Source organism: Salvelinus alpinus, chromosome 14, assembly GCF_045679555.1.
Source record: "Salvelinus alpinus chromosome 14, SLU_Salpinus.1, whole genome shotgun sequence".
Taxonomy (NCBI): domain Eukaryota; kingdom Metazoa; phylum Chordata; class Actinopteri; order Salmoniformes; family Salmonidae; genus Salvelinus; species Salvelinus alpinus.
The window spans coordinates 30165081-30309259 of record NC_092099.1 but is presented as its reverse complement, the minus strand read 5'-3'; the positions used below and the strand labels follow the sequence as shown (position 1 = coordinate 30309259).

The window sequence follows — 144179 nt, the reverse complement described above, 5'->3', positions numbered from 1 at the left end:
ATCTTGTCTTTACATACAGTGGATGTCGGATGTTTACGTACACTTAGGTTGGAGTCATTAAAACTCGTTTATCAACCACTCCACAAATTTCTTGTTAACAAACTATAGTTTTGGCAACTCGGTTAGGACATCTACTTTGTGCATGACACAAGTCATTTTTCCAACAATTGTTTACAGACAGATTATTTCACTTATAATTCACTGTATCACATTTCCAGTGAGTCAGAAATGTACATACACTAAGTTGACTGTGCCTTTAAACAGCTTGGAAAATTCCAGAAAATTATGTCATGGGTTTAGAAGCTTCTGATAGGCTAATTGACATCGTTTGAGTCAATTGGAGGTGTACCTGTGGATGTATTTCAAGGCCTACCTTCAAACTCAGTGCCTCTTTGCTTGACATCATGGGAAAATCAAAAGAAATCAGCCAAAAGCTCAGAAAAAAATTGTAGACCTCCACAAGTCTGGTTCATACTTGGGAGCAATTTCCAAATGCCTGAAGGTACCACGTTCATCTGTACAAACAATAGTACACAAGTATAAACACCATGGGACCACGCAGCTGTCATACCGCTCAGGAAGGAGAAGCATCTCCTAGAGATGAACGTACTTTGGTGCGAAAAGTGCAAATCAATCACAGAACAACAGCAAAGGACATTGTGAAGATGCTGGAGGACACAGGTACAAATGTATCTATATCCACAGTAAAACGAGTCCTATATCGACATAACCTGAAAGGCCGCTCAGCAAGGAAGAGGCCACTGCTCCAAAACCGCCATAAAGAAAGCCAGACTACGATCTGGACATGGGGACAAAGATCGTACTTTTTGGAGAAATATCCTCTGATCTGATGAAACAAAAATAGAACTGTTTGGCCATAATGACCATTGTTATGTTTGGAAGAAAAAGGTGGAGGCTTGCAAGCCGAAGAACACCATCCCAACCGTGAAGCACGGGGGTGGCAGCATCATGTTGTGGGGGTGCTTTGCTGCAGGAGGGACTGATGCACTTCAAAAAATAGATGGCATCATGGGAAGGACAATTATGTGGATATATTGAAGCAACATCTCAAGATATCAGTCAGGAAGTTGAAGCTTGGTTGTAAATGGGTCTTCCAAATGGACAAGGACCCCAAGCATACTTCCAAAGTTGTGGCAAAATGGCTTAAGGACAACAAAGTCAAGGTATTGGAGTGGCCATCACAAAGCCCTGACCTCAATCCTATAGAAAATGTGTGTGCGGAACTGAAAAAGCGTGTGCGAGCAAGGAGGTCTACAAACCTGACTCAGTTACACCAGCTCTGTCAGGAGGAATGGGCCAAAATTCCCCCAACTTATTATGGGAAGCTTGTGAAAGGCTACCCAAAATGTTTGACCCAAGTTAAACAATTTAAAGGTAATGCTACCAATTACGAATTGAGTGTATGTAAACTTCTGACCCACTGGGAATGTGATGAAAGAAATAAAAGCTGAAATTAATCCTTCTCTCTACTATGATTCTGACATTTCACATTCTTGAAAAATAAAGTGGTGATCTTAACTGACCTAAAACAGGGAATTTCTACTCAGATTAAATGTCAGGAATTGGGAAAAACTGAGTTGAAATATATTTGTCTAACGTGTATGTAAACTTCCGACTTCAACTGTATTAAATAATATTTGTTACATTTGTTTTGGACCCTTATTATGCACCTGCCTCGAGACAGGGGCAGAAAATAAATAATTCATCTGACTATACTCCTGTTGTAAAGACAATTAATGTGCTTAATATTAGGAAAGTTGAGAAATAAATATAGTAGCCCCAGCCTATAGAAAGCTCATGGGATCCTCCTCTTTTTAATAGAAGGCTTCACTCTGTTTTCTCACACAATTGCATAGCCTATAGAAATGTTGCGGAACATGAGCTCATGGGCTCTCATTACGTTTTTGATTAGATTTTCGATTACATTTGCACTGATGTCAGAGTGATTAGAGGGAATATAGAGTGCTGAGTACCAGGCAGTTAGCAAGTTTGGTAGGCTCCTAATGACCATCAGCAGCATCAGAGCTTGCAGAGCCCTAATAACCGTGACTAAACGGTCACATGGAATTTGACTGCCCTCATGACTCGGGACCACCTGTGTGGCGGTAATACGGTCACCGTAACAGCCCTATCTACAACATTTTGAGAAATTCTAGAGAGAGAAAATGTGACTTTTTTTCTCTCGTGTATCCACAAGCCCTCAGAATTACCATAGTAACTGATGATGGTTAGAAGAGGTTACTTCAGCAGTGATGAGTGAAATGTGCAATTAACTTCTTCATATTTTCAATGCCAGCTGCAATTGATCAGTCTGCTTGACTGCTGTGTCCTCAAGTCACCTCCCGCAGGAAACTAATAGGACTACAGACTAGCCAAGAAATAAATGAAATCAGATCAAACCATCACACAGAGAGAGATAGGCTGTCGTCTCTCTCGCATTTTTTCTCCATATATCTCCCTGGCTGTGAGACACAGTCATGATGCTCTCTCACTCCCACACTATATCAGCCTCTCTCTCCAAGCTGCATTCACAAGCACTGCATACTGTCTGTTCTGTGTGTGTGTGTGTGTCTCGGCCTTCGAGCTGGGCTGTCAGCGGTGTTGGTTCACACACTAGTAACGTGTGAGTTTTGGCAGCTGCCTGTGACTCAGACTGTAAGCTGATGTCTTCATTAACGTAGTTTAGCTGCTGTCACCCCACCTCTCTGCCACCATGCAGCTCAGCCAGACAGATGCTCCACAGCACTCAACTCCCATCATTTTGGGGGTGGGGGGGTATGAGAAGCTTGCTCACTAAGCCCCTGTCTCACTAACACATGTCTCTAATTAGCTGAGAAACACTGGATCTCTTGCTACCACAGCCCCTGATATGGTGCTCACACATGGACAGACACACATTCACATCCTGTCATTATCTTTCGCTCACACACACACATACTGTACACATATACTGTACACACATACTGTTATTATTTGTCTCACACACACAGTAACAAAGCAGCCAGGTAGCTCAAGATCCACTTCGAAATGCAACGTCTGTCTAGGCCCCCAGGACGTTGGGAAATGCCTTCAAAACCCGCCACTAGGGACAACGGTGAGCGCTATTACCATCAAGTAGGCTTGGGTTATGATTGGGTGTTGTGGACCAGGATGTTGGATGGGTATAAGCTGTGAACTCCGGCTCTGAGTTTTTTTATTTTTTATTCCCAGTGCTAGGAATTATTTTTTGTCTCCAATCCCAGTGCTAGGAATAATTTTTTGTATTCAATCCTAGTGCTAGGAATCATTTTTTTGTCTTCAATCCCAGTGCTAGGCACTCGTTTTTTGTTGTTGTTTTTTTTCCTTCCCTATGTCACGTGTGCTCCCTCTCCGGCTTCTAGGTCACCAGGCTGCTCATTATGGTGCCCACCTGTCACCATCATTATGCGCATCAGACTCACCTGGACTCCATCACTTCCCTGATTATCTTCACTATATATGTCACTCCCTTTGGTTCCTTCCCCAGGCGTTATTGTTTCTGTTTCATGTCTGTGCATTGTTCGTGTTTCTTGTTTTGTGTTATGTTGCGTTTATTTATTAAAACACTCACTCCCTGAACTTGCCTCCTGACTCTCAGCACATCATCACAGAATAGCGCCTCACCTAAGGGAAGCATCAGGGAGTGTTTTTTTTTTTGTGTCAGGTGGAATGACGTCGGGTTCGGGAGCCGCTACAGGCTTTCATGCCTCAGCCAGATTGCCAGGCCCCATTGCCTCTGCCGGCTCGTCAGGCTCTCAAGCCTCAGCCGGATCACCAGGCTCCCCTGCCTCAGCCAGCTCTTCGGGCTTTCACGCCTTCGTCGGTTCGCCAGGCTCCCCTGTGTCCACCAGCTCGTCAGGCTTCAGCCGATTTGACAGGTTCCCGTGTCCCAGCTGGCGACAGGTTCCCGCGCATCAGCAGGGGTGACTGTTCCTCTCCTGATCCCCGGGATCGCCCCTTGGGTTGTCGTCCTGCGGCTGGAGCCGAACGCGCCGGGAAGGGGTACTGTCAGGTATGCTCTCTCTCCGGCGGTCTAAGTCGCCAAGCTCCTGCGTCTCAGCCGGATTGACAGGTTTCCCGCACCTCTGCTCTTGATCCCCGGGATTGTCATTTTGGTCGCGTCCTGCGGCTGGAGCCGCGCATCGGGGAGGGGATACTGTCACATGTGCTCCCCCTTTCTGGCCTCTAGGTTACCAGGCTGCTCATTATGGCACACACCTGTCACCATCATTACGTGCACCTGCGCGTCATCGGACTCACCTGGACTACATCACTTCCCTGATTACCTTCCCTATATATGTCACTCCCTTTGATTTCTTCCCCAGGCATTGTTGTTTCTGTTTCATGTCTGTGCGTTGTTCGTGTTTCTTGTTTTGTATTATGTTGTGTTTATTTATTAAAACTCTCACTCCCTGAACTTGCTTCCCGACTCTTAGCGCACATTACACCCTATCCCAAACCTAAACCCTATTCTGAATTAATGCATAAACTTAACTTTAAAAATGTGTCGTTTATGGACAAAAGTTGGATTCTGCAGTGAGTCTTTGAGAGCTTGTTGAACACAGAGACACATACAGTACATACGTGCACGCACACTCAAACACACACAATATTCCTAAATACATTCCGGCATACCCTCCATAAGGAATAAATTGTAATGATTGGTTTCTATTTTGTTTCACACTTTCTAAATATACACATTTTGTCAAGGGTGGTTGCCGTGCTGCCATAGCAACCTCCTCCTTGAAGCTATTTTAAAAACCTTATTAGCACTGTCTTAGGTCTCACTAACAGGACTATTCTCACTGTATTATCATCTCAATTACAGTATAATTTTCAGTGACACTCTTCATTTCAACATAAGGGTCATTTCAGTTTATGAGCTGATACACAGTAGATGTACAACAAGCTCTTAATCTCACTGCAGATTCTAACATTTATTCATTAACATCACATTTCGAAGGTTAAGTTTAGGCATTCATTCCGAATGTTAAAGTGGAACTGACAGCATTTTATCAAAATTAAATCTTATTCAAGTCTGTTCATATACTCCCCCAGGAAGACTATGATGCTTAAAAAAAAATCTGACAAACAAGCACTTAGATATGGTCATTTTCACATTTTCATAAATTCTTCAAATGTTTGGGAATTACGTATACTAAGGCCTTTGTGAAAATTCTATAGCAATATAGAGTGGGAAAGTGGACGTGCAATTGAAAAATTAATAGACACTGTAGTAAATAAAACCTAATAAAAACATCTGTCTAATCCAGGATCGGAGTCTACGCAGACCGGTGTACCATAGCCAATCAGATCTACATTAGGCCTTTCTGCAAACAAGCCATTTGCCACACAGGCCTGCCATCATTCACTTCGAACTGAACTGTGTGTGCAGTTTCAACAGCCTGAATTTTGATCATTAGAACACATCCGCCAAAAGCCACAAAATACGCCTGAATGGATTTCTGCAAATACCACAGAAAAGGTAGGCTCTCTCTCCCTCAGTTATGCACATCAAGAAGATCAACAACTAATGCTAGCCAGAGCAAGATGAGCTAAAATATAACGAAGGAACAATAGATAAACCCACAGTCAAAATTGCACTGATAAACGATGTGGAATTGTAGCCTACTCGTCCTTTTGCAACTTGCCTGCCAATACATGTTTTGTCCCAACCAAGCACCCAAGATAACTGGCTAACGTTGGCTAGCTTGCTAAGTAGCTACTTCCAGACACAAATGAGAGAACACCTCACATTTTACTCGCCCTAGCAGCGCTGGTTAGCCAGGCTGTGTGCTGACACCGGTCATATTCAGGGTGTTGCATGTTCATAAATTCATCAGTTTTTCTGCACTCTTGCACACTCAGATGAGAGTGTTCTGAAATCGTAGTAGATTGTCAGAGTGAATTTGCGAACGCAAGATATATGCTAACTGAATAACATTCGTTCAAGTTCTTGCTAGCTAACCAAATGACACCTACATCTCTAGCTGTGTATAGCCACTGAAAAACGATTTGAGGGGAAAAGTCAGTCACTCACCCATTCCTCGAATGACAAGATATGACATCCTCCTAGCAGCTACCTAGCTAGCTAATGTTAGGTTTTTAACTTGTTACATAAATAGATACGCTAGCCTATTAGCCACATTATGACTGACTTGTGATCATTGTCTTTGCTAGTTTGATTGTATTGACATTCCCAGCCTTTGTTACATTTGTCCGTTTTTGTCCAAAATATTGAATGTTGAAACTGAAGTAGTGCATCCCGATTTGAGGCAGCAAACAATGTACCAGGCCACCTGTGATTTACAACCTGATAGCAATATTCTTTGGACTACCAAGAAATGTATTGGTGAATTATATTAATCATGCATTGAACTGCATCTATCTATTCTGCCAACAATGCCTTAGTGTACGTCATAGAATGTTGAGTAAAATATAACCTATTTTTAAAACCTCTTCTGAAGTTGGTTTTGTAGCATAAACTGGGAATTTGACATTTTTTACTGATATTAAGATTGTCTGATTGTTTCATATCTGCAAAGTAGTTAAAACGCTGTCAGTTCCACTTTAAGGATTAGGGTTTGGGATAGGGTTAAAACAAAGCAATTTAAAACTAGTGCCTATCACTGGGATTGAAAGCTCAGCCTTCAGAGCCAAGGCTTGTGTCTTATGCCTAACGGCCTAGCAAACCCCAAGCCTACTTGATAGTAATAGCGCTCACTGTTGCCTCTAGTGGCCAGTTTTGTAGTAATCTCCCTACATCCTGCTTACCTGGATGGACGTTAAATTTCGCAGTGGATCTTGAGTGACCTGGCAGAGATGTAAAGACATGGAGAGATGAGAAATACAGAGATTGACAGGACCTGCCATCTTTTGTTTCTCTCTATCACTGCTCCCCCTCTTCCTCAACCCCCCCCCCCCTTTCTCCCTCCTCTCTCTCTATCTCTCCCTCTATTTCTCTGTATTCTCTCTCTCTATCTCTCTCTTCCTCTGTCTCTGCTGGTATGTCGGCTCTCAGCTATTGTGGCTACCATGGCTGGTGTCTGGTTGACATTCAGGCAGGTCTGTCACCCGGCATCACTGTCCCACAGCGTGACACAGCAGGGCCAAGGAGGCAAGGGGACAGAGGCACAGTGGGCCAGTCTGCTCCAGTCTGCTCCGTGTCTCTAGGACTTTCATCTCTTTCATGTAGTGAGCAGCAACACATCTGTGGTGGCTGTGCTCTTCAAACAGGCACAAGTACAAACAGACTTGTGCAAGAAACAAAGCGACTGCATGTTGTGAAACTAGTGTTTTGTGTCATTCACCAGCCCTCTGTCTCTGGACATGAGTAGTGTGTGTGTTTGTATGAAGCAACTATTCAACTACAATCTGAGCCTCTTAGTGTGTGCTACCCTTAAGTGCATCATATTAAAACCTCTCTGGACCACCCATCCCGGATCCGGGATAACTGTCATCAGAAACGTTGACTAGCATAGCCTAACCTAGCGCCACAGGTATATAATATAATATCATGAAATCACAAGTCCAATACAGCAAATGAAAGATAAACATCTTGTGAATCCAGCCAACATGTCCGATTTTTTAAATGTTTTACAGCGAAAACACAACATATATTTATGTTAGCTCACCACCATATCCCAAAAAACACAGCCATTTTTTCACAGCAAAGATAGCTTTCACAAAACCCACAAATAGAGATAAAATTAATCACTAACCTTTGAACAACTTCATCAGATGACAGTCATATGACATCATGTTATACAATACATTTATGTTTTGTTCGATTATGTGCATATTTATAGCCACAAATCGTGGTTTTACATTGGCGCCATGTTCAGAAATGGCTCCAAAATAGCCAGAATAATCACAGAGAGCAACGTGAAATACAGAAATACTCATCATAAAACGTTGATGAAAAATACATGTTGTACATATAATTAAAGATAAACATCTTGTGAATCCAGCCAACATGTCCGATTTTTAAAATGTTTTACAGCGAAAACACAACATATATTTATGTTAGCTCACCACAATATCCAAAAACACACCGCCATTTTTTCACAGCAAAGATAGCTTTCACAAAACCCACAAATAGAGATAAAATTAATCACTAACCTTTGAACAACTTCATCAGATGACAGTCATATGACATCATGTTATACAATACATTTATGTTTTGTTCGATTATGTGCATATTTATAGCCACAAATCGTGGTTTTACATTGGCGCCATGTTCAGAAATGGCTCCAAAATAGCGAAAGTAATTACAGATAGCCACGTGAAATACAGAAATACTCATCATAAACTTTGATGAAAGATACATGTTTAACATATATAATTAAAGATACACTGGTTCTTAATGCAACCGCTGTGTTAGATTTAAAAAGCATGCTGTAAAAAGCACAGCATGCAATAATCTGAGACAGCGCTCAGCCATTCTCCGCCATGTTGGAGTTAACAGAAATAACAAATTACATCATAAATATTCCCTTACCTTTCATGATCTTTCACCAGAATGCAGTGCCAGGAATCCTAGTTCCACAATAAATCGTTTTTTTGTTTTATAATGTCCATTACTTCTGTCGAATTAGCAACTTTGGCTAGCATGTGTAGTTCACGTGTCCATAGAACTTTACGCTAATGAACGAAAACTTCAAAAAGTGATATTACAAATCGAATAAACTGGTCAAACTCAGTTGAGAATCAATCTTCAGGATGTTTTTCTCATATATATCCAATAACGTCCCAGACGGAGCATTTCTTCACGTCTATATAACGCATTGCAGACAAGGACATGACATTCCCAGTGTGCGTGGCCAAGAACTGGCAATATGCCTGACTTGTCACTCCAAAGGCTCTCATTCGGTCCCACATCAGGCTAGACGCTTCATTCCACGTTCTACTGCCTGTTGACATCTAGTGGAAGGCGTATGAAGTGCATACAGAACCATAAATATAAGGCATTTGAATAGGCGATGCCTTTCACAGCGACCCATTTCAGAATTTTCACTTCCTGTTTGTAAGTTTGCCTGCCATATGAGTTCTGTTTTACTCACAGATATAATTCAAACAGTTTTAGAAACTGCAGAGTGTTTTCTATCCAATAGTAATAATAATATGCATATCATATGATCTAGGACAGAGTACGAGGCACCAATTCATCCAAAAGTGAAAATGTCGCCCCCTATCCCTAAGAAGTTATGTATATTTAACTGACACTACCCTATGATTACCCCCTACAGTACTTTACCACTGTAACACAATATTAGGAAGGTGTTCATTCCGCGGTGGACTCAGACTACAAATGCTGTTGTTTACAACTAGTCATAAAATAAGGATGCACTAACATCTCCTCCCCCTCCTCGTAATATTAGCTCAATCTCACAAAACATACTGCACTTACCAAATCACCTTCTCAAGGCAAATATCAATGAGAGAAAAAACCCATATTTACCTTTTTCAAAAAATGGAGCATCATCAAAATGGATTCATACGTTTATACAAATGGATAGTGGAAGGTTGTTCCTCTGAAATGGAAATGGAGTGTTTCGATTTCTATGTGTCAAGCATGTTTTAATGGTGAGAGGCATTCCCATCAGCTATTTCAAATCAAATAAAAACATTTTGCTAACAGGCTGGCTTGGTTCAAACTGAGGAAGCAAGTTTTATGGGGAAGGGGGAGTTTAGATAGAATACTGAAACCCATCTCTCTCTCTCTGTCACTCACACACACACACACACACACACACACACACACACACACACACACACACACACACACACACACACACACACACACACACACACACACACACACACACACACACACACACACACACACACACACACACACACACACACACACACTTTTCTCTCACACAAAAACACACACCGGTAGATGAAGTGGGAGTCAGTAGAGGCTTAAAATAGCTCTGCTGTTGTGTTATCTCTATGGGAAAATACACTTTTGCTAGATATGTGTTGCTCAGAGCATGCTCCAAACATGTAGGATATATCTATTACTAAGACCAAGATACAGGAGAGTACTTGGACAGTATCTGTTAAAGGGGTATAGTAAAGATGGTCATTGATGGTCATTGTGTGACAAAGTGGTAATTCCGGCCTGACCAAACTGACAACCCTCCCTAGTATAACACAAAGTCTTAAAGCACTGTCAATACTACTGACTCCAAAAATACCAGGTGTTTTCTGGATTTGGGGAGACCAAGGTCCCATGAAGGCAGTAATGATGCAATAAGTCATCCGCAACAATTGATCACTTCACTCTATTAGCCGTGGTTGTATTGTAAAGCACTAGTCCTGTTATTGTGTTGAGAAAATACCCCTGGCTGTATGTCTTCATTGATTGATATTTATAGGTGAGAGTGTTTAGGTGTTTAAGGGCTATGTGTGACTGAGAAGAGGCTGGGCTCTGATTTCTTTATTTGGGTAGAGGTGTGCTGCCAACTGGGTTTGGCAGGTGCTGAGAGAGAGAGAGAGAGAGAGAGAGAGAGAGAGAGAGAGAGAGAGAGAGAGAGAGAGAGAGAGAGAGAGAGAGAGAGAGAGAGAGAGAGAGAGGGACAGAAAGACAGAGAGGGAAGTGGAGAAAAAAAACGATGAGAGAATCTGACGGCCGATTAGAGAATCTGTATTCTGTATGATACAAGACAATGTGGCAGAGAAAGAGAGAGAAGGTAGAGCTTTTGAGAGGGGGAGAGCGACACAGTTTGCATAAGAAGATTGGATTGCGTCAGTGAGTGCACACGTGCCTTTGTGTGTATGTGTGTGTGTGCACCTACGTGTGTATGTGTTTAAGAGAGAGAGAGAGCTGTTTGCATGACTCAGCCCTGGGGTAAACAGCTCATGTTTCTCCTCCTCTGCGGGTAGGCAGCAGCAGAGATGAGAACCGACTGACCTGACCATTTATCAGCCCTGAGGCGGGATCTCGGCCAACCTACACACCAGCAGGACTTAGAAATCTGTGTTTACAAACACTAAACCCCCATCCGATTGGTTTGTTAGGTGCCAATAGACAGATCACCATGGTAATGCATGGCACGCTCTTATCAAGGCTGTGTGAGAGCTTTCCTGTGCGGAGGAGTGTCAGCAGTCTGAATTGTGTGTGTGTGTGTGTGTGTGTGTGTGTGTGTGTGTGTGTGTGTGTGTGTGTGTGTGTGTGTGTGTGTGTGTGTGTGTGTGTGTGTGTGTGTGTGTGTGTGCGTGCGTGCGCGTGCACGTGCGCGTGCGCGTGCGTGTGTGTGTGTGTGTGTGTGTGTGTGTGTGTGTGTGTGTGTGTGTGTGTGTGTGTGTGTGTGTGCATCCATCTGAGGCTAAACACTCATCCTTCATTCTGAGTCAATACTCCACCCCCAAATGCCCTTTGAGTTTGAGTAAACCAACAGCTCACCCACACTGTAAAGGGGTTGTCGTGAATTTGACAGTAATTTACAGGCAGTATTTAATTTTACAGTACATCTAGTGTAATCTTAAAATTGTATCAAAGCAGGTACTGTGTAATGACACACTACAATATTGTAAAACTGACTGTACTATACTGTAAAAATGTAAATGCTACCATAATCAGAATTAATTCATGAATAAATGGACCAAATCACATTTTATTTGTCACCTGCCTGGTAAGCAATGTGTGTAGAGTAACAGTGAAATGCCTACTAAAGGGTCATTTTCCAACAATGCAGAGCTAAAGATTTTTAAAAAAAGAAAATATTGATATAGTGACACGAGGAATAAATACACAGTGAATAACGAGTAAAAATATGAATATTTGGTGTTTTATATCCCTTGCGACTACAAGGCAAAACAGACCAAAACAACATGCCAAAATGCTCAACCATTTAGGTTTTAAGACTTGTTGCCACTCCATTCTGTCCCCTATACATTTTAATTTGATGGGGCAGTATAACCACCTATGTCAGGAGTTAAATTGGTACAGCCTTCTCACTCAAGGATGCACGCCTCAAAATATGTTAATGAGACAATACCATGCACCCACTAGTGGTCAAAAGGTTTTTGGTGATCCAAAGATACGGTACTGTATTCTGTGGGGTGAAATAACAATACCATTTGAAATACAGCAATTATTTCCTTGCACACAACAGTTTCCCACAATGGACCATCATTTAAAGTATGCAGCAGTAAAATAAGTATTTTACTGTTGATAATACCCCAAATTAAAGTATGTTACAGTGCACGACTCTGTGCACAAGCGTGTGTGTGTGTGTGTGTGTGTGTGTGTGTGTGTGTGTGTGTGTGTGTGTGTGTGTGTGTGTGTGTGTGTGTGTGTGTGTGTGTGTGTGTGTGTGTGTGTGTGTGTGTGTGTGTGTGTGTGTGTGTGTGTGTGTGTGTGTTTTATGGCCATCCTTTTACATCTACATTTTAGTCATCCAGAGCAACTTACAGTTAGTGCATTCATCTTAAGATAGTTAGGTGTGACAACCACATATCACAGTCATACACTAGTAAGCAAAATTGTCCTCAATAAAGTAGCTATCGGCAAAGTCAGAGTTAGAAAGTATCACACCACAGAGGGACTGTAAACTGGACAGTGGATACAGGCTCCTGTTTCCTGGCGACCATGCTCTCGGGTGTCTTCTGCTTCTGGTATTAGAGAGTAATAATGACGCCACCCAGATGTGCTCTCTCTCCATAGATACAGAGCACACACACAGTCAGAATACATGCATAAACATGCTTTCATTCCATATCCGATGCATTCATTCCATGTCACCGGCCTCCGCCCAGTACCCTGCCCTGAACATTAGTCACTGTTACTAGCCGGCTACCACCCGGTACTCAATCCTGCACCTATGAGTGTTGCCCTATGTACATAGAGTGTTGCCCTATGTACATAGTCATTGAACACTGGTCACTTTAATAATGTTTACATACTACACAACACAACACTAAACAATACATGAATTGCACTATAACGGTGACAAACGTGGCCCACAAACTGTTAGGGCCTACATAAAGCTGTCCAAACAGCAGTCCAAACCGCAGTTCCAACACCTTACCACTGCAACAGCTGGCTATCAGCGGAGCCTTGTCTGGCAGTGAAACAGTTAATTCAGCCTCATTTACTGCCTTTAAAAAAAAACATCGCTGATATGGCTCACTTGCTTAAACAAATGTCGTTTCTAATGACAATTGAGGGGACGACAAGCGGATAAGAGGCAATTCGTAATTTCAATTAAGACATTAATGAGTTATCTAGGGCGGACGTAGTCAATATAACTATTTGTTCAGCACTTTTGAAATGTACAGTGACAAAATTCAGGACATTGGCCATTCTAACAGTATTCTCCCTGTACACCAAGTCAGAACCATAGGATAAATAAAGGGGGCATATAAGCAGACAATGAAAGCTCTTACAATATTCAATGATTACATTTATCTAAAACAGGTTATAGGCTACATGTGCACCACCAAGTCAGAACAGTAGGTGAAATTAAGAGGGGAAAATATAACAAATTATTAGGGTGAGGCACATGGGCTACTAACAGCTTACTACACAACATACACTTAGTATTACTTTCTTAGCTACAGTATACATATCTCCCTGGCATATTACATAATTTATGCAGCAGCATACAATACATTTTTGCACTCACCTTGTTGTGCTGTGCTCACTTGAACAGGAAGGTGGCACGGCGGTCCTTCGTGGGCAAATTTTGTCATCAAACTTTGTCATCAAAGTCTGGCATTCTCTGGATTTATGGTGCTTTCAAACAACTGGGAACTCTGGAAAAAAACAAGATTGAATTATGATGACGTCAGTGATCTTTAGGTCGTAGCTCTAGAAAGAGGCCCGAGTTCCCGACTTACAATTCCGTTCAAAACGTATTTTCCCAGTCGGAGCTCATTTTTTACCGAGTTCCCCTTTGTCTTGAACTCACTGAAGTCAGATTTCCAAGTTGTTTTCAACAGTTGTTTTGAGCGCGGCAGAAATCCTGCTGGATTGACAGCATGGCCAATGTTAAATGTTTATCATTTTAAGCTTTGAAAAGAGACCCTTAAACCCAGATTTGGGACCACACACACACACTCCACTGAATAGCAGGCTAGTGATTGCTTTGCAATGTTTGCAGTTAGCCACTGATTCCTTCCAAACCGCTCATTGTTGAATTTGCAATTTCCAACTTGTTGTGTAATGTTTATGTCCAATGGCCGGTGAGCACCGATACGTTTTATCTATAATTTCTCTTCATTATTTCTCTTCATATGACAAAGACTAAAAAGGATTTGCTAGTAGATTGCCGACTTGATACATGATGATGACTGCTAGCTAAGATTTTGAAATCAGTCCAGCTACTGTAGATGTAACGTGATTTGACGTCATTTTATCTGTGGCCAATGCCCTTGAGCCTTCTTGGATGGACACTTCGAATGTAACTCTATGGCAGCACCCAAGGGGCAGACATTTTCGAGCTCTACCCTTAGATTTGGCGGGAAGTAGTTTCCCCATGACGGACAGAACACTGAGCCAATCACGGTCAACTAGAGAACATTACCAACCCCTACGCTACGTTTATTTTTTATCCTGGAAAAACTCCCCAGTCCTTAATGATTAAAAGCATACCCATAACATGATGCAGCCACCCCTATGCTTGAAAATATGGAGAGTAGTACTCAGTAATGTGTTGTATTGGATTTGCACCAAACATAATACTTTGTAGTCAGGACAAAAAGTTAATTCTTTGCCACATTTTTTGCAGTATTATTTTAGTGCCTTGTTGCAAACTGGATGCATGTTTTTGCAATATTTGTATTCTGTACAGGCTTCCTTCTTTTCACACTGTCTATTAGGTTAGTATTGTGGAGTAACTTCAATGTTATTGATCCATACTCAGTTTTATTCTATCACAGCCATTAAACTCTGTAACGGTTTTAAAGTCATCATTGGCATCATGATGAAATCCCTGAGCAGTTTCCTTCCGCTCCAGAACCTTATTTAGGAAGGACACCTGTAGCTTTGTAGAGACTGGGTGTATTGATACACCAGCAAAAGTGTAATTAAGACCTTCACAATGCTCAAAGGGAAATTCAATGTCTGCTTTTTTGTTTATCCATCTACCAATAGGTGCCCTTTGTGGGGCATTTGAAAACCTTCCTGGTCTTTGTGGTTGAGTCTTTGTTTGAAATTCATTGCTCGACAGAGGGACCTTATAGATAATTGTATGTGCTGGGTACAAAGATGAGGTAGTCATTTAAAAATCATGTTAAACACTATTATTGCACACAGATTGAGTCCATGCAACTTATTATGTGACTTGTTAAGCACATTTTTACTCCTGAACTTCAACTTACGGTTGCCATAACAAAGTGATTGAATACTTATTGACTCAAGACATTTCAACTTTTCATTTTTAATGAATTTGTACAAATTTCGAAAAGCATTATACCACTTCGACATTATGGGGTATTGTGTACAGGCCAGTACCACAAAAATCTAAATTGAATCCATTTTAAATTCAGGCTGCAAGACAACAAAATGTGGAAAAAGGCAAGGAGTGTGAATACTTTCTGAGGCACTGTACATACAATGCCTTCGGAAAGCATTCAGACCCCTTGACTTTTCCATATTTTGTTACGTTACAGCCTTATTCTAAAATGGTTTAAATAGTTTTTTTCTCTCATCAATCTACACACAATACCCCATAATGACAAAGTGAAAACAGGTTTTTTGAAATTTGGCCAGACGGAAGCCACTCCTTAGTAAAAGGCACATGACAGCCCGCTTGGAGATTGCCAAAAGGCACCTAAAGGACTCTCAGACCATTAGAAACAAGATTCTCTGTTCTGATGAAAGCAAGATTTAAATTTTTGGCCTGAATGCCAAGGGTTACGTCTGGAGAAAACTTGGCACCGTCCCTGCGGTGAAGCATGGTGGTGGCAGCGTCATGCTGTGGGGATGTTTTTCAGCGGCAGGGACTGGGAGACTAGTCAGGATTGAGGGAAAGGTTAAACAGAGCAAAGTACAGAGAGATCCTTGATGAAAACCTGCTCAAGAGCGCTCAGGACCTCAGACTGGGGCGAAGGTTCACCTTCCAACAGGACAACGACCCTAAACACACAGCCAAGACAACGCAGAACTGGCTTCGGGACAAGTCTCTGAATGTCCTTGAGTGGCCCAGCCAGAGCCCAGACTTGAACCCGATCGAACATCTCTGGAGAGACCTGAAAATAGCTGTGCAGTACGCTCCCCATCCAACCTGACAGAGCTTGAGAGCGTCATTCCCAATAAGACTCAATGCTGTAATCGATGGCAAAGGTGCTTCAACAAAGTACTGAGTAAAGGGTATGAATACATATATGTCATATTTCAGTTTTAATTGTTTTACATTTGCAACGTTTTCTAAAAACGTGTTTTTGATTTGTCATTATGGGGTATTGTCTGTAGAGGGGGAAAACAATTTAATACATTTTAGAATAAGGCTGTAACGAAACAAAATGTGGAAAAAGTCAAGGGGTCTGAATACTTTCCCAATACACTGTATACAGATGAAGTTGTACGTTTACATACACCTTAGCCAAATACATTTAAACTCAATTTTTCACAATTCCTGACATTTAATTCCCTGTTTTAGGTCAGTTAGGATCACCACTTTATTTTTCAAGAATGTGAAATGTCACAATCATAGTAGAGAGAATGATTTATTTCAGCTTTTATTTCTTTCATCACATTCCCAGTGGGTCAGAAGTTTACATACACTCAATTCGTATTTGGTAGCATTACCTTTAAAAATTGTTTAACTTGGGTCAAATGTTTCAGGTAGCCTTCCACAAGCTTCCCACAATAAGTTGGGTGAATTTTGGCCCATTACTCCTGACAGAGCTGGTGTAATTGAGTCAGGTTTGTAGTTCTCCTTGCTCGCACATGCTTTTTCAGTTCTGCTCACACATTTTCTATAGGATTGAGGTCAGGGCTTTATGATGGCCACTCCAATACCTTGACTTTGTTGTCCTTAAGCCATTTTGCCACAAGTTTGGAAGTATGCTTGGGGTAATTGTTCATTTGGAAGACCCATTTGCAACCAAGCTTCAACTTCCTGACTGATATCTTGAGATGTTGCTTCAATATCCACATAATTGTCCTCCCTCATGATGCCATCTATTTTGTGAAGTGCACCAGTCCCTCCTGCAGCAATGCACCCCCACAACAAGATGCTGCCACCCCCGTGCTTCACGGTTGGGATGGTGTTCTTCGGCTTGCAAGCATCCCCCTTTTTCTTCCAAACATGACAACGGTCATTATGGCCAAAGAGTTATATTTTTCTTTCATCAGACCAGTGGACATTTCTCCAAAAAGTACGATCTTTGTTGCAAACCGTAGTCTGGCATTTCTATGGCGGTTTTGGAGCGGTGCTTCTTACTTGCTGAGCGGCCTTTCATGTTATGTCGAAATAGAACTGGTTTTACTGTGGATATAGATACTTTTGTACCTGTTTCCTCGAGTATCTTCACATGGTCCTTTGCTGTTGTTCTGGGATTGAGTTACACTTTTCGCACCAAAGTACGTTCATCTCTAGGAGACAGTCTCCTTCCTGAGCGGTATGACGGCTGCGTGGTCCCATGGCGTTTATACTTGCGTACTATTGTTTGTACAGATGAACGTGGTACCTTCAGGTGTTTAGAAATTGCTCCCAAGGATGAACCAGACTTGTGGAGGTCTACAATTATTTTTCTGAGGTCTTGGCTGATGTCTTTTGATTTTCCCATGATGTCAAGCAAAGAGGCACTGAGTTTGAAGGTAGGCCTTGAAATACATCTACAGTCTAATATTGACTATTAATGTTGAAAGAAACTAACTATAACTTGTTTTAGGGACATGGGATAAGTTTAGAGTTAGTTTTTGTCAAGTTGAATGGGAAGAACACGACAGAAAGACAAGAGTAGACGAAATATCCATGTCTCACAGAAGACGGCAGACATGCTAGCTAGCCACAACGAGAACCAGATCAGCATGGATACACAAGAATCCGCGAACTCAAGCAAGAGAATGAACAAAACTGACCAGGAGGAAATCCTTGCAACCTCTTCACCTCAGAACCCATTTAAAAATCCACTGGTGAAAAAAGTAAAAGACGACATTTCCATGTCTGAACTTTTCTCTGCAATCCAGTCCCTGTCTACTAAACAAGACGTCACGTTCTCCAACGTGTCTACTAAACAAGACCCAACGCTCTCCAAAGTGTCCATCATAGAGCGGGCTACTGAAGAAATATCAAAGACTATCGATAATTTGTCAGAAACTGTCAATCAGCAACACTAAATTGTGAGCGAGAACAAGGAAAAGATAACGTTCCTAGAGAATGAGTTGAAGAAAATGCAATCCAAAAATAATGAGCTGTGTGAGAATGTAGCTGAACTTCAAATGTACTGAAACCCCACCTCTTTAAGGAATACCTAGGATAGGATAAAGTAATCCTTCTAACCCCCCCCTCCCCCTTAAAAGAGTTAGATGCACTATTGTAAAGTGGCTGTTCCACTGGATATCATAAGGTGAATGCACCAATTTGTAAGTCGCTCTGGATAAGAGCGTCTGCTAAATGACTTAAATGTACTCTCGCAGGTGGAATCTGAAAATCCAAGGTGTAAAAGAGGTAGAGGATATTAGGGAAGCAGTTATTAATATCCTGGGAAAGGTGGCTCCGTGCATCAAAGACAGGCTAAGAGATGCGATTGATGTGGTACATCGACTTGGGAAATGAAAAATCTGATGGACCCCTCGCAATATCATCTTGCGCTTAACTATGCGCCATAACAGGGACATCATCTGGAAAATGGCCACGGGGAACAAGTTTCTGGACGAGAAGAAGCTCTGCATCAAAGAAGCTCTGATACCGCAGGATCAGGCTGCCAGAGAGAAACTGTGGCTGCTTATACAGAAGGCACGACAAGAGGGAAAGAAGGCTGGGCCCACACTCATTTATCGAAGGAAGAATGATTACTGGGTATCTCGGTTGACATTAACCAAATTGGAACTGTGAGTACTACCAAGACTACAGTTAAGGTACTACCATGAATAAATGTACCGTTCGAACAACAACTGATGAACACTTGCCAACAAAAAAAAAGGAAGTAAATAGATTTGTTATTCTGTTAAAACTTCTTATGGCTGCAGGGGCAGTATTGAGTAGCTTGGATGAAAGGTGCACAGAGGTGCCCAGAGTAAACGGCCTGCTTCTCAGTCATAGTTGCTAATATATGCATATTATTATTAGTATTGGGTAGAAAACACTCTGAAGTTTCTAAAACTATTTGAATTATGTCTGTGAGTATAACAGAACTCATATGGCAGGCAAAAACCGGAGAAAAAATCCAAACCGGAAGTGGAAATTCTGAGGCTGGTCGATTTTCAACCAAGATCCCATTGAAATCACAGCGAGATATGGATGAGTTTGCACTTCCTACGGCTTCCACTAGATATCAACAGTCTGTAGAACCTTGTCTGATGCCTCTACTGTGAAGGGGGGCCAAATGAGAGGGGAATTAGTCAAGTCTGCCATGACCTGACCATTCTTTGACCATGCGCGTTCACATGAGAGGGAGCTCTATTCCATCGCTCATCTGAAGTCAATGTAATTCTCCGGTTGGAACGTTATTCAAGATTTATATTAAAAACATTCTAAAGATTGATTCAATACATCGTTTGACATGTTTCTACGGACTGTTACGGAACTTTTGGACATTTCGTCAGGTTTTAGCGCTTCCCTGACGTTGGATTTGTTTACCAAACACGCTACAAAAATAGCTATTTGGACACAAATGATGGACATTACTGAAAAAAACTAACATTTCTTGTGGAAGTGGGAGTCCTGGGAGTGCATTCTGATGAAGATCAGCAAAGGTAAGTGAAGATTTATATTGCTTTTTATGAGTTTTGTTGACTGCACAATTTGCGCGGGTAACTGTGTGGCTTGCTTTTGTGGCTGAACGCTGTTTTCAGATGATTGAATATTGTGTTTTGCCGTAGAGCTTTTTGAAATATGACACAGCGTTTGCATTAAGAACAAGTGTATCTTTAATTCTATGTAAAACATGTATCTTTCATCAAATACTCATTTATGATGAGTATTTCTGTTGTGTTCTGTTCTGTTCTGTTCTGTCCACGTCGCGGACCAGGATGTCTTGCTCCCAGACAGACTAAATAACTTTTTTGCTCGCTTTGAGGACAATACAGTGCCACTGACACGGCCCGCTACCAAAACCTGCGGGCTCTCCTTCACTGCAGCCGAGGTGAGTAAAACATTTAAACCTGTTAACCCTCGCAAGGCTGCAGGCCCAGACAGCATTCCCAGCCGCGTCCTCAGAGCATACGCAGACCAGCTGGCTGGTGTGTTTACGGACATATTTAATCAATCCTATCCCTGTCTGCTGTTCCTACATGCTTCAAGAGGGCCATCATTGGTAACTGAGCTAAACGACTACCGCCCCGTAGCACTCACTTCCGTCATCATGAAGTGCTTTGAGAGACTAGTCAAGGACCATATCACCTCCACCCTACCTGACATCCTAGACCCACTCCAATTTGCTTACCGACCCAATAGGTCCACAGACGATGCAATCGCAACCACACTGCACACTGACCTAACCCATCTGGACAAGAAGAATACCTATGTGAGAATGCTGTTCATCGACTACAGCTCAGCATTTAACACCATAGTACCCTCCAAACTCGTCATCAAACTCGAGACCCTGGGCCTCGACCCCGCCCTGTGCAACTGGGTACTGGACTTCCTGACGGGCCGCCCCCAGGTGGTGAGGGTAGGTAACAACATCTCCACCCCGCTGATCCTCAACACTGGGGCCCCACAAGGGTGCGTTCTGAGCCCTCTCCTGTACTCCCTGTTCACCCATGACTGCGTGGCCATGCACGCCTCCAACTCAATCATCAAGTTTGCGGACGACACTACAGTGGTAGGCTTGATTACCAACAACGACGAGACGGCCTACAGGGAGGGCCCTCGGAGGGCCCTCGGAGTGTGGTGTCAGGAAAATAACCTCACACTCAACGTCAACAAAACAAAGGAGATGATTGTGGACTTCAGGAAACAGCAGAGGGAGCACCCCCCATCCACATCGATGGGACAGTAGTGGAGAGGGTAGTAAGTTTTAAGTTCCTCGGCGTACACATCACGGACAAACTGAATTGGTCCACCCACACAGTCAGCGTTGTGAAGAAGGCGCAGCAGCGCCTCTTCAACATCAGGAGGCTGAAGAAATTTGGCTTGTCACCAAAAGCACTCACAAACTTCTACAGATGCACAATCGAGAGCATCCTGTCGGGCTGTATCACCGCCCGGTACGGCAACTGCTCCGCCCACAACCGTAAGGCTCTCCAGAGGGTAGTGAGATCTGCACAGCGCATCACCGGGGGCAAACTACATGCCCTCCAGGACACCTACACCACCCGATGTCACAGGAAGGCCATAAAGATCATCAAGGACAACAACCACCCGAGCCACTGCCTGTTCACCCCGCTATCATCCCGAAGGCGAGGTCAGTACAGATGCATCAAAGCAGGGACCGAGAGACTGAAAAACAGCTTCTATCTCAAGGCCATCAGACTGTTAAACAGCCACCACTAACATTTAGTGGCTGCTGCCAACATACTGACTCAACTCCAGCCACTTTAAAAATGGGAATTGAAGGAAATGTATGTAAAAATGTATCACTAGCCACTTTAAACAATGCCACTTAATATAATGTTTACATACCCTACATTACTCATCTCATATGTATATGTATATACTGTACTCTATATCATCTACTGCATCTTGCCATCTTTATGTAATACATGTATCACTAGCCACTTTAAACTATGCCACTTTATGTTTATATACCCTACATTACTCATCTCATATGTATATACTGTACTCTATACCATCTACTGCATCTTGCCTATGCCGTTCTGAACCATCACTCATTCATATATCTTTATGTACATATTCTTTATCCCTTTACACTTGTGTGTGTATAAGGTAGTAGTTGTGGAATTGTTAGGTTAGATTACTCATTGGTTATTACTGCATTGTCGGAACTAGAAGCACAAGCATTTCGCTACACTCGCATTAACATCTGCTAACCATGTGTATGTGACAAATACAATTTGATTTGATTTGATTTGTTATTTGACTGCAATTTCTCCGGATATTTTGGAGGCATTTCTGAACATGGCGCCAATGTAAACGGAGGTTTTTGGATATAAATATGAACTTAATCGAACAAGACATATTGTGTAACATGAAGTCCTATGAGTGTCATCTGATGAAGATCATCAAAGGTTAGTGATTAATTTTATCTCTATTTGTGCTTTTTATGACTCCTCTCTTTGGCTGTAAAAATGGCTGAATTATTCTGTGAGTTGGTGGTGACCTAACATAATCGTTTGTGGTGCTTTCGCTGAAAAGCCTATTTGAAATCGGACACTTTGGTGGGATTAACAACAAGATTACCTTTAAAATGGTATAAAACACATGTATGTTTGAGGAATTCTAATTATGAGATTTCTGTTGTTTGAATTTGGCGCCCTGCACTTTCACTGGCTGTTGTCATATCGATCCTGTTACCGGGATTGCAGCCATAAGAAGTTTTAAACACCGCTACGTCAGCTGAGCGTAGTTTTCCGTCTGAGTAATCCTCTCAAGGTTCACTGTTTGTTTTATTGTTCACATTACTACTTGTGTTATCTAATTTGTGTTCTTTCTTTTTTTAATGCCGGAGTTCGTTTTCAATTCCCTCAGTATCGTTAGTCTGAATGCTAGGGATTTGAGAAATCTTACAAAAAAAAGGAAAGCTTTATTTTTATATTGTAAACGCAGTAACGCAGATTTTGTCCTTCTTCAGAAAACTCATTCGGGTGAAAGTGAATTGAAATTTTGGAAAACACAATGGGGAGATATGGCCTATTTCAGTCATGGATCAAATCATTCTGCTGGTGTTTTGATACTTATTCACAAGTTTAAAGGTGACGTTCTAGAATCCACATCTTCACAAGACGGGAGATGGGTCATAGTAACTGTTAAACTTGACAATGCTATTTTCATCATTTATAATGTATATGGACATAACTCACATGCTCCTAATAAGACCCTTTTTACCCAATTTAACAGGAAAGTACAGGATTTAAGCAACAAATACTCAGAGGCTTTTCTAATTATTTCAGGAGATTTTAATGAAACACCTGATGCATCTGTTGATCGTTTTCCTCCTAGAACGAGTCAAAGCCCTCAAAATAGCAATATTATCACTACATTATGCAAGGATCTCTGTGTTGAGGATGCCTGCCGTTATTTCAATCCGGATGCAAAGGGTTATACCTGGACCAACAAAACTATGTCATGTAAATCTAGAATAGATTTATTCCTAATTTCCCCTTTTTTGTTACAATTTGTTATAGATGTAGATCATCAGTTGGCTCCCTTTTCTGATCATCACTTGATTTCCCTGAATTTACAAGCTACTAAAAAATCTAAAGGTATTCGAGGATACTGGAAATTAAACAACACACTTCTTAAAGATACTACTCTCATTGAAAACATTACATCGTTAGCTAAAGATATTTTTGCAAGAAAAGACTTGGGTCATGGAAGTAGATGGGAATTTTTCAAATATAAAATCAGAGTGGTAGCCATTAAACGCGCCAAAGAGCTGATGCAATTAAAGAAACTTCATGAAAAACAGTTTTCTAAAGAAAGATTATCTATCTGAAGAAGAGGAGTCTGTATTCAAATCTTTACAACTAGAATTAGAACAGCTTTACATGGATCTGGCAAAGGGTGCCTTTGTAAGGTCAAGAGAAAAATGGATTGAAGAGGGGGAAAGAAACACTAGTTACTTTTTGCACTTGAAAAGAGAAACCACAAAAGAAAATCTATAACTGCACTCAAAATTAACGATATTTTATGCAAAGATCCCATTACAATATCATAATTTGTCAATTCCTTTTAGGAAAACCTTTACCGCTCTCAATTTCAGGAAGATGGTTGTGAAAGCTACGTTTGGCCACATTCAGAATTATGTCTCTGTAATTGAGGAAGATTTCCACTCAGTTTGCGATTCACCTGTGTCAATTGAAGATATTAGAGAGGCTCTGAATTCAATGAAAAAAGGGAAATCATCTGGCCCTGATGGCCTGTCAGTTGAATTCTATAGACAGTTTTGGGAGTTACTAGAAGACCCGATTTTTAATATGTTTCAAGATTGCATTAAAAATGGGGAAATGGTCTCCACTATGAAACAGAGCCTTATTTCATTGATTCCGAAGCCCGATAAAGACCCTTCTCTCATTGACAATTGGAGACCAATAACTTTATTAAATATTGATTACAAATTGATTGCTCTGGTTTATGCCAAAAGATTAAAGAAAGGAATAGATACCATTATAAATGAGACTCAAACAGGATTTATGAAGGGCCGTCACATAAGCTCTAACATTCGTTTAGTCTTGGACTTTATAGATTATTCAGATGCAATTGACTCAGATGCAGTTGTCTTATTTTTGGACTTCTGTAAAGCCTTTGACACAATTGAACATGAATTTCTCTTTAGGTCTCAAACTTTTTGGATTTGGTGAAAAATGTATCAAAGTAATTTGTATGTTTTACAAAGATATAAATAGTTCTGTGTTAGTAAACCTAAATACCTCCTTAAGATTCAGTATCAACAGAAGTGTACGACAGGGATGCCCAATTTTGCCATTTTTATTCATTTTGGTTGTGGAACTTCTATCTCTAGATATTCTGAATAATGCAAATTTGTATGGCTTAACCATTTTTAACAGAGAAATCAAAATTTCCCAACTGGCTGATGATACTACTCTTTTCTTAACTTCTAGTTCCTCCCAAACCCGGATCCGGGAGCACCCCCCACAGTAAAAAAGCTGACTAGCATAGCCTAGCATAGCGTCACAAGTAAATACTAGCATCTAAATATCATTAAATCACAAGTCCAAGACACCAGATGAAAGATACACTTCTTGTGAATCCAGCCATCATTTCTGATTTTTAAAATGTTTTACAGGGAAGACACAATATGTAAATCTATTAGCTAACCACGTTAGCAAAAGACACCACTTTTTTTACTCCACCAGTTTTTTACTCCATCAGTAGCTATCACTAATTCGACTAAATAAAGATATATATAGCCACTAACCAAGAAACAACTTCATAAGATGACAGTCTGATAACATATTTATGGTATAGCATATGTTTTTTTAGAAAAATGTGCATTTTTCAGGTATAAATCATAGTTTACCATTGCAGCCACTATCACAAAACTCACCAAAGCGACTAGAATAACTACAGAGAGCAACGTGTATTACCTAATTACTCATCATAAAACATTTCTTAAAAATACACAGCGTACAGCAATTGAAAGACACAGATCTTGTGAATCCAGACAATATTTCAGATTTTCTAAGTGTTTTACAGCGAAAACACAATATATCGTTATATTAGCATACCACATGAGCTAACATCACCCCAGCATTGATTCAAGGCAAAAAGAGCGATAACGTTATCACCACCAAAATATATTAATTTTTTCACTAACCTTCTCAGAATTCTTCAGATGACAGTCCTGTAACATCATATTACACAATGCATATAGAGTTTGTTCGAAAATGTGCATATTTAGCATCACAAATCGTGGTTATGCAATGTAATCAGTCAAAACATGGCATGCATTCTGGCCGGCGCCATCTTGGAAAGGCACCTAAGTTTACGATTATTTATCGATTAGATTGACTAAAAAAATACAGGTTGGACAGCTAATGAAAGATGCATTAGTTATTAATGCAACCGCTGAGTTAGATTTTTAAAATTAACGTTACTAGACATACAGTGTGCGTTACAGCCAGACTAGTGCCGCAATAATGGCCGACAAATGCGTTTACATTTTTCCACATAAATACGGAATAAAATCATAAATAGCTCTTACTTTTGAACGAGCTTCCATCAGAATCTTGGGCAAGTTGTCCTTTGTCCAAAAGAATCGTTGCTTTGTTGTAAAACGTCCTCTTCAACTTCGGAACTAGCAGCTAACAATAGCTACGTGGCACACACATGTCCAAATCCTCAAAGCGCAATACTACGAAAATTCCGAAAAATAGCAATATACTCGCATAAACTGATATAAATCGGTTTAAAATAACTTCGTTATGATGTTTCTAACACCTATATCGAATTAAATCACAGACGGATATATCTTATGCCGATAACGAGAGCTTTTGAGCATGCCATTCTGATGTCCTCTCTTGCGCCTTGACGAGCGTCCAAAAGAACGGACATGTCACTCCATGGCCTTTTATAAACTCTGAGAAATACGTAGAGACTCCATTCCACTTCTCATTGGTTACTGACATCCAGGGGAAGGCGGGTGCAGTTCATTTCGACCCATAGGGCACACACAGAGCTTTAAACTGATCTGAGAACAGAGCCTAGTTTTCTGACCTTCGCATGTCCTGTCATGATTTTCGCTGTAGAAAGAGTTCTGGTTCACCCACAGACATAATTCAAACGGTTTTAGAAACTAGAGATTGTTTTCTATCCAATAGTAATAATAATATGCATATTGTACGAGCAAGAATTGAGTACGAGGCAGTTTAATTTGGAAATGTAAAAAAAAAAATTGTGCTAACAGCTCCCCCTATTGACAAAAGGTTTTAAGAGACAAAGACCAAGTCGCCTATGCCCTTAATGCTATAACTACATTTTCTATTGCATCAGGATTAAAACTGAATGTTTCTAAATGTGAAATCTTATGTTTTTTGACTCTGATGATAAAGAAATAGAAAATATTCCTGTAAAGGACTGTGTTAAATATTTAGGAATACATCTGTCAAAAAAACACTTAGCCAGACAACATTTGAATTTCTCTCCTAAAGTTAAGAAAGCCAAAAATATATTCAATAATTGGCTACAAAGAGATCTTTCTATACTTGGGAGAGTACTTCTGTCCAAGGCAGAGGGACTGTCTCTATTTGTGTACCCCTCATTATCGTTATGTGTAAATCCTGCTACTTGTAAAGAGATCAAGAAGACCTTTCTTGACTTCATCTGGAAAAATAAGTCTCACCAACTAAAAAAGTAAATCCTTTCTAACAAAAGAGCTGAAGGCGGTCTGGAAGTGTTGGATTTTGTTGACATAAATAACACTTTCAAGATAAACTGGTTGAAAAGATGTTTGATCAATACTGATTCAATATGGTATTTCATTCCAAATAATGTGTTTCATAAGTTGGGAGGTCTTCGTTTTTTACTGAAATGTAATTATATTCCTGAAAGATTACTTGCTAAATTGACTAGGTTTCACCAACAAGCTTTAATGGCCTGGAAAATATATTTATTGCACAATTTTTCCCCACGTAAAGCTATTTTGTGGAATAATTCAGACATAACTGTAAGGAATAAGTCATTGTTCTTCCCCAGCTGGCATGGGAGGAATATTGACTTTGTTCTTGATGTTTTCGACAACAAGGGTAATATTCTCACAACATAACATTGAAAGAGTTTCCAATACCTTTCGGAGAGTTTATTTCTGTGATCAAAGCCGTTCCCAGTGGTCTAACTACACGAATGAAAACTCATCTTAGCTTTGGTAATGATCACAAAGTTTATCCAGAACTCAGATTGGAAGGCGTGGGCTTACTTGAGAAATCTTGTTGTAATAAATATATAAGACAAATTCTTCATTCAAAAAACCAACTTACACCGAGAGGAAAGTTTTTCTGGAACATGCGTATTCCTGACATTGTCTGGGAAAAATGCATGGTTAAGGCCTTACAAATATTGTATACCAAACAAAGTTAAGGAAGTGCACTTCAAAATTTTACATAAGATATATCCATGTAATTCTATGATATCCAAATTTGTGGCTATTGATGATATCTGCATTTTCTGTGAAAAACATTTTGGGAAAACCTTGCAAAATACTTATTTACAATTATGAACACTACCTATGTTTTTGGCATGAAAGATATAATATGTTACTGTTGCAATGATAACAAGACCACTGAAATGATTGTGATTTTTTTAAATTCTTGTTGCCAAATACTTCATGCACAAACAACAACCAAAATTAATTTTTGTTTGATTGAATTTAACTATTTTATTGAAACATTAACCCTAGTGAACAATAACAAGAATAACATTTTCCTAAATCATTACAGGATTAAAAAAAAATTCAGAGTGATTACAATTGCACTAGAATTGTTTTTTTATTTTTTTATTTTTTGTTCCAGTATTTTCTCATTAATACCTGCGTTCTGTTTTGTATGATGTAAGAATGTAAATTGTTGATCTGTATTTTTTTTATATATATTTTTTATAATAATAAATAAATAAACACGTGAAAAGAAAATGGGGGAAAAAAGCCATGACATAATTTTCTGGAATTTTCCAAGCTGTTTAAAGGCACAGTCAACTTAGTGTATGTAAACTTCTGACCCACTGGAATTGTGATACAGTGAATTATAAGTGAAATAATATGTCTGTAAACAATTGCTGGAAATATTACTTGTGTCATGCACAAAGTAGATGTCCTAACCGACTTCCCAAAACTATAGTTTGTTAACAAGAAATTTGTGGAGTGGTTGAAAAACAAGTTTTAATGACTCCAACCTAAGTGTTTGTAGACTTCTGACTTCAACTGTATATTTATATTCCGGACTCTGACATTGCTCATTATAATATTTCTATATTTCTTAATTCCTTTATTTTTATTTTGGGGATTTTCATATATTGTTTTGCATTGTTAGGTATTACTGCACTGTTGGAGCTAGGAACATAAGCATTTCACTACACCTGCGATAACATCTGAAAAATATGTGTATGTGACCAATACAATTTGATTTGATTTGATTTGATCCCCTCGATCCCAACTGCGTAATCATTGCATTAGCACCTACATCAACAATATGGAAACACATAGAATACTGAGAGCTTCTGAGAATAGCGTTCATCGACAAAGTGAATATAGTAGTTGAGTTGTGTGCATTAGACACCCACCCACTGCTAATATGCTACAGTTGCGGTTGAGCTGGTGTTGAGTCATCCATCTTGTCAATAGGGTTGCTCTTTCTTCTTTATTGTCTATATTTCCTGGTGTGACCTCATGTCTACATGAAATTGTTCATTTTCATGACAGTGTATTGGGTAAATTTCTCCCCTGCATTTCCTCACACATGATTTTCCTGATTGTGTAATAAGCGTCTCCGATTCCCATGTATTTTCTCCAACATGTCCTACCAAAACAAAACCTCCTTTGAGCATATGTGACCTTGTTCCTGGGGTAGATCGTATCTCTTTTCTTATTATTGCCAAGCTGACATAGTAACAGCAGGCAGTACTGTACCTGTATACTGTGTGTCACTCGTGATGATTTACACTGAGTATACCAAACATTAGGAACTCCTTCCTAAATGCTGACCAAATCAAATCAAATCAAATTGAATTTGTCACAAGCGCCGAATACAACAGGTATTCACCTTACAGTGAAATGCTTACTTACAAACCCTTAACCAACAACGCATTTTTAAACCAGTGTTAAGTAAAAAATATAAAAGAAAAGGTTACAAATAATTCAACAGTAGCAGTAAAATAACAATAGCAAGGCAATATACAGGGGGTACCGGTACAGAGTCAATGTGCAGGGGCACCAGTTAGTTGAGGTAATTGAGGTAATATGTACATGTAGGTAGAGTTAAAGTGACTATGCATAGATAACAAACAGAGAGTAGCAGCAGCGTAAAAGGGGTCTGGGTAGCCATTTGATTAGCTGTTCAGGAGTCTCTTGGCTTTGGGATAGAAGAAAAAAAAGAAGCCTTTTGGACCTAGACTTGGTGCTCCGGTACCGCTTGCCGTGTGGTAGACGAGAGAACAGTCTATAACTAGGGTGGCTGGAGTCTTTGACAATTTTTAGGGCCTTCCTCTAACACCACCTGGTATAGATGTCTTGGATGGCAGGAAGCTCTTAAAGTAATGATGGACTGTTGTTTCTCTTTGCTTATTTGAGCTATTCTTGCCATAATATGGACTTGGTCTTTTAACAAATAGGGCTATCTTCTGTATTACACCTCTACATTGTCACAACACAACTGATTGGCTAAAACGCATTAATGTAACGTAGACACTGGGAGTTGAGAAGCAGGTGCAGGTGGTAAGTTTAATATAACAACGAACATGGAATGATACAACGTAGGAGTAGCATCTAGACATGAACAAACAGAAACAATACTGCCTGGGGAAGGAACCTAAGGGAGTGCCAGATAAAGGTGAGGTAATGAGTGAGGTAATGAGTGAGGTAATGGAGAACAGGTGTGCTTGATGATGAAGCACAGGTGCGTGTAATGATGAAAGCCAGGTGTGCGTAATGATGATTCCCAGGACAGGTGGTTAGTAAACCGGCAACGTTGAAAGCCGGAGGGGAGGAGCGGGAGTAGATGTGACAATTAAGGAAAGAAATTCCACAAATTAACTTTTAAAAAGGCACACCTGTTAATTTAAATGCCTTCCAGGTGACCACCTCATGAAGCTGGTTGAGAGAATGCCAAGAGTGTGCAAACATGTCATCAAGCCAAAGGGTGTCTAGTTTGAAGAATCTCAAATATAAAATAGATTTAGATTTGTTTAACACTTTTTTGATTACTACATGATCCCATATGTATTATTTCATAGTTTTGATGTCTTCACTACTTTCTACAATGTTTAAAATAGGGAAAAATAAAATAAAGAAAAACCCTTGAATGAGTAGGTGTGTCCAAACTTTTGACTGGTAAAGTATGTATGTTGTCTGTTAAGGACTGTGTGTTCGCAGACATTTTGCCAAACACACCTTCCCACAGGTTCCATTGTTCACTGAGATCCCCTCTATATTCTACTCAGACGTTAATAATATGTACTGGTAATATGCAGGGCATTCAGAAAGTATTCAAACCCCTTGACTTTTTCAACATTTTGTTAAGTTATAGCCTTAGTCCAAAATAGAGTAAATCGTTTTCCCCCCTCATCAATCTACACACAATACCCCATAATGACAATTGCAAATGTGTAATAAATATACATATATATATGTTTAGAACATTTACATAAGTGTTCAGACCTTTTACTCAGTACTTTGTTGATGGACCTTTAGTAGTGATTACAGCCTCGAGTCTTCTTGCCATGACACTACAAGCTTGGCACACCTGTATTTGGGGAGTTTCTCCCATTCTTCTCTGCAGATCCTCTCAAGAGCTGTCATGTTGGATGGGGAGCGTCACTGCACAGCTAATTTTCAGGTCTCTCCAGAGATGTTTGATTGGGCTTAAGTCTGGGCTCTGGCTGGGCCATTCAAAAGCATTCCCTACGGTGAAGCACGGTAGTGGCAGCATTGTGCTGTGGGGATGTTTTTCAGCGGCAGGGACTGAGACTTGTCCCGAAGCCACTCTTGCTTTGTCTTGGCTGTGTGCTTAGGGTCGTTGTCCTGGTGGAAGGTGAACCTTCGCCCCAGTCTGAAGTTCTGAGCGCTCTGGAGCAGGTTTTCATCAACGATCTCTCTGTACTTTGCTCTATTCATCTTTGCCTCGATCCTGAGTAGTCTCCCAGTCCCTGCTGCTGAAAAACATCCCCACAGCATGATGCTGCCACTACCATGCTTCACCGTAGGGATGGTGGCAGGTTTCCTCCAGATGTGATGCTTGGCATTCATGCCTGAGAATTCAATCTGTGTTTCATCAGACCAGAGAATCTTGTTTCTAATGGTCTGAGAGGCTTTATGTGCCTTTTACTGAGGAGTTGCTTCCATCTGACCACTCTACCATAAATGTCTGATTGGTGGAGTGCTGCAGAGATGGTTGTCCTTCTAGAAGATTCTCCCAACTCCACAGAGGAACTCTGGAGCATGTCAGAGTGACCATAGGGTTCTTGGTTCCCTCCCTGACCAAGGCCCTTCTCCACTGATTTCTCAGTTTGGCCTGGCAGACAGATCTAGGAAGAGTATTGGGGGTTCCAAACTTCTTCCATTTAAGAATGATGGAGGCCACTGTGTTCTTGGGGACCTTCAATGCTACATACATTTTTTGGAACCATTCCTCAGATCTGTGCCAATCCATGGCTTGGTTTTTGCTCTGACATACACTGTCAACTGTGGGACCTTATATAGACAGGTGTACGCCTTTTCAAATCATGTTCAATCAATTGAATTTACCACGGGTGGACTCCAATCAAGTTGTCGAAACAGACAGTTGTGTTTGTACAGAGGTTGACGCCCACATAATCAAGTCCTGAGAAGTAGAGAAACAGAAAGAAAAAAGAGAGAACGAAAGGTAATGACATAGAGAGAGAGAGAGAGAGAGAGAGAGAGAGAGAGAGAGAGAGAGAGAGAGAGAGAGAGAGAGAGAGGGAGAGAGAGAGAGAGAGAGAGAGAGAGAGAGAGAGAGAGAGCGAGAGAGAGAGAGAGAGAGAGACAAAGAACCAGTGTGAACTATAAAATCTGTTTGATAAAGCTCCTGGAAAATGTATTCTTCCTAGTGTCTAATAATATCACTGACAGACGGTGCACACAACTGTCTCTGTTCATTATACTGTGATGATGAGGGACAAAGAGTAGCTGCAATATCTACTAGTTGCTGCAATGATAGCAATTAGTTTGTTAGACCAGTCAAAGGGGGTAAGCAGGACTAGCCAGACCAGTGGTGGTCGGTGACGTTTAAGATGAGGCAGGACAAAGTTATTTCTATTACAGCACATTGGATGACTGTCATTCATATTCCATTCACTCAGCTAAATGTAACATTGATAGGTTTAGGCTATTACATGATACTAAAATGTTCCCTGTACCCATCATGAGGTTGCTACAACCTAGCCTATGAATGAAAGTTTACAACGTAGGTGCACAGGTCGAGAAAATATTTAATAATCGAGATGACAAACAGTGACACATTCAATATTGCCTTCCACACTCTTGCCTACATCTAGCTGATCTAGGGTGTAATCATTTGTCCAACAGTTGCAAAATATAGTTTCAATTGGACAAATTCAGGTATGTTTATCCCCGTTTCATTCCGTTTGCTTCCGTTTAAGAAACATTTTTCGGCAGAATGAATACACCCCTGATCATACACCAACACTGTTCACGTTCATGGCAGCCACATACAAACATCATGATCTGCTCGTTGTATAATTCCTTCTCGCATCTACTTGTTCTCCTCTCACCTTTTCCCTTCATTTGTGGACTTCAGTGCATCAGCTGTCTGTGACCAGGCGAAAAAACTTTTACAAGCCAAACCTTCATATCATAACTGCTAACTGCTACACAAAGGGTTCATCGTTGTCACCATATTAGCTAACATCATAGTCAACATAGCTACTCGAACTAACGCTTTAGTAAACCCGCTACAATCATGCAGTACACTGTACAGTCAGCAAGCAGTTTAGCAGTTACACCGGCCGGGGCCTGGCGGCAATAAATTAATAATACAAAAAGCTTACCTTGACTTAGAAGAGTTCAAGTGTTGGATAGCCATAGCCAGCTAGCTCACATCTGTTTGAGACAGAGAGGGATGTGAAAAAATACAACTAAATATAGCTAGCTCTGTCTCTCTCTCTCTCTTGCTTTTCCTTCATTTTTAAAGAATTTAATTTGTTCAAAACTGGTCAACTATTGTCTTTCTCTCTCTTTGAGTAAACTATTCACCACATTTTATGCACTGCAGTGCTAACTAGCTTATATTTTCAGTACCAGAGTCATTCTCCGATCCTTTGATTGGGTGGAAAACATGTCAGTTCATGCTTGCAAGAGCTCTGATAGGTTGAAGGACGTCCTCCGGAAGTTGTCATAATTACTGTGTAATTCTATGGAAGGGGGTGAGAACCAATAGCCTCCAAGGTTTTGTCTTGAATTCAATGTACCTTGGGGGGGCGGAAACTAGCTGTCCTCCGGCTACACCATGGTACAGCCCTACAGAGTGCTGTTGAGGCTATTGTAGACCTTCATTGCAAAACAGTGTGTTTAAATCAATTATTTGGTGACATTAATATATTTAGTATAGTTTAATCTAAAAAGTATTTTTTTTAATGTTTCACTATTTTTATTTTTATGAAATTCACTGAGGAGGTTGGTCCTCCCCTTCCTCCACTGAGGAACCCCCACTGAACCAGACCCAGGTGATAACAGCTTTATAGGGGCTATGCTCCACCGCAGGTGGGAGAGAACAGACACGCATAAACACACACATGCACACACTCACACACTCAGTTCTCACACACATACACATGCACAATCATCTTGTATCCTGTAATTATGTCTCCTATTCTTGGCATACAAGTGGAAATGAAAAATGAATGTGTAAGATACTGGGTGTCGGAGTGCGAAGTCAGGCGCAGGAAAACAGAGAGTTCCATATAATGCTCTTTTAATGCAACACGGTGAACCTCGGCCACCCCACTCAACACTGGGTGCTCAAACTAAACTGCCCCAGACACGGGGAACGAAAACAGTCCAGCACTATACACCAACATACACAAACACGTAACGTCTGTAACAAACACCAGGCTTACAACAAACAATCCAGCACAAAGAAACGGGCGGGCCGGCTGACTAATAAAGCCCAACTAATTAGAACAAACACAAAACAGGTGTAACCAATAAACACATAAGGAGGGGGAGAAGAATCAGTGGCAGCTAATAGGCCGGTGACGACGACCGCCGAGCGCCACCCGAACGGGAAGGAGAGCCTGCCTCGGTCGGAGTCGTGACAGAATGTGTGTGTGTGTGTGTGTGCGTGTGCGTGTGCGTGTGCGTGTGCGTGTGCGTGTGTGTGTGTGTGTGTGTGTGTGTGTGTGTGTGTGTGTGTGTGTGTGTGTGTGTGTGCGTGCGTGCGTGCGAGCGCGTGCGTGCGTGCGTGCGTGCGTGTGTGTGTGTGTGTATGTGTGTGTGGTGTTTACAGTGCATTCGGAAAGTAGACCCCTTGACTTTTTCCACATTTTGTTATGTTACAGCATTATTCTTAGATGGATTGAATTGTTTTTTTTCCCTCATCATTCTACACACAATACCCCATAATGGCAAAGCAGAAACTGGTTATTAGATATTTTTGCAAATGTAAATAAAAAATAAAACTGAAATAACACATTTGCATAAGTATACACACCCTTTACTCAGTACTTTGTTGAAGCACCTTTGGCAGTGATTACATTCTTGAGTCTTCTTGGGTATGACACTACAAACTTGGTACACCTGTATTTGGAGACTTTCTCCCAATCTTCTCTGCAGATCCTCTCAAGCTCTGTCAGGTTGGATGGGGAGCGTCACTGCACAGCTATTTTCAGGTCTCTCCAGAAATGTTTGATCGGGTTTTGTATTTGTATTTATTATGGATCCCCATTAGCTGCTGCCAAGGCAGCAGCTACTCTTCCTGGGGTCCGGCAGAATTAAGGCAGTTATACAATTTTAAAAGCATTACAATACATACAATCAAGTTGTAAAAACATCTCATGTATGATCAGAGGAAACAGGAGGAACCTAAGGGAGTGCCAGATAATGGCTATGAGATTTCGAGTCTAATAGCCAAGGATCGGAATACCCTTTGCTATTTCTGTTTTTGCTTTGGAATTGTGGGGGTTGTCACGCCCTGACCTGAGATATCTCTGTTTTCTATATATTTTGGTTAGGTCAGGGTGTGACTAGGGTGGGTACGTTCATTTTTGTATTGTCTAGGGTTTTTTGTATGTCTAGGGTTTTGTAGGTCTAGGTGATTTGTATGTCTATGGTGGCCTGATATAGTTCCCAATCAGAGGCAGCTGTTTATCGTTGTCTCTGATTGGGGATCATATTTAGGTAGCCATTTTCCCTTTGGTGTTCGTGGGTTCTTGTCTATGTGTAGTTGCCTGTCAGCACTCGTTTTGTATAGCGTGTCGTTTTGTTATTTTGGTTAGTTTGTTCAGTGTTCATTCTTATTATAATAAAGAATGTACGCATACTACGCTGCGCCTTGGTCCGATTCATACGACGAACGTGACAGAGGTATGGTGTGTAGATTGATGAGGATTTATTTAATCCATTTTAGAATATGGCTGTAACATAACAAAATGTGGAAAAAAGTGAAGGTGTCTGTATACTTTCCGAATGCACTGTATGTGAGGAAAAAGGGATAAACACTGAAAGGGAGAGAGATTGAGTGATTGAGAGATATAGGAGAAAGGAAGAGATGGGGAAGAGAGAGAAAGGGTAGAGAGATTGAGGGATTGAGAGATATAGGAGAAAGGAAGAGATGGGGAAGAGAGAGAAAGGGTAGAGAGATTGATAGCAGGTCTAAAAGAAGTGATGCTCAGACAGTCATATATTAATACTTTGCATTAAGAGCCTCTCTAATGAATAATTGATCTGCATGAAAATATAGCGATTTGAGCTCCTGGCGGGCTAACACAATGTTAAATCAAGCTGTGTGGGTCTCAGTGTAAGAGTGTGTACGTACCTGTGTGTTAGGGGGTGTGTGTGTAAGTGTACGGCTGTATGTGCTTGTAGGGTAACTCAATGTTAAATCAAGTTGCTAGCCTGCACACGTTGTGTGTGTTTGTGTGTCTGTGGTGTGTGTGTGTGTGTGTGTGTGTGTGTGTGTGTGTGTGTGTGTGTGTGTGTGTGTGTGTGTGTGTGTGTGTGTGTGTGTGTGTGTGTGTGTGTGTGTGTGTGTGTGTGTGTGTGTGTGTGTGTGTGCGCACCTGCGAGTGTCCATGCAACAGAAGGCTACTGAACATTCTGCCTCTTACTTATACTGTGAGAACATCTTGACTATGACAGGCTCTATCTGACAGAATAGGAAAATTACATCCTTGACTTGACCAGCTTTAGCTGCGTTTAATCACAGGTTATCATCTGAAGCAGCATATAATCACCAGGCCCTGTGTAGAGCAGGGTGGCATGGGAAACGTAATGCTCTGTTATTTCGTTGTCCAAATGAAGAGGGCAGCTTGGCTGTTGGTGACCCTCGATGTCGGTCGGCAGGAGAGATCACTCTCCTTCTGGTACATTATCTGAGGCTACATGAATTGTCATAGATGTTCACTCACTCCCACACCGAGCTCATTAGAAAAACAGGCCTCATTACTTTTCCCATCTGAGTGCCATGCCTATCTCTATTTCTATGGCTGAATTAGCAGTAAGGATATGGGAATAGATGGTGTAAATTATGTAGTTCATGTAAATGTCATTGTAGATATGCACAGAGTAGATCATATTACTGTCATGCCTTTGTATATTTGTCTATGGCAGATTAGCCATGATTGAATGGGAATATATAGTGAAATCTACAGTACCAGTCAAAAGTTTGGACACACGTACTCATTCAAGGGTTTTTCTTTATTTTTACTATTTTCTGCATTGTAGAATAATAGTGAAGACATCAAAACTATGAAATAACACATATGGAATCACGTAGTAACGAAAAAAGTAATAATTAAACAAATCAAAATATATTTGAGATTCTTCAAAGTAGCCACCCTTTGCCTTCAGGACAGCTTTGCACACTCTTGGCATTCTCTCAACCAACTTCACCTGGAATGCTTTTCCAACAGTCTTGAAGGAATTCTCAAATATACTCAGCAGTTGTTGGCTGCTTTTCCTTCACTCTGCGGTCCAACTAATCCCAAACCACCTCAATTGGGTTGAGGTCAGGTGATTGTCGAGACCAGGTCATCTGATGCAGCATTCCATTACTCTCGTTCTGGGTCAAATAGCCCTAACACAGCCTGGAGGTGTGTGTTGGGTCATTGTCCTGTTGAAAAACAATTATAGTCCCACTAAGCACAAACCAGATGGGATGGCGTATCGCTGCAGAATGCTGTGGTTGTAATGGGTGCGTGTTGGTGGCAGGGAAGTCAGGCGCAGGAGAACGAACTTGGTATAAACGGAGTTGTTTAATAAAAGTTAACAAAACTCCAAAAAACAAAATATATAAAATAATCAAAGTGGGTACAAAATCCGTTGTGCACCAACACATAACTTGCACAAACATACAATCAAACAATCACCGACAAAGACATGAGGGGAAACAGAGGGTTAAATACACAACATGTAATTGATGGGATTGAAACCAGGTGTGATGTAAGACAAGACAAAACCATCGGAAAATGAAAAATGGATCAGCGATGGCTAGAAGGTCGGTGACGTTGACCGCCGAACACCGCCCGAACAAGGAGAGGGACCAACTTTGGCGGAAGTCTTGACAGTATTTCAAGGAGCCAGAACGGCTGATACCCCAATACACACTGGAAGGGAGAGAGGTTAGTGGAGGAGTGGCGGAGCGAGTTCTGGGCCATCTCTGCCCAGGGCACGAATGCTGCCCACTCTCCTGGCCAGTCCTGGCAATAAGACCTCAGAAACCTACCCACATCCTGGTTAACTCTCTCCACCTGCCCGTTACTCTCGGGGTGAAAACCTGAGGTAAGGCTGACCGAGACCCCCAGACGTTCCATGAACGTCCTCCAGACCCTCGACGCGAACTGGGTCCCCGATCAGACACTATATCCTCAGGCACCCCGTAGTGCCGGAAGACGTGAGTAAACAGGGCCTCTGCAGTCTGTAGGGCCGTAGGGAGACCGGGCAAAGGGAGGAGACGACAGGACTTAGAAAAACGATCCACAACAACCAGGATTGTGGTGTTACCCTGTGAAGGTGGAAGATCGGTTATGAAATCCACCAACAGGTGCGACCACGGCCGTTGTGGAACGGGTAAGGGTTGTAACTTACCTCTGGGCAGGTGCCTATGAGCCTTACACTGGGCGCACACAGAGCAGAAGGAAACATAAACCGTCACATCCTTAGCCAAAGTGGGCCACCAGTACTTCCCACTAAGACAGCGCACCGTCCAGGCCGATTCCTGGATGACCAGAGGAGGATGACGTGTGGACCCAATAGATCAGCCGGTCGCGGACAGCAGACAGAACGTACAGACGCCCAGCTGGACACCGAGGGGGAGCGGGCTCTGCACGTGACGCCCACTCAATGTCCGCGTCCAGCTCCCACACTACTGGCGCCCCCAAGCAAGAGGCGGGGAGTATGGGAGTGGGATCCATGGGCCACTCCACTGTGTCATACAGCCGGGACAATGCGTCTGCCCTAACGTTCTGGGAACCTGGTCTGTAAGAAAGGGTAAACACAAAACGGGTGAAAAACATGGCCCACCTTGCCTGGCGAGTGTTCAGTCTCCTCGCCGCCCGGATGTACTCCAGATTGCGGTGGTCAGTCCTGATGAGAAAAGGGTGTCTAGCCCCCTCAAGCCAATGTCTCCACGCCTTCAAGGCCTTGACGACAGCCAACAACTCCCGGTCCCCCACGTCATAGTTTTGCTCCGCCAGGCTGAGCTTCTACGAGAAGAAGGCACAGGTGCGGAGCTTCGGTGGCGTACCCGAGCACTGAGAGAGCACAGCTCCTATCCCAGCCTCGGATGCGTCCACATCCACAATGAACGCCAAAGAGGGATCCGGATGGGTCAGCACGGGAGCCGAGGTAAACAAAGCCCTCAGGTGACTAAAAGCCCTGTCCACCTCAGCTGTCCACTGCAAGCGCACCGGGCCCCCCTTCAGCAGTGAAGTAATGGGAGCCGCCACCTGACCAAAACCCTGCATAAACCTCCGGTAGTAGTTGGCAAACCCTAAAAATCGCTGCACCTCCTTTACCGTGGTGGGAATCGGCCAATTACGCACGGCTGCAATGCGGTCACTCTCCATCTCCACCCCTGACGTGGAAATGCGATACCCTAGGAAGGAGACGGACTATTGGAAGAACAGGAATTTCTCAGCCTTGACGTACAGGTCATGCTCCAACAGGCGATCAAGCACTCTGCGCACCAGGGACACATGCTCGGCGCGTGTAGCGGAATATATAAAAATGTCATCAATATACAACACTACACCCTGCCCGTGCAGGTCCCTGAAAATCTCGTCTACAAAGGCTTGGAAGACTGATGGCGCATTCATCAACCCGTACGGCATGACGAGGTACTCATAGTGCCCAGAGGTGGTACTGAAAGCCGTCTTCCACTCTTCTCCCTCTCGGATACGCACCAGGTTGTAAGCGCTCCTGAGATCTAGTTTGGTGAAGAAGCGCGCCCCGTGCATTGACTCTATCGCTGTGGCTATGAGCGGTAGCGGATAACTATACCTCACCGTGATCTGATTTAGACCCCGGTAGTCAATACACGGACGCAGATCTCCCTCCTTCTTCTTCACAAAAAAGAAACTCGAGGAGACGGGTGAAGTGGAGAACCGAATGTGCCCCTAACGCAGGGATTCGGAGACATATGTTTCCATAGTCTCTGTCTCCGCCTGTGAGAGGGGATACACGTGACTCCTGGGTAGTGCAGGGTCTACCAGGAGATCTATCGCACAATCGCCCCTTTCGATGAGGTGGTAATTGAGTCGCCTTCTATTTAGAGAAGGCGAGAGCCAAATCGGCATATTCAGGGGGAATGCGCACGGTGGAGACCTGGTCTGGACTCTCCACCGTAGTAGCACCAACGGAAACCCCTAAACACCTACCTGAGCACTCTCGCAACCACCCCGTGAGAGCCCTCTGTGGCCAAGAAACAGTGAGGTTATGACAAGCTAACCAGTAGGTAGGTCCAGCACCACGGGAAACGCAGGAGAGTCAATAAGGAAGAGACTAATTCTCTCCGTATGACCCCCCTGCGTCACTATGCCCAAAGGAGCGGTGACCTCCCTAATCAACCCTGACCCTAATGGTCGACTATCTAAGGCGTGAACTGGGAAAGGCACATCTACGGGAAAAATGTGGATTTTTTGGGGGGGTCGAAGACTGCTCGGAAACGGCGGGTGAACTCCTCAAACTGGTCCAGGGCTTTCCCGGTGAGGCACGAGACGAGGGCGGACACCCTCTCACGGTCCGATGGAGCTGGGTGGACCGTGGCCAGATAGAGGTTTAATTGAAGGAGGAACCCCTGGCAGTTGGCAGCACTCCCGTTGTACTCCTGTGTCAAGGAGAGACGGATCCCACTGGGTTCAGGCGGGAAAGGAGCACTCAGGGGAGACCCCGGTTGTGCTGGTGGAGGCGCTGGAAGAACTCCCTGTCTCTCCCAGCGGTCTATTGTCTGGACAACGCGGTCCATGGCGGTGCCAAGATGGTAAAGTTTTACTGCATGCTCCTGGACGCGCTCCTCCACCTCTATGGCCGGGGTACCTTCTCCTGCTGACTCCATAGAAAGGTTGGTGATTCTGTAATGGGTGCGTGTTGGTGGCAGGGAAGTCAGGCGCAGGAGAACGAACTTGGTATAAACGGAGTCGTTTAATAAAACAAAACTCCAAAAAACAAATATATAAAATAATCAAAGTGGGTACAAAACCCATCGCACACCAACACATAACTTGCACAAACATACAATCAAACAATCACAGACAAAGTCATGAGGGGAAACAGAGGGTTAAATACACAACATGTAATTGATGGGATTGAAACCAGGTGTGATGTAAGACAAGACAAGACCAATGGAAAATGAAAAATGGATCAGCGATGGATAGAAGGTCGGTGACGTTGACCGCCGAACACCGCCCGAACAAGGAGAGGGACCAACTTCGGCGGAAGTCGTGACAGTGGTAGCCATGCTGGTTGAGTGTGCCTTGAATTCAACAAAAAAAATCACTGACAGTGTCACCAGCAAAGCACCCCCACAGCATCACACCTTCTCCTCCATCCATTCACCTACTCTGCATCGCACAAAGACAATGCGGTTGGAAGCAAAAATCTCAAATTTGGACTCATCAGACCAAAGGACAGATTTCCACCGGTCTAATGTCCTTTGCTCGTGTTTCTTGGCCCAAGCAAGCCTCTTCTTCTTATTGGCGTCCTTTAGTAGTGGTTTATTTGCAGCAATTCGACCATGAAGGGCTGATTCATGCAGTCTCCTTTGAACAGTTGATGTTGAGATGTGTCTGTTACTTGAACTCTGTGAAGCATTTATTTGGGCTGCAATTTCTGAGGCTGGTAACTCCAATGAACGTATCCTCTGCAGCCGAGGTAACTCTGGGTCTTCCTTTCCTGTGGCGGACCTCATGAGAGCCAGTTTCATCATAGCGCTTAATGGTTTTTGCGACTGCAGTTGAAGAAACTTTCAAATTTCAAAAAATGTTCAGGATTTACTGACCTTCATGTCTTAAAGCAATGATGGACTGTCGTTTCTCTTGCTTATTTGAGCTGTTCTTGCCATAATATGGATTGGCTCAAACACATTAATAAGAAGGAAATAAATTCCACCAATTCACTTTTAACAAGGCACACCTGTTAATTGAAATGCATTCCAGGTGACTACCTCATGAAGATGTTTGAGAGAATGCCAAGAGTGTGCAAAGCTGTCATCAAGGCAAAAGGGTGGCTATTTGAAGAATCTCAAATATAAAATATATTTAGATTTGTTGAACACTTTTTGGTTACTACATGATTCCATATGTGCTATTTCATAGTTTTGATGTCTTCAATATTATTCTACAGTGTAGAAAATAGTAAAAGTAAAGAAAAACCCTGGAATGAGTAGGTGTGTCCAAACTTTTGACTGGTACTGTTTGTAATGCAGTTCATGTAATTATACGTAGATATGTGTAGATTAGATCATATCATCAAATCATAATAGACAATCATTTTGCATGTACAGTCAATGGGAAGGCCTGATGTATATTACACCCCTCCCCTCGAAACCTCGCTGGAGCTCATGCTTAATTCAGCTTAACTCCCAGCTACAACATAACTTTAGTTCAACAATGAAATATTAAGCTATTTCTCTATTCTGTCTTCATCTATTTTTCTCTCTCTTCCCTTCTCCCCCTTTCTCTCTATCACTGTGACATTTATTGAATTCACTCTCTTCGTCGGAATGAAGTATCTTACTGTGCTTGTGTTGTTTGTATTTTTGTGTGGGACTAGGGTATGGTGATGCCACAGAGGACAGAGTGCTCAGGGCTGTGAGTAATGGGTTTTTCTTTAACCTTGTGTATGGTGAGTGGACATACTAGTGATGTGGCTCTCTGAGCAGCCCATGTCCAGTCAGACCACTGACAATGCAGAAGTAGTTACAACGCCTCTGAGGCTCAGACAATCGGATGACAGTATTCATGGTGAGATAACAGACCTATGTTCAGGTATTTGTGTTAATGTGTGTTAATGTTCCAGTGGCGTTAAAGACTTGTAAGGGTGAAAATTTGTTCCTGTCTTTGTGTGTGAGGTTGGAGAGGGACCTGATGTGTGTGTGTGTCACAGGTGGCTGGTGGCACCTTAATTTGGGAGGATGGGCTAATTGTAATGGCTGCAATGGTATAAATGAAATGGCATCAAATACATCAAACACATGGTTTACATGTGTTTTATACCACTCCATTCACTTGATTCCAGCCATTATAATGAGCCGTCCTCCCCTCAGCAGCCTCCTGTGGTGTGCATGTGCGCGTTAGTTTGTGTGTGAAGACACACTACTCTCACACATCCTGCTCTGTAACACTGGCAAACTCATGTGAAGCCCGAGAGAGATGCACCAAAAGAAAACAAATGAATAATTTATTTACTTTCTGGATGCACTGTGAAAATATGTGAACGTCAGAAGAAATATGTGAACAAATTTCTCTCCCTAAAGCGAAACCAGCACAGGGTTTCTCCCTAACTAACCTTGTTCATGCTCGCCATGAGGATTCAATTCAAGTTCATTAAAAGATCAAAACATCAAAACAATGTAGTCTAAATTGGAATTACTAATGACTGGACTCATGCTATTACTGTAATGATTGCTATTGAACTAATCTAAAGGAATACAGTCTGTTCTGAATACTCATCATCAGTCATACAAGAGCTGGATGGCAAATTATGGGATGAGACCAGTAGGGAATCTAGCAGTTCCCCTGTTTCCATGGAGACTGCTATTTCTCTGATCAGAGTACCTCATATCAGGACACCTATGCCTGTCAACGCTGGTCTCACCTTTAACGACACAGGTCACAAACTCTGATGACACGTCAAAGACATACTCTGTCTCTAAATTGCAAGTCTGTGTAGTTTTGATGCTAGATAGATGCACATACAGGACACAGTGGATAACAAACAGACAAATTATTACCATAGAGACCATTATTTATGAGGTAGGATGTGTAATTCTTGGATCATAGGTGCTTTGTATGCACCTAGGCCTACATGTACACAGCAAATTGGCCAGTGTTGATTTTTCAGTGTTACATTTATAGTGTTGATTGAGGAGTTAAATTCCCTCTGTAAGAGTGAAATTAACAGTCAGTGGTGTAAAATAACTCCCAGTGTTGGTATTAATAACCAGAGTTATTGTTTTACACTGTGGAGTGTGATAACAGTCCCATCAAAACCACAGTCATCATTATCATATTTCCCAGTATGCTCTACTGCATGTTGATTTTTTACAATTGTTTTTAATATCTGTGTTTTGCATGTACATTGATTAATCTTATGCTACACAAAGATAAATGACACATTTCTCTAAACTAATCCAATCAGTTAGTTAGATTTATTGAGCCCATTACTGAAATGGTTGTTCCAGTTTAAATGGTTTAGGTAGTCTCCTTTATCAATTTCCATGATCCTGAATGTCATTCTGAATGTTGTGGGTGAATAAGAATTCCAATTGTTGGATGTCCTAACTCTGTCTTGATTCCAATAAGAATTACACATCACTTTGCAAGCTAGCATAATGTGACTTGTAGCCCTGATGTGGCCTGTAAACCAGGAGTTTCCTAACACTACTGAATTAAGATAAAACTAGGCCATCAAAGTAAGGCCTTATGATATAAAGTGCCTTCAGAAAGTATTCATACCCCTTGAATTTTTCCACATTTTGTTGTGTTACAGCCTGAATTGTTTCTCACCGATCTACAAACAATACCCCATAATGACAAAGTGAAAACATGATTTTAGAAATGTTTGCAAATGTATTGCACATGAAATACAGAAATATCTAATTTACTTAAGTGTTCACATCCTTAAGTCAATACTATGTAGAAGCACCTTTGGTAGTGATTACAGTTGTAAGTTTTTCTGGGTAAGTCTTTAAAAGTGTTCCACACCAGGATTGTGCAACATTTGCCCATTATTCTTTACAAAATTCTACAAGCTCTGTCAAATTGGTTGTTGACAACCATTTTCAGGTCTTGCCAAAGATTTTCAAGTAGACTCAGCCACTCAGGAACATTCACTGTCTTCTTGGTAAGCAACTCCAGTGTAGATTTGGCCTTGTTTTTTAGGTTATTGTCCTGCTGAAAGTTGAATTAATCTCCTAATGTCTGGTGGAAAGCAGAATAAACCAGGTTTTCCTCTATGATTTTGCCTGTGCTTAGCTCCATTCTGTTTATTTTTATACTGGAAAAACTCCCCAGTCCTTAACGATTAAAAGCATACCCATAACATGATGCATCCACCCCTATGCTTGAAAATATGGAGAGTGGTACTCAGTAACGTGTTGTATTGGACTTGTCCACTTTGTATTCAGAACAAAAAGTAAATTTCTTTGCAACATTAAGTATTACTTTAGTGCCTTGTTGCAAACTGGATGCATGTTTTGCAATATTTGTATTCTGTATAGGCTTCCTTCTTTTCACTCTGCCAATTAGGTTAGTATTGTGGAGTAACTACAATGTTGTTGATCCATCCTCAGTTTTCTCCTATCACAGCCATTAAACTCTGTAACGGTTTTTACCATTGGCCTCATGGTGAAATGACTGAGCAGTTTCCTTCCTAACTGAGTTAGGAAGGACGCCTGTATCTTTGTAGTGACTGGGTGTATTAGTACACCATCCAAAGTGTAATTAATAACTTCACCATGCTCAAACGGTTATTCAATGTCTGCTTTTATTTTTTTACGCATCTACTAATAGGTGCTCTTCTTTGCGAGGCATTGGAAAACCTCCCTGGTCTTTGTGGTTGAGTCTTTGTTTGGAATTCACTGCTCAACTGAGGGACCTTACAGATAATTATATGTGTGAGGTACAGAGATGAGGTAGTCATTCAAAAATCATGTTAAACACAATTATTGCACACAGAGTCCATGCAACTTATTATGTGACTTGTTAAGCACATTTTTACTGGTTAACTTTTTTACAGTGCTTTTGGAAAGTATTCAGACCCCTTGACTTTTTCCACATTTTGTTACGTTACAGCCTTATTCTTAAATGGACGAAATAGTTTTTTTCCTTCATCAATCTACACACAATATCCCGTAATGATAAAGCAAAAACAGGAGGCCACTGTGTTTGTGGGGACCTTTAATGCAGGTAGAAACATCTCAGGGATGATCAACTGAAACAGGATGCACCTGAGCTCAATTTCGAGACTCATAGCAAAGGGTTTGAATACTTATGTAAACAAGGTATTTCTGTAACATAACAAAATGTGGTAAAAGGGAAGGGGTCTGAATACTTTCCAAATGCACTGTAGGCTTGACATATTAAAGGGGTTGAATACTTATTGACTCAAGACGTTTCAGCTTTCAATTGTAATTCATTTGTAAACATTTCTGAAAACATAATTCAACTTTGACGTTATGGTGTATCGTGTGTATGCTAGCGTCCAAAAATGTAAATTTAATCAATTTTCAATTCAGGCTGTAACACAACGAAATGTGGAAAATGTCAAGGGGTGTGAATACTTTCTGAAGGCATCACAATGTATACTGTATATTTTCATAGTTTGATAACATTTGCCTAGCAACTCAATTGTTGAACGCCACAGCCTTTTTAAAGGGAATAATTCAACAACCATGTCTGTGTCACTAACAAATACTCTCATGGGTGGTAACTCTACAATCACTCAAAAAGAAAAGGCACCCCAGGAAATATTGCAATGAGGTTTACACTACACAGCATTTCATTATATTTCACTCCACTGTAGAGTGAAATTGTGTGATTTTTTTCACCCCACAGTGTGTGAGTGCTTGTTTTGGATATATTGGGTGGGAGACATTATAAGGACTTGGCCCTATGGCAGGAGTAGCCTACATTCCATCACATCACTATCTAATCTGTGACTGAATTGTTATGGGTCGACAGCCATCCACTAAATCCTTTTGTTTTTTTCCCTTTAAAAACACAGAGATTACTACTCAAAGCTGTCTATCGTTTACATTTACACCACAACTTATTTTAAGGGTTAGGCAGGGTTAGGCAGATATATTGGAGTGTTTTCAATAGGGATATTCAGCTGTATTTTCATCATGGTTTATTTATAGTGTAAACACTGCCAAACAGTGCTCAGGTATACTATGCCAAACCAAAATATTTGGGCAGCCCCTCTTGATTTCAAGTTAGCTCTAGCTGAAGTGCTGAATCCCATATATGTTGTAAACTGGTTATAGGAATCATAAGGCTTTGTGTTTATTCTCAGCTCATAGGATTAATCTATGGCCCTGTATATTTTGGAGAGAGAAATTGAAAAGCAAAAACACATGCTGTTAAATAAATCTCAAGACTATTATTATTGGTATCATAAAATTCAAGACCTAATATTTCATTCAATAAAAAGTGACATGTAATATCCCATGCCCATACCAAGTGTATGCTCTATCCGATTTACTGCATGTGAATACATTTGGAAATTGTAAAATTAATCGATTTAGTCACGCCTTTTGGCCAATTGGAGTGGGTCGGTGTCAGTCCTTACTGGGTGAATTGTAGAAAGTAGCCCGTGGGGCGTGGTTTCTGCTTGGGGGTGGGATTGTGTGGCATGCTAGTTATTCTTTCAAATGGCAGGGAATACGAAATTACAGCGCTCAAAGGGAATTTCTTCCAACCAGGAAATGACATACAAGGAATACACACCAAGGGAATATTCAAAAAATATTGATTTAAAACTGAATTTGCAGAAGAAGGACGACTCGAAGCCGTTGAAGAACAGCAACTGATCCTTTTGACTAAACTATTGATCAGAAACATATCTGAAATGTGAAGTTATTCTCGCGGTGTGGGTTTATCAATATATTTGTGCCCGAACAATGCTTTGTGTAGGCTATGAACAACACTCAATTCTCTGATCAACGATAATAGACGTTTTGGATACTTTTATAAACAATTAAAATACAAAAAGTAGGCTACTGTGGTTAATTTGCGGTGGATTCGGTCCATTGACGAATTCGCTCGGAAGTCCATCCTATGGCACGTTAATATTGTATTATGTTCTGCCGCTAGGGCGCCCGCCCATCGACTCCGAGTGTTTTTTTTGTTGTTGTAGCGAAGCAGTGAAAGGAGATTGACTTTACTGAACCAACGTGCGTTTGGATAGCGCTATATCCCCGGAGGAAGAGGACGCCCACGGAAATTAAGTATTTTATGTACATTCTCAGCAGAAGGACTTTACGTATTTATTTTACATATTGATCCGAAAAAATCTTGGTGTTGGCAAAATTCTAAATAGCGCACTAACAAAGCAAGACATCCACACACGCTGGACTTTCCCTGCTGAGGTGGTTTGGCTTTCTACAGCGAAGGGCCTCCGCAGTCTCTCTGTCCGATGCGTAGGAAAGGAAGAAGGGTCAGGGTAGGCGTCTTTTATGGGTGCATATCGTCATTGACAATAGGATAGATACAGAGAAACGACACCCGAGTCTACCAAGCCCCGCATCTCAGAGCAGGATACGGGCAGTAGGCGACTTCGCTATAGCGGAGGGGATCTCAGTCTCAAGTCAACCCAGCAGGTTCGATCCCCGGGTGGCACCAGACCTACCCCTTCGTCGCCCGCACAGGTGGTCTGCCATAGATCCCAAAATTTCTGCCTCAAAACAGACGGAAGTTTTGCCTCGCCAAACGGATTATAGGAACGGTGTCTGAGGGGAGAGAAAGAAGGAAGACAATGGGCATCCGCACGCTCCTTACTGCGTGTGCGCTGCTTGGTAAGTCACGCCTGTACCTATTGCTTAGATTGGACACATAGTCATCTTTCTCTTCTCTATTTAATTACATGAGATAACAAATAAGAACCCCGAATGTTATTCAATTGTTACCATGCACTTTCAAAAAAGGATAGCTCAGATGTGCGAGTGCCTTTTTAGAATTGTGTCTATTTAATTAATTAAGAAGAACAGTTCGTCCCCAGACTCTGACACCTGAGTCATAGCACACCTGCATGCCAAGACATCTGCATGATGACACACCTGAATGACAAATCCAAACTCTGAGTGTATGTAGGTGTGAGAGTGTGTGTTTGCCAATGCCACCTCAGTAGGAGTCACTGGTCTAGGGAGGGGGCATTGTCTTAGTCACTACCAATGATGTATATAAATCCATCATTGCTCACTACTCACTTACAGAGATGCCTTTGGGACAGCTGTGTCTGCGTGTTTATCCGTTTGTGTTTCACAGCTCTATTATAGCTGTGAACAAGTTATTGTTTTTCTATCATAGTGTGTGTGGAGGGGGGAGAACTAGCTTCATGTGATATTTGGATGTAAGTCTCAGATTAACCCGCAGACTCAAGCTCCTCTTTCTCTGGATGAGTTGGATAACAGTGACCACATCCCCTTATTAGTGCCTGTAGTCAATACACACAGACACCTTACATTTTTCACTTTATATAGCACCTTGGGACACTCGACTATTCTCTCTCTGTCATGCACATTACATACACTTTCACTGACACATATAGCATAGCCTACCCAGTACACACACCAGATGGCTGCTCTGTTCCTGGATGGGAGCCATGTTATTGCTGTGGGGGGATGGATCCCTGCCATTGGCTTAGATTAACAGTCTTCTTGTTAGTTCACTTGCCCTTTCAGCTGGTCAACTTCATGTAGGAGATATTGATTGATTAATACATTTGAATAATTTTACATTTCCCAAGGTGAAATTAAGGTGTAGAATGAAATACAATACATCATAGAAATGCTATGGATTTCCTATAGAGATGGACAGCAGAAAAACAGAGTACAATATGTTGACTGTCTAATTTTCTACTTTACAGAAAGCTCTTACACGTGGTGGTAATGTAGGGTGCTGTGTAAATGATGCGTGTATTACCCTGTAGTCGTGGCAGAGAGAGAGAGCTCTGAATCCCTGAACCGTTCTGGTTTATATAACTAATAGAAAGTCTAATGTGTTGTTCAGCAGGAGGCTGGCTGGTTAAACAGTAATGGAGAGATGCTTCAGTTGTCTATACTGGCTCAACTGACTGCAGAATAGTTAGTATAGGCTCTCTATGACTGTTTGCTGCCAAAGCCTCTGTATGCACTGATCTCAGGCCAGTTTCACTGTGTAGTTTAAATCCACCAGTTGAGTCTCATGGAAACCAATAGTTATGAGGCAGTCTAACATGCAAATGTAAGTCTAGCTGACTCGTCCCTGCTAGTGCAGTATCCTAATTGCTGTCAGTTATTAATTTTACTGGCATTGAATTCACTCAACTTTGTCAATATTGTTAATGGAAGGCCAGTCTAAATGGTGTTTCCTTCTGACTATCCAATGCTCCCCACAGAATGACAGCTGTGTGTCACAAACACACACTTTTAGAATGAGAGGAATTTTACCTCTTGGTCAAGGAAGAGTCAGCATTGTTTAAACATTGCTGTGCGTTTGAGTGGATCTGTCGTGTCTTTGTGGATGTTACTCTGATGCTAAAACTAAATTATTGGTGGTATATGACACGCTTTAGGCTTCTAACATATATTCCAGCTGTTTGGCCAGCAGATGACCTGGGTTTGTGTATCTATGTGCGAGTGCCTATGTATATATACAGAGCAAGCATGTCTAGACAGTGCTCATAATGCAATCGCTCACCCTGTCCCTGGCTGTACATCTGTGTGCATTCTACAGAGGCTTGGCTGGGAAGCGTGTTTCTCCTTTGTGTGCATGTTTTTAGGATATTCCTGGTTTGTAAAGGTTTTTGACTTTGCTTTTATGTTTTATTTTGCTAATATGTGACTCATTTCAGGAAACTAGATGTATGTCACACATCTCTACTTCACAGGAGAAGACTTTGAATGTAAACATGATTCGTAGAAAAAAAAATCAAATGCATTTTTTTGGGGCAGAAATGCCACCTGGACCATGTGAACTTTCATGTGCCTTATTAACAAACGTGTATGCCATCTGTAAATATGAGTAAAATCGTTAAATTACAAACCTAGTTGGTTTAGCCACGGAAAAAGACAGGAACTGTCTTACTAGTCAGGATTGGCTGACATAATGGATGGGCTGGACATGCTGAGAGATGAGTTCAGATTGTCTGCCATGTCTCATGCCTCTGTCTATAACATGAGCTGCTTAGTATGTAGGCTTTAAAAAACATGTATAATGAAGAACTGCACAAGTGTTGCTCCTCCTCTCCACTTTCTGGAAGACAATCCTGACATGCTGACTCTTTCTGACTGAAAATGAATCCGACAATGAGGAAATCCCTGATTTTAGGTAAAAACATTGTAATTGAACCAAACATTGTAGAGTCTTCTGATGACAGTGACGGGGAAGCCAACAGTGTTGTTGTCACAGAAGAAGTGGACCGAGTTTAGAAATCAGTTGAATGCCGGTGGATGATAGCCAAGGAGAGGGCAACCGTGACAGAGAGGGACATGTGTTCATCCCTGTATACGGGTAAGATAGTCTAGCTAGCATTTTCAGATATTATATATTTGTAATTTTGTCAAAGTCATTTTCATTGCCAGTTAAAGTGTACTGTTAACGAACTAATGTTAGTTGGCTGGCTCGCTAGCTAACGTTATGTGTATGATCTGTGTAGTAATAATATTCATATCTCAGAAATCCATTTGCATTGCTAGTTATAGCCTAATGTTAGTTAGCGAGCTAGCATTGAACCTAGTTGATTATCTTTAGCTACTTGCAGATTCATGCATGGTGGCCAGCTATGGCAATCTGTTTGTATTGCTAGTAGTATGGGTTGGGATTATTGCTGCGTTCAAAACAACTGGGAACTGGGAAATCGCTGACTTCAGTGCAAACATGACAACTGGGAACTCGTTTTGAACGGTCATCCAACTCGGAATTCCAACTCGGGAACGCGGGCCTCTTTCTAGAGCCCCAACTTTATGACCTGAAGATCACTGATATCATGATTTGACCTTGTATTATTCCAAGTTCCCAGTTGTCTTGAAAGCACCATTAGGTTAATTGTTTAGCTTGCTAGCTACATGTCTAAACAAACGACTCCACTTCACCAGATGATTACATGACCCATCAAGTTAGCCAGGTGTGGGTAAGAATCATCTAATAATTATAAAATATTAATCTGGAAACATTCTATTTTTGATATTGCTACTGTGCAAAAATGCAAGTAACCATTTCACTGTACCATTTACATCTTCTGTATCCTGGGCATGTGACAAACTTTGATTAGGATATAGGACTCGATAAAGTTTTTTTTATCAGGGGGTTTTCCTTATTGGAGGCTACTACTTTAACCACTTTTAGTTGAGAAATCTTAGGTTGTTTACTACACTAACTTACTCTCTCTGTTTAGCACATGGCCTCACATGTGAATCCTTAATGTGTGGGTGGGGCTAAGGCTTATGAAGGTGTTAACTATGCTGAATAGGTGTAGATAAGAAGAGCTCTCCAGTAGGTGTCCCGAAATATTCAATGGCCATTTTCTCAAAAGTGAGGTTACAAGTTTATCAACTTTCAAAGCAGAATTACTTTCCCATTGTTCCTCAACTGCATTGTATGATATACCATTTTGTAGTCTCTACTTTTATCCAATGTAAATCTGGAGGCTTTTCTGTGTGTGTGTGTGTGTTTGTGTGTTCTGAAAGTGTGTTTGTAGTGTACCCATTACATCATGCTACTTCATCACATTGTTTCCCTCTATCTGGCTTGTTTACCTGACAACAGCAAGACCACTACAAACGTCATTCACTTACTGTAGCCCACCTGCTTCTCTTTCAACTCCTCGTGAATATTCAGAGATACAAGTCATTGATAGGTTGTTGTCTGCTTCCGGCTGAGAGAGAGCACAACGTTTTGATTGGTGAAGGATCAGTAGACCAGAAAGATCAAATGAGTCTGGACATCAGACCCAGACCTGCCTCAGTAAGTACTTGGGTAGTTTGTTTCCTTTGATGGTAAGTCTTTAGAGAACAGTGTGTACGCAGCCAGAGCAGGAGTCAATTTTACAGTTGCCCTCAGGGCTAGAGAGGACCCTGTAATGCTGAGTTAACACAAAGGTAGGGACATTCACACTTAACTGTCACCGCTGCTAACTACCGCCTCAACACACACTCCTCTCACACTGGAGGGTTTTAACAGTCAATTTTACTAAAGCACTGCGACCTACTGTTACACTCAGTAAAAACCTGGTGCTGCTCTCTCAACATAGTTTAGGATACATTCTCTGGACATTAAAGATAAATTGGAAAATGGCCTGCTTATTTTTAATCTCCTTCCTGCTTAAATGAATCTGGTGCCTGTCTGCAGCATCTGGTTTGTGTCTGGATGGAGTAACTCTGTAGTGTCTGCCTTGTTTCTTTCTGTAGTGGTGAACTCTCTTTGACCTCAGAGCTGATCACCAGAGTTCCGACAGCTGTTGATGATTTTACAGTTGTGATTGCAGGCCTAAATCATTTACAGTGCACATTTTTTTTGTGGGTTTTTGTGTGTCTTTATGTCTGAGGTACCTTCTCTCAGATAAGATAAAAGGCAGTTTAACTGGTCTGTTGGGTTTGGGTGGTTATTTCCTTGACATCCCACCCCCCTCTTCACTTTAAATACCACCATAAACTACCATCCACTTTGAATACCTCCCCCTTTTTAAATAATTTTTTAAACCTTTATTTAACTAGGCAAGTCAGTAAAGAACAAATTCTTATTTTCAACGCCAGCCTAGGAACAGTGGGTTAACTGCCTTGTTCAGGGGCAGAACGACATACTTTTACCTTGTCAGCTCAGGGATTCGATCTTGCGACCTTTCGGTTACAAGTCCAATGCTCTAACCACTAGGCTACCTGCCGCCCCTTCTCCCCTCCCTAGTTTAGAAGGGTGAGTAGGATGAGGTTGTCCCCTAGACACTGGTCCAAAATCAGTTTTGCCTAATGGTTAGGATTTATAGGGGGTAAGCTGATATTAGATATGTGCCTAGGTGCAACTTCTACTCAGAGCTCTGTTAGATAACAGGGTAGCCCAGATTCCACTCCTCCAGATCCACCCACAATACTTGGGTTTACATACCCAGAATCCTCGCTGGATTCTCTGCCCAAACACAGCCTCAGTGGGATGCGCATGAGACGCAGGGTTACTATGGAGACAGCTCCCCTGCTGCACAGCACATCCACAGACTCTGTGACACACACACACTTACATAACAATGCACACCTCCCTATAGTGTCCCCCCCCCCGTCTTACACACACACACCCCCATGGCTGTTTTTTTTGATTGAAAACAAAAGGTGAATAGGATACAGTCAGCATGGGTCTGAGCTAAGATAACCCACAGGGACATTGGAGGCATCTGATCTGATTCTCAAATCAAATCCCTGTAACTCAAGAGGAAAACACTGTGTGTGTGTTCGTGAGAGAGACCGAGAGAAACTGTGTGTGAGAGACTGTCTTTGTGTACGAGCTTGTACGTGTGTGTGGCTTTGCTTCACTCGCATCCTGAATGCCAAATTGACTGACAATGGTAGAGAAGTCTGTTTGAAGAGTCTAATTATTAGTTAATTAGTTTCCTTTCCAATCTGTGGCTTAATACACAAACGGGGAGAGATGGAGAGCAAGCTGTCATACAGAGCTATTAACGTGTGGGTTTGGATAATTATAGAAGACTGGAAGTTGGATTTATAGTGTTACATTAACTTGAGCAGCTGTCTGGAGTTTGTACCTACATGTGTGAGGAGTGTGTGTGTTCCTGGATTGCAGATGTGTGTCTCATTTAAAGGAAAGGTGTTTGTAAAACCTTAAACTGTTTTTGTTGATAATGTTCTGTGTTTGTGAATGTATGGGGATAGTTCTATGTCCATCCCTTTGTCGTGCTGTTGTGTTGTTGGCTGGTCTGATAGGGTTTAGGGCCCTGGGGAGCAGAGAGGGCTTTTGCACAGGGAAGCAGGTGGCTATATGGAGTTAATGGACTGTGGGAAGGGGGGCAGAGGGCGACACTTCAGATGGGACAGGACAGGGGGCAGAGTACGGTCTCTGTGTGTTAGGGAGTGTGAGACACTGGCTGTGTGCTACAGTAGGTTTTTTATATGGATGAGTGAGTTGGTCACAAACACTAAATTTTTAACCATGTCCATTATGGACAGAGGCGAGAGAGGAGCTGGGCAACTTTAGCCTTCCTCGCCATCAACTTCAATTATGAATGAATTATTGGTCGGGATGGGTAGAGACACACTCAGAGAGGTAGTTACCCCCTGGTGTTCTTGGCCTGGTCTCAGCAGCTGTGATGTGCGGGCACACAGATGGGGTCATGCGTATGGTGGCCCAGGAGGGCCATGAATTAGAGCTAGTTGACATGAAGAGACCAGGACCTTACATGACACTGAACTAACATGAGAGGAGACTCCCCAAAGTGTAAGAATGAGCCAGCTCTGCCTCTGCATGTGTGTGACTGACTGAGCAGTGCTTGATGTTCTTTGTACACTCAGGCTGCGGTCTCTGTTCTTGCTCAGAGGTTGGACCTTAGCCACAACACAACTGCTTAACAAAACACCTTCTGAGCCTTTCTCTCCCTCTCTCTATACCCATCTGCGCCCCCATGTTGAGATGAGGTAATAGCTGACATGATGGTTTGGTCTATCTCTCTCTCAGCCTGGCCTTGTTGGTGGCTGCAGGGCTAATTTTGACCTGAGAGAAGCAGGGGGAGGGAAGGACTGAGGATTACTTAAGGGACGGAAATTACTGAGTTGAAACACAAATGCCCTTTTCCCCTCAGTCTCTTTCCAGCCATTTCTCTTTCTGCCTTTATATTTTTTCTCCTTTTGCTCTATTTCTTTCTCATGTTCCCTCTCTCTCCTCCTCTCGCTCCATCTCCTGTCTGTTCCCTCTTTCCCCTCCTCCCTCCATTAGTCAGTGGTAAGGGCTGGTGGTCAGTCATCACAGTGCTCTGCCGGCCTGTCTTTTAACTGGTGTGTGATGGTGGGTAAATTACACAGAGGATGTGCTGCTGGACTACTCTGCTGTGTGCCTTGAGTGCCTTGAAGCTGCCTGTAAAAACACCCTCTCAGCCCCACACTGTCTACTGACTGACTGACTGTCTACTGACTGACTGTCTACTGACTGACTGTCTACTGACTGACTGTCTACTGACTGACTGTCTACTGACTGACTGTCTACTGACTGACTGTCTACTGACTGACTGTCTACTGACTGACTGTCTACTGACTGACTGTCTACTGACTGGGCCGAGGAAGGCTGAGGGCAGAGATGGAGTCTGTTGCATTGTGATTGTTTGACCTCATAAACCCACAGAATGCCCATGTACAGTGTTGCCATAACTAAAGCCTGTCTCTCTTCCACATCTTTGAAAAGAGATGTCAATTAGGATAGGGTTTTGAGAGGGGTTAAGTGGTAAGAAAAAAAAGAAAAAAAAGTTTTTTTTCTTCTTATGGGCAGGTGGGACGGTAGCGTCCAATTACTCTTATCTAGAGTGACTTACAGTAGTGAGCACATACAGTTTCATATTGGTCCCCTGTGGGAATCCAACCCACAACCCTGGCATAGCAAGCGCCATGCTCTGCCAACTGAGCCACACAGGACCAGTTCAATTCGGAGTCCTATAAAGGCTAAAGATGAGATCTCTCCCTTACTCTGACTCATACTGTATGTAGTGTGTGTCTGTCTGTTATACTGGCTCTGAGAGAGAGGTCTGGCTGTATGTTATACTGGCTCTGAGAGAGAGGTCTGGCTGTCTGTTATACTGGCTCTGAGAGAGAGGTCTGTCTACATTACAGCTTCTCACAGAATAACACTGGTGAAAGGATCCCATCTATAATAAAATAGATGTAATGTAAGAGCAGCATTAATATGAATCCAGGCCCATATTAATGTAATATGTAGAGAAATAGGCTTTACATCTGCAGTCCTCTGAAATGAATTGATGGCTAACATGGTCCTTTTCTTTCAAATTAAAATTTGAATTTTCTTTCTGTCTGTCTGTCTGTCTGTCTGTCTGTCTGTCTGTCTGTCTGTCTGTCTGTGTCTGTCTGTCGTAATGGGTGTTAATAAAGGGGCATGATGTTAAGGGATTCCATAGGGAGAGATTTAACCCGAGTTTAGAGCGGGAAAACACACACACACAGTGAAATATACTCATTGTGTTTCAGTGTGCCTCCGGCATGTAGCACCTGTTTGTGTCAAGAACTGCAACGTTGCTGGATTTTTCGCACTCAACAGTTTCCCATGTGTATCAAGAATGGTCCACCACCCAAAGGACATCCAGCCAACTTGACAACTGTGGGAAGAATTGGAATCAACATGCTATGGACACCTTGTAGAGTCCATACCAAGACGAATTCGGGCTGTTCCAAAGGTTTGGTATACTCAGTGTAGGTCTACAATTGTCTTTCTCAAAAAAAATTACTCACTCAAGTAATCGAATACTAATAAAGATATTATATTCCCATCCGTAAGGCTGAGCCCATTTATTTATTTATTTAATCTATATTCATAATCTATCCCCTTTTCAGTGCCTCCAGTTGCCTTACCGCCACACTTCTTACCCCTCAAAGTAGTGTGTTTGGTGGAGGAGTTGAGACAGGACTGGGATTGTGTCCTCCTCTACTCTGTAGTATGGCCCATATGGAGGAGCCAGCTGTGTGTGTGACAGAAATAGATCCACCTGGGCATTGGACCAGCCAGGCAGCGTTGGCATGTGCAGCACTCAGCCCTTAGCATCCTGGGTATAATGAGGAATGAAGGGGGGAGGGAGGGAGAGGTAACAGGACTGTCTTATGTCTCCACTGATGCCAGCAGGATGACAAAAGATGGATGACTTCAAATATGATAAACTGTACGGTGTGTTTGTGTGCAACTCCCACCTTAGCAGGTGTGTGTAATTATCCTGTGAGGGTTGGAGGAAGCTGGTGGTGTGAGTGCTAACAGTACAGTGCTGTGAGATGATGCTGTTTTCCAGCCACAAATGATTGGATTAGTGTTTACCCCCCTTCCACTTAGCATAATCCTCTTTACAGCTTCCTCTTTTGTGTGTGTGTGTGTGTGTGCATAAGTTGTTGTTCATGCCAAAAGCTTCTAAGTCCATTCCTCTATGACCCGCGCTGAACAGCAGTTTAAAACGGCTCTGAGGTCAGATTGAATCTTTTTAGTGACATTGACTGCCTGCCTTTGCCTGACCCGAGGGGCTGAGGTGGCGACGGTGTTACAGTGAGAGACTGACAGTGGGCTGTTGGTGGTAGAGAAAGCGCTATAAAGAGCTTGTAAATGAACGCTACCAGTCCCAGGGGCAGCGAGTGATAAAGACAGTGCAGCCAGAGGTGAAGAGGCAGCCAGATGGAGGGTACAGAGGGATTAGTTTGTAGGGATAGAGTGATCAGTTAGAGGTCTGGAGGGGTTGGCATGTAGTTGTCCGCCTCTCAAAACAGCCTGCAGAGTGCTGTGTTGCTTTGAAGTCTCACAGAGCCTCTTAAATCCTGCCTGAAAAGATGCAGAGAACCGCGAGGCACGGAGGAGAGACAGGAATTTACTCAGAGAGAGAGGAAGGGAAGCGGGAGAGAGACTGGAGGGAGCGAGAAAGCGTAGAGGGGGAGAGGCTGGGTGTATGAGGAGAGGGAGAGTGTGATGAGAGAGAGAGACGGGAGAAGGAGAGAGAGCCTGACAGAAACGGAGAGTGAGAGGTGGGGGAGGTGAATAATGGTTTCAGTGCTCATACAATATGAGCAGTAGCAGCCTAATCATGTGGTGAGTAATGTATTGTTGGCAGTAATACTGGACCAGGGCAGCAGTAACATGAGCATCGGGGAATACAGCACCGTGACTCTGAGCTCTATGTGGTCAGACTGAATGGCGCCCTGGTTACTAATGGTCTGGTATTATGTTAATATCTTCTCTTACTGACAAGACAACAGAACCACAGAGAGTGGACGAGAGAGGACAGAAAGAGAGTGGACGAGAGAGGACAGAAAGAGAGTGGACGAGAGAGGACAGAAAGAGAGTGGATGAATTATGACAGAAATTGAGTAGAAGAGAGACTACAGAAAGAGAGAGGAAGGGAACTGATAAATGTAATAAATGATAAACGATGACAACCTCCCAATATCAAACCAGTGAGGTATTCCACACATTAAATATCACACATTTAGTGCAGATAAAAACATCAGTATTTTGGCAAGATTGCTATTTTCCTGGAGGCCTCTCTCTTCTCTTCTCTTTATCCCCCTGAGACGTTTTGGTGTGTTTAACTGTCCTGCCTGTGAGTTCATGGCCAGTTCTATCTTATTGTGGTCCATTGGAGAAGTGAAGCGGAGTGATTCGTTTTTATATATTTTTTGTTCTGAATCGCTGTTCTTTTTGAATTGAAATCCCTTTCAACTGAGGCAGCCAAAAACAAATCAGAGATTTGTAACGCTTTTATGAGCTCATGAGCAAAATGTGCCTCAAAATGGGAAAAAAGACAAAGGACCACAAAACAAAACCAAGAAGGATCGAAATAATATGAGGAAAAACACAATCTTACTCTCACACTATAGCGCGCGCACACGTTTTCTCTCGTTTTGTCGACTCGCTGAGCACAGTCTGCATGCATTTGTTAATTTTTCAACAAGATAATATTTTCTGCACGCATGCGCAGACACACACCTGATCACCGACAACTATGAGGGAGGTCAGAGACCTGGCAGTGTGGTGCCAGGACAACAACCTCTCCCTCAACGTGAGCAAGACAAAGGAGCTGATCGTGGACTACAGGAAAAGGCGGGCCGAACAGGCCCCCATCAACATCAACAGGGCTGTAGTGGACCGGGTCGAGAGTTTCAAGTTCTTTGGTGTCCACATCACCAACAAACTATCATGGTTCAAACACGCCAATAAAGTCGTGACGAGGCACGACAACACCTTTTGCCCCTCAGGAGACTGAAAAGATTTGTCATGGGTCCCCAGATCCTCAAAGTTCTACAGCTGCACCATCGAAAGCATCACCGCCTGGTATGGCAACTGCTCGCCATCCGACCGTAAGGCACTACAGAGGGTAGTGCGTACGGCCCAGTACATCACTGGGGCCAAGCTACCTGCCATCCAGGACCTATATACTAGGCAGTGTCAGAGGAAGGCCTAAAAAATGGTTAAAGACTCCAGTCACCCAAGTCATAGACTGTTCTCTCTGCTACCGCACGGCAAGCAGTACCGGAGCGCCAAAAGGATCCTTAACAGGGTCTACCCCCAAGCCATAAGACTGCTGAACAATTGATCAAATGGCCACCTGGACTATTTACATAGACCCCCCCCACCCTTTGTTTTTACACTGCTGCTACTCGCTGTTTATTATCTATCCATAGTCACTTTAGCCTTACCTACATGAACAAATTACCTCAACTAACCTGTACCCCCGCACATTGACTCGGTACCGGTACCCCCTGTATATAGCCTCGTAACTGTTATTTTAGTGTGTTTTATTTAATAAAGATTTTCTTAACTATTTCTTCAACTGCATTGTTGGTTCAGGGCTTGTAAGTAAGCATTTCACTGTAAGGTCTTCACCTGTTGTATACGGCGCGTGTGACAAATAATAAAAAGTAACACAAAATAACAATAATGAGGCTATATACAGGGGTTCAAATCTGATTTTGACACACACACACACACAGTCCGTCATAACAGTGAATGAAAAATGGAGAATGGGAGAGAAAGTTACTGCTAGAGAGTGATCAACGAGGAAGAGAGGATGTTGGAAGTTTAAATCTGTTGAAATATTAACGTACTTTGTTGTGCCTACAGACACAGCCTCTCTGTGAGGTCTCTGTGAAAGACACACACACACACACACACACACACACACACACACACACACACACACACACACACACACACACACACACACACACACACAGCTGTGTTCTGCAGTTGGTCATGTAGACAGGAAGCAGTGTCTAGTCCCCTTCTGTTTGGGATTGGTGTGTGCCTGCATGCTTTTGCCTGTGCTGCTGTGTATTGTCTGCTCTTCTTTCAAATGTATGTTTTTTTAATGGAGTCTGTGTGTACTGTGATCTCCCTCAGCTGAAACTGACCACAGGTGTTTCAATTGACATGCATGTCCTCCACCAAGAACTAAAATAACAACCTTGCATGACCCCTGTCCCGTGTGTGGTGCGCATGACCTCCTCTCAGTTTCATGGCTCCTGGTCACAGTATTTTAACAGCCTGACACTGACCTCATATTTCATAATTCCCCACGGTCTCTCTCTCTGTAGTGTGTGTGTGTGTGTGACACTACAGAGCTGTTTCTTCAGGACACTGAGTGGACATGTCATGTTGACTCTGTTCCTCTTGGGAGAGTGCTGGAGCTAAAGCTCACAGGATGCTAAATGTTTTAACAGCAGTTTTGTAACCAATGTTCTTTGCGTCTCTCTCTCTCCCCCCTCTTCCCTACCTCTCTCTCCCAGCAGGCGTGAGCGTGGCACAGAGGGTAGTGACCGTTCAGAGCGGACCGCTGGTACGGACGGAGGGCAGTCACGTGACCATCTGGTGCAACGTGACCGGCTACAAGGAGGGTGTGCAGCAGGACTTTGAGTGGTCCATGTACCTGACCTCGGTGCCTGACCGCGAGATCCGCATCGTGAGCACGGCCCAGTCCAACTATGCGTACGCGGTGTACGCCCAGAGGGTCAACAGTAAGGAGATCTGGGTAGAGAGGCTGACCAGGGACTCAGCCCTGCTCCACATCACCAAGGTCCAGGCCAGAGACCAGGGGCTGTTTGAGTGTTACACCCCCAACACAGACGGACAGTACCTCGGCTCCTACAGTGCCCGCACCAACCTTACCGGTGAGGCCATTTTACAACACAATACACCAAGGCTGTGTCCCAAATGGCACCCTTTTCTCTGTATAGTGTACCACTTTTAAACTGGGCCTACATGGGGCATAATCACTAGCTGTTAGGATGTCTACATATGATACAGTGGTCTCCAACCCTGGTGTTTGAAAGCTACATGGTGTGGATGTTTTTGTTCTAGCCAAGCAACAACACATCTTATTCAACTAATCAATGTCTTGATAGAGGGTAGGTGCGTACATAGAGGGTAGGTGCGTACATAGAGGGTAGGTGCGTACATAGAGGGTAGGTGCGTACATAGAGGGTAGGTGCGTACATAGAGGGTAGGTGCGTACATAGAGGGTAGATGGGGTAGATGTGTACCTACAGGGTAGATACAGGGTACATAGAGGGTATATCTGTACATACAGGGTAGATGAGGGTATATCTGTACATACAGGGTAGATGAGGGTATATCTGTACATACAGGGTAGATGAGGGTATATCTGTACATACAGGGTAGATGAGGGTATATACAGGGTAGATAGAGGGTATATCTGTACATACAGGGTAGATGAGGGTAGATACAGGGTAGATGAGGGTATATCTGTACATACAGGGTAGATGAGGGTATATCTGTACATACAGGGTAGATGAGGGTATATACAGGGTAGATGAGGGTATATCTGTACATACAGGGTAGATGAGGGTATATCTGTACATACAGGGTAGATGAGGGTATATCTGTACATACAGGGTAGATACAGGGTATATCTGTACATACAGGGTAGATGAGGGTAGATACAGGGTAGATGAGGGTATATCTGTACATACAGGGTAGATGAGGGTATATCTGTACATACAGGGTAGATGAGGGTACATACAGGGTAGATGAGGGTATATCTGTACATACAGGGTAGATGAGGGTAGATCTGTAGATGAGGGTAGATGCGTACACACAGGGTAGATGAGGGTAGATACGTACATTGCTCAGGGCAGTTAACCCAAGGTGTACACTGTGAGAAGTTATTGCTTTGGCAATGGGGTCATATGGGAGGATAAGCCTAGTCATTGAGAATGTATGTGACTGGATCAGAGATCGGGAGGAAGTGTTCAGTGTCACACAGTGTGCCACCTGTCTTGGGTCAGGGCAAATCTTGCCCCATCTTTCTCTCACCACCCCCCTCCTCCTTTCCCCCGTGTCTCTGTCACCAGCATCAATTTCTGTGTGACACACAAACACACACATAGAAATCCACTCAAACATTCCCACAGATCTCAAAGCACAGCTGGTATGGGTGAGAATTCCACTCCCAGGTCAGAATCTGGTTCCTGTCATGTCTTCATCTCTGAGGCTGGTGAACTTGCTCTGAGAGAGAGGTCAGAGTTCACGCCAAGTACTCATGGAGTAACCTATGTTAACCCACAATATGTTAATAAACTCACTGTCAACTGCATTTATTTTCAGCAAACCTGACATGTGTAAATATTTGTATGAACATAGCAAGATTCAACAATTGAGACAAACTGAACAAGTTCCATAGACATGTGACGAACATAAATTTAATAATGTGTCTCTGAACAAAGGGGGGGGGGGGGGTCAAAATCAAAAGTAACTGTCAGTATCTGGTGTGGCCACCAGCTGCATTAAGTACTGCAGTGCATCTCCTCCTCGTGGACTGCACCAGATTTGCCAGTTCTTGCTGTGAGATGTTACCTGACTCTTCCACTAAGGCACCTGTAAGTTCCCGGACATTTCTGGGGGGAATGGCCCTAGCCCTCACCCTCCGATCCAACAGGCCCCAGACGTGCTCAATGGAATTGAGATCCGGGCTCTTTGCTGGCCATGGCAGAACACTGACATTCCTGTCTTGCAGGAAATCACGCACAGAACGAGCAGTATAGCTGGTGGCATTGTCATGCTGGAGGGTCATGTCAGGATGAGCCAGCAGGAAGGGTACCACATGAGGGAGGAGGATGTCTTCCATGTAACGCACAGAGTTGAGATTGCCTGCAATGACAACAAGCTCAGTCCGATGATGCTGTGACACACCGCCCCAGATCATGACGGACCCTCCACCTTCAAATCGATCTCTCTCCAGAGTACAGGCCTCGGTGTAACACTCATTCCTTCGACGATAAACACGAATCCAACCATCACCCCTGGTGAGACAAAACCGCGACTCGTTAGTGAAGAGCACTTTTTGCCAGTCCTGTCTGGTCCAGCGATGGTGGGTTTGTGCCCATAGGAGACATTGCCGGTGATGTCTGGTGGGGACCTACCTTACAACAGGCCTACAAGCCCTCAGTCCAACCTCTCTCAGCCTATTGCGGACAGTCTGAGCACTGATGGAGGGATTGTGCATACCTGGTGTAACTCGGGCAGTTGTTGTTGCCATCCTGTACCTGTCCCTCAGGTGTGATGTTCGGATGTACCGATCCTATGCAGGTGTTGTTACACGTGGTCTGCCACTGTGAGGACGTTCAGCTGTCCGTCCTGTCTCCCTGTAGCGCTGTCTTAGGCGTTTCACAGTACAGACATTGCAATTTATTGCCCTGGCCACATCTGCAGTCCTCATGCCTCCTTGCAGCATGCCTAAGGCAGATGAGCAGGGACCCTGGGCATCTTTCTTTTGATGTTTTTCAGATTCAGTAGAAAGGCCTCTTTAGTGTCTGAAGTTTTCAGAACTGTGACCTTAATTTCCTACCGTCTGTAAGCTGTTAGTTCATTAATTGTTTATGGTTCATTGAACAAGCATGGGAAACAGTGTTTAAACCCTTTACAATGAATATCTGTGTAGTTATTTGGATTTTTACGAATTATATTTGAAAGACATGGCCTTGAAAAGGGACGTTTCTTTTTTTGCTGAGTTTAGCAGGACGATATTTATCGGCGTACATTTTTTTTGACGCCATTAATCGTGCCTCCATTTCTTCACCGCACAGAACTTTTTAAGCCACGTGTTTCCGCATGGACCCTTTTAAGCGTAGAACACAACATGGAACACAGCTACAGTCATACATACAGTCATACAGTCATACATACATACATACATACATACATACATACATACATACATACATACATACATACAGTGGGGAGAACAAGTATTTGATACACTGCCGGTTTTGCAGGTTTTCCTACTTACAAAGCATGTAGAGGTTTGTAATTTTTATCATAGGTACACTTCAACTGTGAGAGACGGAATCTAAAACAAAAATCCAGAAAATCACATTGTATGATTTTTAAGTAATTAATTTGCATTATTTATCTCAATACTTTGTTATATATCTCAATACTTTGTTGGCAATGACAGAGGTCAAACGTTTTCTGTAAGTCTTCACAAGGTTGTCACACACTGTTGCTGGTATTTTGGCCCATTCCTCCATGCAGATATCCTCTAGAGCAGTGATGTTTTGGGGCTGTTGCTGGGCAACATGGACTTTCAACTCCCTCCAAAGATTTTCTATGGGGTTGAGATCTGGAGACTGGCTAGGCCACTCCTTCGTTGCCCGGGCGGTGTGTTTGGGATCATTGTCATGCTGAAAGACCCAGCCACGTTTCATCTTCAATGCCCTTGCTGATGGAAGGAGGTTTTCACTCAAAATCTCACGATACATGGCCCCATTCATTCTTTCCTTTACACGGATCAGTCGTCCTGGTCCTTTTGCAGAAAAACAGCCCCAAAGCATGATGTTTCCACCCCCATGCTTCACAGTAGGTATGGTGTTCTTTGGATGCAACTCAGCATTCTTTGTCCTCCAAACACGACGAGTTGAGTTTTTACCAAAAAGTTATATTTTGGTTTCATCTGACCATATGACATTTTCCCAATCTTCTTCTGGATCATCCAAATGCTCTCTAGCAAACTTCAGACGGGCCTGGACATGTACTGGCTTAAGCAGGGGGACACGTCTGGCACTGCAGGATTTGAGTCCCTGGCGGCGTAGTGTGTTACTGATGGTAGGCTTTGTTACTTTGGTCCCAGCTCTCTGCAGGTCATTCACTAGGTCCCCCCGTGTGGTTCTGGGATTTTTGCTCACCGTTCTTGTGATCATTTTGACCCCACGGGGTGAGATCTTGCGTGGAGCCCCAGATCGAGGGAGATTATCAGTGGTCTTGTATGTCTTCCATTTCCTAATAATTGCTCCCACAGTTGATTTCTTCAAACCAAGCTGCTTACCTATTGCAAATTCAGTCTTCCCAGCCTGGTGCAGGTCTACAATTTTGTTTCTGGTGTCCTTTGACAGCTCTTTGGTCTTGGCCATAGTGGAGTTTGGAGTGTGACTGTTTGAGGTTGTGGACAGGTGTCTTTTATACTGATAACAAGTTCAAACAGGTGCCATTAATACAGGTAACGAGTGGAGGACAGAGGAGCCTCTTAAAGAAGAAGTTACAGGTCTGTGAGAGCCAGAAATCTTGCTTGTTTGTAGGTGACCAAATATCCTACAATGAGACTTTCTGGATTTATTTTTCTCATTTTGTCTGCCATAGTTGAAGTGTACCTATGATGAAAATTACAGGCCTCTCATCTTTTTAAGTGGGAGAACTTGCACAATTGGTGGCTGACTAAATACTTTTTTGCCCCACTGTATATATATATATATATGTGTGTGTATAGATATATAGATTACCCTTTTGCAATTATTTTAGCACAGCTGAAAACCTTTGTGCTGATTAAAGAAGCAATAAAACTGGCCTTCTTTAGACTAGTTGGGTATCTGGAGCATCAGCATTTGTGGGTTCAATTACAGGCTTAAAATGGCCAGAAACAAAGAACTTGCTTCTGAATCTCGTCAGTCTATTTTTGTTATGAGAATTGATGGCTATTCTATGCGAGAAATTGTCAAGTAACTGATGATCTCGTATAACGCTGTGTACTACTCCCTTCACAGAACAGCGCAAACTGGCTCTAACCAGAATAGAAAGAGGAGTGGGAGGACCCGGTGCACAACTGAGCAAGAGGACAAGTCCATTAGAGTGTCTAGTTTGAGAAACAGACGCCTCACTGGCAGCTTCATTAAATAGTACCCGCAAAACACCAGTTTCAACAGAGAAGAGGCGACTCCGGGATGCTGGCCTTCTAGGCAGAGTTCCTCTGTCCAGTGTCGGTGTTCTTTTGCCAATCTTAATCTTTTCTTTGTATTGGCCAGTCTGAGATATGGCTTTTTCTTTGCAAATCTGCCTAGAAGGCCAGCATCCCGGAGTCGCCTCTTCACTGTTGACGTTGAGGCTGGTGTTTTGCGGGTACTATTTACTATTCAAGAACATTGTTAAGAGGGAGCGGCCTACTGAAACATTGGGAGTATTAATGTTACAGGGACGTTTGTTGTTTGTTGTTTGTGGGGAAAATACTATTAAAACATCCTGATGTAGATCATTTTGTGTTTCTGTCCCTTCCAATTAAAGTATGCCTGAAACTCAATGCACTGCTTTTTAAATGGAAAAATCTTTCTTTAGGGCCAAATTTGAGCAAATTCAAAAATTGTGATCAATAGCTATTTAACTAATGCCATTAACTCTATAAATGATTTTAATGGTTTGACAGCCCTAGTTAATAGTCATACAGTATGGCACTGTGAGAGTTGATACATTGACCAGTGAAGTGTTGTCAGTGTGCCATTCTAGTTTTTAGTTTGTCACTCTGTTAGTCGCGTGTAGTAGACACAGACCTGTAGTTAATCAGGATTTCATTCATTTCTGAGGGAAAGCGTGATGGAAAGATATTTTGTCGTGGGGCCGGGGCACAAAGGTCCCTGTAGTAAATGTAGTATATTGGTGGCATTACAACAGTATGCGCTCTGTTTTGAATGTGGGGCAAGGCTCAGGCGTAAAGCACTGCAAAATGGTGTTGCTGGTGGCATACTGTATTTATAGACTCTGTGTGTGTATGTGTGTTGAGGGACTGCGTTATATGAGCCCCTCTGTCTCTAACCTCTTAACCCAGTTACCCACAGTCAGGGGCATGTTTCAGGGGTCTTCTCCGCTCTCTCTCTCGCTCTCTCTCCCCTCCATACCCTCATCCACCTCTTTTAGCAGCTGCACGCATCCGGACACTCAATACCCTGTCCTTCCTTCAATTCATCACACTCCTTAATTCTCTGTCTATCTGTCTCTCTGTCTCTGTGTGTGTGTGTCAGCTCTATTTATCAGCTCTCTATTTGGGATTGAAGATGTTCTCATCTCGAAGCAGGAAGTGTGTGTCACAGGACAGGAGGGAAGCTGGCTATCTAATCAGAGAAGAGGAGGAAGTAGTGTGAGAGGGGTTGAGTGGGAGTGGAGTAGTGGGGGGTGGAAATGGATAGGAGGAGAAACTGGGTGTAATCAGTGTGCTGAGTTAGACGGTGACACAGTGATCAATGTCCCCTCTGTCACAATGGGTTCTGTGAGAGTGATTTTATAGATGTGGAACAGTATACACACTCTGTCCCCAGGGGAATGTTTTCAGCAGCACACCTGGCTTTGTTCCTGCCTGCCCGATACTGTATCATCATTGTTTTGTGAGAGTGAGGTGTGTCTATTGTGTGTGGCAGTAGAATACGACTCCTGGGCCGTGTGTATGGCTGATTGTTCAGAAAGATGATACCACCAAACTGTGTGTCTGACACACCTTTTTATAATGCGACAACAGTCTACAAGTGTCTGGCTGATGTGGGCCAACTGGAAAAACTGCCGCCCTATTACAAAACAACTCATAAAAGCACTAACAAGCTATTGAAAATAAATCTTAAAAATAATAGTAACTTTTCAGACAATTTGAGTGTGGACTGTACAATATATTACCGGTATGTGATATCTACAGTATGTCCTTTTTGGTTGTACAAAGCGACTAAAGACTTCCCAGTCATAAGGCCTGGAGAAGTGATGTTTTCTAACTGATCAGTGTTGTAACACGGATGTCCTGCCAGGTTAAAGGTGAAAGGCTAACATCACTATGCGTAACCGTTTGGCCAGAAGTATCTCCAGGTCAGGGGTCAACCGCAGTCTGTTTTCACCCACATGGCGGACCACTCATTCAGGAGCCATGGTTCCTAGACGGGGGGGGGTCCCAGGAGACAGCCTTAGCATCCTACCCACCAGCCTGTGTCTCCTAAACATTAACTCATGAAAAAACTACAACATGAAATGGTCCTACCGTGTGTGTGTGTGTGTGTTCGTGTTCCCATGCATGTCCTACGCACCAGCCTGTGTTTGAGTGTGTCCAAGGCACCAGCTTGTATGAGAACAGGGACCAACAGCAGACTTCTCTTCTCTTACTCAGCCATGAGGCTCAAAAACACAGTCATGTCCAAGACCAATTATTAACTCTGTGGCAAAAATACAGTACATCAAGTGCTCTTTAAAGTAGATCATTCAGTTGTTAGTCACTATCACAGTATGACTGTGCTACTTCGCTCCATGACAGCTTCCATACTGCTGGACACGTGTATCATATTCTCTCACATTCATGTCTGTTTTATCTTCTCAGTCTATTGGCTTAAGGGGCTGGTTTACAGTACAGAGTGTGACTGATGGAGAGAAACAGAGTGTGTGTGACGGAGAAATGATGAGCCGTTTCTCCTGACTCCAGTCTGATTGGCTACGTCTCCCCGGGCACTACCCACAATGCGGCTGGTGCTATAGGGGCATGTTTTACATAGTCTCTGTGTCTGATATGACTATTAGGGTTACTGCCTTGCCTACCACCTATGATCATTCTCAAAGAAAGATGTGTGTTGGCATGGTTGGGTGTCGATGTATAGCTGTGTGTGTGTTGACTCCTGTGGAATGGTGAGTTTTAAGCACCTTTTTAGAATCTTTCTCCTTTTCTCTATTTCTCTCCCTTTTTTTTTTAGAAGAGAATCAGAATTTAGCAGACACTCTTATTTAGAGCAACTTACAGGAGAAATTAGGGTTAAGTGATTTTTCACCTAGTCTGCTCCGGGATTCGAACCAGCGACCATTTCAGCTATTAGCCCAACACTCTTAACCGCTAGGCTACCTGCCACACTGAGGTAGGTAGACCATTTTTCTGTCATTCCACCGAGGATGGATTCACCCTGCAACTCTATGGTATATGCTGCACTGATAGTGGCTCTCATCTCTCCCCATCCGCTCTCTTTCTTGATCTCTCTTTCTCCCCTCGTTGTCTTTAGCTGTCTAAGAAGCAGGTCTATGGTTTTGTCAATACATTTCTTGCCTCTCCAACCCTGTCAGATTAAACGAGGAGGGAGAGAGGAGGAGAAGGAAGAGGGGGGGGGGGGATTGAGGATTGAACATAGATATAAAGAGGGAGGAAAAGGAGGGATTGAGAGCACTAGATGGAAGAATGGAGAGAAATGAAGGAACAAGGTAGATTTACCAAGGGATAGTGTGATAGAAAGATGCCGATCGGGATAACGTCTTGGGCTGATGGAGGGAGTGGGATAAGGAGAGATAGAGAGGGAGAGTTACTGGAGGTGAGAGGAAGGCTGTATCAGTCTGCTGTCTGTTGGTATTGATTGGGAGTGCTAGGCTGTGTGACTGGAACACTTTATCTCACACAGATTTCCTCCTCACAGTGACATTGGCTCTCTTTCCCTCGCTCCTCTCTCTGACCTCACCATCTCCTTTTCTCTATTTAATTTACAATCGCCCTTCTCTCTTCCATTTGGCTCTGAGTGAATGAGTGTGTGCTCTCTGAGCTGGTGAATGGGCACGGGTCCAAACGGAATGAGAGATTTTATCACTCTGTCTACTCTGCCATTTCCCTGTCAATCTCATCTCCTCCAAGTGACAGGGGTTCCTGCTCAATGACATTTCTGCCACTCTGACTGCGCGCGCACACACACACACCGCCCGGGCGCTGTCCTGTCAGTCAGAACAAATGTTCTGGTGGTAATTGACTCTGTGAGAGGCGCGTCTGAAGAGCCCCCAGTGGAAATGGGAACAGCACCGCAAAACAATACAGAACGTCTCTTACGGAACACAACCCCACAGTACACACAGAGGCACATTAGAACCACAGAATAGAACATAGAGCACCAAGAATATAACACTGCAAAGCAGGGTGGAACAAGATGGTAGATGGAAAACAAAGAGAGGAGAGGAAGTAAACGGGACACAGTATGACAGGGAGGGCATAGGGTCCGTCTCAATACTCTGAACAGGACACAGTATGACAGGGAGGGCATAGGGTCCGTCTCAATACTCTGAACAGGACACAGTATGACAGGGAGGGCATAGGGTCCGTCACAATACTCTGAACAGGACACAGTATGACAGGGAGGGCATAGGGTCTGTCTCAATACTCTGAACAGGACACAGTATGACAGGGAGGGCATAGGGTCCGTCTCAATACTCTGAACAGGACACAGTATGACAGGGAGGGCATAGGGTCTGTCTCAATACTCTGAACAGGACACAGTATGACAGGGAGGGCATAGGGTCCGTCTCAATACTCTGAACAGGACACAGTATGACAGGGAGGGCATAGGGTCTGTCTCAATACTCTGAACAGGACACAGTATGACAGGGAGGGCATAGGGTCTGTCTCAATACTCTAAACAGGACACATTGAGTATGGTTACATGCACACAATATTGCAATTTTTTGTGTAGAGTCAAATTAATATAATAGTTTGATTTAAGAAGTTTACATGCTTTGCAAGAAATGATTTCCTAATAATCCCGTTTACTTGGACACATCTGAAATCATGCTACCTGATGGCAGAACATCGCAAATCAAAATAAACATTCCACCACAGTGACCATGTTACTTTTGGGAAGCATATTTGTTTCTGAGTTTGGACATATAAAGTTTGTATGTAAAAACGACTTCTCATTTGTTCCTAATTCACTTCACTCGCACTAAAGAGGGAGGCTAGTGTTAGCACATGCGCAGATCAAATACACTGCTGAAGTTTACGTGTCCTAATAATTTGAAAGATTGCTCAGAAAACCAAGTGTTTTAACTGGTGTAGTCTTACGTCGATTTTGATCTTACTCCGATTTAAGATAAGGTGTTTACATGACTAATAATCAGTTTATTATCGATTTACTACTGTGCATGTAAACGTACTCAAGATGACAGGGAGATCATAGGAGCCATTTTAATAATCTGAACAAGACGGTGTGATAGGGAGGGCATAGAGGCCATTTTAATAATCTGAACAAGACACAGTGTGATAGGGAGGGCATAGAGGCCATTTTAATAATCTGAACAAGACACAGTGTGATAGGGAGGGCATAGAGGCCATCTTAATAATCTGAACAAGACACAGTGTGATAGGGAGGGCATAGAGGCCGTCTTAATAATCTGAACAAGACACAGTGTGATAGGGAGGGCATAGAGGCCGTCTTAATAATCTGAACAAGACACAGTGTGATAGGGAGGGCATAGAGGCCATCTTAATAATCTGAACAAGACACAGTGTGATAGGGAGGGCATAGAGGCCAAGTGGCTACCTGCCCTCATCTTCCGCCTCTCCTCCCTCATTTGCACTTATGCTAAGTCATGAAGTGTTTGTTGGAGTCACTAGCTCAAGGCTGAAGCTCTTTGTCATTCACCACACACACACACACACACACACACACACACACACACACAGGCATCTACACACACTGGCAATCTTGGCTATTGTCAGTACAATAATAGAATATACAGTACCAGTCAGACATCAAAACTATGAAATAATACATATGGAATCATGTAGTAACCAAAACAGTGTTAAACAAATCAAAATATATTTTATTTTTGAGATTCTTCAAAGTAGCCACACTTTTGCCTTGATGACAGCTTTGCACACTCTTGGCATTCTCTCAACCAGCTTCATGAGTTAGTCACCTGGAATGCATTTCAATTAACAGGTGTGCCTTCCTAAAAGTGAATTTGTGGAATTTCTGTCCTCTGTGTGTTTGAGCAAATCAGTTGTGTTGTGACAAGGTAAGGGTGGTATACAGAAGTTGGCCGTATTTGGTCAAAGACGAAGTCCATATTATGGCAAGAACAGCTCAAATAAGCGAAGAGAAACAACAGTCCATCATTACTTTAAGACATGAAGGTCAGTCAATACGGAACATTTCAGAACTTTGAAAGTTTCTTCAAGTGCAGTCGCAAAAACCATCAAGCGCTATGATGAAACTAGAGGTCGACCGATTAATCGGAATGTCCGATTAATTAGGTATTATATATTTTTTTACACCTTTATTTAACTAGGCAAGTCAGTTAAGAACACATTCTTATTTTCAATGACGGCCTAGGAACGGTGGGTTAACTGCCTTGTTCAGGGGCAGAATGACAGATTTTTACCTTGTCAGCTCGGCGATTCAATCTTGCAACCTTACAGTTAACTAGTCCAACGCTCTAACCACCTGATTACATTGCACTCCACAAGGAGACTGCCTGTTACGTGAATGCAGTAAGAAGCCAAGGTAAGTTGCTAGCTAGCATTAAACGTATCTTATAAAAAACAATCAATCAATCATAATCACTAGTTAACTACACATGGTTGATATTACTAGTTTATCGAGCGTGTCCTGCGTTGCATATAATCGATGCGGTGCGTATTCGCAAAAAAAGGACTGTCGTTGTGTACCTAACCATAAACATCAATGCCTTTCTTAAAATCAATACACAAGTATATATTTTTAAACCTGCATATTTAGTTAATATTGCCTGCTAACATGACTCGTTGCGAACTGTGAAGACTATTTCTTCCTAACAAAGACAGACAACTTCGCCAAACGGGGGATGAATTAACAAAAGCACATTTGCGAAAAAAGCACAATCGTTGCACGACTCTACCTAACCATAAACATCAATGCATTTCTTAAAATCAATACACAGAAGTATATATTTTTTAAACCTGCATATTTAGCTAAAAGAAATCCAGGTTAGCAGGCAATATTAACCAAGTGAAATTGTGTCACTTCTCTTGCGTTCATTGCACGCAGAGTCAATGTATATGCAACAGTTTGGGCCGCCTAATTTGCCAGAATTTTACGTAATTATGACATAACATATCTGTCCTTTGGTCTGATGAGTCCAAATTTGAGATTTTTGGTTCCAACCGCAGTGTCTTTGTGAGACGCAGAGTAGGTGAACGGATGATTTCCGCATGTGTAGTTCTCACCGTGAAGCATGGAGGAGGAGGTGTGATGGTGTAGGCACACTTAACCAGCATGGCTACCACAGCATTCTGCAGTGATACGCCATCCCATCTGGTTTGTGCTGAGGGGGACTATCATTGTTTTTCAATAGGACAATGACCTAACACACCTTCAGGCTGTGTAAGGGCTATTTGACCAAGAAGGAGAGTGATGGCGTGCTGCATCAGATGACCTGGCCTCCAATCACCCGACCTCAACCCAATTGAGATTAGTTGGACCGCAGAGTGAAGGAAAAGCAGCTAACAAGTGCTCAGCATATGTGGGAACTCCTTCAAGACTGTTGGAAAAGCATTCCAAGTGAAGCTAGTTGAGAGAATGCCAACGGTGTGCAAAGCTGTCATAAAGGCAAAGGGTGGCCACTTTGAAGAATCTCAAATATAAAATATATTTTGATTGGTTTAACAATTCTTTGGTTACTACATGTTTCCATATGTGTTATTTCATAGTTTTGATGTCTTCACTATTATTCTACAATGTAGATAATAGTATTTCTTTTAATAAAAACCTTGAATGTGCAGGTGTGTCCAAACTTTTGACTGGTACTGTATGTCAGCACGTGAGAGAGTGCTGTCTTTAGCTTAGCGCCCACGCTAACGAGCTAGGTTAATGAGAGAGGGTTTAACGTGTTAGCGTTATGAGGGTGTTAACAGGGAACGTGTGTGTGTAAATGGGAAATGGGCCAAAAGCGCCACTGCACCTCTGTTGTGATTTGATTAGCTAAGCGCTAACCCTCAGGGGTGCTCTGCCTCTTCTCTGTGTGAAATTAATGCAACGCAGTGGCTAGGCTACATGAATATGAATGCTACAAGAATATGTATATTAATAGGAGAATGCTAGTGCTACATATGTATTCGTGTTAGTAAGCTGGTATTCATAAAACAGGCAGGAGACAAATGTGAGGATTAAGCTGGTATTGGAGCCCGGGACGTTTGTGTTGGTTCGAAGTCTTATCTCAACAGAAAAGAAAACTCGAGGTGCTTGTAGGTCTACTTTTCACAGGAACTGCTGATAACCCTGCTCTGTCTACCACACACATGCACACAAGCAGATGCGTATACGTGTGTCAATCTAAGTAACTTAATAAAAAAATCCCCATCAAAACCCGTCAGTTAAAGCTAGAGATACGGTATCAGTTTTTTTGGGAATGGGCTGCGTCGGCTTTCCGTGTCTGCGGTGGAAGGTGGCCGAGCCACAGCGGCGTTTGTTAGACAAGGAGAAAATCGGTCTTCTCACGAAAACGTCTGGCATTCGAACGGTTTGGCCTATAAATATGTATTTTAATTTAATTGTTTTACATTTCTTTAGCTTTCTTGGATCTCGATATATAAGAAAAGATGCAGCCTGTTTTGTCATTTATGAATGTGTTATTCAATGCGTTTCTATTGGCTATAGTAGTAAAGGCCAAATTCTATATTTGATCAAATAAAATAAAGTTAAAAATATATATATCTGTATGTAATAGCCAAATGATGCATGGAATGACCATCCTAAAAAGATGATGTTTGCTTTGTAGAACCCCCCCCCCTTCAAGGCTTAGAATTTCAGAGGTTAAAGATTACTGCATGCGTAACATGCACTTGGCTAATACAGTGGTGTAAGTGAGAGAAAGCATTATTAAACCAGTCAATCCTCCTGCTCGTTCTGTGTCTCTCTCCGCCTGTCTCTCTGTGTGTGGAGGTAGTGCTGGTATCAGCTTCGAGATTAACATCGTGACCGCCTCGTTAGCATGCTAATCAGCCCCTCATTATTTGGAATGAAATTTTGATTTAGTTAAAATGTCTACTGTAAAAGCTTTCAGTATGGGCTCTACAGCCCCAGGCTGTCTGTCTGAGCCTCTATGTGGAAATTGAGGAAAACTAACTCAGCCTGCAGTCTGAACACACTACACAGTAACACGGGCTCCCGAGTGGTGCAGCGGTCTAAGGCACTGCAACTCAGTGCTAGAGGCATCACTACAGATACCCTGGTTCGAATCCAGGCTGTTTCACAACCGGCCATGATTGGGAGTCCCAAAGGGCGGCGCACAATTGGCCCACCGTCGTCCGGATTTGGTCGTTGTAGTTTGCCATTGTAAATAAGAATTTATTCTTAACTGACTTGCCTAGTTAAATAAAGGATAAATAAAGGTTAAATAAAGGTTAAAAGACTTCCACTCGATAACTATGTCCTCAATCTCCATAGCATGAGATTGTACCTACCACACACACTCTCTCTTCCTCCGTCTTTCCCTCCGAACAGGCGGGTGCAGACATATGTCACCTGTGCCAGGGTTGAACTCTGCCAGAGAGAGGGGGTGTGGGTGTGTGTGTGCTGGCAGTTGCTCCTCTCATCTGCTACCCTGCTGGACTGGTTCCTAGTGGTTCTACTCTACCCACTCTCACCCCAGACTTCACATGCATGTCCCCGCCCCACACACACACACCAGACGGTATTTCCCCACCCCACCCTACCCTCCTGGGAAGCTCCAGACTGCACATTCCTGTCCCACACAGACACACACACACACACCAGGTTTAGCATATTCCAGCCCCTCCCCACCCGAACCCCTTTCTTCAGACACAGTCCACACACACACACCCATCAGCCTCCACACACTCCCCTCCCCCATCAGCACCACACACACACTGGTCACCATGTGAAATGGCAGAGTTCAACCCTGGCACAGGTGGCAGCATATGTCTGCACCCCTGTCTCTCTCTTGGTCTCCATGGATGCATTGCTCTCTGTGGGTGCATGGGGGTTGATCTGATGAAGGAAAAGACTAGCCTTGTCTTACAGACCAGACCTCTACCCTGTGCTCCTGCTATAATCTGCACGTGCTTCTGGAGATCGGCTTATTTTCCAGTTATTCACACAACATACACACATACATACACAATCCTCCAAAAGCAAGCAGCACCACCTGGAAGTGGCAACGAGACAAAGCCTGCAGTGGTCTAAACACACACACACCACACACAGTAGTGTTGGTCAGATGGCTGAGGCTGTAACTGGCGCTCTTCCCGGGGTTGTCTTCAGTTGGTCACAGTACTTGACCATCTGGGGATGGAAGAGAGGGAGGGATGAAAAGAGAGGGTGGGGTGCTTCTCTAGGTGTAAGAGGCAGAGAGAGAGAGGGATGAAAAGAGAGGGTGGGGTGCTTCTCTAGGTGTAAGAGGCAGAGAGAGAGGGATGAAAGAGGGTGGGGTGCTTCTCTAGGTGTAAGCGGCAAAGAGCGAGAGGGATGAAAAGAGAGGGTGGGGTGCTTCTCTAGGTGTAAGAGGCAAAGAGAGAGAGGGATGAAAAGAGAGGGTGGGGTGCTTCTCTAGGTGTAAGAGGCAAAGAGAGAGAGGGATGAAAAGAGAGGGTGGGGTGCTTCTCTAGGTGTAAGAGGCAAAGAGAGAGAGGGATGAAAAGATAGGGTGGGGTGCTTCTCTAGGTGTAAGAGGCAAAGAGAGAGAGGGATGAAAAGAGAGGGTGGGGTGCTTCTCTAGGTGTAAGAGGCAGAGAGAGAGAGGAATGAAAAGAGAGGGTGGGGTGCTTCTCTATGTGTAAGAGGCAAAGAGAGAGAGGGATGAAAAGAGAGGGTGGGGTGCTTCTCTAGGTGTAAGAGGCAGAGAGAGAGAGGGATGAAAAGAGAGGGTGGGGTGCTTCTCTATGTGTAAGAGGCAGAGAGAGAGGGATGAAAAGAGAGGGTGGGGTGCTTCTCTAGGTGTAAGAGGCAGAGAGAGAGAGGGTGGGGTGCTTCTCTAGGTGTAAGAGGCAAAGAGAGAGAGGGATGAAAAGAGAGGGTGGGGTGCTTCTCTAGGTGTAAGAGGCAGAGAGAGAGAGGGATGAAAAGAGAGGGTGGGGTGCTTCTCTAGGTGTAAGAGGCAAAGAGAGAGAGGGATGAAAAGAGAGGGTGGGGTGCTTCTCTAGGTGTAAGAGGCAGAGAGAGAGAGGGATGAAAAGAGAGGGTGGGGTGCTTCTCTAGGTGTAAGAGGCAAAGAGAGAGAGGGATGAAAAGAGAGGGTGGGGTGCTTCTCTAGGTGTAAGAGGCAGAGAGAGGGTGGGGTGCTTCTCTAGGTGTAAGAGGCAGAGAGAGGGTGGGGTGCTTCTCTAGGTGTAAGAGGCAGAGAGAGGGTGGGGTGCTTCTCTAGGTGTAAGAGGCAGAGAGAGGGTGGGGTGCTTCTCTAGGTGTAAGAGGCAGAGAGAGGGTGGGGTGCTTCTCTAGGTGTAAGAGGCAGAGAGAGGGAGGTGAAGCCCTGTAACAAGAAGAGTAACTAGGTTACATACAGTAGATTACCGCTTTTATTCTGGTTACATTGTGTTTGCACTGTTTTGGGGATTCACCCATTCTTAGACAATATACAGTATGGTTGAGTACAGTAGAATGTTTACAGTACACAAGTCAGTACGGTTAGAGGAGTGAGAGACGAGGGGAGAAATGGAGGGAGAGGTGGAGAAACGGGGGCCAAGGGAAATGGACGGGAGGGAAATACTTAGGTTGAGAGCGAGTCATAGAACGAGAAACCGAGGTAGAGAACAGGGGAATGAGATAGAAAGCGAGTGATGGCAGGAAACGGATATGTTTTCTTCTGTTTTAAAAGCATCGTGTGTATGTATTTGATGCTCCCAAGGATTTTATTCAGCGACAGCATTGCCTGAACACTTCTCAAACGCTCATCTAGGGAAGATTTGTCTTTCATACACCCACCTCTCTTTCCAAACTACCCCTCCTCTCACGCCTCTCTCTCTTTTTAATCTCTCGCTGTTCTCTTTCTTCCCTAAATCTCTCTTTCTCAAGCTCCTTCCCTTGATGGGCCTCTAGGAGGATAGGAATCGTGTCAGAGAGAAAGCGAGTGTGTGTGTGTTTTCAATGTTCAACCTGCTTCCATGCTCTCGTGTGTGTGTGTGTGTGTGTGTGTGTGTGTGTGTGTGTGTGTGTGTTAAATCTGTTCTCCTGTCTTTGTGTAAACAGCTTCTCATGCTACATCCTCTCTCCATGAATCAGCCTACTAACTCCACCTCACCATTCAGCTGCAGATCGCCATGTGTCCCTTTTTGAATACAGTGCTCTCCCCATCTGTCTGTGACTCTGTTTCAGTGAAGAGGGGAGGGGAATTGGCTAGTTGAGGGGGTGAAGGTGAGAGAGAGACGTGTGTGTGTGTTGAGAGAGAGCAGCTGTCCCCTCAGGGCTCTCATACTGACGTGTGTGTGTTGAGAGAGAGCAGCTGTCGCCTCAGGGCTCTCATACTGATGTGTGTGTGTTGAGAGAGAGAGCAGCTGTCTCCTCAGGGCTCTCATACTGACGTGTGTGTGTGTTGAGAGAGAGCAGCTGTCCCCTCAGGGCTCTCATACTGACGTGTGTGTGTGTTGAGAGAGAGAGCAGCTGTCTCCTCAGGGCTCCCATACTGACGTGTGTGTGTGTTGAGAGAGAGCAGTTGTCCCCTCAGGGCTCTCATACTGACGTGTGTGTGTGTGTTGAGAGAGAGCAGCTGTCTCCTCAGGGCTCTCATACTGACGTGTGTGTGTTGAGAGAGAGCAGCTGTCTCCTCAGGGCTCCCATACTGACGTGTGTGTGTGTTGAGAGAGAGCAGCTGTTCCCTCAGGGCTCTCATACTGACGTGTGTGTGTTGAGAGAGAGCAGCTGTCTCATCAGGGCTCCCATACTGACGTGTGTGTGTGTTGAGAGAGAGCAGTTGTCCCCTCAGGGCTCTCATACTGACGTGTGTGTGTGTGTGTTGAGAGAGAGCAGCTGTCTCCTCAGGGCTCTCATACTGACGTGTGTGTGTTGAGAGAGAGCAGCTGTCTCCTCAGGGCTCCCATACTGACGTGTGTGTGTGTGTGTGTTGAGAGAGAGCAGCTGTCTCCTCAGGGCTCCCATACTGACGTGTGTGTGTGTGTGTGTTGAGAGAGAGCAGCTGTCTCCTCAGGGCTCCCATACTGACGTGTGTGTGTGTTGAGAGAGAGCAGCTGTCTCCTCAGGGCTCTCATACTGACGTGTGTGTGTTGAGAGAGAGCAGCTGCCTCATCAGGGCTCCCATACTGACGTGTGTGTGTGTTGAGAGAGAGCAGTTGTCCCCTCAGGGCTCTCATACTGACGTGTGTGTGTGTGTGTGTTGAGAGAGAGCAGCTGTCTCCTCAGGGCTCTCATACTGACGTGTGTGTGTTGAGAGAGAGCAGCTGTTTCCTCAGGGCTCCCATACTGACGTGTGTGTTTGTGTGTGTTGAGAGAGAGCAGCTGTCTCCTCAGGGCTCCCATACTGACGTGTGTGTGTGTTGAGAGAGAGCAGCTGTCTCCTCAGGGCTCCCATACTGACGTGTGTGTGTGTTGAGAGAGAGCAGCTGTCTCCTCAGGGCTCTCATACTGACATGTGTGTGTTGAGAGAGAGCAGCTGTCTCCTCAGGGCTCCCCTACTGACGTGTGTGTGTTGAGAGAGAGCAGCTGTCTCCTCAGGGCTCCCCTACTGACGTGTGTGTGTTGAGAGAGAGCAGCTGTCTCCTCAGGGCTCCCCTACTGACGTGTGTGTGTTGCTGTGTCGCTCTGTATGTGTGGTTCTGTGGTTCTTTTTGTGAGTGTGTGTTAGGTGTGCCAGAGGGGTGTGTGTGTGTGTGTGTGTGTGTGTGTGTGTGTGTGTGTGTGTGTGTGTGTGTGTGGCACACAGATTTTCATCTTGGTATAGTGAGCAGTCATATTCACAGGGGGTCTTCTCTCACCCGTACATCTGGTCTAGTTGTGATTGTATGAAATAATCTATGTTCAAAGAGTGTGAGGGGAGAGACATAGCAGCTTGCATGTACAGCCCAGTCAGCAAGGTAGTGTGAGAGAAAAGCTCACTATCAGTATCAGCCAAGTATGTGTGTTGTGTGATTGACTAGAGGATAGAGAGAAGGAGAGTGAGAAAAGCAGAATGTGATAATTGGGTGCTGACAAACAGCTTAGCTAAAGAAAGAGAACCATGAGACTGTGAGAGAAAGGGTGCATGAAAGAGTGTGGAGAGCGTGAAGAATTCAGAGTAAAAGAGGCAAAGAATGGAAGAGTAGGAGTGTGAAAAAGGACAGCGAGAGGCTGATTCAGCGGCCCTTGTTTAACAGTAGAGCCTTCACGTGGGCTGCAGTCACAGTGACACACCTGTATGTGGTTAATCCATTAGCTGGCCGCCAGATGTCTGATGTTGAATGGCTCAGAACTATTTCTGCAGACACACTTGAGAGTCTTGTCATCCCTTCTCCCACTACCTCTTTACCGCCCTCCCTCCCTTCCTCCATCTGTCTCCTCTGTTCATTTTAGGTGATTGGACACGGTGTGGTTTTTATAGCACTGTGTGGGAGACTGAGAGATAGCTTGGGATATGTTCGTGAGAGTGTACACACACACACAGACAATGTTTAATAGGCAGTATGGCTCATTGTCTGTATGTGTTGTATTATGAATGTGCCCCCTGCTGTGGCCCTAGATCCAACACTGGCTGTCTTCTTTCTCTGTTCTCCTCTCCTCTGCTCTCCCCTCCTCTCCTTTGCTCTCCTCTCCCCTCCTCTCCTCTGCTCTCCACTTCTCTGCTGTCCTCCCCACTCAGAATATGTTCACTCAACATCTAAAGTGAAGCTCAAAATGTGTATGTCAGAGCATCGGGCCTAGCAGAACACTCATGATCCTCTTCCTCAATCATCCTCTTCATCCTCTCTCTGATCAGCATCATCCTCATCCTACTCCTCCCTCTTGCTAATCCTGAGAATGTATTCATCCCTCTCTGACTCACTACTAGCTCTAAGCCTTAAGGTAGGAAGACAGAGGGAAATAAATAGTACACATATGCCCATTCCTCTAGTCATCACTGGATTCGTATGCATCTCCTGTGCACACACACACACACACACACACACACACACACACACACACGCCCACCTTCTCCATTTTCCTCTGAGCAGCAATCTCTGTTTCTCACAGAGCAATTACTGCTAATTATCCTACCTCGTCCTCACCATTCTTTGCTTTCTCTTCTCTTATAGTGTTATGTTCTATAATGTCTGTTTTCACTAGTCTGACTAACACTTTAACTCTCAAAGTTCTCTGTTGATGAAGGGGACTGTGCTTTTACTGGTTGGCTCTCCTCGGTGTCTTTCTCACTCAAACACCCACATTACACAGCCTTCCGAGCGCCGCCCCAGTTGGATTTTCAAATCCAAACAATGACAGGTCTCAACCAATCAAACCCGTCACACAATTTCTGAGCGAATATGGCATTAACAAATGGCCTCCTTTCCAGATCAGTGTGGTCACCGTCACAGCTCTCCCTGTGCGTCACATGGGTCGTGTCAGCCATACTGTTTGCCCCTCCACATTTGTATTTCTATTGAGGGTAACTCAATGCTTGGATTATTACTAGTAGTTGTGTGTCAGTGGGCACTTCCAAGCTCTGCAGAGAAATCTGGTAACGAGGATTGACCCGTCACAGTCCACAGGAACACACAAAAGTACACACACATTATTTGAATCTACTCCGATGGCTTTCTTCAAAGAGGAGAATTTGTTCAGTGTAACTTATTAATGGTTACATAAAGGTTAGATGTTAGTCAGGACAGGGTTTTGAAGTTGACATTGCAGATCAAACTGCTCAAGTTATCGTCTTTACCGCTCTTTCTCTGTCTCTTTTCCTCGCTTGTTCATCCGGCCATGCCATCCCTCTCAGATGTTTTGGGACTACATGAAATGCCGGCCAGAGGGACTAGCGACAATGAGAGGGAGAGAAAGGGGGAGGGAGAGACCCTTCCTCTGTTATTTAATAACTAAGGTCTAAGGCAGGGCTATTCAACTGGCGGCTCGCGGCCAAATCTGGCCCGTTTGTACATTTTAGAATAGCCCTTTGATCAATTCTGAAAATCATTGATTAAACAAAATCAGCAAAAAATACTACGTTTAGTGCGAAAAGGAGCCTTCGTTCAAATGTTCTACAATGGGAGAATCTGTTTTTCTGCCCATTTTTAAATGCTGTGTATATACACTGCTCAAAAAAATAAAGGGAACACTTAAACAACACAATGTAACTCCAAGTCAATCACACTTCTGTGAAATCAAACTGTCCACTTAGGAAGCAACACTGATTGACAATAAATTTCACATGCTGTTGTGCAAATGGAATAGACAACAGGTGGAAATTATAGGCAATTAGCAAGACACCCCCAATAAAGGAGTGGTTCTGCAGGTGGTGACCACAGACCACTTCTCAGTTCCTATGCTTCCTGGCTGATGTTTTGGTCACTTTTGAATGCTGGCGGTGCTTTCACTCTAGTGGTAGCATGAGACGGAGTCTACAACCCACACAAGTGGCTCAGGTAGTGCAGCTCATCCAGGATGGCACATCAATGCGAGCTGTGGCAAGAAGGTTTGCTGTGTCTGTCAGCGTAGTGTCCAGAGCATGGAGGAGCTACCAGGAGACAGGCCAGTACATCAGGAGACGTGGAGGAGGCCGTAGGAGGGCAACAACCCAGCAGCAGGACCGCTACCTCCGCCTTTGTGCAAGGAGGAGCACTACCAGAGCCCTGCAAATTGACCTTCAGCAGGCCACAAATGTGCATGTGTCTGCTCAAATGGTCAGAAACAGACTCCATGAGGGTGGTATGAGGGCCCGACGTCCACAGGTGGGGGTTGTGCTTACAGCCCAACACCGTGCAGGACGTTTTGCATTTGCCAGAGAACACCAAGATTGGCAAATTCGCCACTGGCGCCCTGTGCTATTCACAGATGAAAGCAGGTTCACACTGAGCACACTGAGCACATGTGACAGACGTGACAGAGTCTGGAGACGCCGTGGAGAACGTTCTGCTGACTGCAACATCCTCCAGCATGACCGGTTTGGCCGTGGGTCAGTCATGGTGTGGGGAGGCATTTCTTTGTGGGGCCGCACAGCCCTCCATGTGCTCGCCAGAGGTAGCCTGACTGCCATTAGGTACCGAGATGAGATCCTCAGACCCCTTGTGAGACCATATGCTGACACATGCACATTTGTGGCCTGCTGGAGGTCATTTTGCAGGGCTCTGGCAGTGCTCCTCCTTGCACAAAGGCAGAGGTAGCGGTCCTGCTGCTGGGTTGTTGCCCTCCTACGGCCTCCTCCACGTCTCCTGATGTACTGGCCTGTCTCCTGGTAGCGCCTCCATGCTCTGGACACTATGCTGACAGACACAGCAAACCTTCTTGCCACAGCTCGCATTGATGTGCCATCCTGGATGAGCTGCACTACCTGAGCCACTTGTGTGGGTTGTAGACTCCGTCTCATGCTACCACTAGAGTGAAAGCACCGCCAGCATTCAAAAGTGACCAAAACATCAGCCAGGAAGCATAGGAACTGAGAAGTGGTCTGTGGTCACCACCTGCAGAACCACTCCTTTATTGGGGGTGTCTTGCTAATTGCCTATAATTTCCACCTTTTGTTTATTCCATTTGCACAACAGCATGTGAAATTTATTGTCAATCAGTGTTGCTTCCTAAGTGGACAGTTTGATTTCACAGAAGTGTGATTGACTTGGAGTTACATTGTGTTGTTTAAGTGTTCCCTTTATTTTTTTGAGCAGTGTGTATATATATATATATATATAACACCGCTGTAGCTCTGCCACCTTCTATCGCAGATGCTGAATGCCGACATTGGCGAATGCGGTAGATTGATCCCATGCAAAAAACAGACAGATTTTGGTAGTGATATTTTTTTTTAAGGTTGCGTTGGTAAATTTACTCTGGCTATGTACTCCTGACAGAGCAGAATAACAGATGAATTTACGAACGCGTAACACCTGTTAAATATGACCGGTGTCAGCAATAAAATGTCATTAAATTGTTGCCATCAGCACAGTTAGTCACCAACGCTTTAGATAACGTGTAAACAGCCTAACCACCTCTGCTAGGGCGAGTAAAATGTTCAGAGTGAGGTGTTCTCTCATTTGTGTCTGGAAGTAGCTAGCTAGCTAACCAACTTTAGCCAGTTATCTCAGGTGCTTGACTGCCGTTGTGAGGTCAGAACTCTTGGATCAACCCTACTCCTCGGCCGGAGCGTACAGTGTGCACTCTGAATTTACGAACGGACAATCTGACAACGCTCTGAATTTACGAACGCCTAGAGCGCACTCTGGCACTCCAGAGTGAATTTCTGCGGGGGAATTTACATCAACTCTAGGTTTTAACGCACCTTGTGACGCATTCAATGCATTCATGACGCTATGACCAAACCGGATGTAATTGTTTACTGTGAGACCACAATGGCATTTTAGACAATGCCAATGGAAAATCTGGTGGGTGGCAACAAACTATCTGTCATGGCAGCAATCATGCCAACCACAGGATGTGACCAAGTTGTGATTGTAGATGTTTGTAGCCTGTTTTCATAGTACTATCTCTTACTTAAGAGAAAACAAGTCCACGTACCAGCAGTAGTATGGGCTGGCCAGGTGCCTGTCCTGGAAGTCTCTCCCAGATTCAGGCCAAGTCCATACTCCTGCAGTGTATGCGCGGGCTTGCATGTTTGCTTCGTCTCATCCTTAATCCTGCTCAGATTGAGGTCAAGGGGCGATTAGGAGAATCTCAAGTAGATCACATCAGTGTGTTTATCAACCGGGCTCTGACCCCACGACCCCAATGGGTAATGTCTGATTGGTTGAATGCATTCTAGACAGGATTTGATTGGCCTTGGGGGACAGTACAGTAAGTGGGGTATGTGTTTTTTTTTGTGTCATCGCCAACCCAGCTGTTTTGTGGACCTGTCAACCCAGGGATGTAGAGAAGAGCAGCATGTTTTCATTTTGCAGTTATCCAGAGTCTTTGGGGGGAGGGGGACCAGGGGAAAGATGTATGGAAGTGGAGATGTTGTTATGGCAACTCCGGGCTGTTTTAGGGGGAACCTCAGTAGTGTAAAGTAGGTGGGTTGTTATGGCAACAGGAGGCTGTAGCATAGGAGGGTTGTTGTGGAATGAGTAGGCTCTCCTTCTCCTTTTTTCTCTTTCTTTCTCCCTCTCTATCATGTTGTAAATCTTTCCCTCTCTCCTGTTCATCGGGGTGGTATAGTGTGGTCTCTGTGTGAGAGCTGCTCTCTGCTATGCTTTTCACACACCAAATAAGGCCTCTGTCACGCCAACGAACATTCTCTCCCTAAGTAGCCTTTAGACATCTGAAATGCCCTATGTATCACAGGCAGCATCAGGAGACTTCCATACAGAGCCTCTCTCCTTCAGCCCTCTCATGGAACATTCAAGCTACCCTATCAAGGAACAGCACCATGTGCCAGTTGGCTTACTCCAGTGCCAACGGAGAATTTTATAAGACACAAACACATTTATTCTCCATCCATATGGATCCAAGGCAGAACACATTGGCTAGGAGTGCTACCGTGGTTAACCTGCTACTTGTTGGCAATCGATTGATAGTACAGTTGTACTCGTCGCTAAGTAAAATATAGTTGGTATTGACACGGAGAAAACCATGTAGACGCTTCAAGCGACTTTTACCCTTAGTGACAGGGATTGCCTGTAACTCATTCAACCCTCGTCAACTCAGATCAACTCCAAACTATTTCAGTGAATTCAAAGTCATTTCAGCTCAATACAACCCAAATCTGTATACTGACATGCTAAATTTTCCATTTCCGGAGCGTACATGAGCACTATTTCAATGGGAATGAAGGACAAAAGTAATTATTCCCTGTCATTTTCATCCCTCTCCTTTCATGTTATGTTATTCTCCCCAGTGATAAACTGCAGTAACCAGATCCTCCCCTCTTATTCAATCTCTCTGATCGCTCTGTCGTGGTGTCTGTCTCTCTCTTATTCCTGCTCCATCTCTCAGAATCTGTCCCCTGTTCAAGTGTGCTGGCGCACACACACACACACACACACACACACACACACACACACACACACACACACACACACACACACACACACACACACACACACACACAGAGAGCTGGACGATATGGACAAAAATCCATATTGCAATAAATCGCCTGAATTAAGGCGATAATGAAAAATGGAACGATAAGTTTATAACATTAATGTACACCACAGTAGTTTTTTAAATTGTATTATCCTTTAAACTACTACTACTGGTTTGATGGTTGTAGCCATCAATTGTCCCATTAACAATCACTCGCATTTCTGTAGTGTAGGCTACATATTGTAATGAACGATATACAGTCCATTCGGAAAGTATTCAGACGCCTTGACTTTTTCCACATTCCACATTTACAGCTTTATTCTAAGATTGATATATATTTAATCCATCTACACACAATATCTCATAATGACAAAGGGAAAACAGGGGTTTGGAATTTTTTTGCACGTTTTATAAAAATATAAATACCTTATTTACAAAAGTATTCAGACCCTTTGCTATGAGACTCAAAATTGAGCTCTGGTGCGTCCTGTTTCCTTTGATCATCCTTGAGATGTTTCTACAACTTGGAGTCCACCTGTGGTAAATTCAATTGATTGGACATGATTTGGAAAGGCACACACCTGTCTATATAAGGTCCCCCAGTTGACAGTGCATGTCAGAGCAAAAACCAAGCCATGAGGTTGAAGGAATTGTCCGCATAACTCAGACAGGATTGTGTCGAGGTACAGATCTGGGGTACTAAAAAATGTGTGCAGCATTGAGGGTCCCCAAGAACAGTGGCCATCATTCTTAAATGGAAGAAGTTTGGAACCACCCAGACTCTTCCTAGAACTGGCCGCCCGGCCAAAATGAGCAATCGAGGGAGAAGGGCTTTGGTCAGGGAGATGACCAAGAACCCGATGGTCACTCTGACAGAGCTCCAGAGTTATTCTGTGGAGATGGGAGAACCTTACAGAAGGACAACCATCTCTGCAGCACTCCACTAATAAGGCCTTTATAGTACGGTGGCCAGACGGAAGCCACTCCTCAGTAAAAGGCACATAGAGTCGAAGTCGGAAGTTTACATACACCTTAGCCAAATACATTTCAACTCAGTATTTCACAATTCCTGACATTTAATCAGAGTAAAAATTCCCTGTCTTAGGTCAGTTAGGATCACCACTTTATTTTAAGAACGTGAAATGTCAGAATAATAGTAGAGAGAATTATTTATTTCAGCTTTTATTTCTTTCATCACATTCTCAGTGGGTCAGAATTTTACATACACTCAATTAGTGTTTGGTAGCATTGCCTTTTAAATTGTTTAACTTAGGTCAAATGTTTCGGGTAGCCTTCCACAAGCTTCCCACAATAAGTTGGGTGAATTTTGGCCCATTCCTCCTGACAGAGCTGGTGTAAATGAGTCAGGTATGTAGGCCTCCTTGCTCGCACACACTTTTTCAGTTCTGCCCACAACTTTTCTATGGGATTGAGATCAGAGCATTGTGATGGCCACTCCAATACCTTGACTTTGTTGTCCTTAAGCCATTTTGCCACAACTTTGGAAGTATGCTTGGTGTCATTGTCCATTTGGAAGACCCATTTGCGACCAAGCTTTAACATCTTGACTGTCTTGAGATGTTGCTTCAATATATCCACATAATTTTCCTGCCTCATGATGCCATCTATTTTGTGAAGTGCACCAGTCCCTCCTGCAGCAAAGCACCCCCAAAACATGATGCTGCCACCCCCGTGCTTCACGGTTGGGATGGTGTTCTTCAGCTTGCAAGCCTCCCCTTTTCTCCTCCAAACATAACAATGGTCATCATGGCCAAACAGTTATATTTTTGTTTCATCAGACCAGAGAACATTTCTCCAAAAAGTACGATCTTTGTCCCCATGTGCAGTTGCAAACCGAAGTCTGGCTTTTTTGGCGGTTTTGGAGCAGTGTCTTCTTCCTTGTTGAGCGGCCTTTCAGGTTATGTCGATTCAGGACTCGTTTTACTGTGGATATAGATACTTTTGTACCTGTTTCCTCCAGCATCTTCACAAGGTCCTTTGCTGTTGTTCTGTGATTGATTTGCACTTGTCGCACCAAAGTACGTTCATCTCTTGGAGACCTTCCTGAGCGGTATGACTGCTGCGTGGTCCCATGGTGTTTGTACTTGCGTACTATTGTTTGTACAGATGAGCATGGTACCTTCAGGTATTTGGAATTTGCTCCCAAGGATGAACCAGACTTGTGGAGGTCTACATCAGGTCTTCGTTGATCTACAATCAGGTCTTCACTGATTTCTTTTGATTTTCCCATGATGTCAAGCAAAGAGGCACTGAGTTTGATGGTAGGCCTTCAAACTCACACCTCCAATTGACTCATATGATGTCAATTAGCCTAACAGAAGCTTCTTAAAGCCATGACATAATTTTCTGGAATTATTATTTTCTTGACCCACTGGAATTGTGATACAGTGAATTATAAGTGAAATGTGCCAAGCTTGTAGCGTCACACCCCAAAATACTTGAGGTTGTAATCTCTACCAAAGGGGCTTCAACAAAGTACTGAGTAAATGGTCTGAATACTTATGTAAATATAAATGTTCTTTTTTTTCTCTTTTAAAAAAAAAACATTTTCAAACATTTCTAAACTGTTTTTGCTTTGTCATTATGCGGTTTAGTTTGTAAATTGATAAGGGGAAAAAACTATTTAATCAATTTTAGAATAAGGTTGTAACGTAACAAAATGTGGAAAAAGTCAAGGGGTCTGAATTCTTTCCGAACTTTCCGAAAATGCCTGTGATAAGTGATTGGTATGGTTGGTGTTGTTCATCATCCCAGCTCTAGACACAGACAACAAGACAGACAAGCAAGCTGTTAGCATATGTGCTCATTCATACCAGGAAAGCTTCGGGATAGATGGATACCACCAGGCTTGAAACCAGCCCATGCCCATCTCCACAATATCAATGCTTATGTGTTTCAATTGCTTTGCAATACCATGTGCCTGCTGCACAATGCACTCCAATATCATATATGTTGACAAAGCCCTTGAAGAGCCAAGCGTCTTAACCAGGGCTTGACAATACTGCACTGTATTACTGGAAAGCCTACTCTGTCCCTGCATTTTTCCATTCCCCATTCATTTGTCCAGGTCAGCTAAAATGATGACTGCTGCTGCACATTGTGTCCTATACACTGTCTTTATACTTACTAGGGCAGAGTGTGTGTGTGTCAATCATTAGATGTTAATCACATCAAGCCCCTGACCGGTTAGATGAGCCATTTCCTGCTGAGATAATAGGACCCAAACAGGATATGAATCCAACTGACAGACATTTAGACAGGATGTATCTTCACACACACACCCTCTGACTGCTGCTGGGACATTTAGTCTTCCATCCCATAATAATCCTGCCGCCTGCCGATCCCTGTCTCCAGACAGAGTAACCAGGGTTTATTTCTGGAGATGTATAGAGTGTTTTACCACTCCTCCCTCTCAAACCTGTCATGTCACTCTCTTCTTCTCTCACGCTTTTCCTCTCTTTCTCTCTGTTCTTAACCGGCCGGGTTTGACTCTTTCTGTTGTCAGTTATAGATGCTAGCTGATGCTGAAATGTGTTCTCATTCCAAATACATTGTCTGTATATCTAGAGTGTGTGATCTGGTAGACCTCCGTCTGAGGCTTCACAGGGTTAGGGCTGTCAGTCAGGAGAACGTGCCCTGGCTTGTTGAACACTCTCTCTGTGTGTGTGTGTGTGTGTGTGTGTGTGTGTGTGTGTGTGTGTGTGTGTGGAGTTACAAGTTTCAAGTTTTATTAGTCGTATGTACAGAATACACATTGTATACACCATCCAACAATGCAACAACAATAAGAAATATAAAATATAAGAATATGAACATAAAGGAAATAGCTCAGTAAGGTAAAATATTTGATTTATTCTATTTGTCACATGCGCCGAATACAACAGATGTAGTAGACCTTACAGTGAAATGCTTACTTACAAGCCCTTAACCAACAATGCAGTTTAAAAAAAATCCGTGTTAAGTAAAAAAATTGATAAGTAAAACATTTCAAATAAAAGTAACAAATAATTAAACATCAGCAGTAAAATAACAATAGCGAGGCTATTTACAGGGGGTACCGATACAGAGTCAATGTGTGGGGGCAACGGTTAGTTGATATAATTGAGGTATTATGTAGGTAGAGGTAAAGTGACTATGCATAGACAGAGTAGCAACAGCGTAAAAGAGGAGTCTGGGTAACTTTTTGATTAACTGTTCAGGAGTCTTATGGCTTGGGGTTAAAAGCTGTTTAGAAGCCTCTTGGACCTAGACTTGGCGCTCCGGTACCGCTTGCCGTACGGGAGCAGAGAGAACAGTCCATGACTGGGATGGCTGGAGTCTTTGACATTTATAGCATAATTATAATACAGAAAGGCACAATTTATAGTGCGATATTTACACGTGTTTTGGGGAAGGGGGAATTGGGGGGGGCAAGTGTTTTTTTAAATTGTGCAATATTTAGCAATAATAATAAGAGGTGTGTGTGTGTGTGAGCTAAAGTGTAAAGAGTCTGAGCAAGTGTTCAGCAGTCTGATAGCTTGTAGATAGAAACTGTCTCTGAGCCTGTTGGTATCAGACCTCATGCCGATACCGTCTGCCCGATGGTAAGGGAGTGAACAGCTTGTGTGTGAGGTCTATGGGGGGAGGGAGAGGTACTGTATGTTTGAGAGGGTTATGCTATATGCAAGAGAAGGTGTCAACGCATAGGGCTGATGTAACAGAAATATAACAACACTGTCCTATAGCAAATGCCACTTTGTGCCACAAATGCCACTAAAGCCACTTAAAGTTTACATGTGTAAATATAGTATATGTGGGAACAACTTTGATCCATGTGCTAAGAAAACACTGAACCACTGATGTGACACATCTTTTCTCTTCTTCTTTCTCTCCTCTCCTCCTGCAGTCATCCCCGACTCCCTCACCATCACCGCACCGCCACAGACCCTCTCCCAGGTGGAGGGAGACACGCTCCAGCTCAGCTGTGAGGTTTCCCGGGCGACGGAGCAGCACACACACCTGTCTGTGGGTTGGTACCTGCGCTCCCCGGAAGACGCTCTCGCCCCACCCCTGGAGATCCTCACCCTGTCCCGGGACTTTGTCCTCCGGGCCGGCGGGCCGTACAAACAGAGGATGACCTCAGGGGACCTGAGGTTGGATAAGACCAGCGCTACATCCTACAGGCTGACCATCCACCGGCTGCAGCCTGCTGACCAGGGCCTGCTCTACTGCCAGGCTGCAGAGTGGATCCAGGACCCCGATCGCAGCTGGTTTGCTATGACCCGCAAGCAGGCCGACAAGACCCAGCTACGTATACAACCCACTGGTGAGTAGGGGGCGATGGGAGTGGCGAGATTGTTTGTGTGTGTGTAAGGTTGTGACTCGCCATACACACTCTCCGAGGGCTGATCAGTATCTCTTACTAAGCTCATTAGAGCACTAAGGAGAGCTTACCAAACCTCTATGGACTGCCCTTATCAGTGTATTCGTGCATGTGTTGACTGGCATACAGGAAACACAAAGCTGGACTGTTACAAGGGTCAGAGATTGCACAGGGTCAAGAAGCAGGAAGTACACACACCCTGACAATAATGGAGTGTTTCATGCTGACGTGATAGTAGTACGTCATCTCATTGGGCTTCCTGTGACCTTGAAGTCAGAGACGAAATGTAATTTCTATTCCTCACTGTTCCCTCTGTGTCTCCTACAGTGAAACTCCCTTTGTGTCTGGGCTAGTCTACTGTATATGAGACATACTGCTCTGTTTGTGACGAGAGTTAAATCTCTCAGCAATCCACAGTTACTCTGGGGAAATTCCCCCAAGAGATAGGAGGGTGGAGCGGAACAGGCGAGAGAGCGAGACCGAGGAGATAGTATGCTTCTTATGATAATGATCTTAAAATTAGCTGTCGACCTCTAACCCAGCAGACAGGGCACAAGAACAGAGTCTGAGCTACACACACACACTACTATCCTTGTGAGGACTTCTAGTCGTTCAGGATAGTAAAACCCCCCCAAAACACACACGTTAGATACAGGGCCACTGTACAGTACAATACTGTCTTTCTCCAGATCCAGGAACACCATTCCAGTAGATAAATGGTGCAAAACATTTCTATACATTTTTTTGCAGAATGACGGTGGAATTCTTCATTGGTTGTTAATGGCGCCCAGATCGTGATCAGAGGATGTTCGATAGGAAGACTCTGTCTCTCAGAAGAGCAATAAGTTAGCCAAGAGAGGCACATAGAGCTCTGCATCTTACACCCCCTCTCTTCTCTCTCTTCTCTCTCTCTTTTATAATCTAAAATGGATGGGAGTGTTGTAGTCTGACAAAGGGAGTAGAGCAGGGCGTGTATGTGTCTACTGATTATGTGTGTGTATACACCTGTGTGTGTGTTGGAGTCTCTTTCATTAGGCTGTGTGTATTGAAGGGAGGGAGAGAGAGAGGACCCTAAGACAGCCCCATCACTGGCTAATCACCCACAGACAGAGGAGAGACGCTAGACAAGAACAGAATCCTAATGGACCTCTTCTCTTTCCATCTCTCTCTCTCCCTCACTTTATCGTTCTCTCCCTTTCTCGTTACATCTCTCCCTCTACACATCTTTAAACCTCTCTCTTTTTTATGTTTTTTCACTTTATCTTTCTTGTTCTTTCTGTTTTCAGACCCTGTCTGTTTCTCCCTTTAACGTTTCATCCCACATCTCTCCCTTGCCCCCTTTTATCTTTTCCCAAATCTCTTGTTTTCTAACTTCCTACTCTCTCGCTGCATCTGATTGGCCTGTTTCTTTTCACGTTTAATTTATTACAAACCGTTGACAGGTGCATGTCTCCACTTTTAGCTCCTCCCTTCCTCCGTGTCTCTCACCTCTCAGTATTGCCCAGGCACAGTTCATGGTAGTATTCATGAAGACGCATCATAGCAAAAAGTTTCAAAACATTGTGCAATGGAAAACGTAAAAAAGCATTTCTTATTGGACAAGTTGAGATGGTACCTCCCCATTTTCATCTGTTTGCTTCAGTTTGGTGCCTAGTGAATACGACCCAGTTTCCCATGGCCATGTTTGTTGCTGAACTCTAAGTTGTCCTTGTAAAGCAGGTCACAGCTCCATGAGTTTAGATCCAGCCAGGAATACAGATCTGATGTCACAATGCAATATCCTGCCGCTTCATTGGTCAATGATCGTCACTGGCCTTTGTTTTGGCATCTGCGTTCCACTCTGTTAGTGATGACCTGTGTGTGTTTGTGTGTGAGTCTGCTTGTATCTGTCCAGGCAGTGCCAGACTGTTAGCTATTAGGCTCATTGTTATTTTAGAGACAAGCGCTCAGCATGAAAGTTCACTGTGTGTGTGTACGTGTAAACAGTCACCCCCCTCCCCTCTTCAAATGGCAGGCTTTGAACTTTTCCACGACTGTGTTTTCTCAGGAAGTCTGTTTAAAGTCTTTATAATTACAGCCAGGGGCTAGCACCTCCTCTGAGAGCAGAGCGGGAATGAGATGCACAGAGCATACCGCCGCTCGTCATGTTGAAATGAATACTGTAAATAAACCGCTGGTGCCGCCGTGTGCGCAGTTCATCTATAATTGGGAGCCCAGTCAGAGGTGTATGCAGAGACGGCTACACTGATAATGTTTGCTCGGCCTCCTCTCCTCTCTCTTCTGTCAGGAAGAGCGAAGGAGACGAGCGGAGTGGCCAGGCTTTTTTCGTCTGCTGTAGAGAATCTTAATTTGCTGTGTTTCTGTGTTGGAGGTGAAACCAAGGGGAGAGGAGGATGAGAGAGGAGAGGAGGAGACTGTAGGAGCTGTGCTTCACTGTGGGCATAGCTGACCCCTTGTGACCCCCCCTCTTTCTCTTTCTCCCTTTCTTTCGTCTCCTCTTTCTCTCGCTCTCTCTGCACCCAGTGTAACAGGCAGCAGACATTAAAGAATAGGATGTGTTAGTGTGATGCATTTTTACTTCATATGCTGGTATTTAAAGAAGGTCTCTATCCCGAGCAGCTAGTCATGCTCTCATGCGTTATATGAGGATAAGGGAACATGTGATATGCAACAGCTAAATCAGAGTTGATGACTCCTTCCCTCTCTCTGTCTTTGGGAGAAACTGGCAGCTAAAACCATACTGATGCTAAATGTTAAAATAGTGGATGACAATTTATCTTATCCCTCTCCCCTTTCCTTCCCCCTCTCCTTCCATACCCCCAGATCGGGACTTCGGCATCCTGGTAGAAATTAACATCCATCTCTTTTCATTAAGGACTGGAGTGTGAAGATGTGTTGACATGTGCTATCTGGAGACAGGAGGAGCTAAACTGCTTTTTAACTAATTTTATCTCTCTCTCCCCCAGATCGGGACTTCTCTATCCAGGTGAGCACGGAGCGGCGGTCCTTCACGGCGGGCGAGCCGCTGGAGCTGCGCTGCACCATCGATGCCCAGAGCGTGCCCGAGCGCTTCTTCTCGGTGTCGTGGGTGTTCAGCAGCTCGTCGGTTGCCGTGATAGGGCCCAGCGCTGTGCCCGTCCTGGGACCCGACTATGTGGCGCGCGAGGCCGCCGGTCACATGACCGTGCGTAAGGAGAGCCCCGCCGTGCACCTGCTAAAGTTGCAGCGCCTCCGACCAGAGGATGCTGGGAAATACATCTGTAGAGTCACGGAGAGGGAGAAGACACCCACTGGGGACTTTATAGACCGGAGCAAGAGGTCACGCAACGTCCAGATCACTGTGCAGCCCATCAGTGAGTATCAACACGGCATGCTATTGGCCCCTTTGGTAGTAAAAGGCCTCTCATTGGCCTCTTGGTCAGGTAAACCAAGGGTTCCCAAACTTTTTCACTTGAGGGCCCCCCTTCCAGCACTGGGGAACATCCTGCGCCCCTCCCTGCGCGCACCACATCTATTTCTATGGGCACAAGCACTGTTCATGACACAAACTGTTCATACCCCTCTTGTTAGTGGAGAGAACATTTAGCAGGTTTAAAGATTATTTCCTGCAATTCTACACATTTTGTCATAGGGTGCAAAGAACATTTAGCAGTTTTAAAGCAAATTTCCTTGAAATTCTATAAATTTTGTCATGGGTGCAAAGAACATTTAGCAGTTTTAAAGCAAATGTTCTTGAATTTCTATACATTTTGCCATGTCTAATGTGTATTCATGTGATATTTGATTGCCCAAAAAATTACAACAATATCTATGGGCAAAAAAATGTGAGCATACATGGGCAAGTTGATCTGGACATTTCTGACCGGTTATAAATAGCTCTCTAAGGTATGTAATGACTAATATGACAAGAGGAACTGATGATGCATTACCCAATTTCTAAAATGCACCTTGTGCATTCTACTATTACAATTTTCAAGTATACGTTTAAAGAATTGGGGCCCACGCGCCTCTTCACCCCACTGCCGACCCCTCGCGTACCCCACGGGAGGCGCGTCCCTCAGTTTGGGAACCACTGAGTTAAACAACATCTGATTGGCACTTTGATAGTAGTATGCTTTTCTAATGATATACATTATGCATTCTCCCAGAGCGGAGGTCAGATACCTCTATTCCAGAGAACAATAGAGCCTCTATTGTGGACTGTGAGTCTCACTGAGAATAAAGCGCTCTTTATTACACCGTTATTTTCTATAGGGCTGAGAATTGCCTGGGACCTCACAATATGATATTATCATGATACTTGGGTGCCGATACGATATGTATTGTGATTATCGCGATTCGATACTAGGATTTTATTGCGATTTTCTGTTCCAAACATATGGCTCACTATACACTGAGTACACGAAACATTAGGAACACCTTCCTAATATTGAGTGCCCCCCCCCCCCCCTTTTTGCCCTCAGAACAGCCTCAATTCGTCGTGGCATGGACTCTACAAGGTGTCGAAAGCATTCCACAGGGATGCTGGCCCATGTTGACTACAATGCTTCCAACAGTTGTGTCAAGTTGGCTGGATGTCCTCCCAGCAGCGTTACAATTCTTGGCACAAACTTGTGTACCTTGCACCTACAGTTGAAGTCGGAAGTTTACATACACCTTATGCAAATACATTTAAACTTAGTTTTTCAATTCCTGACATTTAATCGTAGTAAAAATTCCCTGTCTTAGGTCAATTATGATCACCACTTTATTTTAATGTGAAATGCCCCACTGGGAATGTGAAATGTCAGAATAATAGTAGAGAGATTTATTTCAGCTTTTATTTCTTTCATCACATTCCCAGTGGGTCAGAAGTTTATACACTCAATTAGTATTTGGTAGCATTGTCTTTAAATTGTTTAACTTGGGTCAAATGTTTCGGGTAGCCTTCCACAAGCTTCCCACAGTAAGTTGGGTGAATTTTGGCCCATTACTCCTGACAGAGCTGGTGTAACTAGGTCAGGTTTGTAGGCCTCTTTGCTCGCACACGCTTTTTCAGTTCCGCACACACATTTTCTATAGGATTGAGGTCAGGGCTTTGTGATGGCCACTCCATTACCTTGACTTTGTTGTCCTTAAGCCATTTTGCCACAACTTTGGAAGTATGCTTGGTGTCATTGTCCATTTGGAAGACCCATTTGGAACCAAGCTTTAACTTCCTGATGATTCCTGATGTCTTGATGTTGCTTCAATATATCCACATAATTTTCCTGCCTCATGATGCCATCTATTTTGTGAAGTGCACCAGTCCCTCCTGCAGCAAAGCACCCCCACAACATGATGCTGCCACCCCCGTGCTTCATGGTTGGGATGGTGTCTTCTTCCTTGTTGAGCGGCCTTTCAGGTTATGTCGATATAGGACTCGTTTTACTGTGGATATAGATCCTTTTGTACCTGTTTCCTCCAGCCTCTTCACAAGGTCCTTTGCTGTTGTTCTGGGATTGATTAGCACTTTTCGCACCAAAGTAGGTTCATCTCTAGGAGACAGAACGAGTCTCCTTCCTGAACGGTATGACGGCTGTGTGGTCCCATGGTGTTTATACTTGCGTACTATTGTTTGTACAGATAAGCATGGTACCTTCAGGCGTTTGGAAATTGCTCCCAAGGATAAACTAGACTTGTGGAGGTTACAATTTTCTCTGAGGTCTTGGCTGATTTCTTTTGATTTTCCCATGATGTCAAGCAAAGAGACACTGAGTTTGAAGGTAGGCCTTGAAATACATCCACAGGTACACATCCAATTGACTCAAACGATGTAAATTAGCCTATCAGAAGCTTCTAAAGCCATGACATAATTTTCTGGAATTTTCCAAGCTGTTTAAAGGCACAGTCAACTTAGTGTATGTAAACTTCTGACCCACTGGAATTGTGATACAGTGAATTATAAGTGAAATAATCTGTGAACAATTGTTGGAAAAATTACTTGTGTCATGCACAAAGTAGATGTCCTAACCGACTTGCCAAAACTATAGTTTCTTAACAAGAACTTTGTGGAGTGGTTGAAAAATTAGTTTTAATGACTCCAACCTAAGTCTATGTAAACTTCCGACTTCAACTGTACTACCATACCCCGTTCAAAGGTACTTACATTTTGTCTTGCCCATTTACCCTCTGAATGGCATACATACACAATCCATGTCTCAATTGTTTCAAGGCTATAGAAGGACAAATACTGGAGTTTGGGTGCAGGTACAGATGACTAGCGGTAGCTAACAGTACATAGCAATTCAAATATTATTCGTACTTGTCAAAGTATCAATTTAATATTGTTCAAAATAATATTGTGATATGGAACTGTATCGACTTTTCCCCCATCGCTCATTTTCTGTCTGAGTGGATCGCTAAATATTGGTAATGCAGTATTATGGTCCTTCTCATTCCCTTAGCTCAGAGCTGCGAGTGAGCTGCTAGGTTGGATAATGGAGAGAGCTGGAGAGGAGGATGCAGGAGGCTGAGCTAACAGCCGTGAAATGAGTGTGAAGAAGGAGAGAGGAAGGAATGGGGCCTAGCTCTCCAGGGCCCACTAATGGATCCTTGGGCTAAATTAATGTGTTCTGCTGGAGCTGAGTGACTCAGCTGGGCTTTCAGAGTGTTGGCCGCTAGGGGCGTGCTGGAACACTGGGAGGCGATATGAAGCCTAATCTAGCTAATACAACCCTCCCAAAACCTCCAGTGCCCAATGTTCTCATCCTCTCTCTTTCTATCCTGATGTATCCTCTCTGTCTAGTAGTTCAGTGCCCCCCCCCCCCTCCCCAGTCTGCAGCTCTATAGCCTCTCTATCCCTCACTCTCTTTCTAAGGGCTGGTGTTGAATGCTAAAGCCTGCTGTTCCCAGCATAAAAACACAATAACAACCCACCCCAACTCACCCTAAATATGCCATCATCCACCACCTGCACCCAACCATCCTGACCTTACCCAAGCACCCCCCACTTCACTCCACTCCCGCCCAAACTGTCCCAAAACAAAGCCCCCCTGGCCCCCACATGGCCCCAGTAATCACCAGGGATTCTCCCTAATGGGACCTTTTGTTTCCCTAACAAATAGATTTAATGTTCTATAAAAGCATTGTATGTTTAATAACCATGGTTACAGCAGGGAGGGAGGTCTTAATGGAGAGTGGGTAGAGGGGTATGGGGTCAGGTTGACTCCCCCAACTCACCCGCCTCTAGTTACCATCCCTTGTTTCTGGACCCATTAACAGCGGTGATGGGGTAGTATGGGTTAGAGAGGGTTGAGAGCAGGAGGATGGGAAGAAAGAGGTGTAAACAGTGCTGACAAATCAGTCCTGATGAATGAGAATACCTTGGGCAGGGAAGAGGGGTAAACGCGCTGCTATGAATTACAAACACACAGAGAAAAGGGAAAGAGGGAGTGAGAGACGGGCAGTAGAGAGAGAGCGAGAGAGACACACAGAAAAGGAAGGGACTGAGAGAGAGAGTGGAGTAAAGAGAAAGAGGGATAGAAACACACAGAGGAGAGAGAGAGAGACCCATGAACAGAAAGGGAGATGGTGGGAGAGAAGGAACAATTGGGAGACGGGGAGAGAACTGAAAGAGGAGAAAGACAAAAACAGGCGGGTTTGAAGAGGAGAGAAGCTGCCCTCTGCCTGCCTAACCATCTGTGATGTTCATACAAATCCACATTGACACTAAGAGCCGAGAGACAGAGACGATGTATAATGTATTTAACATGGGGAAAAGCTGTGGTGAAATAAAAAGAGAGAGAAGAAGAGAAAGGGATGGAGGCCTTCCATTTGTTCATGTAAGTGTGGAAAGGCTGCTTCATTCTGTAGTCTCCCAGGGCTGGGGCTTGGTAGGAGGGGTGGTTAGCACCCAGTCAACCCCTCATACTCTGACGGCAAAGAAAACGAGATGGAGGGAATGAGAAAGAGAGAGAAAGAGAGCAGGAAAGAAGCCCTCCCTGTAGACTCAGATCACCCGAGGGTTGAAGGGGGTGTTGGGGCTGGGCAGCGCTCTGCCAGGCTCTGCAGTGTGTGAAAGGCGCTGAAGTGATGCGAGAAGGAGAGAGATGGTCTGTTTTAAAGCACGGGACGGGCAGCTAAAGACTTTTATCCTTCTGCACTTTCTTCTGAGGAGGAATCCCTCAGACGCTGGGTCGTGTGATCTCAGGCCCGGCCCCCAAGCCCTGGGTGCATCAGCTGCATTACATTAGGTGTCAGAAGTGGGATCTGCTAACCACAACGCATCAGTCCACTGGGGTCTTTGTGTGTCTCTGACAGTTCCTCTCTCTTTCTTTTTCTCAGCTGCCCCAAGTTCAGAGTCGAGTGATCATCTCCACAGATACAGGCTGCTGTGACATAAATACAGTACATGCATAGGCTAGTCAGTAGTATACTCCAGTCACTGGTAGACACGATACTGCCCGTGGTTCTTTTTGTCCTTTGAATTGTTTTACATGTGAAGCCTGGTTCTAGTGTTTAATTATTTAAATGTAAAACCCTGTCAAAATGTCATTGGAGAGGTTTTGGTCCATTTTGACTTATTTTGTATATGTTCTGTCACTCCTTCTACCTCAACCCTCCCTCTCTGAATTCTCTCTCCCCACTCCTCTCCTCTCTCCACCAGAGAGTAACGTCACAGTGTCTTTGTCCAGTAACTCGTCAGAGGTCCAGGAGGGGGACGTGGTCCAGCTGACCTGTTCCATCCACTCCACCACGGGTCCTCTCTCTGTGGCCTGGCAGTGGAGTGAGAAGCAGGGCTCCACCTCTCCCCAGGACCTGGTCTCCGTAGACCGTGACGGGACCGTCCGACCAGGCCCTGGGTACCGTGAGCGTTCCAGCTACGGGGAGATCCGGGTAGAGAGAGTACGGGAGGACATCTATACCCTGTCCCTATACAACGCCCTGCCTGGGGACGAGGGGCTGTACCGGTGCACGGCCACAGAGTGGGTGGAAGCCGGGACTGAGCCAGAGCAGAGCTGGGAGATAATAGGAGAGAAATCAGCCACCAAGACCATCACTGTTAAGACCGTGGGTGAGTGTGTGTAGCAGGGACTCATGACTCAGGAAGACATATATATCAGGAAGATATCTATATATCACACACACACACGGAACCCTGACACACACACACAGAGTATATAAAGGGAAAGGGGATACCTAGTTAGTTGTACAACTGAAATGTGTCTTCTGCATTTAACCCAACCCCTCTGAATCAGAGAGGTGCGGGGGGCTGTCTTAATCGACATACACGCCATCGGCGCCCGGGGAACAGTGGGTTAAATGCCGTGCTCAGGGGCAGAACGACAGATTTTTACCTTGTCAGCTCGCACACACATACAGTATACACATCAAGGTCATCTCTGTCACGACAAGTTGTAAGCTTAAGCATCAGGCGAACACACACACACACACACACACACACACACACACACACACACACACACACACACACACACACACACACACACACATTAAGGTCATCCCTGGCATTTCTTTAGCTTTTCTCTAGAGTGAGCACCCAAATACACACACACAAACAAACGTCCAGTCCTTCCGGGCCTAGAAAGTTGGTAAGCGTGTGCAGGGGGATGTCAGGAGCACACAGAGGGCAGTCATTTTCCTACCTGTTGTAAGAGATTGTGATGAATAGCTCACTGAGAGGCTGGAAAATAAAGCATGCTTTATTCATGCAGAGCCAAGGGGTGTGTGTCACTACAACACACACACACACACACACACACCATTCTGACCAGATATAGTTCTTCTTTTTCATGATATTATGGACACAACACACACAATATTGACTTGAGACACACTCGCACTACTTGCGAACACTCAGATTATATAGAATTATTAAAATGAAAATGTGTTTAGCAGTGGGCAGGCTTTCCTCTGTCAGTGAGTTAAGCTGAACATCACTGGTACAGACTGACTGAGAGAGGCAGTGGAGTAGTGCACTGACTGAGGCGCTGGGGGAACCAAGGGCTCAGTGCACGCACGCACACACACACACACACACACACACACACACACACACACACACACACACACACACACACACACACACACACACACACACACACACACACACACACACACACACAGAAGGGATTAGTCCCTGCAGCAGAGTATTGTGGTGCTGTGGAGGGAGAGAAAATATGTCTGTTTTTTAATTGGCCATTTGTTGTGTTTTAGCAAAAACTCATGAATTACAGGTAACTGACTAAATACAGGAGCATAAACATAAAATGCCTTTATAGGGCATTGGGCCACCATGAGCCAGAACAGCTTCAATGTGCCTTGGCATAGATTCTACAAGTGTCTGGAACTATATTGGAGGGAGGTGACACCATTTTCCCATGAGATATTCCATCATTTTGTGTTTTGTTGATGGCCACCGCTCCAGAATCTTCCATAAGTGTTCAAATGGGATGAGATCTGGTGACTGAGACACAGCTCCTTTGAGACCCCTCTTTCAAAGTCACTGAGATCTCTTCTAGCCATGGTAGCCAAAATAATGGGCAACTGGGAATTTTTATACATCACCCTAAGCATGATGGGATGTTAATGACTTAATATACTCAGGAACCACACCTGTGTGGAAGCACCGGCTTTCAATATACTTTGTATCCCTCATTTACTCAAGTGTTTCCATTATTCAGGCAGTTACTTGAATGTAGATTATGTAGATGTTTATTTTGTTATTGTTCCTACACATTTTTATTTTATTTGTGTGTACAGTATGCCTGTCTCTGTGTATACAGTATGTGTGTCAGTTTCCCTGTGTGTGTTTGTATCACGTGTTTGTGCCTCTGCGCGCGTCCTTGTGTCTTCAAGATGTGTAGCATCTGCTTGCCTCAGTCTCTACTGAAGTCTCCTCTGAAGAGCAGTGACAGTCAGCCAAGGTATAAATAGGCCTGCACTCTTTTCCTCTGTTCATCCTCTCCTCTATTCTCTCTCTTCTCCTTTTAATCTGTTTCTCCTTCTGTTCTTCCATTCCCTTTTTTCACAATGCGTCTTTTTCCAAGTTGGCTGTCTGGCCCTTGGGGATTAGTGATGGTGTCCTCTGGGGTTTGACAGAGAGGTGATGCGTTGCCATGGTGAAAGTGTTCATTAGGGGATCCTGGTAGCTGATTGGCTGAAGAGCGCCCAGGAGTGATTGGGTTGGCAGGTCTGTGATGATGACAAGCCCAGGTTCTTAGACCTAACAAACACATACACATACATAAGCAAACATGCACACACATGATAGGCATACACTTACAATCGACTCACAACGACATATACATAGGAAAGGGCATATTAAGGTAATATAATAGGAAAGGAATTATCAGTGTGAACTTTTCTCCCATCAGAGGCCGACAGTGATGGAGATGGATGGAAGAAGACAGAGAGAGGGAGGGAAGGAAGGGCTGAACGAGAGATGGAAGGAGAGCGAGAGAGGAGAGTTATTGTCTAATGTAGAATTATGGACTGTGGCTGCTGTCCCAGCAGTAGCCAACAGTCTGGACATAAAACCATCGATTACACACCCTGAAGGACACAATGGACAACTCACTGCCAGGAGAGAGGGAGGGAGCAAGGGAGGAGGGAGAGATGACAAGTGAATAATGGAGAAATCTGCACAGTCTCATAGACATGAATTATCGGATCTTGTAAAAATCAGAAAGAGGTCTCACTCAACTCACTCACCGCTTCTCTCTCTCTCTCTGAAATACATGTATATGAGGGCAGTAAGATACTGAAATGGGTTGATGTCAGTATGAATCGCAGACTAGAATGGAAGATGTTACGGAGGGATATCTGCGTGGAGTGAAGTGTACTGTACCAGGGAATCTCCCCTCTTTCTCAACTCTCTAAGTGGTGTAGTGTAGGTCTATGTTGGCCCTATTAACTGGACCAGGGTGACTTATCTTAATGAGGAAGGTTTGGATTGGCTAGAGAAAGAAGCAGGTCGAGTATCAGCTCTTAGAGCAAATCTCTCCCTGGAGCCTTCTTTGGTGTTGCATCACCATTAGTTTTGAACTCTGCTATCACACACACACACACACACACACTTCGATGAGACACGCATACATTCACTGCCGCACGGGCAGTCATGATAAATTGATCTGTGCTCCGTTGGCACAGGGCTCTAGAACTAAGCCCCGGTGCACCCTGGGTAAATGGGTGCTAATCTCAGCACGAGAGTCCTCCCCCGTTCAACCACCGGTGACCATTAACCCTATTAGTGTTGCATGGTATACCGACTTTTCACTACTTTTTCGATACTAGAACATGAAATGCGTCTCACGTCGTCTACTGAGAGAGGATCAAGTCTGTCTATTAGCGCAGCCCATGTCTCCTTATAGTGTGAGAGCACCATTTCCTGCTCCGGATCCACTTACTGGTGGCCAGCTCTAGCCTGTCCTGAGGAACCACTACACTCCCTGCGAGTCTGGGCTGTATCACCACTTCTGCTGCATAAGCAGATAGCAAGATGATCTTTGCTCGAGTCTCGAACTGACCGTGTGCGTGAATGACATCATGGGGCTTAAAGAGATACTTATAAAATAAGAGATTGCTTTCTTCTATACAAATGTTGTTGATCAGTACAATAAAATAAGTCCCAAATGGAAGGGAAATAGATTGTTGTTCATCTGTAGCACAATGAAATCAGCTAAAACCAGGTCAATAACTCAATGCATGCAGTGTGTCCTATTGAATATGCATTCACCTGTATTGTGAATAGGCCTAGGCTACATCTTGATTTACCATTCAAATAAATTATTACTATTATGTTGTTATGTAGTAAGATGGGTAAACAACTAAGTCAAATGTATTGTATAATTGATTAATTAAAGCATACATTCAACAACTGCCTCACCTAAAGCCCATTATTGTGGGAAGCTGCTATAGACCAAGTGCTAACAGTCAGTATTTTGAAAATATGTGTGAAATGCTTGATAATGTATGTGTTATCAACAGAGAAGTATATTTTCTGGGTGGTTTAAATATTGACTGGCTATCAAGCTGCCCACTCAGGAAAAAATTCAAACTGTAACCAGTGCCTGCAACCTGCAACAAGTCAGTCAATTTACCAGAGTAGTTACAAACAGCACAGGAATTAAATCATCAACATGTAATGATCACATTTTTACTAATGCTGCAGATATTTGCTTTACAGCAGTATCCAAATCCATAGGATGTAGTGTTCACAATATAATCTAGGAAAACCAAAGTTCCAAAGGTTGGGCCTAATATAGTGTATAAGAGGTCATACAATAAGTTTTGTAGTAATTCATATGTTGATGATGTAAAGAATATTTGCTGGTCTGTAGTGTGTAATGAGGAGCAACCAGACGCTGCACTTGACGCATTTATGAAACTACTTTATTCCAGTTACTAATAAGCACGTACCCATTAAGAAAATGACTGTAAAAACTGTTAAATCCCCTTGGATTGATGAGGAACTTAAAAATTGTATGGTTGAGAGGGATGAGGCAAAAGGTATGGCAATTAAGTCTGGCAGCCCAACTGATTGACGAAAGTACTGCAAGTTAAGAAATCATGTGACTAAACTAAATAAAAATAAACTACACTATGAAACAAAGATAAATTATATAAAGAATGACAGTAAAAAGCTTTGGGGCCCCTTAAATTAAATTTAGGGAAAAAAGCCAACTCGGCTCCTTCATTTATTGAATCAGATGTCTCATTCATCACAAAGCCCACTGATATTGCAAACTACTTTAATTACTTTTTCATTGGCAAGATAAGCAAACTTAGGGATATCATGCCAGAAACAAACGCTGACACTACACATCAAAGTATATCGGACCAAATTATGAAAGACAAGAATTGTACTTTTGAATTCTGTAAAGTCCGTGTGGATGTGTTGAAAAAATTATTGTCTGTCAACAATGACAAGCCACCAGGGTCTGACAATCTAGATGGAAAATTACTGACGATAATAGCAGACAATATTGCCACTCCTATTTGCCACATCTTCAATTTAAGCCTACTAGAGAGCGTGTGCCCTCAGGCCTATAGGGAAGCAAAGTCATTCTGCTACCCAAGAATAGTAAAGCCCCCTTTACTGGCTCAAATAGCTGACCAATCAGCCTGTTACCAACCCTTTAGTAAACTTCTGGGGGAAAATGTGTTTGACCAGATACAATGCTTTTTTAAAGTAAACAAATTGACAACAGAATTTCAGCATGCTTATAGGGAAGGACACTCAACAAGCAAAGCACTTACACAAATGACTGATGATTGGCTGAGAGAAATTGATGATAACATGATTGTGGGGGCTGTCTTGTTAGACTTCAGTGCAGCTTTTGACATTATCGATCATAGTCTGCTGCTGGAAAAACCAATGTGTTATGGCTTTACACCCCCTGCTATAATGTGGATAAAGAGTTACTTGTCTAACAGAACACGGAGGGTGTTCTTTAATGGAAGCCTATCAAATATAACCCAGTTAGAATCAGGAATTCCCCAGGGTAGCTGTTTAGGCCCCTTGCTTTTTAAATTTTTTACTAACGACATGCCACTGACTGAGTAAAGCCAGAGTTTCTATGTATGCGGATGACTCAACACTATACACGTCAGCTACTACAGCGACTGAAATGACGGCAACACTCAACAAAGAGCTGCAGTTAGTTTCAGAGTGGGTAGTTAGCACTAAATATTTCTAAGACTAAAAGCATTGTATTTGGAAAAAAATACTTACTAAACCCTAAACCTCAACTAAATCTTGTGGAAATTGAGCAAGTTGAGATGACTAAACAGCTTGGAGTAACTAGATTGTAAACTGTCATGGTCAAAACATATTGATGCAGTAGTAGCTAAGATGGGGAGAAGTCTGTCTATAATAAAGCGATGCTCTGCCGTCTAAACAACACTATCAACAAGGCAGGTCCTACAGGCCCTAGTTTTGTCGCACCTTGACTACTGTTCAGTCGTGTGGTCAGGTGCCACAAAAAAGGACTTAGGAAAATTGCAATTGGCTCAGAACAGGGCAGCACGGCTGGCCCTTGGATGTACACAGAGAGCTAATATTAAAAATATGCATGTCAATCTCTCCTGGCTGAAAGTGGAGAGATTGACTTCATCACTACTTTTATTTATGAGAGGTATTGACAAGTTGAATACACCGAGCTGTCTGTCTAAACTACTGGCACACAGCTCAGACACCCATGTATACCCCACAAGACATGCCACAAGTGGTCTCTTCACAGTCCAAGTCCAGAACAGACTATGGGAGGCACATAGTACTACATATAGCCCTGACTACATTGAACTCTATTCCATATCAAGTAACTGATGCAAGCAGTAAAATTAGATTAAAAAAACAGATTAAAAAACACCTTTATGGAATAGCGGGGACTGTGAAGCAACACAAACATTTGCACACACACACACACACACACACACACACAATAACATACGCACTACACAGTTGAAGTCAGAAGTTTACATACACTTAGGTTGGAGTCATTTTTACTCTGATTAAATGTCAGGAATTGTCAAAAACTGAGTTTATACATGGATTTAGTACTGTGTATATGTGGTAGTGGTGGAGTAGGGGCCTGAGGGCACACAGTGTGTTGTGAAATCTGTGAATGTATTGTAATGTTTGGAACTTGTTTAAACTGCCTTAATTTTGCTGGACCCCAGTAAGAGTAGCTGCTGCTTTGCAGCAGCTAATGGGGATCCATAATAAATACAAATACAAACAACAAAGTCCAATGTAATGATATGGAGTTTGAAAGTTCTGTCTGTCAAGTGCCATTCTGTGACTTTGGCTAATATGCCTTCTTTTTTTGCTGTGGTATTGAGTATCATGATACTAAACCTGGTATCAGTATCGAAGTCAGTATTCTGGTATCGTGACACTAAGCCTTATACGTTATATAATCTATAGACACAGTATACAACCTCTCCATACGGTTGTGTTTCAGAGGACAGTGAATGGATTCTAACGGCTAACTTGTTGATGGAAGGCAATTTATTCAACTCACTGAATGCCACTAGGTCGTGCAATCCCTACTCCTTCCCTTCCCTTTTGTCTGTGTATTGAAGCAGAGGGTTGCTCCCTTCAGTCTGTCACCACCATGGCCTCTGTCATGCTGCCTGACCTGCCACACTGCTTACCTCCAATCCTTTCACATACTTCATCAAGTGCCTAAGGAATAGCAGCTAGGAAATAGCAGCTAGGAAATAGGAGTTATGGAATAGGAACTAGGGTATAGGGAATAGGAATTAGGGAATAGGAACGAGTAATCCAATTTAGGGAATAGGAGCTAGGGGTCTGTTTGGGATTTAGCCTTACTATCCAACATTAACACATAATTTCCTCTCTTCCTGTTTCCCCAGAATCCTCCTTCGTGGTGTCGGCGTCGTCGCGGACGCCTAGCGTGACCTTTGGCGACTCGTTTGATCTCCAGTGCCTGGTCAAGCCCCGCCATAACCCTCGTGTGCCCGCCTCAGTCACCTGGCGCTTCATGCCCACCAGCTCGGGTTCTGCCGGGGAGGATGGTGAGGGTGGCACAGTGGGCGAGTTCCGCGACCTGGTGACATTTACCCGTGAGGGCACGCTGCAGTGGGGCGAGCAGCTGCTGGGCCAGGGCACCCGCACCACCGTGGACCGTTCCCATGCCAACACCAACTTCAGGTTGTCTGTGACGCGTGCTGGGCGTAGGGAGGCGGGGACATATCAGTGCTCCGCCCTCCTCTGGAGGAGGAACTACGACAACACCTGGAGCAAAGTGGCCAACAGGACGTCTAACCTGCTGGGGATCAGCGTGTTACAGCCAGGTGGGAGACACACACACGCCTTGAGCCATGTGGCCAACCAACCACACTTCTGGATATTAATTAACACACAATAAAGCGACACCCACAGAATGACTGCGGTAGGCCTGAGGTCGGGGAATGTTTAGAGGTGAACTTATGCTGCACAGGTTTTCTCCTCCCTGTCCTCCTTTGTTCTGTGAGAGTCCTGTACAGCCTGAGGAGTGAGTCCTGTATTAGCATTGTGTGTTCTGCCCATTAGGTCTGTGGTGCCATGGACCTATAGATATTAGTCTCTCTGCTGTAATTGCGCTCTCTCTCTCCTCTAATTGCGCTCGCTCTCTGGTGTAATTGCTCTCGCTCTCTTTTTACGGACTAATTGTGTGTGTGTGAGAGAGAGAGTGCTTGCGTGCGTGCGTGTTTCTGTGCGTGTGTAGCACTGGGCAGGGCTGAACCTCCTAATGGAGCAGTGTAATGTCCCCACTAGAGGTAGTGAACAGAGAGGAAAATAATGGGTGGAAAAAAGAGGGGGAAAAAGGAGGAATAGAAAGAAAGGTCCTTGAACTCTTTCCCTCATCAACAATTCACTAACTACACCCCATGGCATCACGCACTGCTGCAATAATAGGCGTTTATTCGCTCACACCCACACACACTGTATACCTTTCATTTGGGATCCCTCATTGTCGACTATGATTTCCCTCCAGGGGTCAGGGTTGTGGTGTGGGTCTGGCTGGCTGGCTGGCCGTGGGTCTGGAGATGGCTGGATAGGCCAATCCATGACCTGGTGATCTTGTCGCTGTGGGGGCAGGGGTGGTGATAGGGGTGGCTGTTACACACTGAACAACCCACTGATGACGTTGAGGCAGAGTTTGTGTGTAGTGGAGGTTAATGTCAGTGCTTGTGTTCCTGGGTTCCCAGGTAGTTTATGTAGTTTCTCTGTGAGGAGACTGAATGACATTACTGCCACTCTGGCCTTGAGCTGAGGAGTGTTTCTGTTTGTGCAATGTGCACTACCTCATTAAAGTGTGTGGGTGTGCCATGTGTTGCTCTCTGTTTTCCTTCACCATCCACACACACACACACACACACATACACATACACATACACACACACACAGAGTCTTGTACAGCTAACCATGTGGGCACACACAATTCAGTCCCATTCAAACTCCTATTTACCCTAACACATACTCTAACCCTAAAACTAACCCTAGCTCCTAAACCTAATTCTAACCTTAACCCTAAACCCCCTAGAAATAGCATTTGACCTTGTGGGGTTCAACAAAATGTCCCCAGTTGGTCCAATTTTTGTTTGTTTACTATTCTTGTGGGGACTTCTGGTCCACACACACACACAGGAAGCTCCTGCTTAATGGTAATGGCTTTAGGAAAGCACTGGAGGCAAGCTCTACACCTGCGGTGTTTCTTTTATCCTGCCTGTGAGGCTGTTAGTGGGAGGATCAGCCTGGGGTTATACCACTTTACTGTCACTGAGACAGGCTGTGTGGGGTTATACCACTTTACTGTCACTGAGACTGGCTGTGTGGGGTTATACCACTTTACTGTCACTGAGACAGGCTGTGTGGGGTTATACCACTTTACTGTCACTGAGACAAGCTGTGTGTGTGACTGATGTACTACTGATGTGTCAAGGTGAGGCTGATTACAACTCAGCAGGGAGATGAGCTCAGTGACTCTGCTGATCAATAAGACAGCTAGCCATTAGAATATAGTCAACTATACAGGGTTTCTCTCTCTGTCCCACTCCCTCTCTCTCACAAACACAGCAACCTCAAACCATATGCTCACACACACACATACACACACACACACACACACACACACACACACACACACAGGTCTGTGCTCTGAAGCAGCACAGGGACAGACAGTGTTCTGACCTTAGCCACTCAAGCTGAACACAAGACCCTTCAGGAGCCATTTGGCAATCGATTTATCATCCTGCACGCTTGTTTAGTTTCCCTGATGTGCACTTTACTGTCTTTACCCCTAGTGAAGAGGACCAATGACACGCGCACACACATTTAGAAAATCAATGGAGCTCTCTTTCACTCTCTTCTGGCTCCGCACTGTCTCCATGACAACGTGATCAGTTACCTTGGAAAAGCTATCAGTTACTGTGACAATGTGATCGGTTACATTGGCAATGGCATGAGTTACCATGATGAAGTGATCAGTTATGGTGGCTATATGAGTCCATGTATAGGCTTGGGCTCACAGGAGTATTTGATTGGCTGTGAGGTGGACTAATCCAGCTCCCCCATTGGCTCCTCCATACTTTCTTTCTGTTGTTTTAGTCAAATCCTGTTTTCCTCCTCAACTAGGCCTGACACACACACACACACACACGCGGGCGCGCGTGTCACATGGCTCCATTTAGAGCCGTGATTCATCTGTCAGAATGTAGGCCGTCTCTTCTGTTTTCCCCTAGCTGTTTTCTTAAATGTTAACCACTCTTCGCTAAATGAGAGGCTGACATTTGCCGTTTCCACTTTCTCTCTCAAAGAAGCAGAAACGAGCGGAACAGGAGAGTGGGGGTAATGAGGTGTGAGCAGAGCTGGAGCATCACACAGCATCTGACCAAATCCATTATTGAGAGACTTTAAATCATGCTTCCAGAGGTGCCTGTACACTGACCCACCAGCCTGCTCAATATGTATGAGCTTCCTCACCACCGTGTGTGTGTGTGTGTGTGTGTGTGTGTGTGTGTGTGTGAGACTGACTGCTATGGTTGGGCGGTATCCAGATTTCATACCGTTTCTGTGCCATAGGGTGTTATGCAGTATTACCGAATGTGCACACAAGGGGCGCTATTGGACAGACGCACAAAACATTTTAGGCAACAGGGGTCTTGATCCAGGAGGGGATTGAATGTCTCTGCTGTAACCAAGAAGCTTGACATCTAGCCAGTTAGTAAACCAAATGCATAGCTGGAGATAATTTATTTGACACATCTTAGATTTCTCATAGTTATACTTATAGCTTTTTTTTTAACAGTATTGAAAATTTGGAAATACCCCGGTAGAAACGGTATATCTCCCAAGCCTAGTGACTGCATAATGCTACTCATATGCATACTCTGCATACATGCAGTTTGCAGCTCCCTCCCTGTGATGGGACAGTGCCTCTGACTGCACTGGGCCTCTGCTGGGCTGATGACGTGTGAAGTGCTAGAAAGGACTAAAGAGATGGAACGTGTGAGGCCTTGGCTCTAGCGCTAGCCCCAGACCCAGCATAGCCCCAGACCCAGCATAGCCCCAGACCCAGCATAGCCCCATCACCAGCATAGCACCAGCCCCAGCATAGCCCCAGACCCAGCATAGCCCCATCACCAGACCCAGCATAGACCCAGCATAGACCCATCACCAGCATAGCCCCGTCACCAGACCCAGCATAGACCCAGCATAGGCTCCCTACAGAGCCCCAGTTCCCTACAGCCCTACAGAGCCCCAGCTCCCTACAGCCCTACAGAGCCCCAGTTCCCTACAGCCCTACAGAGCCCCAGCCCTACAGAGCACCAGCTCCATACAGCCCTACAGAGCCCCAGCCCTACAGAGCACCAGCTCCATACAGCCCTACAGAGCCCCTACAGCCCTACAGAGCCCCAGCCCCTACAGCCCTACAGAGCACCAGCTCCATACAGCCCTGCAGAGCCCCAGCCCTGCAGAGCCCCAGCTCCCTACAGCCCTACAGAGCCCCAGCCCTACAGAGCCCCAGCCCTACAGAGCACCAGCTCCATACAGCCCTACAGAGCCCCAGCCCTACAGAGCACCAGCTCCATACAGCCCTACAGAGCCCCAGCCCTACAGAGCCCCAGCCCCTACAGCCCTACAGAGCACCAGCTCCATACAGCCCTACAGATTCCCAGCCCTACAGAGCCCCAGCCCTACAGAGCACCAGCCCCAACCTCAGCCCCTCTGGTAGGTGTGTTCTGGTCTTCTCCAGGAACATAAAGAGCTTTTCTGCTGCAGAAGGAGGCAGAGCGTCTGTTCTCCTATGTCCTCTCTATGGAAACTCTGATTCCTTGAACACATTGACTGAATTTAACCCCTAGATTAGAGGCTACCAGACACACACACACACACACACACAAACTCCTGGATTCTGTCCCTGTGCATGAGTGTAATTATTTTATATTGGAACATGCTTCAATATAGTCTGACACACGGCTCACAGCACACAAATGCTTCCGGCGCCGACAGAGATGGCCGCCTCGCTTCGCGTTCCTAGGAAACTATGCAGTATTTAGTTTTTTTTACGTGTTATTTCTTACATTGGTACCCCAGGTAATCTTAGGTTTTATTACATACAGTCGGGAGGAACTACTGAATATAAGAGCAATGTCAACTCACCATCATTACGACCAGGAATATGACTTTCCCGAAGCGGATCCTGTGTTTTGCCTTCCACCCAGGACAATGGATCTGATCCCAGCCGGCGAACCTAAACAACGTCGCCGTAAAAGGGGCAAACGAAGCGGTCTTCTGGTCAGGCTCCGGAGACGGGCACATCGCGCACCACTCCCTAGCATACTACTCGCCAATGTTCAGTCTCTTGACAACAAGGTTGATGAAATCCCGAGCAAGGGTTGCCTTCCAGAGAGACATCAGAGACTGTAACGTTCTTTGCTTCACGGAAACATGGCTCACTCGAGACGCTATCGGAGTCGGTGCAGCCAGCTGGTTTCTTCACGCATCGCGCCGACAAAAACGAGCATCTTTCTGGTAAGAAGAGGGGCGGGGGGGTATGCCTTATGATTAACGAGATGTGGTGTGATCATAACAACATACAGGAACTCAAGTCCTTCTGCTCACCTGACTTAGAATTCCTCACAATCAAATGTCGACCCCATTATCTACCAAGGGAATTCTCTTCGATTATAATCACAGCCATATATATTCCCCCCCAAGCAGACACATCGATGGCCCTGAACGAACTTTATTTGACTCTATGTAAACTGGAAACCACATATCCTGAGGCTGCATTCATTGTAGCTGGGGATTTTAACAAGGCTAATCTGAAAACAAGACTCCCTAAATTCTATCAGCATATCGATTGCGCAACCAGGGCTGGTAAAACCCTGGATCATTGTTATTCTAACTTCCGCGACGCATATAAGGCCCTCCCCTGCCCTCCTTTCGGAAAAGCTGACCACGACTCCATTTTGTTGCTTCCAGCCTACAGACCGAAACTAAAACAAGAAGCTCCCGCGCTCAGGTCTGTTCAACGCTGGTCCGACCAATCTGATTCCACGCTTCAAGACTGCTTCGATCACATGGATTGGGATATGTTCCACATTGCGTCCAACAACAACATTGACGAATACGCTGATTCGGTGAGCGAGTTCATTAGAAAGTGCATCGGAGATGTCGTACCCACAACAACTATTAAAACATTCCCAAACCAGAAACCGCGGATTGATGGCAGCATTCGCACGAAACTGAAAGTCTGGACCACTGCTTTTAACCAGGGCAAGGTGACCGGAAACATGACCGAATACAAACAGTGTAGCTATTCCCTCCGCAAGGCAGTCAAACAAGCTAAGCGTCAGTATAGAGACAAAGTAGAGTTGCAATTCAACGGCTCAGACACAAGAGGTATGTGGCAGGGTCTACAGTCAATCACGGATTACAAAAAGAAAACCAGCCCCGTCGCGGACCAGGATGTCTTGCTTCCAGACAGACTAAATAACTTCTTTGCTCGCTTTGAGGACAATACAGTGCCACTGACACGGCCCGCTACCAAAACCTGCGGGCTCTCCTTCACTGCAGCCGAGGTGAGTAAAACATTTAAACGTGTTAACCCTCGCAAGGCTGCAGGCCCAGACTGCATCCCCAGCCGTGTCCTCAGAGCATGCGCAGACCAGCTGTTTGGCGTGTTTACGGACATATTCAATCAATCCTTATCCCAGTCTGCTGTTCCCACATGCTTCAAGAGGGCCACCATTGTTCCTGTTCCCAAGAAAGCTAAGGTAACTGAGCTAAACGACTACCGCCCCGTAGCACTCACTTCCGTCATCATGAAGTGCTTTGAGAGACTAGTCAAGGACCATATCACCTCCACCCTACCTGACACCCTAGACCCACTCCAATTTGCTTACCGCCCCAATAGGTCCACAGACGACGCAATCGCAACCACACTGCACACTGCCCTAACCCATCTGGACAAGGGGAATACCTATGTGATAATGCTGTTCATCGACTACAGCTCAGCATTTAACACCATAGTACCCTCCAAACACCCTGGGTCTCGACCCCGCCCTGTGCCACTGGGTACTGGACTTCCTGACGGGCCGCCCCCAGGTGGTGAGGGTAGGTAACAACATCTCCACCCCGCTGATCCTAAACACTCGGGCCCCACAAGGGTGCGTTCTGAGCCCTCTCCTGTACTCCCTGTTCACCCACGACTGCGTGGCCATGCACGCCTCCAACTCAATCATCAAGTTTGCGGACGACACTAGTAGGTTTGATTACCAACAACGACGAGACGGCCTACAGGGAGGAGGTGAGGGCCCTCGGAGTGTGGTGTCAGGAAAATAACCTCACACTCAACGTCAACAAAACAAAGGAGATGATTGTGGACTTCAGGAAACAGCAGAGGGAGCACCCCCCTATCCACATCGACAGGACAGTAGTGGAGAGGGAAGTACGTTTTAAGTTCCTCGGCGTACACATCACGGACAAACAGACAGCGTTGTGAAGAAGGCGCAGCAGAAATTCGGCTTGTCAGCAAAAAAACTCACAAACTTCTACAGATGCACAATCGAGAGCATCCTGTCGGGCTGTATCACCGCCTGGTACGGCAACTGCTCCGCCCACAACCGTAAGGCTCTCCAGAGGGTAGTGAGGTCTGCGCAACGCATCACTGGGGGCAAACTACCTGCCCTCCAGGACACCTACACCACCCGATGTCACAGGAAGGCCATAAAGATCATCAAGGACAACAACCTACCGAGCCACTGCCTGTTCACCCCGCTATCATCCAGAAGGCGAGGTCAGTACAGGTGCATCAAAGCAGGTCCCGAGAGACTGGAAAAACAGCTTCTATCTCAAGGCCATCAGACTGTTAAACAGCCACCACTAACATCGAGTGGCTGCTGCCAACATACTGACTCAACTCCAGCTCACTTTAATATTGGATATTGATGGAAATTGATCAAAAATGTATCACTAGCCACTAGCTTTAAACAATGCCACTTAATATAATGTATATGTATATACTGTACTCTATCATCTACTGCATCTTGCCATCTTTATGTAATACATGTATCACTAGCCACTTTAAACTATGCACTTTTATGTTTACATACCCTACATTACTCATCTCATATGTATATACTGTACTCGATACCATCTACTGCATCTTGCCTATGCCGTTCTGTACCATCACTCATTCATATATCTTTATGTACATACTCTTTATCCCTTTACACTTGTGTGTATAAGGTAGTAGTTGTGGAATTGTTAGGTTAGATTACTCGTTGGTTATTACTGCATTGTCGGAACTAGAAGCACAAGCATTTCGCTACACTCGCATTAACATCTGCTAACCATGTGTATGTGACAAATAACATTTGATTTGATTTGAAATGGAAGGAGGAATATTATATTCCTCCTGATTGCGTTTTCTCTTTGTCTCTCTGTAAAACATAATAAGAGCAGACACATGTTCAGTCCTGCACATCACCAGGGAAGCTTCAGTCTCATCTCTACACAATCTAATACCAGCTCCTCATAACGCGCACCACACACACACACACACACACACACACACACCATTATGCTGATTCTCCGTAATGAAGCCGGAGCTCAGATTAATGATGGTTTGGGGAATTTAATACATTTTCTCGTGTGTGTGTGTGCGTCCACATAGTTTGAGGAATGTGATATTAACGTTCCCTGGTTGTAGGCTGTGCTGGAATAAAAAGGGAGATGATGGTGTCCTACTTCCTGTAGAGAGAGAGAGATCTGGGGGGTCCACACCTCTAGCCTACATGCTGTACATTTGGACATTTTCGTCATTTAGCAGACACTTATCCAGAGCAACTTACAGGAGCAATTAGGGTTAAGTGCCTTGCTCAAGGACACTTCGGCAGATGTTTCACCTACTCGGCTCTGGGATTCGAACCAGCGACCGGTTACTGGCCCATCGCTATTAACCGCTAGACTACAAGAACAGTATGCTGATTATTACTGGAACTAGCCCACAGGCTGAGTCAAAAATGGCACCCTATTCCCTATATAGTGCACTACTTTTGACCAGAGCCCTGCTCAAACTATAGTCAAAAGTAGGGCACTCTATAGGGAATAGGGTGCCATTTGGGAAGCAGACATACAGTATGGGTTGAAGAGCTGACAAAGCAGCTCTTTGTAGCTGATACAGTATACATTTGATGACAAGTCCATCATACCTGTGTCAGTAAAGGGTGTCCCCCTGCTATTTCTATCTTCTACCCCCCCCCCCTTTCTCTCGCTCCTCTCTTTCTGTCTCTCTCTCTCCCCTCTTTCTGTCTCTCTCTCTCCCCTCTTTCTGTCTCTCTGTCTTTGTCTTTCCCCTCTTTGTCTTTCTCTCTCCCCTCTTTGTCTTTCTCTCTCCCCTCTTTGTCTTTCTCTCTCCCCTCTTTGTCTTTCTCTCTCCCCTTTTTCTGTCTCTCCCCTCTTTGTCTTTCTCCCTCCCCTCTTTCTCTCTCTCCTCTCTCCCCCTTCTTTCTGTCTCTCTCTCCTCTCTCCCCCTCCTCTCTCTCTCTCCTCTCTCTCTCTCTCTCTCTCTCTCTCTCTCCTCTTTCTGTCTCTACTTTCTCTCCCGTCTTTCTGTCTTTCTCTCTCTCCCCCTCTTTCGCTCTTTCTCTCTCCTCTCTCTGCCCTCCTTTCCCCACCCCTTCACTATCCGCCCACCCCCTCCTGGTGGTGTCTTGGTGCCGAGTGCTAGTGAAGTGTCTTCAGTGTTAATGGCAGTAACATCTCTCTCTGTGCCCACGCTCTCTTCATGTCACCCAGCACAGCCCTCCTCCTTCAACCTTGTTATTGATAGCGTTACCATCACCGTGGTGACGGGAGGTTCCCGCTTATCTGTGGATGGATTGCAGCTGTCCGTCTTCATTAGGGAGGAGTCGTCCACCCAACTCCAGTCACACGCCACGGGGCTCAGTTTCACAACCACCCTGACATAGCCTTCCTCCTCTTTATCTTGTCTTCTCTACCTCCGTCTTTCTCTCCCTTACTCTCCTTACTCTTTCCTCTTCTTCTACTGCCCACAGTGACAGATTATCTCTCTCTCTCGCTCTCCCTCTCTCTCCTGCACCCATCTTGCCTTCCTATTCGTCCTCTGTTCATTTTCTCTCCCTCTCCCCTCATGTCTCTTCAGATGTTGCTGTGGTGTTTTTACAGTGGTGTTGTGACATGGCTGAAGGGGTTGTGACTGGGATATGACATCTTATCATGTTTGAGCTAACCCCCCAGGCACTGGTGTGTCTCCTACTGTCGGATTAGATATCTGCACTCCAAGCCCCCCTTCCTATTCCCCCCACACACACACATTCACACACACAGTAGGCGGTGAAATTAAGAGCTATTGTGTGAGAAAATACTTTCATAAAAGGCTTTTGATGAATCATGTCTGATTCAGACACTCAAGGTCAGCTCATCTCTCTGTCTTCCTCACAGACTGCACAGACAGCCCACCACACACACACCTACTGCTCGGGACATACAAGGACACACACACACAATCTCTAAAAACACACATACTCCCCCCCCCCCCCCCGAATACACTACACTACACTCCACACAGTCTATTGTGTCCTCTCTCTCTCTGTCATTCATCTCCAGGCCAGAGACTGTTCTGCAGCCAGCAGTCAGCACTGGCTTCCCTCAACAATATCTATGACCACATTCCAGCACTGGTTTAATGGACATAAAGTGTTTTATGTTTACTGACAGAGACTCACTTTCCCCTCACACACATGGACCCACACACACACACACATCACATGGACCCACACACGCACGGACCTACGCACAGACCCACACACACACACGCACGGACCCACACACACACACGCACGGACCCACCCACACATCACATGGACCCACACACACATCACATGGACCCACACACACATCGCACGGACCCACACACACATCGCTTTATTCTATCCCATTTCCCTGCCTGCTTCTGGGGGGTCATTAATCAGTACCTAGAGTTCCCCTGCCCTGACCCCCCTTGCCTCTCTCCCTCTCTGCTCGCCTTCTCTCCCTCTCCTTCCCTCTCTTCCTCCCTTGCCTCCCCCTTTCCAGTTAGGCCAGGCAGAGTCCAGCGAACAGTCTCTGAGACAGCGAGCAGGAGACAGAGGAGAAAGGCAGCTGGGTGTGTGAGGCTGCCATTGGGCGTGTGCAGATCCCCATAATTACCTCAATCTTAATGACGTTGCGGCGGGAGTGTGAGATGAGGGGGTAATCTCCTTTTGACACAAAAGGATCAGAGATACATCGGCATCATTAGCATAGAAATTAGGCTCCCTATTATAGCAGAAGAAGAGAGGAACAGCGGCTCCTCAGCCAGAGTAGAGGCCCATCCCTCATCCCTCCCCAAAGGGAACCTGCTCCGACCTCTCCCCAGAGGCAGGGCTTCGGGCCGGGGGAGCGACCCAGCTGGATTGAGCCGTCCTCAGGGATCAGAGTGTGTCTGAGCCCTTGGTGTTGTATATCGGTTCTGGGCTCAGCCTGTGGCTAGGCTAATGCTAAGGGCGGAGCAGGCCGGGTTTAAGACGTTAAGCATCCCTGAGTTGAAACCCAAGAGACCCCCCTCTGGTCCTAAATCCTCCCAGGAGAACTCTCTCTCTCTTTTCTTCTTTGCCCCCTCTTTTCTTTTAGCTTCCCCACATCTCCCATGATCCCTCTTCCCTCATCTTTTTGCTGCTCCTCCTGTCTCTTCAACCTGATCTGCTCTTTCTTTATTTAATTCATCTACCTTCTCCATTCATCCTCTAATCCCCCATGTCCTCTCTCTCTTTCTCTTTGACTTATTTCTTCCCCACTGCCTCAATGACACCTCTGAGGACTTTTATGCCTGAAATACTGAAACATATTTCACCAAAAGGCCCGTGTAGGTGGAGAGACAATAGTGGGCCATTAGGCTGAGTGGGGTCTAATCACATTGTCTCTGGCCCAAATTGCACCCAATTCCCTATATAATAGTACAGTATTTTGACCAGGGCACATAGGGTTCTGGTGAAAAGTAGTGCACCATGTAGGTAATTTGGTGCCATTTGGGATGCATCCAATGTCCCTGGTGTCACACCTTTCAGAAGAAAGATCATAAAGCACCAAAATATGAACCAGAGAACCACAACACCTTCCTGTCGGAGTTCTTCATTGGAGCCTCATGAATATACATGAGCCTGTAGGTGAGCCTGCTGAATATTCATGTCCTGGCAGGTGATGAGACTGGCTGTCTGGAGGAATTCTAGAAGGTTTCTTTGTTCTATATACTATTGAATACTGTACATCCCTATGGTTGGGCTGTTTTACAACGGTCTGTGGACTGTAGTTGATAGCGTTTCATTGAGTTCAGACAGATGGGCAGTGTTCTGATTAGACTGGTAGAGAGTGATGGTAAGAGGTTGGAAAGATACTACAGAGCACAGCCTTAACAGTGCACTTTCTTTCCCACCTCCTGGACCGTAAAATACTTCCCAAAATATGTTTTCATCTGTTCCCGCACTTGGCTGGGCAAATAAAGAACCGCTTCACAGAGTTGTGGCATATAGCTATGAGGAGAGTGAAGATGGAACGTGTGCATGTGTTGGACATAAAGTTTGTATTCCTGCCTGCGTTCTGGATGTGAATGGGGCTGTGTTTGTGGCCATTGTGTGCTTTACACCACTGATAAATCTTTATCTGGGCTCGGCAGCACACTGCCATTAACACCTTCTGACGATACATTGGACACACTCAGGGAAGGAGGAGAAAGGGGGTGGTTTCGATTAGCTTCTTAGAGAGCGTAAAAGTGTGTGCTCCTAACGATGCCACGTGCTCTGCACACTGCTAACAAACTCCAACCGCCACACACACACACACACACACACACACACACACACACACACACACACACACACACACACAGAATCTTGTTTAATTTTCCAACAAAGAGAAAACACTCACTCTGATTTAGGAGAGTGAGGGGCTGAATGTTAATTAACTGGTCATTTAATTATGCCTGGCTATGGCAGTGCAGGGCTCTTTGGCCGTGTTTAATTTGGTCTGTTTCCTCACTGGGAGACCCAGCGGGACTAAGGTATTCTAGCCACACCCTCAGTAGCGTTTACTTCAAGGTTAACTTATAAAATTATCATCTTCTCATATATCATCTCGTATCTGATTAGCTCCCAATTCACAGAATAGGCCCCTTTCACTGACCAGAGTATAGAGGGATAAAAATCATACACAGGATCTCAGCAGTACTCACTATCTCTTGTACTGGTGAGAGATTACACAGAGCTGAGGGAGAGTAGAACAAATCTGAGCCTGTTGCACACACACACACACACACACACACACACACACACACACACACACACACACACACACACTTTAAATACTTTATTTGAATCCACATTACCACACACACACACACACACACACACACACACACACACACACACACACACACACACACACACACACACACACACACACACACACACACACACACACACACACACACACACACACACACACACACACACACACACAGGCATAGGGCCTGGGTTTGAGTGACACACCAGCTAATGCAGAACATAGATGACAAGTGTTTCCAATTATGGATTTGTCTTACTTTGGGTTGGCACCTACGAGACTCATTAAAGAAACACACTCGCGCAGAACATGCAAACACAATTAACATAGACATTGACAGACTCGCTAAAACACACACACACACATAATCCAGCAGTAAACGGAACTGGCAATACCTATGCATGATGTATGGCCTTGTAACAGATGTGTGATTGAACAAGTCTCTACATATATATGCTCTTTTCCCAAAGCATCAACACACACACACACAGACATACACACAGAAAACGCGGGCGATCCCTGCACATACACTGAGTGTACAAAACATTAGGAACACCGGCTCCTTGACATAGACTGACCAATAATTCTTTATTGATGTCACTTGTTAAATCCACTTCAACCAGTGTAGATGAAGGGGATACAGGTTAAATAAGGATTTTCAAGCCTTGAGACATGGATTGTGTATGTATGTCATTCAGAGGGTGAATGGGCAAGACACGTTTTCAGTGCCTTTGAAAGGGGTATGGTGGTAGGTGCCAGGCGCACCGGTTTGAGTGTGTCAAGAACTGCAACGCTGCTGGGTTTGCTCAACAGTTTCCCATGTGTTTCAAGAATGGTCCACCAACCAAAGGACATCCAGCCAACTTGACACAACTATGGGAAGCATTGGAGTCAACATGGGCCAGCTTCCCTGTGGAACGCTTTCGTCACATTGTAGAGCCCATGCCCCAACAAATTGAGGCTGTTCTGAGGGCAAAAGGGAGGTGTGCAACTCAATATTAGGAAGGTGTTCCTAATGTTTTGTACACTCAGTGTACAGTATGCACGTCCTATTCCCAGTACATGTACTCCTCATCCCCACAGCCCTGTTTTTTGCATCAGTTCCTGTTGAAGACAAATGTGTTTTAAATGCCGTTGGAACGTGCGCGTGTTTGTGGTCCTGGTGCGTAGTCTCCCCCCACTCTCTCTGCAGTGTGAAAAGGTTTTCACTGGTCTTGTATTGAGCACCACTGTGTACTTCTTCCTATGAAGCTGAAGCCACTGGACCTGTTTCAGCGCTCATAATGACTTAATGCCTTTTATAATGGATTATAATGCACCATAATGGCCTTGAATGGCTGGTATGTGGTCAGGCTTTGAAGTTGAACAGGCCTTTTTGTAAACACTGGTCCAAGGCAACAGGCTTATAACCCCCCCACTCTCCTCTGTTTTCCAAATGGATTCTAACTTCAAATGGGGAAAAACAGCGAGGCGCTTTGTCCTGTGCCAATCCAATCCAGCACGGTTCCACTCCAGGTGATTCCGAGGTAATTCTCTCCTGGAGAATGATTGCCAGGATTCTGGAGGGTTCGTCTGTAATTCCGGCTGGAGTGGTTGTTGGGGTTGGGAGCGTTCAGAGCGGGTCTCTCTCCAGTGTGTAGCCAGCCGAAGATGACTAATTTCGGAACTCACTCAAGAGGCCATTGTGGAGAGGAAAGAGGGCTGTGAAAATGCATCTTAGAGCACGGCCAAATGCTAGCTCTCTCTCACACACACACACGCTCTGACCATCCAAGCACATTCACCAATCTGTGTAAGGGTGAAATTCTCTAGGCAGATGGTTGTGACTCCAGGCAGTCATTCCTATCAAAGCTCAGTACAGGCAAATGGGAGGATGTGTGTGTGTGTGTGTGTGTGTATTTGTACTATTTCATGCCCTAGTGTTCAAATGAGAATGGTGAATTAAATCTGTTCTCTTTTACATTGATGATAATGTACCTTTTCATGTGTGACCTAGTTAATGTTTTAGTTGATCAGTTAAGGGGTAAGGGGTTTGTGTGTACACACGCTGTGTTTTCTCTCCTTTAAGCCTCCAACTGAGGCGCCGGTCGGTCACACTTGATGTACCTGTAGCTAATCCAATCTCACACTTGATGTCCCTTTAACCAATTCAGTCACAGCGCCCTGAGCCCCATCCTAACACTACCTCCCTGACATCATATTCTAGCACCTCCCTCCATATCTCCCTCTCTTCCTCTAACTCCCACAGGCCTCTTACGCCTCCTTTCCTCATTTCTCCATCTTTTTCTTTTTCTCTCCCACAGCTCAGATTCCTTAATCTCTCCCTCTCTCTTTCTTTGCTTCTCTCGCTTAGCACTACCCCTCTTCCCTTCATCTTTCCCTCCTAAATATTTTCCTCTCACCCACCCAAGTTATTCAAGGCCTATCTTTTTTTGGTTTTGTTGTAATTTACACCCTTTTTCTCCCCAATTTCGTGATATTCAATTGCGTTCTTGTCTCATCGCTGCAACTCCCCAACGGGCTCGGGAGGCGAAGGTTGAGTCATGAGCCCTCTGAAACATGACCCACCAAGCCACGCTTCTAAACACCCGCCCGCTTAACCTGGAAGCCAGCCGCACCAATGTCTCGGAGGAAACACCATTCAACTGATGACCAAAGTCAGCCTGCAGGCGCCCGGCCTGCTACAAGGAGTCGCTAGAGTGCGATGAGCCAAGTTAAGCTTCCCCTGGGCCAAACCGTCCGCTAACCCAGACAACGCTGGGCCAATTGTGTGCAGCCCTATGGGACTCCCGGTCACGGCTGGTTGTGACACAGCCTGGGATCGAACCCAGGTCTGTAGTGACGCCTCAAGCTTTGAAATCCAGTGCCTTAGACCGCTGCGCCACTCGGGAGGCCCCAAGGCCTCTCTTTTTATCCCTCTCTGTCGTACACTGACAGCCTTCCCTTCCATCTCTCACTGCCTCTCCTCCACCCACACACTAATATCCTCTCCTTTTTGGCAGGAAATGAAGCCCGCCTCAACAAGTCTGTCACAAACAGAAATGACATTGTGTACCTGTCACCACCATTCACTTGTTTCTATAAACACAGAAATAATTGTTTCCTCTCTCTCCTCTTCCTCCCCCCACTACCTTCCTACCCTCCCTCTCTTCCCCTCTCTCTCTCCTCTTCCTCCCCCCACTACCTTCCTACGCTCCCTCTCTTCCCCTCTCTCACTACCTCCCCCCCCTCCATTCCTCTCCCCCCTGTCTCCCCCTCCCCTCCTCCACAGTGAGTAAGCTGCGGGTGCAGAAGACCAACCAGTCCCTGGTCTACCTGGAGGACAGTCGGGTACGCGTCAACTGCTCCGTGGCATCCCAGACCAGCCAAGACTCCCAGCATGCCGTGCTCTGGTATGTGCGCCGTGTGGCGGGTGCCGAGGCCGATGAACTACTGCTGAGGATCGAGCGCTCGGGCGCGTTTGAATATGGCGCGTATGCGGACGAGGAGAGGTTGAGGCGACGAGTGCAGGCTGAGAGGCTGTCGCCACGGCTCTACGCGCTGACACTGAACAGGGCGGAGAGCAGCGACTCTGGGACGTACTACTGCCTGGTGGAGGAGTGGCTCACAGACCCAGACGGAGCCTGGTACAGACTGGCACGGGACTCCTCAGGATTCACACAGGTCCTAGTCAGACAACCAGGTGAGGACGGAAAGCAGGGAACAAGGGGAGGGATGATGGGAGGGATATAGAGCTGAATGGGATGAAGCCTGGTACAGACTGGCACGTGACTCCTCGAGCTTCACACAGGTCCTGGTACGACAACCAAGTGAAAACAGAGAGGAGGGATACTGGTACAAACTGGCACGGGACTCCTCACTCAGCCTTTACACACAGAAATCTTCCTAAGAGAAACAGCAAGAGCCCAGTGTCTCTCTCTGTCTCTGTAGTGGTTAGCAGCTGCTGTTCTCGACCCATGTGGTTCATTTATCTTCTGGCAGTGACCAGTTGTGCCCTCTCCCCCTGCCCTCAAGGCCGTCTCGCTCTGATGACCTCATCACCATCCACCTGCACCAGGCAGAGCTCAGGTGGACGTGGTGGGTGTTGCCCTGGTGCCAAATGGGCAGAGCCTGGCAGAGCTGAGGGGCATAACCCACCTGCCCATAATAAGTAAATTTTGTGCCCCCACCGACACCAACTACACACACCCTAACCACCGAACTGCTACCTTACTCCCCTCAAACCCAATGGCCCCAACCCTACCATGTACTATACAGACTTCCAAGCCCCCCTCCTAGGGCTGGGCGATAGATCGGATTAATTTGAATGTATGTTTTTGCATGATATTCCAAATGTCTGTACTGCAAGAGTCAAGTTGTTTTCCGTTTTTATGAGCGTTTATGTCTGCTTGTTGTCTTTTTGGTCTCGTCTCCTTAGCTCCTTCTGTGCTGTGTGCACCTTCCCATTTACACCAGAGATCTGCATATAATGGCGAGATGCTCATATCTCTACTCTAACAATGGGAGGTGTCCCAAATGCGTGAAGGCAGAAACGTATTGGCCTTAATTTGGACCAATTTTGGCAAAAGTGAAACCTCTCGCTTCGCCTCTTCCTCTCCGTTTACACACACACCCCAAGATCACGTCTTCCTCTCCGTTTACACACACACCCCAAGATCACTACTTCCTCTCTGTTTACACACACACACCCCAAGATCACGTCTTCCTCTCCGTTTACACACACACACCCCAAGATCACGTCTTCCTCTCCGTTTACACACACACACCCCAAGATCACGTCTTCCTCTCCGTTTACACACACACACCCCAAGATCACTTCTTCCTCTCCGTTTACACACACACACACCCCAAGATCACGTCTTCCTCTCCGTTTACACACACACACCCCAAGATCACTTCTTCCTCTCCGTTTACACACACACACACCCCAAGATCACGTCTTCCTCTCCGTTTACACACACACACCCCAAGATCACTTCTTCCTCTCCGTTTACACACACACACCCCAAGATCACGTCTTCCTCTCCGTTTACACACACACACCCCAAGATCACGTCTTCCTCTCCGTTTACACACACACACCCCAAGATCACTTCTTCCTCTCCGTTTACACACACACACCCCAAGATCACGTCTTCCTCTCCGTTTACACACACACACCCCAAGATCACTTCTTCCTCTCCGTTTACACACACACACCCCAAGATCACGTCTTCCTCTCCGTTTACACACACACACCCCAAGATCACTTCTTCCTCTCCGTTTACACACACACACCCCAAGATCACTTCTTCCTCTCCGTTTACACACACACACCCCAAGATCACTTCTTCCTCTCCGTTTACACACACACACCCCAAGATCACTTCTTCCTCTCCGTTTACACACACACACCCCAAGATCACTTCTTCCTCTCCGTTTACACACACACACCCCAAGATCACTTCTTCCTCTCCGTTTACACACACACACCCCAAGATCACTTCTTCCTCTCCGTTTACACACACACACCCCAAGATCACTTCTTCCTCTCCGTTTACACACACACACCCCAAGATCACTTCTTCCTCTCCGTTTACACACACACACCCCAAGATCACTTCTTCCTCTCCGTTTACACACACACACCCCAAGATCACTTCTTCCTCTCAGTTTACACACACACACCCCAAGATCACTTCTTCCTCTCTGTTTACACACACACACCCCAAGATCACGTCTTCCTCTCCGTTTACACACACACCCCAAGATCACTTCTTCCTCTCCGTTTACACACACACCCCAAGATCACTTCTTCCTCTCTGACAAGCGGTTTGGTCCAACAGAAACAGTCATATGGACACTGAAACAGAGACATTATTTTACTGTAATAGAGAACAGAGCAGATGTTACTAAAACAGGAGTATTAATGGACATTCATTCTGGAGAATGAATGCTCAGTTTGTCGCGCACCCGCATTGCGGTACCACATACCGCTAGCAGAATTTATTCAAAGACTGTTATACTAGCTGTCTAGTCTGTGTTTTATAAATGCGCAATAAGCATAAAACACAATTAGATAATGAATTGGCAATTCATTCTCATTCTGAAAAATAAGGTAGGCCACTTGATTTCAACACCTGAACAAAGTGGACAGGCTGGCAGTCGGAGACGGACAGAAGGGTGTGTTCATAACAATTCAACTGTTCTGCCTTGTTGGCTAAACTTGAAATATACAGATTAGCTGGCTACTCACTAGCATGTGGGCTTGTGCTTGAGAGATTGTTTATGAGACCTGTGTTAATTTTTTATAATGCCTGCAACAAGAAGATAGTCATTATTAGTGAATGTGCATTATGCATGGTTCTGGTTATATATATATATACAGTGGGGAGAACAAGTATTTGATACACTGCCGATTTTGCAGGTTTTCCTACTTACAAAGCATGTAGAGGTCTGTCATTTTTATCATAGGTACACTTCAACTGTGAGAGACGGAATCTAAAACAAAAATCCAGAAAATCACATTGTATGATTTTTAAGTAATTAATTTGCATTTTATTGCATGACATAAGTATTTGATCACCTACCAACCAGTAAGAATTCCGGCTCTCACAGACCTGTTAGTTTTTCTTTAAGAAGCCCTCCTGTTCTCCACTCATTACCTGTATTAACTGCACCTGTTTGAACTCGTTACCTGTATAAAAGACACCTGTCCACACACTCAATCAAACAGACTCCAACCTCTCCACAATGGCCAAGACCAGAGAGCTGTGTAAGGACATCAGGGATAAATTGTAGACCTGTACAAGGCTGGGATGGGCTACAGGACAATAGCCAAGCAGCTTGGTGAGAAGGCAACAACTGTTGGCACAATTATTAGAAAATAGAAGAAGTTCAAGATGACGGTCAATCACCCTCGGTCTGGGGCTCCATGCAAGATCTCACCTCGTGGGGCATCAATGATCATGAGGAATGTGAGGGATCAGCCCAGAATTACACGGCAGGACCTGGTCAATGACCTGAAGAGAGCTGGGACCACAGTCTCAAAGAAAACCATTAGTAACACACTACGCCGTCATGGATTAAAATCCTGCAGCGCACGCAAGGTCCCCCTGCTCAAGCCAGCGCATGTCCAGGCCCGTCTGAAGTTTGCCAATGACCATCTGGATGATCCAGAGGAGGAATGGGAGAAGGTCATGTGGTCTGATGAGACAAAAATAGAGCTTTTTGCTCTAAACTCCACTCGCCGTGTTTGGAGGAATAGAAGGATGAGTACAACCCCAAGAACACCATCCCAACCGTGAAGCATGGAGGTGGAAACATCATTCTTTGGGGATGCTTTTCTGCAAAGGGGACAGGACGACTGCACCGTATTGAGGGGAGGATGGATGGGGCCATGTATCGCGAGATCTTGACCAACAACCTCCTTCCCTCAGTAAGAGCATTGAAGATGGGTCGTGGCTGGGTCTTCCAGCATGACAACGACCCGAAACACACAGCCAGGGCAACTAAGGAGTGGCTCTGTAAGAAGCATCTCAAGGTCCTGGAGTGGCCTAGCCAGTCTCCAGACCTGAACCCAATAGAAAATCTTTGGAGGGAGCCGAAAGTCCGTATTGCCCAGCGACAACCCCGAAACCTGAAGGATCTGGAGAAGGTCTGTATGGAGGAGTGGGCCAAAATCCCTGCTGCAGTGTGTGCAAACCTGGTCAAGAACTACAGGAAACGTATGATCTCTGTAATTGCAAACTAAGGTTTCTGTACCAAATATTCAGTTCTGCTTTTCTGATCTATCAAATACTTATGTCATGCAATAAAATGCAAATTAATTACTTAAAAATCATACAATGTGATTTTCTGGATTTTTGTTTTAGATTCCTTCTCTCACAGTTGAAGTGTACCTATGATAAAAATTACAGACCTCTACATGCTTTGTAAGTAGGAAAACCTGCAAAATTGTCAGTGTATCAAATACTTGTTCTCCCCACTGTATATATATATATATATATATATATATATATATATATATATATATATACAGTGGGGAGAACAAGTATTTGATACACTGACGATTTTGCAGGTTTTCCTACTTACAAAGCATGTAGAGGTCTGTAATTTTTATCATAGGTACACTTCAACTGTGAGAGAAGGAATCTAAAACAAAAATCCAGAAAATCACATTGTATGATTTTTAAGTAATTAATTTGCATTTTATTGCATGACATAAGTATTTGATACATCAGAAAAGCAGAACTTAATATTTGGTACAGAAACCTTAGTTTGCAATTACAGAGATCATACGTTTCCTGTAGTTCTTGACCAGGTTTGCACACACTGCAGCAGGGATTTTGGCCCACTCCTCCATACAGACCTTCTCCAGATCCTTCAGGTTTCGGGGCTGTCGCTGGGCAATACGGACTTTCGGCTCCCTCCAAAGATTTTCTATTGGGTTCAGGTCTGGAGACTGGCAAGGCCACTCCAGGACCTTGAGATGCTTCTTACGGAGCCACTCCTTAGTTGCCCTGGCTGTGTGTTTTGGGTCGTTGTCATGCTGGAAGACCCAGCCACGACCCATCTTCAATGCTCTTACTGAGGGAAGGAGGTTGTTGGTCAAGATCTCGCGATACATGGCCCCATCCATCCTCCCCTCAATACGGTGCAGTCGTCCTGTCCCCTTTGCAGAAAAGCATCCCCAAAGAATGATGTTTCCACCTCCATGCTTCACGGTTGGGATGGTGTTCATGGGGTTGTACTCATCCTTCTTCTTCCTCCAAACACGGCGAGTGTAGTTTAGACCAAAAAGCTCTATTTTTGTCTCATCAGACCACATGACCTTCTCCCATTCCTCCTCTGGATCATCCAGATGGTCATTGGCAAACTTCAGACGGGCCTGGACATGCGCTGGCTTGAGCAGGGGGACCTTGCGTGCGCTGCAGGATTTTAATCCATGACGGCGTAGTGTGTTACTAATGGTTTTCTTTGAGACTGTGGTCCCAGCTCTCTTCAGGTCATTGACCAGGTCCTGCCGTGTAGTTCTGGGCTGATCCCTCACATTCCTCATGATCATTGATGCCCCACGAGGTGAGATCTTGCATGGAGCCCCAGACCGAGGGTGATTGACCGTCATCTTGAACTTCTTCCATTTTCTAATAATTGTGCCAACAGTTGTTGCCTTCTCACCAAGCTGCTTGCCTATTGTCCTGTAGCCCATCCCAGCCTTGTACAGGTCTACAATTTATCCCTGATGTCCTTACACAGCTCTCTGGTCTTGACCATTGTGGAGAGGTTGGAGTCTGTTTGATTGAGTGTGTGGACAGGTGTCTTTTATACAGGTAACGAGTTCAAACAGGTGCAGTTAATACAGGTAATGAGTGGAGAACAGGAGGGCTTCTTAAAGAAAAACTAACAGGTCTGTGAGAGCCGGAATTCTTACTGGTTGGTAGGTGATCAAATACTTATGTCATGCAATAAAATGCAAATTAATTACTTAAAAATCATACAATGTGATTTTCTGGATTTTTGTTTTAGATTCCGTCTCTCACAGTTGAAGTGTACCTATGATAAAAATTACAGACCTCTACATGCTTTGTAAGTAGGAAAACCTGCAAAATCGTCAGTGTATCAAATACTTGTTCTCCCCACTGTATATATTATTTTTTTAAAGCCATTTGTATTGACATATTTAAAAGCCAGATCAGGGTTGGCAAAAAAGCAGGTTAAACTACACGGAACAAAAATATAAACGCAACATGTAAAGTGTTGGTCCCATGTTTCACGAGCTGAAATAAAATATCCCAGAAATGTTCCATGCGCACAGAAAGCTTTTTTCTCAAACGTTTTGTGCACAGATTTGTTTACACCCCTGTTAGTGAGCATTTATCCTTTGCCAAGATAATCCAGGTGCACCGTGTACTGGGGACAATAAAAGGCCACTCTAAAATGCAGTTTTGTCACTGATGTCCACAGATGACTCAAGTTGAGGGAGCATACAATTGGCATGCTGACTGCAGGAATGTCTACCAAAGCTGTTGTCAGAGAATTTAATGTGCATTTCTCTACCATAAGCCGCCTCCAACGTCGTTTTAGAGAATTTGGCAGTACGTTCAACCGGCCTCACAATCGCAGACCACGTGTATGGTACCGTGTGGGCGAGCGGTTTGCTGAGGTCAATGTTGTGAACAGAGTGCCCAATGGTGGTAGTGAGGTAATGGTATGGGAAGGTATAAGCTACCGACAACCAACACAATTGCATTTTATTGATGTCAGTTTAAATGCACAGAGATACCGTGACGAGATCCTGAGGCCCATTGTTGTGCCATTCATCCGCCGCCGTCAACTCATGTTTCAGCTCCCGAGTGGCGCAGCGGTCTAAGGCACTGCATCTCAGTGCTAGAGGCGTCACTACAGACCCTGGCTCGATCCCGGACGTGATCGGGAGTCCCATAGGGCGCCGCACAATTGGCCCAGCGTCGTCCAGGTTAGGGGAGGGTTTGGCCGGGTTAGGCCGTCATTGTAAAATATGAATTTGTTCTTTAACTGATATGCCTAGTTAAATAAAGGTTCAATAAAATAAAAATATGTCCCAGTTCTTCCATGGCCTGCATACTCAGACATGTCACCCATTGAGCATATTTGAGATGCTCTGGATCGACGTGTAGAACAGCGTGTTCCAGTTCCCACCAATATCCAGCAACTTCGCACAGCCATTGAAGAGGAGTAGGACAACATTCCACAGCCCACAATCAACAGCCTGATCAACTCTATGTGAAGGAGATGTGTCGTGCTGCATGAGGTAAATGGTGGTCACACCAGATACTGACTGGTTGTTTGATGCACGTCCCTACCTTCTTTTTTTTTGGTAAGGTATCTGTGACCAACAGATCTATATCTGTATTCCTAGTTATGTGAAATCCATAGATTAGGGCCTAATGAATTTATTTCAATTGACTGATTTCCTTATATGAACTATAACTCAGTCAAATCTTTTAAATTGTTGAATGTTGCTGTTAATATTTTTGTTCAGTATATTTTGATCAAATTAAGTACATTATTAGTGGGTCTTATGGTTGTGGAAGGATTATATTTATTTCACACGCCCTAAATTCTTTACATTATTGCTGGTTGTTTGAAATGCAGTGTATTTGACCTTTAATTGTACAACTAAGCTGATTTAGAGAAGAAAAAAATGGAGATGTATATCGTGGTTTGCCCATAAGTTAGAAAAATCGAGATATGATTTTTAGGCCATATCGCCTGCCTCCCCCCCATCCCTTTGCCCCCCCAATCACCTCCCCTCCACCCAGCTACCCTGCTTATTACCCTCCTCACCCCCTATGCCTCCTCTCTCTGACCCCCAAAGGAAGGTGACTGTTTATAGACAAACATGGCTACACCCTCCCCTAACATCTCTGAAAGCAATCTGTTGTGCCAGGGGTCCTGTGAGTAGGGCATTGTAAATGCAGGGTGAAATGTGCGGGTGTCCGTGACATCTGCCCAACTGCAACATGAAGATCAGACAGAAGTCCTGGAGCTGGTCAGGGAGCAACAGCACTCATATGTTATTTTAGCAGGAAAGTGGACACTTCTTCCCCACACATTGCAGAAACACATCTGTTTCCTTCAAGTGCACGCGCTTGTGCATGTGTGTATTCATGATTGTGTGTGTATGCATATCAGTGACTCACTTTGTTTGTGTCTCACCTCTGTTTCCTTCAGGATCCCAAGGCTCACCAGGGGATTGGGTTATTATCAAACACCATATCAGGGAGTGCTCATGCCATATAGTTATACATGTACAGCTATATAAATATATAATGATAGGCTGCAAATTTCCAGGCCTGATTTCCCAGGTGGCTGTTGGGAGGGTCTCATTAAGGTGCTAAAGAATGCAGTCACCCAGGAAGTCAAACAGAAATGGTTCAGAGGAAAAATGAGATGCCAGTTCTCCCCTTGTCTGTCTTCTTTCCCTCTGCTCTCTCCTTTTTAACAAGAAGAAACATTACAGACAGCCTGATCTAGCAGAGTCTTTTTAAGTTCAGTTCTTTTTACTTGTTCTAACTGGGTCAGTGTACAGGCCCTGTAGGAGTGTAGCCATCCCACACAGACACTCTCCCCTTGGGCTAGTAGCCTCTAAGAGGGAGGGAGGCCTGGAGCAGAACAGCAGACTGGAAAGGCCATGGACAGCTGGTGGGTCTAGTGACCCTGTTAGACAATTTTTTTAGGGTTTGGGGTTTTGGCATTTAAGGGTAGTTGGGCACGTAAAACTGACAATGCGAGATATTTTGCTATCAAATTAGTTTATGATTGTGTTTTTGATTATGTGTGTTGAGGTTTTGAAGTATATAATGATTTGAAGCACATCTGCCAGTCTGAAATTTTCTGTTTCAAGGCATGACAATTATTCTGCCCAAGAAATGAGCTTCAATTGGAATTTTCTTCTATTCCCCCCTCTCTCTCTTCCTCCTCCCTCTCTCTTCCTCTCCCTCCCCTCTCTCTCTCTGCAGAGGTGCGGTTGCAGGTGGAGGAGTCGGAGTCTAACATCACTGTGTCCCAGTCTGGTTCCATCCGGTTGGGCTGCAGCATCCCTTCCCAGTCCTCCCGAGACTCCCGCTTCTCCGTGTCCTGGTACGTGGAGCGCCCCGAGGAAGATGAGGAAGAGGAAGACCAGTTGTGTGTGTTCTCCATTGGACACGATGCCGTGTTCGGGAACGGGAACTGTAGCCCCACCGAGGAGGCGGGGCCTAACTCACGTCTGCAGTTTGAGAGGACAACCTCTGACCTCTACAGCCTGACCATCCAGGGAGCACGGCCCGCTGACACAGGGCGTTACTACTGTCACGTGGAGGAGTGGCTGCTCAACCCCCGCAACGCCTGGTATCGCCTGGCGACCAACAACTCTGGTGTCACCATCGTCACCGTGATCCAGCATGGTAAATCAATCAATCTAATGTTTATTTTTAATAGTGCTTTTTTTTTTAAACAGATGGTACCACATGGTGAATAACAATGGCCTGGAGCTACAAAAACAACATTTCGGCTGCAACATTTCGAGTTTTTTCCAACCCTGGCCAACCAACTCCTCCCATTTGTATCATTCTACAGATGGCATATGAGATCATTGGCTCGTGCTGATCTTAATGGTGATTCTGGTCTCTGAGTTAATACTGACACAGTCACAGCTATAAGTAGCATGCCAAAGAAACATCAAACTACACTATAATGGAATGCTCTCCATTGATGTCATTTTTTTCATCCATATCGCTCTCTCATCCAATTCTCTTCTTTCCCTTCTCTCTCTATCTTATCTCCCCATCTTTCTCTCTCCCTCCCCACAGTCTCCACACTGCAGTCGGTGGTGTGCTCCAATGACTCTCTCTTCTACTTTATCTTCTTCTACCCGTTCCCCATCTTCGGCATCCTCCTCATCGCCGTGCTCCTGGTGCGCTATAAAAGCCGTAGCCACAGCAAGTCCCAGGAGGGCAAGAACGGCGCCCCCTTACTGTGGATCAAAGAACCCCACCTCAGCTACTCGCCCACCTGCCTGGACCCACCCGCCCTCAGCCTGCACCCTGGCTCAGTGGAGTAAGGAAGCAATCCATAACCCTCCTCCACCCCGTACTCATCGAGGATCCAACCAATACCACGCCAGGGAGGGTCTACTTCGGACCTCCAACTGACCAATCACTGCTGTGTCCAAGCTGTCAGTCAATCTCTTCGTCCATGTATAACCCCGCCCCCCTGTGGTTGCCCCGGCTGTGAGATACTCTGCAGCAGCCCTGTCGTGTGTGTCTGTATGTGTGGAAAAGTGTGTTTGCGCCAAATGTGCAGCCGTGTGTGTGTTTGGAAGTGTGAGTGTATGTATCTCTCGCTCTCATCTTCTCTTCGTCCAGTGAAAAACATAGCTATAGTTATTTTTCTTTTTTTAAATTCTGTTTTTCAAAAGATGTCTGCTAGAATGATACAATCTGGGAACAAGAAAATGACTAGTCAAGGACCCTATATGGGCATACTGTTCTGAACTGAGGACGTAGTGAGGATAAGGAATCTCTCTCTATGCTCGTTTGACTTAGCACTGAACTCAGATCAGTCCCTGCCTGGCCTTATACCTTGGTTACCATAGCGAGGGCCCTTTTCAGACTGACTCCAGAGCTGTGGACTAGACTGCCACAAAAACACACAAAGACAATTAGAAGAGATGTGTGCGTGACAATGTGAAAGTGTGTGTGTGTTCACCCACCTGTCTCCTCAGTGTGTTTGCCTTGGCAGACAGAGACAGACCTGGCGAGCCCATTGAACATTGCCAGACACTAGGCATCAGTGTGAATGCACACCTCTTCTCCTCCTCCTCCTCCTCTCCAAACAGAGTGAGAACGAGGGAAAGAGAGAAGGAAGGAGGATAAATGAACATATTTTTGACATGAGGGATATTTCACTGCCAAGAACTTATTCCAGGCTGTCCTCTGCAACAAATGTTTGAAGTTTAAAGGGGCGAGCAAAGCCGATAGGCTCCGAAGCACTCTGTAAATATGGCTGCCGACCCCATGCTGGGGGATTATAGGCCTTGTAGGCAGAAAGGGCGATTTTTACGCTTATGTTAAACCCGTTGAGTAGTTTCTGCATAAATGTATTGACACAGTGTGATTTATTGACTGAAATGAAATTCTCTGCCATTTCATACGCTGTCCGCTATTACTACCACATGCTGTCTTTAATAGACATGAATTAATGGGTACAAGCTGTGCAGCTCTTAGAAATTCCTGTAGAGGGGAGCTGAGCCACAAGACATATCATCGCTAGAGATGTGTGTAGAGGTTAAATACATGCATATTAAAACACACACACACACACACACACACACACACACACACACACACACACACACACAACCAGCTCTTTGGACAACGTGTAGAGAAAACAAAAGCATCCCCAAAAACAGATGACCAATACCAACACACCATGGGAATTAATATCAAGTCTGATTTTATTTTGATTTTTTTGTACCTTAATTTATATATTTTTTGTTATTTTATACTGTTTTGCATAGTTCATGTACATGTCTTTTTAAAATTCTCCAAGTACTGCTCTTCTACTTGCGTTGCCAGGCAACCACACCACACAGATACAAAGTCATGATAACACTGTGTGTCCATAGTCACAGGCACTGAAATGTCGTAGATATAGAAATGCTAGATTAATTTGTTCTGCGCAGTCAGTGGCATCACATTGAAGATGTATGTTTTGGCCAGTGTGGAAACACTAACTAAATGCTCTATACCTGTATTGGAAACCGAGCAGCTTCACTATAGGATGTACAGTAGATTAACAGCGAGAGTCACAAAATGATCCACTTTAAGCTTTTGCTCGTCTTGTTTATTTATTGAAATGTACCGTGGCACCTAGTTAGGATGTGTGAGCTCCATAGAAATGCATTAGACTGCCATAGATGACTGGACTGAAGCCGGCCTCTCGTGGACTGTGGATGTTTCCCCCTGACCTACATGGCAGAAGGGTTGGGAATCAGTCACATTCCCATAGTATGGAACGGCCGGGAGAGGAAGTGTGACGTTCCTGTTCCGTAAAATAACCCTTTCACTGCCAGACAGACTGCTGAAAGCTCTCGTCATTCTCTTCTCAATCGTGTCGAAATGTATATTGCATGACAATATTGCAGGAAGCGTTGATGTTTTGTAACCTTCAAACTTTTTAGCGTCGTGTTTGTGTGACCGAGCGATGCAAAGCCCTTCACTTCCTGTGCCAAGTGTCAGACGGATCTATAGAATAGGAAGTCACTTTGAACAGCAGATTTATGGGGGAGGGAGAACAACTTTTTGGTTGTTTCTATTCTTTTCCATCTGCCATTAAAATCCTGAGCGGAAGGCCTCATCACCTGCATTGGTTGACCGCTATAGAACAATGCTTTCATGTGTGTATGTGTAGGTGTTTAGCTGTAGCACCAGGCTATGTTAGCTAGTTAGGTCAGCAGTGTGATATTTACTTATTCGCTCTAGGCTAGATCTATCCATCATTGGGTTAGATGTGTTGTTTTTAGCCAGTTGAAAGAGCAGTTCAAGCCAACTGTACTCAACCCTGTCACAAACCCAAGACTCTAAGATAAGATCTGGACCCTCATTTTTAAACCGATTTTTCATTGGTTTCGCCACAATTCAGTCATAAGGAAATCAGCCAATCCCTGAGCAGCGTGCAGGATCTCTGAATCTAAACCAGGAAGTGGAGGGTGCGGCTTTGGTGTGTGATGTCACAGTGCCACAGTGCGTAATTGGAGCTGTGTTGTACTCTGAACGGTGTTTTTGTAGTAATCAACATCCCTAAATGAAATCCTAAATGCTCTCCAGACGTTCCGACAGTGTTGTAGCTGCGTTACGAGGGCTGCATGCAGTGGCTGTGTACTGGCTCCAGATTTAGCTGTAAAATAATTGTGGTGATGTGTTCAGTTCAGCCAGTGCTGCTTTTTTCCAGTGATGTATTTTTGTTATTTTTTTAATCTATGATAAATGATAGTGCACTGAAATGAAAAGGAAGGCCATAGCTTTTTTAAACGCTTATTGTGTTTTTTGTGTATATGACCTGTTTTTGTTGATTTTTATTCTGATATATATTCTATTGAATAGTAACCACTGCTATCATTCAAAAGGCACTTTGCTATTCTGTCAGTTTATTGCAATAAAAACATGTTCAGTGCAACCTTAGGTGTTGACATTCCTCCTGACCCTTCTACATATTTCCTTCTATGAACCTCCAGACATAGGCGCCTGAGCAATGGAGCAAACGGAACAGCTGTACCCCCACTTTCAAAATAGGGGTACAAACTTGTTTTTGCACCCCCACTTTTTTTAAACCAGAAAATGATCATGAATCATTGTTTAATTTGTCATTTTCAACGATTAGCAATGTTAAGCTAGTCTGTATTAAAACCAATCCATTTTAATGAACAGATTGCATTTTTCACCACCTCCCCCCGTTGGCTCAAGATGAATGGTTTTGACCACTAAAGTTTTGCTTTGCTCCGGTGAGCCACTGTGTTGGTTCAGTGCAGTTAGAAAGCATTAGTTGCACTACTGGTGTTTGAAATAAAAAAGGCACCTGTTCTAAGAACCAAAACACAATTATGTATGCAGTGCTTTTCCTTGTTTCTATTCATCAAATTTTGTGATTGTATACTTTTTTTTTTATATGAAGTAGCCTTTTTGAAAGAAAAGGTTGGAGACCCCTGCCCTAGCTGTTCAAATATGACCCATATTACCGGAGCTACATTATATTATTTTTATTGCAGATTCAGGGTTGCAATGTATGGATGGATGGATGGATATATATACACACTGAACAAAAAGATAAATGCAACAATTTCTAAGATTTCGCTGAGTTACAGTTCATAAAAGGAACTTTATTTAAAAGTCATTAGGCCCTAATCTATGGATTTCACAAGATTTGGCAGGGGCCTGGGAGGGCATAGTCTCACCCATTTGGGAGCCAGGCCCAGCCAGTAAGAATGAGTTTTCCCCCCAAAAAGGGCTTTATTACAGACAGAAATACTCCTTACACCCCCCACCCTGGCAACAGTTCTGGTGGACATTCCTGCATTCAGCATGCCAATTGCACGCTCCCTCAAAACTTGAGACATCTGTGGCATTGTCTTGTGACAAAACTGCACATTTTAGAGTGGCCTTTTGTCTCCAGCACAAGGTGCAATGATCATGCTGTTTGAACCGCTTCGTGATATGCCACACCTGTCCGGTAGATTAATTATTTTGACAAAAAAGATTAAATGCTCACTAACAGGGATGTAAACAAATTTGTGCACATCATTTTACAGAAATAAGCTTTTTGAGCTTATTACTGTTTGAAAATGTCACATTTGGACAAGTGGCTAAATTGGAATGCATTGGCTGTACAGTAACATGCTATACATGCCGTCATAGTTCAAGGTTGCCACTTCACAGCTCTGTATGGGTTTTGACTGATAGCTGTTCTGAACTTGAGCCCCGCCCACGACAAGAAGTTGCCACCATCCCTCCCATTAATTGGGCAACTTTTGCAAATGTTTTGTTGTCCGAGTGAAGAAAATGCTGTAAATTAAGAGGACACAATGTATTTTGAAAGATGAGACATTGAGGGGTATAATAAAATACCACTTTAATGTCATCAAACCAAACACCAGTGAGTCCAAATGTGCATGAATGATTAAATTAATTATTTTCGTGTCAAATCGCCAATTGGCAACCCATCCCGTACGGAACTAATTGACACAAACAAACATTAATGATTCACATGGATAATTGTGTTAATTCTTCCTGTGTTCTGTGCAGTGCCCACCACAAAGGCTGCACTTCACATTTCCATTTCATAAACCTTGTAATATACGGTGTCAATGTTTATGATCACTGTTTGATGTACAGTTACAAGATGACATGGCATTATACCCAGGGATATCCTGAACAGAATGAGCCTGTGTTTGTTGTATTGTAAAGGAAATTTGCCATGGAACACGCATCTGAATGCACTCATGACTAGGGTGTGGCGGTCACACAATTAATTCAGCTGGTGACTGTCAAGCAAATAACTGTCGTTCTAACGGTAATTGACTTAATTAAAAAACACATTTAGCATCTCCTGGCTTCCACACGGCCTACAAGCCACTGATGCACACCTTTGGAACATCTACAGTTGAATGTTACATACACTTAGGTTGGAGTCATTAAAACTCGTTTTTCAACCACTCCACAAATTTCTTGTTAACAAACTATAGTTTTGGCAAGTCGGTTAGGACATCTACTTTGTGCATGACAAGTCATTTTTCCAACAGTTGTTTACAGACAGATTGATTCACTGTATCACAATTCCAGCGGGTCAGAAGTTTATAGGCTAAGTTGACTGCCTTTAAACAGCTTGGAACATTCCAGAAAATGATGTCATGGCTTTAGAAGCATCTGATGGGCGAATTGACATCATTTGAGTCAATTGGAGGTGTACCTGTGGATGTATTTCAAGGCCTACCTTCAAACTCAGTGCCTCTTTGCTTGACATCATGGGAAAAATCAAAAGACATCAGCCAAGACATCTGAAAAAAAATTGTAGACCTCCACAAGTCTGGTTCATCCTTGGGAGCAATTTCCAAATGCCTGAAGGTACCACGTTCATCTGTACAAACAATAGTACGCAAGTATAAACACCATGGGACCATGCAGCTGTCATACCACTCAGTAAGGAGACGCGTCCTGTCTCCTAGAGATGAACGTACTTTGATGTGAAAAGTGCAAATCAATCCCAGAACAGCAAAGGACCATGTGAAGATGCTGGAGGAAACCGGTACAAAAGTATCTATATCCACAGTAAAACTAGTCCTATATCGATATAACCTGAAAGGCCGCTCAGCAAGGAAGAAGCCACTGGTCCAAAACCACCATTAAAAAAAGCCAGACTACGGTTTGCAACTGCACATGGGGACAAAGATCGTACTTTTTGGAGAAATGTCCTCTGGTCTGATGAAACAAAAATATAACTCTTTGGCCATAATGACCACTGTTATGTTTGGAGGAAAAAGGGGGACGCTTGCAAGCCGAAGAACACCATCCCAACCGTGAAGCGTGGGGGTGCTTTGCTGCAGGAGGGACTGGTGCACGTCACAAAATAGATGACATCATGAGGCAGGAAAATTATGTGGATATATTGAAGCAACATCTCAAGACATCAGTCAGGAAGTTAAAGCTTGGTCAAAAATGGGTCTTCCAAATGGATATTGACCCCAAGCATACTTCCAAAGGTGTGGCAAAATGGCTCAAGGACAAAGTCAAGGTATTGGAGTGGCCATCACAAAGCCCTGACCTCAATCCTATAGAAAATTTGTGGGCAGAACTGAAAAAGTGTGTGCGAGCAAGGAGGCCTACAAACCTGACTCAGTTACACCCGCTCTGTCAGGAGGAATGGGCCAACATTCACCCAACGTATTGTGGGAAGCTTGTGGAAGGCTACCCAAAATGTTTGACCCAATGGTACCAATGGTACCAAATACTAATTGAGTGTAGGTAAACTTCTGACCCACTTGGAATGTGATGAAAGAAATAAAAGCAGAAATAAATCATTCTCTCTACTATTATTCTGACATTTCACATTCTTAAAATAAAGTGGTGATCCTAACTGACCTAAGACAGGGAATTTCTACTAGGATTAAATGTCAGGAATAGTGAAAAACAGTTTAAATGTATGTAAACTTCCGACTTCAACTGTACATTATTTAAAGTCCATGTAATATAGCCTGCACCTTCACAATAAATCCATTTATTTTTATTTTTGACAGGTCTAAAGAAACATGAAATTAAGAAATTGTAGTCTATTTCAGAAGAACAGAATAGCATACTCTGAGTTGTCCTTATGTGAGGTCCTGATCTGGCTATGCCAAATGGCTGTGGGCTACACTATTTCATTTAGCAGACAAGATTTGCTTAGAATTATGTGGCACTATTTTATAGTATAAAGAATACAATTGAAAACAGCTGAATAAAATAGAAAGGATATTTTCTCCAAACGATTTGAGAGAGTGCGCACATGCGGCTATTCTGTTTTGAGCGGTTAACATAGAAATAGGTACTCATATGCTTAATTTAGAGTTATTAATGCAACTTTAGTTCTACAAACGTTGGGCATTATGTTTTGATTTTTAATAGATTGTCAGGCTGGATGATGCGACTAATGATTTTGAAAAAGTTGCTTGAAAGGCATGAGCTCTGCTTTGTTTTTTACACAGGTTGTACAGACTTCATCAGTCTCACATTTACAATTTGACAAGCACTTGCTAATGCCTTGAATTTACCGGCGGCATCTCTTTTGTGTGGCCGTAATGCACCCTAAAAAAATGAATGCCTTTTGTGGCCTTTGACCTTGGCCCGGTGTGCTGCATTGTGCCCTTCTTGAGTGCTGCCTGCTCCGAAGCACCTCACTCACATGGCTCTACATCATGTGATCGGGTCTTTCTCACGGGCTACAAGTGAAGACAGACACATCAGGGACGCAACTGTGCGCGTCCTTATACAATTCCGAGGTGCATATTGAAGATATTGGAAGAATTGTCCACATTTACTTTGTCAGCCAACCAGATGAGTAGACCTAACGAACAGCAAAAGCACTAACCTATGTCAATCTACTATCACCCATAGTACAAAAGTTGACATTCTATTCTGTGTGAGAAATAAATATTCCAAACATAATCTGGGACAACCACTGACATAATGTGGCTGACACAACAGATCAGAACGTTTAGCTTAAAAATGTTGATCAGCTAATGGTTTATTTCTTCACATTATAAGCGCAGCAATGCACACATGCTCGAATGTTCCATTAGTGGGAAAACACCATTATCAAAAGTGACCGCAAACGCAATTATGCATGTCATGTTTTTATTATAAAGGTGCATTTTTATGATAAATGATCTTCCCTAACGTTAAACTCAAGCGCTGCGTATTTAGGCCAGTTAGGCTCTACACCCCTTGTAAAGTGGATTAATGTGCTTAATTTTAAGAAGTTATTTGGCCACTTTAGTTGTGATACAAACTCTATCAAAACATATAGGACTATGATTTGAAAAAGTCGCAAAAAAAGGTATGTATTGTTTCTTGCCTTACGCTGGGCATCATTCACAAGTTCTAATATGTAATTCACAAATGAAAGGCTAATATTATCACCAATTAGACTATTATTGAATTAATCTTGTCGTTACATATACTAAATAATATATGTGTAATTTGTTTTCATTTAAAATTGACCATTATCATGCACCTGTCTTGAAACGGGGGAAAAAATACATGTCATCTATGCACTTAAATAGCAAATGGAGGAAGGTTTTCCCGTGGTTCATTTTCATGACAGCTAGGTAGGCTATACTCCTGTTGTAAAGATAAACATTGTGCTTAATATTAGGAAAGTTGAGATAAATATAGTAGGCCTAGCCTATAGAAAGCTGATCACTCTTTTCTCACGCAATTGCATAACCTATACAAATGTTGAGCAACATGAGCTCTCATTAAAGGCAGTTAGCAAGTTCGGTAGGCTACTAATGACCATCAGCAGCATCAGAGCTTGGAGAAGCCTAATTACCATGACTAAACGGTCAAGTGGAATTTGACTGCCTTCATGACTCGTGACCGCAGGTGTGGCAGTAATATGGTCAACAGCCCTAATCATGACTCCATTATATGTGCACAAATTACAATGTGCTTCTCTGAATTGCCTTGTGAAAGCCTAACACCACTAAGATCATATTTTATAATTTAACTTGTCATGTTGGCAATAGAACAAGCTTTCAAATGATGCCCACCTGACCCAGATTGCGATGTATAATGGACCGTTTTTTTTATTGCGTAAACAGTAATTGTGTGATGGCGGCTGTGTTCAAAACAACAAATGTGCTTGCTCTAGTTCCTCCACGGCACAGCTAGGAGAGCTCAAAAAAGCAGCTTATA

At 44.1% G+C, this 144179-nt stretch overlaps 1 protein-coding gene across 2 annotated transcripts; it reads left to right on the top strand.

Moving 5' to 3' along the window:
- Positions 1-47795: 47795 nt before the first annotated feature.
- On the top strand, positions 47796-138411 carry LOC139538747 (immunoglobulin superfamily member 3-like). 2 transcript variants are annotated; one of them, XM_071341138.1, is made up of 9 exons: positions 47796-48937; positions 61598-61975; positions 91878-92297; positions 95321-95707; positions 100981-101388; positions 108717-109157; positions 125003-125413; positions 134214-134639; positions 135045-138411. In XM_071341138.1, the coding sequence occupies exons 1-9, from the start codon at positions 48898-48900 to the stop codon at positions 135293-135295; spliced, it is 3162 nt and encodes a 1053-aa protein (XP_071197239.1). In that variant the 5' UTR covers positions 47796-48897; the 3' UTR covers positions 135296-138411. The 2 variants fall into 2 exon arrangements, with proteins under 2 accessions (XP_071197239.1, XP_071197238.1); XM_071341137.1 differs by having other exon boundaries at positions 61595-61975.
- Positions 138412-144179: the final 5768 nt, after the last annotated feature.

What these genes read in the sequence shown, in the direction of transcription:
- LOC139538747 (XM_071341137.1), top strand. Translation starts at nt 48,898, where the DNA reads ATGGGCATCCGCACGCTCCTTACTGCGTGTGCGCTGCTTG. An exon ending in TGCCCGCACCAACCTTACCG is followed by an intron (nt 61,976 to 91,877) that starts GTGAGGCCATTT and finishes CTCCTCCTGCAG; the next exon opens with TCATCCCCGACTCCCTCACC. An exon ending in GGTCCTAGTCAGACAACCAG is followed by an intron (nt 125,414 to 134,213) that starts GTGAGGACGGAA and finishes CTCTCTCTGCAG; the next exon opens with AGGTGCGGTTGCAGGTGGAG.